Source organism: Falco rusticolus, chromosome 3 (assembly GCF_015220075.1).
Source record: "Falco rusticolus isolate bFalRus1 chromosome 3, bFalRus1.pri, whole genome shotgun sequence".
Taxonomy (NCBI): domain Eukaryota; kingdom Metazoa; phylum Chordata; class Aves; order Falconiformes; family Falconidae; genus Falco; species Falco rusticolus.
In genome coordinates, this window is record NC_051189.1 from 117,347,661 (window position 1) to 117,485,627 (window position 137,967).

Consider the following 137,967-nt stretch of genomic DNA (forward strand, 5'->3'; position numbering starts at 1 on the left):
TCGCTCGGAGCAAGCGTTGCAGCCGCTCCGCAAAGCTCCAGGCGTCTTGCACCATCCAGGCTTGGGATCAGCGGTGGCTGGCCGGACAAACGGGAGTGTTTGGCTGCTGCTTTCTGATGTGTTTCTGTGCTCCACACCAAGGGGACCTGAGGTTGCCCCGGCTGGTGCTGCAGAAGCCAGGGGCTGGGGGCTGTGCCACCTCCTGGGATGCAGAGCGCTGGGTTGAGAGGCAGGATCGGTGCTGGAGGTAAAACAAATCAACTGGGGGATGTCACCATAAAAGCTAAATATTCTTCAGACTTTGCATCATCATACAGGGGGTTGTATTTGCTTGTGGGGTGCCCAGAAGGCCCCCCTGAATTTTGGAGAGCAGGGATTTAAAACAAAAGCATCACTAACTGCAGCCCAGCCAGGGATGTGGAGGGGCTCGTGTGTGCAGCGGCATGGGTCCGGGGTAGCCTGCCCTCCCCAGAGGAAGCTTCTTTCTTCCCTGCCTGAAAACTGCCTCTTTGCTGGGAATTGAAGAGAAATTCTCTGATTTACATCCAGCGTGCCGGCGTGAGCAGCTGCTGGCTCCCAGGCTCCCGTGACTCCTGCGCCCCAGCACTTGCGGGGGAGGCCTTGTCCCCAGGGACATGGCCCTGGAGCGGGATGGCTGGGATGCTGCTGGCAGACAGGGAGCTGGAGATAAAAGTCAGGGCTGGGTCCCAACCCTGGTGGGTGGCTGAGTGCTGTCTCCTGCGATGCCCCGTTTAAGATGCTTTTAAAGAGACTTCGAGGTTTTCCTCCTGGTTTGGCAGCCGCCTGCTCCTCTGCTTGGATTTTTCCTTTATGGAGGACCCAAAGTCGGGGCACTGGCAGTCGCTGGGTGTTTTTAGTGTTCACGTCTGGCACTGAAGCCTTTCACCCATCACCCCACCGAGTCGGAGCAGGGTGACATACTCCAGGCACGCACCCAAACCTCCTCCAAGGTGTCCCCAGTGCTGAAAGCTACCAAAGCATCCTGGTGCCTTGTCCCTGTCCCTGTGCCGGATCAGAGGGATGGTGGAGGGGGCACAGGGATTTGTCACTTGCTGGGACACCCAAATACCCAGCTCAGTGCTGCAAAACATGGGGGTGTTTCCATTCCCCACCCAACTGCCTTAGGGGAAAACTTCTGCCTCTCTGAACTTTGTTGCCTCTCCTGAAATTCTAAAATTGCAGGGGAGAGGCTGCTGGGGGGATCTGACCCCACTCTTCACCTGCCCCTTGCCGGGTTTTACCGTGGGGCAGGGAGCTGCTGCCTTCTCAAGAAACCAGACCCACCGGTGGTCTCAAGAAATCAGACTTGCCATCTTCCCTCTCTCCTGGGTTTGTCATCTCGAAGGCCACAGCCCCCAGATTCCTGGCGGAGCTCTGGCTCTCTGCAACAACATAGCTCAAATTCCTGATCCTGCCGATAGGACCAGCTCCTGGGTGAGGGGGGGCTCCCAGCTGCTCCACAGCTTTGCTCGGTCCGGGGTGAGGGACTCCTCCTCGGGCTCACCCTGCTCCGCACCCCCAGGCTCCCGCCAGGGTTTGCTTTGGGTCTCGTGGGCTCCACTCCTGTGGTCTCAGTGTCTCCAGTCTGACAAACCCCCACACGCTTTATTTGACCTCCTGCAGCCAAAAAGCTGCTGGGTGAGTGGCTCCTTGAGTGCCCCGAGTGCAGGGAACAAACCTCTCAGAGCATCAAGAACCCGGTGGGGCTCCTCAAACATGTCCCTGTGGGAGGCGTGACCCCAGCGAGGTGCCGCGTGGGGCTCCACAGGCCAGGGAGCAGCTGGGAAAACAGTGGTGTGATGCTGGGAAAGCCTCGGGACAGCCCGGGCCACGCTGAAATGGGGCTGCTCCACATGGGGAGGCTGAGCAGGGCACCCCGCTGCCCAGGCCGGGGGCGGGGGGGATGACCCAGCCTCCTGGGAGCCACCCTGGGGAGAGGGACGTCCCTCTTAGGGACACATCCCAGGTCCTATCGGGATGCGACTGGAGCAGGGCAGGGTCCTGCTGGGTGCGGACCCTGCCATTCTGTGGGAAAGGTCTCACTCGGGATGCCCCGACACTGGCAGGGCGGTGGCTGCACGTTGCTGTAGGTTGGGGACACTGATAAGCTGTTGCAAAACTATTACTAAGGCAAAATAATTCTAAAAAGTGTGTTACAATTGCGTAATTTGTGATTCTTAGCAACAGTTGATGTGAGCCCCGTCTGCCCTGGTCTTGCCTGGGGTTTCTGCTGGGTTTGCAGTGCCACCCATGCGGGGGACGGAGCATCACCTGGCAGGAGCCGCTGCTGCTGCTTGCAGAGGAATCCGGCTCCGTTGATCTCATTGCAGGATTTGACCCGCCTTTATTGTTCAACCCAAGCGTGTGTGTGCATGTACGCAGACAAGAACCTCTACAGGAGCTGTTTGCTAGACTCACCCAGTTACTGGGAACAGAACAAACTACCTTTCCCCTCCCCACACACACACACTCAGCGCTGCAGACAAAAACCTGGGCACGCAGGAGAGCTGCAGAGACACAGCTGGGAAAGAGCTTCCCTACACGGAAAGCTGTCCGGATCCGGCCACCTCTCTCTGACCCTTTACCGGCTGGGCAGGTACCTCCAGCGCGCCAGGCAGCGGCGCAGGGTGCTCACAGGGCTGTTGGGGACCGCCAGGTTGTGGGGGGACAGACCCCACAGTGCTAACGGGGTGCAGGTGAGAGCTGTGCGCTGGCTGGGGTGCCTGTGCCTACGGTGGCCAGAGGTGGGGACCCCGACACCGTGCAGTGCTATGTCAGGACCCCACAGGCAGTGCTGGGGTCCCTGGCCCATGGGGCTGCGCACCCCGGGGAGGGATGGAGGGGGATGGCACAGCACGGCATCCCAAGGAGCAGGAAAGGCCATCCCAGGCCCTGCTCCTCTGTCCCACCACCCTCCCTGGGGGCCGAGAGAGGCTGAGCCCTCCCCGAGAAAGCGCACAGCCCCGCTCTGCTGCGTTTACCCCAGGCAGGAGCCAGGCGCTTTCGTGCCCAGCACCCTGCACCCACGCGGGGCAGGACCCGGTGGTGACGCAGCGGGCTGGCACGCTGGGGGCTGGTGAGGGTGCTGGGCTTCGCAGGAGGCAAACCGGCACTGCAGGCAGAGCCGAGCACACCTGGAGCGTTGCCCCTGCTCCGCCTGGCTGCCCGCCAGCGCCAGCCGGGCTGCGGGGCTCCCACGGTGCCAGCCTGGCACCAGCTCGGCACAGAGCTCACGTCCCCTTCCCACCCCACCAGGGGTCCATGGCTGGAGCTGGCACTGGGAGGCAGGTGGGTGCTGGGTGGCATCGCCGGCAGGGCACCGGGGCTGGAGACATGGGTGACTTGGCAGGCTGGTGAGGGGGCACGGGCCCTGGGGGCGTGCAAGGGCTCCGGGCAGCAGCCATCAGCGCAAGCTTTTGGCTGAGGAGAGGAAAGCAGCAGCTCCCCTCTCCCCGTTTTAAAGCGAAGGGCTGGGTGGGAGCGCTGCGATTTCTCCCCACCCTGGCTCGCTGCCGGGGGTTTGCCCGGGAAGAAGGATCTGGTTTTGGACGGGGCAGTGAGCGCAGGTGTGTGAGCGCGGGCAGAGGTGCTGCCCTGGCACTTGGCACACGCTGGCACGGGACCCCAGCTCAGCTCAGCTGCGCTTCTTGGTGCGACCCCGGGCCAGCAGCGTGGGAGCGTGGTGGTGGGTTCGCGGCTTGCTGCGGGGTGGCCCTGGCCAGGGAAGGGCTCCCAGGCAGCCCCATGGGCTCCAGGCAGTGCTCCAAGCTCTGATCCTTCCCCACAGCCCCGGGACATCTCGCCAGGCCACACAGCTCTCCTCGGACAAGAGGACTCAGATCATCTGTGTGCCATTGCGCCCTCAGCCATGCCCTGAGCGGGGAAGGAGCCTGAGCCGCCTCCAGGTACGTCTCGGGGGGCACTGGGCAGCAGCTCCTGCGGGGGGATGCAAGTGCATGGTGCTGATTGACCTGAGTAGCTGGAAAGGAAGGAATTAGCGCTTGGGGTTGAAGGAAACTTTTGATCCAGCCTGGAACTGGAGCTGCCTGCTGGCTCCTGGGCTGTCCTGTACGCCCCAGGCAGGCATTTCAACAGCCAAAACCAAAGCATTTGTCTGGAAAAAAACCATATTTTTCTTACACAAACCACCTCTTTTAGAAAACACAGAAATGAAATGTTGGGACTGGTGATATCTGGGATGTGGTCCCACTGGAACCAGCCACGGTGCTGCCTCCCTGGCCCCGGCCCCAACCTGCTGGGCCAGTTTGGGCTCCTGCGGGGCTTTGGCACATTCCTCCTGCCAGAGCCACAAGCACCTGGCGCTGCAGACCCCCAGCAGCCCATCTCTGCAGACCCCCAGCAGCCCAGCGCTGCAAGCCCCCAGCAACCCAGCACTGCAGACCCCCAGCAGCCCAGTGCTGCGGACCCCCAGCAGCCCATCACTGAGGACCCCCAGCAGCCCACTGCTATGCACCATGCTCTGCAGGCACAGACAGACCATTCCCGTGGCGAGCAAGAAACTGCTCTGCAGAGTGTCCTCGCCGGCAGGCACAGACCCCCAAAACTTGGCAGTTCCTTGCAAAAGAAGATTAATTCTTGCAAAGGCAAAGGAAGCTGCAAAAAGTCTCCTCTGATCATTGCTGGTGCTCGGCTCTGTCCTTCAAGGGCTTGGCCCTCCCTGCTTACCACAGGATCGTGTGATGCTTCACTCTGGTCTTCACCCCTACACCGCACAGCCCACCATGCTCGTATCAGTGGTGGTGTGCATTGCTCAAAGCAACGCCCTAAAAGCAGGGACGGACCCAGCCTGCCATTCTGTGAAGCCCTCTGTCAGGGGAGACACCTTAACAGCACAGAGCCAACAGTGGCCAACTCACCTCCGGCTAACCGTCACCCGGGTTTGCAAACCCAGGCGGCAGTGAAGCTCTGGGTCTGGCATAGCGTGCCAGGCAGTAAAGCTCTGGGTCTGGCGTAGCGTGCCACCCTGCTTGCACTGGGGCAGCCCCATGCCGAGCTGCGGAGCCGGTTTGGCCAGCACAAGCCCTTGGGGCTGCCAGCAGCGCTGCCGCTGCCGGGAGCGGGGTGCCAGCTAGGGTGAGGTGCCGGCAGCATGCACAGACTCTCCCTTTCAGCAGCCCCACTTTCACCCGCGCTTGGGCTGCCTCAGGCGTCACCTGCGAGAAAGAAAACCCATCCCTGCCATGCCCCAGCATCCGGCTCTGCAGCAGCCGCTTCCCCTTCAGCTCTTGGCGTTAGCAAAGCATGGCGGCTGGTTTAGCCCATTCTACCTATGTAGAAACTGCGGCTCAGGGAAGGCTGGGACCACACCTGAGATCCCCTGGGGTGTCCCTGGTGGTAAAGGTTCCCATCCATCCCCAAAACGTGCTGGTGCAGGGGAGTGTGGCTGAGCCACACAAAACCCCGGGGAGGGAAGAGGACGAGCCTGGGGAGCACGACCCAGGAGCTGTGCTGGTCCAGTGCTGCAGCCGAGCGGAGCCAGCTCAGCCCTGCCCCTGCCAAGGCGCTTTCCCACCGGGTCCCATTGCACAGGTGGGGGTCCCGCTGCCCCCGTCCTTCCCACCGTGGCTCTGATGCATCAGGGGCACATCAGGCAATCAATGAGCTTGTGCCTCAGTGCTGGGCAGCCAAGGAGGGGCTGGCAGGGCACTGGGGGTCCATCCTAGTGGCCATCAGCATGTGCCCCTGTGGGCAGCGGGGGAGAAGGAAGGTGTGGTCAGGGGTGGAAATGTGCTGCAGGGTCCCTTCCTGCCCCCATCCCAAGGGACCGGTCAGCTTGCGGGGCTGGTGTCCACACAAACCTTTGCTTTGCTGCCATGCCCAGCACCCTGCACAGCTGCCCCTGCCTCCCGCCTGGGCGCAGCCTCTTCCTGTTGATCCTGGCCCGCTCCAGCAGATTGCGCTGCCAATTTACACCGACGTGCGCAATCAGGCCGGGGACATGGTGGCAGGGACTTGGCCAGGTGGCTCATCCCTTACGGCAAAGGCTCCACCAGAAGGAAGTGCAGAGAGGTTGAGTCACCTCTGTCAACAGGAGAACGTGAGGATGGGCTTTACTGTCTACAAGTGAGATGGTCCCTCCACCCCAAATAAGTGGCACATGGTTGGGGAGACAGTCCAGGAGGTCAATGAGATTAAGTGCAGCAAGAGGTGAGCTGACCCATGGCCATCTCCCACTGCTCTTCACCCACGGCTTCTGCTGCTGTTTCTCCAGGTTGGGTGACTCTGGTCTCCACCAGCTACCATGGACTGGAAAACACTGCAGGCGCTGCTCAGCGGGGTCAACAAATACTCCACAGCTTTTGGCCGCATCTGGCTCTCTGTGGTCTTCGTCTTCCGTGTGCTGGTCTACGTGGTGGCAGCTGAGCGCGTGTGGGGAGATGAGCAGAAGGACTTTGACTGCAACACGCGGCAGCCGGGCTGCACCAATGTCTGCTATGACCAATTTTTCCCCATCTCCCACATCCGCCTCTGGGCCCTGCAGCTCATCTTTGTCACTTGCCCTTCCCTCTTGGTCATCATGCACGTGGCCTACAGGGAGGACCGGGAGAAGAAGAACCGGGAGAAGAATGGGGAGAATTGCCCCAGGCTCTACAGCAACACGGGCAAGAAGCATGGCGGACTGTGGTGGACCTACCTGCTCAGCCTCTTCTTCAAGCTTATCATAGAGATCCTGTTCCTCTACCTCCTCCACAAGATATGGGACAGCTTTGACTTGCCACGGCTGGTCAAGTGCTCCAATGTGGACCCCTGCCCCAACATTGTAGACTGCTACATTGCTCGGCCAACCGAGAAAAGAGTCTTCACGTACTTTATGGTCGGGGCCTCAGCCATCTGCATCATCCTTACGGTCTGTGAGATCTTCTACCTCATCTTCAAGCGGGTTGTCCGGAGTGCACGGAAGTGGAAGAAGTCCACCAAGCGCTCCGTCAGCTACAGCAAGGCCTCCACCTGCCGGTGCCACCTCAAGACGGAGGAGAAGGACAAGTCCCAGACGAGGTGGGTGGCAGCCCTGTGGGCTTTGGCTCCCAACCTGACTGCTGTCTGATGGGTGCTGGGAGGGCAAGAGGGAGGGAGAAGTGTCCTGGATTGTGCCAGGCTTGGCTGGCCACAGTGGTGACCACCAGTGATGCCACCAGCCAGGACCTCGATGGCTGAAAGGGGAGGGGGACACATCTATGGGAAGTCTCCTGCTTGGGAGCATGGGCACGTCCCTGGGTGTCCCAGCGGCGAGGGCACGCTCGGTGGCAGGTGGGTGCTAGCTGCCCCCGGGCATGCCTGAGGGTGTCTGTTCTTCCCACAGAGGAGAAGAGCTGTGAGCTCACCCGTCCCAGCCGGCTCGCCTTCCCCTTGGCCCAGCAGCTTTTCAAGCCTGCTAAGTCCCTGAACCCTCAAGAGTCAACTCATGAAAAATGACTAAGCCCAGAAAAATGAAGTCACCCCGAGAGAGGCCCACGGGTGCCTGAGCAGACGCAGGTGAGGCGAGGGCAGCCCTGGAGCTCTGCCAGCTGCACGCGGCAGCGCCGCGGGGCTTGGACATCCTGCCAACGTATAGATGCCGTGCATGACTCCGCCGAGCAGCCAGCCCCACCGCAGCAGCCAGCTCAGTCCTCCCGGGCAGCGAGCCCAGCCAGGAGCTGCAGGGGTGAAGCCATCGAGCTGGGGGAGCACACGGGACTGGGGCTGGCAGGAGGGAGCATGGGGACTCCTGTGTCCCAGCAGCTTCTCTTGGGTCCTGCAGCTCTGCTGCTCGCGTGCTGGGTGTGAATGCATCAGTGCCCAGCCAGGGATGGTGTCACCTAGCGCGGTGACAGTCCTCCTGGCTCGCTGTGCCCGTACAGGCACAGTCCCAAGCACAGTTTCATCCTCCTTTCTTTTGTACCAAGGAACCAAAGAAATGCTGGGCTCAGCGCCGTGGCCAGAGCCCTCTTCGTGCGCCCGGAGTAATCAGAGAGGAGCAGGGCTGCAGGCTGCTCCTGGCTGCTCCCTTTGCCAGCACTGGGGCAGGAGCAGCCTTTTCCCCTTCGCTCATGCAAGCGCCATGCCGGTGTCCCACCCAACTGCCCGTGCTGGTTCTGCTGCTTCTCTTGGAGCCTTTGCATCCCCCCTCACCTCCTCTGGATGTCACAGATAGCGTAAGTCATGGATCCAAAATACATCATGTTGTTTGTAGACGGTGGGATCTGCTCTGCACGCTTTGAATTGGGAGGACTGGTAAAGGCAGAAGAAATGGATCTGCAGAGGTTCCCCAGAAGCCCACAGCTGGGTCCTCCCCACTCCTGCCTCAGCTGGGGCTATGCGGCTCGAGCCCCGGTGCCGGTGTGCCCGGTGTCCGACCACTCCGCCTCCTCCCGGCTTGTCACGCATCGTTAAACTTTAATTCACCAGAACCGCATGCTGGCCCCCGAGGAAATCAAGGAAGGAGCAGCATCAATTATTTACTAAATCTTGATAAATATTACAATAAATAGAAATTATTTCCATTTAATCTCTCCTTAAGCGGTGCTACACGGAGGGTCTGCTGGCTCTCCGGCCAGCCCGTGAGCATGCCGTGGTGTGCGCTGCCACAGCCAGGGCTCGTGCCGCTGTGGGAGGCTGTGATGGCCATTCCCATGCTGCTGGGGCAGTGACACGTCTCTGCGCTGGGACACAGAGCAAGTGCTTCCAGCACCGGCTGCTCCCATGGGCACCCCAGCACCATGTCACCTGTGTCACCTGAGGTGCCAGCCTCAGTGCCAGAGGAAAGATGCTCCAGGAGGTTGAACAGCAGAAGGTGGCTGACCAGGAAGCGGCTCTGGAAGCCACAGGGGTCTGCTTTGGGACACCCACACGGCTCACTGGGGGTCTGTGGCTGGGGCAAGTGAAGCCCATGCTGGGCACCATCCTGGTGGGTAAAGCAACATGGGAGCAGGCGTGTCTGCTGTCAGAGCAGCTCTGGTTCCCTTGCAGGTTTGGAGCAGCTCCCCAGAAGTGATCGTTTCCACCCGTGGAGGGCTGGGGGGGCTCAGAGCATCGCTTGGGGCAGGCACCGAGAGGGGACCATGCCGTTTGGGCAGCTACAACCCAGGGGTGGTGGGAGCGGGAAGTGGGATTCATGGTGGGCTGGCTGGGAGACGGGCCGTGGGCTCTGCAGCACCCTGGTGCCACGGCATGGAGCAGCACATGGGCGTCACCTGAAGCACGGCAATTATTTGATATTAAATATAATGATGCTATTCTGGCTCTGCCCTCGCTCAGCCCTGGCACTGTCTGTGAGAAGGAAATGCCATGTCTCGGTGCAGGAGAGGCGGCAGCTCCCAGTTGGTGAGAACTGGCCTAGTTTCTGGTTTCGGTAGCCCAAACCCGAGCCCACCGCCCCGGCTGACCCCACACAGCCCACGCCAACCGCGCCGGCCCTTTGCGGCCGTGGCAGGACAGCGGGTGGGGGCACACACAGCGGGTCTGCCCCCTCCCCAAAGGCAGCAGGACTTAAGCCTGTGTGTAAACCACCAGCATCAGCCCCCCCGCTCCCCGCTGCGGTGCCTCCGCACGCCCCGTCGGAGCAGCCGACGGCAAAGCCCCGTTTGAACCGGGCGGCGGGTGCCGGCCCGCGGGTCCCCGGCGCAGCTCAGCCCCGGGGCCGGGCAGCGGCGGGCTCCGGTGTGGCTCCAGCACCACCCAGCGCCCGCCGCGCCGCACGGACCCGCGGGGGCACGGGACGGGGACCGAGCATCCCCGGGGGACCGAGCATCCCCCCCGGCACCCCGGGGCATCTCCCCGGCCCTGCCGCCCCGCACCAACAGCGCGGCGGCTGTAGGGGCGCGCCGTGGGGTGGCTCGCCGGGGGTCCCCACCGGTGGGCAGGTCCGTGAGCCCCGCGGGTCCCTGCCCCGCTCAGCGGCTTTGCCGGAACCGGGAGCGAACGGGCGGGGAAACCCGGGGCTTACCCACCGCCCCCGGTGGCGAGGGGGCCGGCTGTCCCCGGCGCCCCCCCCCGGGGCCGCCCCCTCGGTCGGGGGGTGGGGGGCGGCCCCGCACACCTGAGGCTTGGCGCTAAGCCCCGGCCCCCGGTTTCCTGCCCGCGCTCCTCCCCTGGCTCCCCCCGGGCCCCCCCGGCCCCGCAGGGCCGGAGCCGCCCGGGCCGCTCACACCCAGCGCGGCCCCAGCCCGGCGGGACGTGCCCGGCGCGGCGGAGGTGAGTGCGCGCTGCCGGGAGCCCGCGGCGCCGGGACCCCCGGGGGGGCATTGGGGACACGGGTGCCTGGGGTAGGGGCACCCCACCGCTGGCACCCGCTGGCAGCCTGGGGCACCCCGCTGGCCCCATGCGGCTGGGTGTCCCTTTAACGGCCCAGCCGGCACCTCTGCCTGCTTAATTGGCAGGGGTTAATTAGAAGCCAGGGCTGCGGCTGTTCCTTCTCTCCCAGCCGGGCTGCAGGGCTGAGCTCTGCTGGGAGGGCTGGGCTCACCGGGGGTGAGGCTGAGGCACCCCCGGAGCGACAGCAGGTCAGCGTGCGGTGAGTGGTCTGGGGGGTCCCTCGGCTGGGGAAAGCCCTGGAGGGGGGAGCGGGCTGGGTGCCATCACCCCCCAGCGAGGGACCCGGCTGGGGGCTGTCCCTCCAGTTTGGGGTGAGCCCTGAGCAGGTACTGGGGTGGCTGCGGTACCCCAGGGGTTTGCGCTTCCCCCCGTTCCATGACCCTGGTGCTCTCTGCCCTTCGGCAGAACCGGGGCAGTGGGCTGTAGGAGAGGCAAATCTGGGCTGCTGCTCCTGTGAGCCCCCCCGTGCCCCCTCTCTGGGTGCTGTGGCCAGGGGATGCCCCCAAACCAGCGGGGCAGCGAGCTTTTCGCTGCGGGCTGTGTCCTGGGAGTGGGACTGGGTGCTGTGCATGGGACGGTGCTGGGGTGGGGGATCCCCTCGGTGCCTCTTCTCCCCCAGCCCCGTGTTTCTGCACTGGGGTGTAGGAGGAGCGCTCCTGGGCTCAGCAGTGCTGCCTGGCTCCCTCCCTTAGGATGTTCCTTGGTGGGTTGCTGGGACCCTCGGCAGAGCAGCTGCGTCCTGAGAAAGTGCAGGGTTTAGGTGGCCCCGTCTGCCCCGTGCTCTCCAGTGTGGAAACGGAGAATTGACTTGGCTCCCCTCCTCTCTCCGCTGGCAGAGGCACGAGGCTCCCTAGAAGATGGGTGACTGGGGGTTCCTGGAGAAACTGCTGGACCAAGTCCAGGAGCACTCGACCGTGATCGGGAAGATCTGGCTCACCGTGCTCTTCATCTTCCGCATCCTCATCCTGGGCTTGGCTGGGGAGTCAGTGTGGGGGGACGAGCAGTCGGATTTCGTGTGCAACACCAAGCAGCCGGGATGCACCAACGTCTGCTATGACAAAGCTTTCCCCATCTCCCACATTCGCTACTGGGTGCTCCAGTTCCTCTTTGTCAGCACCCCAACGCTGATTTACCTCGGCCATGTTGTCTATCTCTCCCGGAAGGAGGAGAAGCTGAAGCAACAGGAGAGCGAGCTTCGGGCTATCCACAGCAAGGACCCAAAGATCGAGCAGGCCCTGGCAGCTGTGGAGAAGAAGATGTCCAAGATCTACATGACGGAGGATGGGCGGCTCAAGATCCGAGGGGCGCTGATGTGGACGTACATCATCAGTGTGATCTGCAAGAGCATCTTCGAGGCTGGCTTCCTCGTTGGCCAGTGGTACCTGTACGGCTTTTCCATGGTGCCCCGCTATGTGTGCAAGAGGGACCCCTGTCCCCATCAGGTGGACTGCTTCATCTCTCGCCCTACCGAGAAGAGCATCTTCATCATCTTCATGCTGGTGATGGGCTTGATCTCCTTAATCCTGAACCTCCTGGAGCTCTTCCACCTCTGCTGCAAGAGCCTGCTTGGCAACATCAAGAAGGTGTCGGGGCCGAGCCAGGACGGCTTTGCCCCCGACATGGTTGTGGGTCCCTACCCACCCAAGCACTACCCCTTCCTGCCCATGGCCGAGAGCCACACGCCACCCTACCAGGCCTACAACAAGCTCTCCAGTGAGCAGAATTGGGCCAACTTCCACAACGAGGAGAACCTGGCGCTGGGCAGTGGCAGCAGACCCCTCTCAGACCCCTACACCCCCGCGGCTGCTGAAGCCCCCACACCGGAGGAGAAGCTGTGCAGCCGGCCCGGGAGCTCAGCCTCCAAAAAGCAGTACGTCTAGTGCCGGGCTGGCCCCGGCTGGCCACGGGGACCTTCCCTGGTCCCTTGTTCCTGTGAAGGTGCCGTCTGGATGGGCTGCGGAGGCTGTGCCCGGGGGGACCTGCCTGCCCCGGGAGGTGATGCTCGGGAGCGGGGCTGGATGCTCTCCTGGAGCAGAGCCTCCCCACTCTCCTCTTTTCCCCACAGACCTTGCAAGGAAGGAAACTGCAGAAAGTTCCCTGGGACGCCGTGTCCCGTGTGCCTCGCTGTGGGAAAGGGAGAAATCCCTCGAGCCACACAGCTGGGAACAGGCTGTCCCCGGGGCTGTGGCAGGAGGCTGGGGCCAGCCGCGAGGCTGGAGTGTGAAAGCTGGGCCTGTGCCCTGGGAAGCCACTTGCCTCCACAGGCAGCGGGCTGAGCCCAGGAGGGCTGGGGCAGCGCTGCCTCACCGGCCCTGGCCACCAGCCCCATCCTGTTCCTGTGGCCACGGCTGCGGGCCAGCAGCTCCTGCCCCAGGGCTTGCTGCGGGAGCTGCCCCCTGCCCCACGGGGCATGGGGGGGTTAAGCAGCAGCTGGCAGCTGGGGCTCTGCAGCCACCCACTGATCCCGATGGCTGCAGGTCACTGCTCGGGTGCGCTGGGGCTGCGAGCCCCCAGCCCTGGACCCTTTCCCACTTGGTGTGTGTCTCTAAGTTATTTTTAACCTGCTGGCCTGAGCATGGGGCTTTCTGCCTTCAAGGTGCCGCTGTGTGGGATCTGGGGAGCCGTGTCCAGCCTGGCCGAGTGCCCTGGAGCCCTGTGCATTTTTCCAGGAGGAATTCGCCAAGCAGCTGCTGGGTTTGGGGGGTTATTGGTTTTATTACTTTGCACTAGTCATCTCCTGCTGTGGGTGGGGGTGTTGGGGGGTGTATGGAAGAATCAACAGCCGCCACATGAGCAGTCACCCTGTCATCCCCAGCCCACCGATGCTGTGAAAGGGGAAGGTCCTGCGTGACCCAGGCACGAGCGTGGGATGTGGGTGCTGCCCTCAGTGCTGTTTCCTTTCCTCCTGGCAGACTCAAGTGTTGCATCTTGTTGAATAAAGTTGGATGAATGAAAAAAGGTGAAGTGTGGCCTGACTGTGCTTCCTGCAGCCACCAGCTGTCCCTGGGAGGGTGGGTGCGGGTCTGGGGCTGAGAGGGAAGCTGCTGCCCTGTGGGGCTGGGGTCCAGGGGGGCGTGGGCACCCACCCACTGAAATCACAACCCTCCCTGCTATAGTGTCCCATCCCCTTGAGCCAAGCCTCAGCCCAGAGGCTGTCACTGGGCCATCTTGGGACAGGCGCCCGTGACCCAAAGCAGGGCTCAGCTCCTCTGCCCTGGCTGTGCTGCAGATAAACCGAACGGCGGCCATGGAGCTGCTCGTGGCTGCATAATAGGTGGAAATGAGCCACAGATAAAGGCACACAATGCGGCTCGGGCTGTTGTTTAGTTTCTCTGGCCAAGCCAGCCCAGGGCAGAGCCTGCTCTCTGCCGAGGGCCTCTTCAGTGAGGGTGGGACGGGCTAAAAATACCCTGGAGAAAATAAAATATGGGTGATATCGGGTAATATCGCTGCCACTGGCTGCTGGAGGAAGAGAAGAGGGAGGCACCCGGCCAGGCTGCCCTTGGTGCAGCGCCTGGGCTGGTGGCCGAGCCTGCCTTTGGCTCCCCTCCCTGCTGGGAATAACAAGGGGGGTAAAATCCCCTGGGGTGGGGGTCTGAGGTGCACGCTACCAGCTCTCAGCCCTCCCCTGCACCCTCCATGAGGATGCTGGGGAAGATGCTCTCCAGAGGGACCCTGCCCTGCTCCCCCTGTTGCCCAGTGGGGGCTCCCGGAGCACCCCAGTGCAATGGGGGACCACAGCCCAGCGCTCCCCAGGCATCAGCAGAGCTGCAAAGCCCCTCCAAGCTGCAGCTTTCTGGGGGAGGGGGGCAGTCTGGTGTGCTCAGCCAGGAGGAAATACCCGTGTGAAAGGTAACGGTGCAGCCGTGCAGTGTGTTTACCCGCCGGCAGTGTTCCCCCGCTCACCTCCCCTCTCCTGGGCTGATATTTTTGTTGGCACCAGGGGAGCATCACGCTTTTCCGAACGGCCTTGCAAGGTGGAAAACAAGACGGCCGAGACCCCCCCTTGCCTGGACGCTGTGCCCGGCCACGGGTGCTGTGCAAACACAGCTCCGCGTCCCGCTATTGTTCCCATGTTGTGACAAGGCAGCTCGGGGCAGCTGGTGTGACCTCGTGCCGCCGGGACCTGCCCACGCCACATGCCAACAACAACAGCGAGGGGTTCACCTGCACGGTGGGACCGGGGAGGGGGCGGCCGTGGGGCCGGTGTTGGCAGCAGCCCCCCAGAAGGCGGGCGGGCAGCCCTTAGGCAAATAAAAGTTTGCAGCTGATAAGGGTGCAGGCTGTCCCGGAGAAGCCCTTTGGCACAGCTCGGGGACAGATAGTGGACACGCACGGCTTTTCTCACACCTCTGTGCTCCCTCCTGAGTAAACAGGCCCCTCCGGTCACTCACTGCCCCAACCCCCGGCCCCGTGCCATGATGCTGAGCCCTGCGGTGGCATGGGCAGCCTGGGGGCTGTGGTGATGGGGTCCCCACAGGTACCCCAGAGACTCAGCTCTGGGGTAACGGGCAGCAAGTATGTGCCGTGACATGTGGGCACCAGGACGACTTGCAGCCACCTGACTGGGATGGCAGAGAGCCCTGGGCATGGCAATGGGGTGGGGGCACTGTGGGGCTGTTCTCCCCCATGCTGGCATTGCCCTTAGCATGGATTTTCAGGGAGGGCAGCTTTCGTATCGCCACCTAAGAGCCTTGTGGGGTTTATCCCACCCAAGGCTGGACGTACTTCCCAAGGCACCGCTGCAGCCCCCCGAGAACTGCCCTGGCAAGCAAGAGCTGCCTGCCCACCCTGTGCCATGGCGCGGGAGCTGGGCTGCCTTCCTCGGCAGCTCCCCCATCCTCAGCCCTGGAAGAAAGAGAGGGAGACGACAGGGCCAAAGGAGCAAAAGGAAGAGGTAGAGAGGTGGATGGACAGATGGACGGGCACCTGACCTGACCTCCAGCAGCCTGAGGCTGCGGGTGCACAGGCACACTCACCAGTTCAGGAGGATGCTGGGGGTGGGCAGCCACCCCGAGCACTCCCTGAGTCAGGAAAGGCTTTGGGGCGGCTCTGCCAGTCCTGGACCACACACTCCCCAGGACCCCGATTCCCACTGGGGGTGCTGGTCTAACACCAGCCACGGCCCCTGGGAGCTCTGTAACTTTGTCCCATGGCCACAGGTTTGCAGGGAGGTTCCTGCTCTCCTCCCAGTTAGGACCAGTCTGTGCTGGGCTCCCCCTGCCCAGCTCTGCCGTGGGTTGGGGGAGAGGAGCCGTGAGGGCTGTGCAGCATGTCCCGCCTGCAAGGCGCTGGCCAAGCACCAAGGAGGTTATTTTTAAGCTTTCCCAGGGCACAGAAAACAGCGTCTAAATCCGACCGGCTTGCAGGAAGAGCTGTGGCAGGAGCAAAACTGCAGCTGAGAGGGGAGGAAGGGCAGAGGGCTGGGCAGGGGGGCGCCAGCCAGGGCCACAGCATGGCCCCCCACCCACTGGGGCCCCGTTTGTGCCCAGGGCTCTGCCCGCAGCTTCCCAGTGCCCCGTTTCCCACAGCCCCCCAGGGAGACCGGGCGCAGGCAGGAGCATCCCTCTGAGCCAGGCGCAGACCCCCTGAGCCCACCGCACCCACCATCCAGGCAACACCAGACCAGGTACAATCCTGCCCTTCCCAGCACCACTGCCAACAGTGCCGAACGAAGGAAAAGCAACCCCCAAATGGCTCCCTTCCTCCCCCAGGCACGGGGTTATATTTAGCGCTCCACGCGCGGGCATGGCAGACAATGCGGCCCCGTGTGAGAACCGCGGGCGGGAGGAAACGCGCTCAATAGCCCCGATGACTTCCCGCATCCTGACATTGTCGCTCCCCTCCAGTCGCTTCCTCGCACGGAGGCGATGGGACCGCAGCACCCAGCACCCCATGCCCACCCCGGGATGGGTCCTACCCCTGCCAGCGGCTCAGGGCATCGGCCTGATGCAGCTCCAGGAGGGCAGGGGGTGCTGCCTGCTGGGTGGGAAGGGAGCGTGCCCCACTGTCCCCGGCCAGGGCCTGGGGGACGCATCTGGGTGTAGGGCAGAGCTGCTCCTCTCCCACAGCATGTCAGGGCTTCTGCCTGCTGCAGAAAGAGCCACTGGGCATGGCACGGAGGGTCTGCGCTGTGGGGCTGGGGCAGGAAGAGGCAAGTGAGACCGGGAGGCTGGGAAAGGACAGGCTGCGCTCAGGAAAAGGGCAAAACTGGAGCCTGGGAAAACAGCCTCGGCTGGCCAGAGCAGGGGAGAGAGCAGCCGTCCCCAGGGGATGCGGGGACACACACACCATTTGCTCTCCAGTGCAACTGGGGTGAACACTCTCAGTGTCCCAGGGCTGCAGGGCCACTGCGGTGTGCACAGATCCTGGGTGCCCCGGCGTGGCTGTGATGGGACAGAGGAGCGTGAGTCCCTGTGGGCCCCAGCGTCCCCCTGAAGCCCCCTGCATTGCTCTGCTCCTCCCCAAAGCATCGTCGCTCCAAGCCTTGCGGGAAGGGGACCGATGGCTCTGAGCAGCCCTTGTGCCAGCACAGGGTGACAGCATCCCCAGCCCTGCGCAGCTGGTGCATCCCTGCTCTGAGCTAACCGGACATCCGCTGCGGTCATCCAGGTGTGCCGAGCCGTGCCGAGCCGCCGAGGGGGCTCTCACTGCCCCTGCCTGCACAGCAGCTGTCCCAGGCCCCTGAGCCAACCCCCAGCAAGCCGGGGCACAGCTTGTGTGTCCCCCCCCAGCATGGTCCTGGCTCACTCCCTGCATCCTGCCTCCGGAAACTGCCACCTGCTCCTCTCACCAGCGGCTGGCAATGGACCGTCGGGTTTGGGGAGCAAACCCGGCCCTGGGCAGGGCAGAGGGTCGGCCGGGAAACTGTAGCCACCCTCGGAGCCAGCAGGGAGGAAGCAGCAAGGCAGCAGGGCCATGCCGAGAGCGCAGCAGCCAGCTTGCCCCCCTCCCAGCCTGGGGCATGGCCACCGCGGGCTGGGCAGGGACAGGCAGCACTTCTGCAGCTGCCAGATCCGATCCCTCCCCTGTGGCGCGGTGTGGCCGCAGCCAGCCCCTTCCCCAAAGCTGGACAAGCCCCGGGAGGACGCTGTCCTGCAAAACACCAACCTCCTGGCCAGGCTGGGACTCCCTGCCTGGGACAGGCTCACCCCTCGCACGGCCCCACACGTGCTGCTGGCACGGCTCCTTGCCACACTCCCGCTGCAGCATCCAGCTGTGCCATGCTGGGAACAGCTGGATTACAAACACGCTGGGCTAGACGAAGGACTTGAGCGGCTGTGTGCAGGCTGGGGAAGCCAGCTTTTTGCCATAATGGTTTATTCACTAAAGCTTCCTCTCACTCTTCGTGAGCAACTGTGGCTGCTCACCCTAGCCCTGAGTGCTCGCCGGCTCCTATTCTTGTCCAGCCGGCACTTCCCAGGCAGCACATTGTTGGGATTCAATGGGAGGAAGGGTGGGTTTATGGTACTGAGGGCTTAGGAGAAAGGCAACCAGTCTCTGGGAAGCAGCTTCCCCCCTGCCCCAGCGCCTGCGGGGAATCCACGGCCCTGCAGCAACGCCGGCGTCTGCCGTGGGGACGGATGGGAGTCCCCAGACACGCGGAACCCAGCTGGAAACACGCAGGACCAGGAAGGCAGCAGTGGTGGAAGCAGGGCAGGGGCTGCCCAGCCAGGTGCCACCGGTGCCCACGCAGCCGCTGGCAGGGCTCCATCCTTCCCGAGCGCATTGCTCCAGCACTGCGCTGGAGCAGCCCCCCCGGCCGACACCGCGTGGGCCAGGGGAGGAAACGGGGCAGCGAGGCCCCGACAAAGCCCGATTGTGCCCGGCCAGCCCTGGGAACAGGCAGATCAATGGGCTATAAACAGTCGAGGGAGCCGCTCCGTCGCAGGGCGAACAAAGGCATTTCAGAAGATGTTTCCGAGCTGGGCCCCGTTGGTCCCACTTGGGGGAAGGGACTGGACCGTTCCCACTCCAGCGCACAATAGGGAACAGCCATTGCCCAGCGTCACCCTGCAGCCAGGCTGGGAAAGGAAGAAGCCAAGGGCAGGGGTCACCTCAGGGGACAGTGCCAGCCTGCCCGGGGGGACCGGGGCAGTGGCATGAGAGGTGCTGTGAGCCCCAGTGCAGGTGGCTGCAGCGGGGTAGAGCTGGGACAGCCTTTGCATCGCCCTGAGCCTCCTCCTGCACCTGCCACCCCAGCCTCAGCTGCCCTCACACGCCGCCATGCAAAGGCCTGAGAGTCCCCGGCAGTGCCAGGCTGCGAGCCCTGCCGGCCCAGGACAGCAGCAGGTTGGGAGGTAAACGCAGCCGGGCAGCGCCAGCAGTAAAGCTGTCAGCGGGGCAGGAGCTGGCCCCGAGGAAGGACGGACCGATGAGAAATGCTGAACCGGCTGCTGACCTCAGGGCTTCGCACCAGACACGACAGATTTATCATCCCCGGGAGGGGAAGGCCAGGCCGGGGCAGCAGCAAGACCTTGCTCAGGCACCAGGGGAAAAAACAAGCTGGGAGGCAGCGATAATCCTGGCTACGGCCCCAGCACGCTGCAGTTACCGGCTGGCCTGGCTCAGGCAGCTCTCGCTGGAGTTTGGTCCCACTGCGCCTGTGATGCCAGAGGCTGGAGGGGACACCGGCCACCAGCCCCCCGCGCTCACTGCCAGCCTCTCCTGCCATGTGCTGCCCTGCTCAGCAGCCCAGTGGGATCCCCCCCATCCCCCTGGACCCCACCCAGGACTGCCACAGCCCTTCTTGTCTAGATAAGGAGGTCGAAGGGAAGCAGATGACGTGGCCGGGGGGAGCTGGGAGGGAGGCACAACCTCAGCACGGGCTGGGATTTCGGTGCCTCCCCCTCCTTCCTGCCTACTCACCCTGCTGCCAGGCCCAAGGTCAGTGCCCAGCCAGGGACAACGATGGAATTTCTCCCATCGTAGAAGGGGCTGCTTCTTGAAAACATGGGGAGCAGAAACACACTCTGAGCCAGGGTTAGGGCCAGGTGCTGTTGCAGAAGACACACAGACCCAAGGACTGACAGAAGTTTATTTTGGCTGTTCCTGTACAGGGCAGACACCTCCTTGTTCTCTACACACCAGCCCAAAGCCACCACCACACTTGGAGCTCTGTGACAGAATCGGGGCCAGGACTTGCACCTCCCCCCATCCCCCTCCCTCACTGTGAAGCCTGGGGATGATGCAGAGAGGGGTTCCCCGGAGTTCTCCACCACTGTTCAGGCTCCCCTGGGGGGTAGGCAGTAGCATGGAGCTGTGGTCGGGGTTCATGAAGAGCCACGGGAGAGCAGTAAGCGGAAGAGCCGATCCTCCTGCCGCAGGCATTAGCCTGACCCCAACTCCTTGTCACTCAGGTCCAAGTTTCTTCTATCATCACATCGTGGAAGAAACCTAAAGAGATGTGGGGAACCAGGCCGAGAGGGTTTCGTGGTTCAGGGGCTAGACCAGGCCAGGAGCTGATGGGTTTCAGAAATACTCTGCCTGTGAAGCATGGCTCTCTGCCCGCCCTGCCACAAAAGAGGTCTGAGTGCTGTGTCTCGAGTGCATGTGGGGCAGGCAAACCCCGACCCTCTGGCGGGCCCCGGGAGGGTGAAGAGCAGCAGTGGACATAGTGCATTGCCCAGGTAGGGCCCGGTGCAGGAGGGAAGCTGGTGGAAGGTGCTGCAGGTGATAAAAGTGTCCCCAGCACAGTGCTGCGGGTCAGAGCCCTCCAGCTGCAGGTCAGAGCCCGCTGGCAGCCGGCCCCCGGCCCCAGGGACAGTTCCTCCAGGGCACTGCCTCTGCCCAACCAACTTCATTAACTCTTTTCCGGGCGGTTCCTGTTCAGCACGGCCCGAGGGGCGAACTCCAGCTTGTCCTTCAGGCTCACCACCTTGGTCAGGTCCTTGCCCGCGATCTCCTGCAGCTTGCGGTCCTCCCGCTGCTCCGAGATGCTCTTCTCCTCCTCGGCCGCGGGCTGGGGGTCCCCGCGGAGGAACCACTCCAGGTGGTAGCCCACCAGCCCCACCACGAAGGCCACCGGGAAGGTGACGTACGGGGCCTTGGAGCGCACGGCCGCCCACAGCACGGACCACATGGCGCCGGGGGCTGCGCCTGGCAGGGGGCGACACGCGGCGGTCACAAGCCGGGCCCGGCCCTCCGCGGCGCCCGAGGCCTGCGGGCTGCCAGCGCCCGGGCGAGGCTCCGGCGGGCAAGGCCGCACCGGGGCCTCCCGCAGCACCGACCCACAGGGACGCGGGACCCGCCCGGGCCCCCTGCTCAGCCCCCCGGGGTGCCGCCCCGCCACCGGAGCCGGACCCCCAGCGAGCCCCGGGCGGCCCCGCTCACCTGGGCCCCGCCGCCGCCGCCGCCGCCAGCCCCGCCCCTTCCGGTCAGCGGTGCAGCGGGAGCGCGGCCGAGAGTGGCGGCGGCGAGGCGCGGCGGGGCGAGGCTGCCCCCTGGCGGACAGCGCGGGACCTGCGGCGCTGGAGGAGCGGCCCGGGAGCGTGGGGAGACCCACGGGGAGAGACCCACGGGGGAAGAGAGACCCACGGGGGGAGAGAGACCCACGGGGAGCCCTGGGGGAGGGAGCCACGGGGAGACGCACGGGGACAGCCACGGGGAGGGAGCCACAGGGATGGAGCCACGGGGAGACCCACGCAGGTGCCCATAGGGAGACCCACGGGGAGGCACCCACGGGGATTCCTGCAGACATCTCTCGGGCACCCTGCGGGGACATCTGCTCCTGCCCCAGCGAGAGCCCCTCTCCCGCCCCACGGATCCCTCTCCCATCCCATAGACCCCTCTCCCATCCCACGGACACCCCTCTCCCACCCCACAGACCCCTCTCCCACCCTCCCGCCCCACGGACACGAAGGGGCGGCAGTCGGGGCAAAGGCGAGCCCGGTGCCAGCCGCGTCCCCACGGGGAGGTGGCCACTGGCCCGGAGTAACCAAAGTCACCTTTATTAATTGCGGCGGTTCGTTACAATAAAAAGGGAGCCACGTGTCACGGTCACTGCACGGCGCTGGCCGGGGTGGGGGCTGGGGGCCCTTCCCAGGCACATCTCTAACTCCGGGAGGCTGGGGGGGGGGCGGCAGGGGGGGAAGGGGCTTCGGGTGACTGAGCGGGCACTGCCGTCCCAGAGGTGTTTAGCACTGACGGACCCCTGGAGCGAGGGACCCCCAGCGAGGTGCCCCCCTGCTCGGCCCCAGCCCCCCCCTGCTGCATGGGGGGGGGGGGGGGGGAGTGTGTGCAAGCTGGGCCCCCCCAAGTTGCTTCTGATCCCACCGCTCTGCCCGAGGGTCCTGGGCAAGGTTTGGCCCCGGATTTCAGGGGCTCCCCGGCACCCACCGGCCCTGCCTGGGGGGCAGCTGGTGATGCTGCGTGGGGCTGCTGGCACGGTGGGGTGAGGGGACGGGGTCCTCCCCAAAAGGGGCACTGGGGGGGACAGGATGCTCCGAGAGAGACCTGGGATGGGGACAGGGACAAGGCAGATGCAGCCTCCTGCCCCGCCACACTGCTCTGCCCTGGAAGGGACCTTTGGGGACCCCCCCACCCTGCTCCCAGGACGGGGTGCAGGGACAAGGGAGCTGGGAGCAGCAGCCGTGGGGCACCAGGCACACGACAGCCCCACCCTGGGGTGCCCTATCCTGGAGGCACAGGAAGATGGGGTGACCCCCCTGGGGTGACCTCTGGTAGCCCCCCACTCAAGGGGCAGCTGCTGGCCATGTCCATGCTCCGGTCCCACCTGCTGGCACCAGTGCAGAGCCACCACGGGCACAAAGGGGCTGCGGGCAGGTGTCCCCACCGCCACCCCCACTGCATTGCCCACCCATGGGGGACAGGGCTCCCACCGGTGGTGAGGCACAAGGGGGACACAGTACCCCCTGTCCCCAGCTAGTGCCACACTGCAGAGGCGCTCCCAGTCTCCGGGCTGGTGGGATGGATAAGCGGAGGGATGGACTGATGGTGGAGAAGGGCTGAGCGGGGTAGGAAGAAGCGTCGTGATGCTCCGTGCGAGGGAAGCCGTGACCGGGGGTGTGGGGGGGGTCCTGCTGCTCTGGTCTGCCCCACCAGCCAGAACACAGCGCCGGTCACGTGTCGTTTCTGGTTTATTCCTCAGGTTATATTTATATATGTATATAGGGGAAGGAGCCCTGGGTCCCCTGTGGCACCCGAGCCGGGGGCAGGCGCGGGCAGCGCTGCTGGGGAGCCCTTTGTCCCCTCCACATCCCAAAGCCTCGTGCCGGCAGGGCTGGGGAGCGGGGCTGGGGGGGCTCCAGGTGGGCAGGGGCTGGAGGGCCCGTCCCCACCACGCGCTGGGGGATTGCACTGAGTACGGAGAGGTGAGGGGGGGCCTGCCTGCAGCCCCCTCTGCTCCAGCCCAGCGGGGCCAGGGGCTGAGCATCACCTCTCATGTGGTTGGGATGCAGGCGGGGGGGGGAGTGGTGCAGAAAGGCTGGTGGGGTGGGAAGGGGACGGAGAGCTGGGACACAGCCCCAGGGAGGGCAGAGGAAGGGAGAGCCCCGGACCCCGGGAGAGGCTGGCAGGGGCATGCGGGCAGGGGGCAACGGGACGGGGCAGAACCGGGCTTGCAATCACCCGCCGTCGGATCCACGAAAGGTCTAAGATAGAAAAGAGAGAAGCTGTGAGTGGGGCCAAGAGCTGCCCCAGGGTGTCCCCGCGGCTCCCCATCACAGTGAGCTACGGCCACGCCGTCCAGTCCGGGTAGAAAAGCGGAGGCTGCGGTCACAGCCGGGTCTGTGCCTCGGGGATGTAGATCTCGATGCTGTCCGCGCTCTCGGTGGCCGAGCTCTGGCGGAAGGAGGCAGCTCGCTTGGCTGCCAGGAGCCGCTTGCGGGCCTCCTGCCGCTGCCGGTCCACCGAGTCCAGCGAGCGCTCCTTCACTGGGTGCACCTTGGAGCGCGGCGGCTTCTTTGGTATCGGGGGAGGCACCTTCTTCTCCTCCTGCACAGACAACAGGGGCTTCAGGGTAGGCGCAGAGCAGGGACCTCCACAGAACGGGCGTCCTGGTGGGCTTGGCACAGCCAGCAGGCGTGATGGACACATGCGCCTCCATGCACGGCGCTGCCGTGGGTGCCAAAGCCACGGTGAGGTGGCCCCGTGGACCCTCCTGCACCGTGGGGAGTTGTGAGGCTGGGCTGCACGCCCCTTCCTCCATCCACACGGTGTGAAGGTGCCCATGGACACGCTGCCTCTGCCCGTGCCGAGACCCTGCCCGGCCCCTTGCGGGCAGCGCTGCCCTGGAACGCCCAGTGAGCCCCCTGCGAGACCGCAGCGGCGGAGCAGCCCCTTCTTTAGCTTCATTTATTCCCAGCTCTGTTTTTCAAGTGTTTGCCAAAACCAGTCACTGGAAACAGCCCAGCAGCGTCGGTTTGGGTGCAGATGTGCTTGGGGAGGAGGAGGGAGGGAGAGGTCGCAGGGGACAAGTGCCAGTGGCATACCTTGGGCTCCACGATCTTCCACCCATTGGCCTTGAGCTGCTGGAGCTCTGCGAACTTCATGCTGACATCCTCAATGGAGAGCTGCAGGAGGTCCCAGAAGCCGGCCAGGTCTTGGAAGGTGGGCACGGGGAACGCGTTGGGATCCTGTGGGGACAGAGGGACACGGCGTCATCCACGTCTGCCTGCGGGACATCAGTTCTGCTGGCAATGCAGCCATCCCACCCCCACACTGCTGGGGGGGTTCTATGTCCAGCTCTGCCCCATGATGTTACAAAGTCCCTTTTCCACTGGCTAAGGGTATGAGACCCCCCACCCACCATGGTCGACCGCACGGCACCGCTGCCTGGCACTCACCATATTCTGCTGGCAGAGGCGGTAAAACTGCTGCACCTTCTGGGACATGAGGAGCTGGGCGCTGCCCACGGCACTCCGGATCTTCTCCAGGACTGGCAGGAGGAGAGCAGACAGTCAACACTCCCGCAGGACACGGAGCCTCTCCCCTGCACAGTGGGGACCTGCACCCCCTCAGGGGCAGCTTGGACCTTCCCCCAACCCAGGTGGCATCTCCTCCCTCCTCCAGACCTCACTAGTCCCTGAGGGTTTCCCAGTGTTCCTTGCTCCCACCCAACCCCTTTAGCCTTGGCAGGGGAGATGCTCCATGGTCAGGGCACTGCAGGACCGTGGCTGTGCCCCCACCAGCTCTGCAGGAGCACCCCGTCCCTCCCACCCGTGCAAACCCCCCTGACTCACTCTCCTCCGGCAGGTCGTAGTCCTCAGCCTCCCTCTCCATCTGCTGGCACCAGCCCTCCATCTTCTCCACCTCCGCCTGCAGCAGTTTGATGAACCATTCCCCATCACGGTGGCAGGGGGAGGCACGGCCGGAGTCAGGGAGGCTGCGGGAGCCCCGCTCCATCCAGGCATCCCGCCGGGGCACCTCCACCGTGTCATACTGCAGCTGGTAATCCTCCCGGTACGCCCACTGCCCCTGCGTGTGCACCGTCTTGTACACCGCGTACTGCCGGCCGGACTCGGGCTCCGAGGAGTGCCGCTGGAAGGGGCGCCCGAACTGCAGGGCTTTGTCCTCGGTGGCCACGGCCAGGCCGGTGAAGCCCTCCAGCTCCAGGTCCGCCTGCACGCCCGCCGTCACGCTGTTGGAGCGCTTGAAGCGTGCTCGCCTGCGGAGAGCAAGAGCGCGTGGGGACCCTCGCGGCCAGCGAGGACGGCCCCACCCCCCCACCAGGTACCACGGTGGGCAGGGTGAGGGATGCCCACAGGCAGGATGGGGCTGGGAACCCCGGTTTGGATCCCGGAGCATGCGGGGCCATGGGGACAGCCCTGAGCAGCTGCAGCCTGCCAGTCTCTCATCTCCTCTGCTCTTAGCCCGTTTCCATGGCTACCGGCGCTGGACCAAGGATGGAGAGGAGCGTGTACCAGGGCTGCGTGGGCACGTTGCCGGAGCTCCCCTCCCGCGGGCCCTTCAGGTCCCGGCACACGGCATTCCCACCTCAGCCAGAACGTTTTACGTTTAGCTGCAGAAAAGCCCAAAGGTTTCATCTGCACCTGGGCTGGGCCCAAGGCTCACAGCTGAGCCCCAGCAGAGACACCAGCAGAGGGTGGGAGCAGCGGACCCCCTTCCCCAGGCAGGCAGCTAGCAGCAGCGAGGTGTCAGGGCCAAGAGAAGGCCAAATCCTGCCCCAGGTGGGGGCAGCTGGCCCAGGATGGGGACAGTGCTGAGCCCTGGGGTCTCAGCCAGAGGAGAGAGGGAAAAGATGCTGCAGGGCAGCGGTGGCACGCGGAGCTCAGGGTGTCCCAGTTCCTCGGTGCAGTAAGCGTGGTGTGGTGGTGTGGTACCTTTTGTCCTCCTCCACCTGCACCCCAATGGAGTGGAACTCCCTCTGGCTCCGGCTCTCCGTGTCCGAGTCGGAGATGGCCTCGACCTGCCGAGGGGTAGAGGGAGAGCGCTGGAGGGTGACCCTGAGATGCAGCGCGGTGGCTCAGCATCACCCACGCCACTCGGGCGGGCTCAGAACCAGCTTGGAGCCCACAGGGAGGAGTGAAGCCCACCTGGACGCCGATGGAGGGACGCCACTTGCGCTGCCGAGCCAAACTCCTCAGCTCCTCCCGGCCGGGAATGGCCTTGATGATGAGTGTGGAGGGCTTGGGAGCAGTGCGGGGCTGGACTGGAGGCAGGTCAAGGGCCACAGATGTCACCTTGGAGCTCTCCAGGCTCTCAGCCGAGTTGCAGCGGGTCGCAGCATCTTTGGACCAGGCGGAGCTGCGAGTGACCTCGCTGGGCAAGTAGCTCTCGTGGGTGGACTCGGTGCTGCTCTGCGCCGTGACGGAGATGAGGGGTTTGGCTTTGGTTCCTGGAGGGATGGGAGGTGGAGCTTTTCTGTAACTGAAGGCTGTTGTGGGAGAGGCGCAGGATGAAAAGGCACGTGAAAACACAGACACTTGCTCATTTCCCGCCACGAACAGGGGTCCCAGGTGAATGGTGCCCACCTCCTCCCACAGCACAGGGCTTGTCACCCCGCAGCGTTTGCACCTCAGCTGGCCAAGATCTGGGCTGGAGCTCAGAGGGGCTGTTCGGCCAGTTTATTCCCCAAAGGGGATTGGAAACCACCCCAGACCCACACTGGCCATGCTGCTGCAGCACCCGGCAAGGGGCAGAGATGGGAACAGAAGCAGAGGGAAAGAGGGAACAGCAGACCAGTGCTGGGGGCACAGATCAGCCCCTTGACCGGGACTGAGTCATGAGCAGGATATTCCTGTCCTGTGCCAGGGATGAGCCACGAGCGGGATGCTCATGCCCTGCGTCGGGGCCGAGCCGCAAGGGGGATGGATGGTCGTGCCCTGAGTGAGATTATTATGCCCTGTGCTGGGGCTGAGCTGCATGCAGGGTGCTCGTGCCCCGAGTGGGATGCTCACACCCTGTGCCAGGGGCTGCACGGGGCCAGGGGCAGGAGCGGGGACAGCAGCAGCCCTTGGCAGATGCCCAGATGAGCAGGCAGGGAGATGCAGGGGTCCCTCACGTGGCCCAGCCCCTGCTACCCCCAGGGACTCACAAGTGCTGGGCTTCAGGATGCTGCTGGTGATGGGCGGCCCGGCGGGGGCGGACATGGAGAAGAGTGAGAGGCAGTCATCGTCCTGGGAGCAGCCCGCCTGGATGGCCCGCAGGTAGCTGTGGCTCCGCATGCGGAAGCAGCCGGGCAGGTCCAGCGCCTCCACCGCCTGCGACTCCACCTCGCCGAAAACCGACTCGCAGACGGCCTCGAACTGGTGGTTGAGCTCATCGTTGATCTGGGGAGAGCGACGGGTGAGGCTGAGGGTGGCGAGCCAAGGCCAAGCGGGGCGGGAGATGCTCGGAGGAACATCTGCCACCCCCCCCTGCCCCAGCCTGCCCACGGCACCTGTGTCATGCGACCCTACCTGGCCGGTGGTGAAGGAGCGCCCGTAGCCCTGTCCCCGCGGGAGCATTCGCGGTGGCGTGCAGCAGCTGGGACAGTTACAGATATATGAATCAGAATAGTGCCTACTTGCAAACCTAATGAGAGACAGTGGGAATAGAAGGGATCGCACCAAAAGCAACACATTCAAGCAAAGCATTTGGAAACGCAGCCGCAGCGATGCTCCCGCCGGCCACCACTGCTGTCCCCACGCCTAACTGCCCCAAAACACTGTCCTGGGGGTACGGAGCCAACCTCCAGTGGTGCGGAGCCACCAGAGGGGTATGTGCCCGTGCTGTGCAGCAGGGCTGGGGACGAGGAGCCAGCCTGTCACCCAGCAGACTGGGCCACGTCCCAGTCATCTCCTTTTGAGCATGCCTCTTCTCCCCAACACCTGCATGTGGCTGCAGCAGCGGGTCCCGCTCCGAAGCCCAGCGCAGCCATGTCCCCCCCGGCACCCACCAAGGGTAGCTACAGCACAGGGGCAGGGCTCAGCACCACTGCATCAGGGAGCGCAGCCGTGAGCGAGGATGATGCCACTCGTCCTCCCAGGGAGCCCCAGCCCCTGGCCCCGCTGCTGCCCGCGACGCTGAGATGGGGCCGGGATGCGACAGCCCTTACTTGGTCCTGGCCTGGTCGGCGCTGGAGGAGCGGCGGTAGCTGTCTCGCCGCGTGGCTGCCCTGGGCGATACTTTGGCGCTGGCGTCCGAGTCGGCGCTGTCCTCATCACCCATGGCCTTGATGTAGCTGCCACTGCGCATCCGCCGGCAGGGGATCTCCCCGTCCTTGCCCACTGCGGGGTATCCGCTCCACTCGTCCTGCGGCACCTGGAGCAGGAGGCAAGTGTGGGAGGATGCAGTGGCCGGGGTCCCGCAGTCGGGACGTAGAGCCGAGCCCTGCACCTGCCACATGGCACATGCCAGCCCGAGCGCAGCGTGCATGCGTTGCCCAAACCCAGCACGTGTGCACGGGCCCAAGGATGGTGCACATGCTGGCACGGCTCCCCTGCCCTCCCCACGGCACCCCAGAGCTGCAGGGATAGACCCTGGGTGCTCTCACCCCCTGGGAAAGCCCCTAAACCCTGGAGAGCTGATCCCTCCTAGCAGCCACGGCTGCCCATGCCCCACGCGGGGCCATTCCCAAAGCGCAGGGCAGCGCAGCTGCTCCCACCTCGCAGCCCCCCCGGTGTGCGCGGCTGGGCCAAATCCCACCCATGCCAGCGCAGCCACCCGGCTGATGTCGTGGCCGCCGGTCCTGCCATGCGCCGCTGACGCTGGCACCACGGGGTCCTTACCAGGCTGCGGCAGGGGGACGGTGTCCCCCGGGCCCCATGGGGAGGGCAGTGGGGCCAGCACCCTGCCCTGCTGCCCCCACCGCCGGCGGAGAGGGGCCCTGGCCGCCCCCTGCCCTGGCCAGCACGGCATTGCTGCTCCCTGTCTCCTTCCCCCAGGAAAGGGAGAGAAGAGTTAATTAGTTTTTAATTGGAAGGGGATGACCTAGAAGGGAGCCCAGCGACGAGGCGGGCAGTGGCACCCAGCCAGGCACAAGCAGGATAAAAGCTGTGTGGAAGAAGCGGGCGCAGGGCTGCCGGCAGCCCCAAGCCGACAGAGCTGGGCTGCCCCCCCGAGCCAGCGTGGCACGGGGCAGGAGGTGGCAGAGGGGGCTCCGCATGGCCAGTGAGGGGACAGCGGGGACCAGCGTGGGACCCCGGGGGATGGGGCGCAGGCGCTGAGGACATGGAGCAGAGCTGGAGCATCCCCACAGCATCCTGAGCTGCCTGGGATGGGGGGTCCCAGCCCCGGCTCACCCCATGGTATCGCCGGCTGTGGTCCCTGGGGTAGCAGCCCCCCGCCCTGCCCAGCCCTTCACCTGCAGGTACTGGTATGCTCGGTCTTTGGGCTTTGCTTCCTGAAGCATCAAGGTCTTCTCGGTGCCGCTGGCGCTGGGGTAGGCTTCACGGGCCTGGCTGACGGTCATGGTGTGCCAGGCACTCCTCTTGAGCGTCTGGCCATCCAGAGACATGGACATGCCGGCACAGGCCAGGCATTTTCCTTCCCCGCCGCCCTTTAGACTCTTCAAGGTCAAGTCTCTGAAGGCACTTTCGGGAGCGTCCACACAGTACTGGGTGCCCTGGTCGGCAGCGTGCCGGCCGGACACCATGTAGCTGCTGTCGCTGTCCAGGTTGTCGTCGGAGCTCCACCAGCCCATCATCTTGGACCGGTGCCGGGAGTCCACCTTGCGGTCCTTGCTCTTGCTGCGCTTGCCGTGGCGGGACTGGTGGTGGTGATGGTGGTGGTGGTGATGGTGGTGGTGGTGGTAGCCGTCCCCGCGGCCGTCCATCTTGGCACCGTTGTAGTCCCGCTTGGCCGGCGCCTCCAGGGAGTGGGACTTGGCAAAGAGCTTCTGGACGGAGTGGACGAGGTGGCGGATGCGGCTGGGGCTCTCGCTGCGGGGCTCGGCGCCGCCGGCCCGCGGGTACTGCAGCGTGTGGAAGCCGTCGTGGTGCAGCGGCAGCTGCTTCTCGAACTGGTCCAGCAGCGTGGGGGGCAGGCGGTTGATCTTGCTGGCAGGGTGGGCGGTCGCCATGCATTCGTCACAGGAGTCGTAGGGCTGCTGCGCGTGGTGCATCCTCGGGAAGGTGCTGCTGGCGCTGGCAGAGGGCGGCTCGCTCAGGGGCCCGCCCGGGCACTCACTGGCTGTGCCAGGACTCCGTGCCGGGCAGTAGGGATGCTCCAGGGAACACGGCTCGCTGGGGCTGAGGAGGTACGGCGGCCGGCCCTCGGGGCCGTGCTGGACGTAGTCGGCAGGGTGCTCGCAGTCTTCTGGGATGCAGCGGCAGCGGTGGCCGGAGGAGGGCTGTGCCTGGCTACGCTCCCCATGGTAGCCCTTCATGGTGTCAGCACCCGCCCCATAGCTTCGGCATCCTGCAGGGTCGTCCCTGCGGGCTCATCTGTGGGGACAGGGACAGGCACAGCGTCACGCTCCCCTCTGCGCCCCACCACCAGCATAAACATTGGGGCTGTCCCCTGGGAACTGACCAAGGAGGCTGGGAAGCTCCCAGGGCAGGATCCGGCCCTGGCTGAGCCCTTGTGAAGTGGGGCTGGAATGCCAGAAGCCTGGCTGCCCGTGGGGCAAGGGGGGCACAGTGCTGGGGCCGGGCACCCGCGGTCACCCCGGCTCAGCTGCTTGGAGGGGGCAGCGGGAAGAAGATGCTTCTGGCAGCGATGCAAGCAGCGCAAGGCCTGCAGACGGCGAGGGAGGACACGCTGCCATCATCAGAAACTTGTTTTCTTCTCCAACACCAAATATTATGAAGTGTTTCTCCATTAGGAAAACCGTTCTGGCTGAGTTTTTCAGCCGTTGCGATTCACAGAGCCGTTAATGAGCTGCAGCGGGGCGCGGGGGGGCTGCACTCTGATGTCTCCATCCAGCCTGTCCTCCCTCCGTGCTCCCAGCCACGGCACACAACTGCAGATGGAGACCCACAATCGGCTGCCCCCCCCGGCCCCCCCAGCCCTGCCAGCCCCCTAGATGGAAAGCCAGGGAGCGGAGGTGGCCGTGCCACGCGTGGGGCATCCCCAGCAGAGGCAGGACAGGCAGCGTTGAGCCTGCACCGCCGCCGGAGCCGCATGCACCTGGGAAGGTTTGTCTTACTTACAGGCCCTCAAAGGCTCTGCCTTCGGAATGATTATAAATGAGGAAATTACTTATTCTCCAGTGTAGCTCGGCTAATTAACAAGCATCATTAATACTCTTGTTACCATTCTTGGGCAGGGTGCTGTGGGCAGCCCGTCTCCAAGACCAGCCGCAGGGAACGGTGACCATGGGATGGTCCCTGCGGCACATGGGGTCCATCGTGGGGACTGGATACAAGGGACACCAGGAGGGTCTGGGATGTGTGGGGACAGAGGGGCCACACGCCCTGAGGAGCCCCGGGAAGGGAGAGGGGCTGAAGGCCCCCAAGGGGCGTGGGGACGGGCAGCGATGCCCGCGTTGGTGGCAGCAAGTGGCAGACGGAGCCATGGCAGCACCCAGGGAATGCGTCTGCCCTAAGAAGCCTCCGCCACTGGCTTCTCTCCTGGCTTCAAGGCTGGATGGCTGGGTCCCACGCCGCTCCTGCCGCCCTCACAATCGTGCTCCTGCTCCAACGAGGCCCCTAATTGCTGCATTTTAACCAAAGGATCCTGCAGCCTGTTACAAAAAGAAATGCCTCTCTCCTCCTGGGAGAGCTGCTACGGGGAGCGGGCACAGCAGCACGGGAGGGGGCTGCCTCCCGGGCCCTGGGATCGAGCCAGTGGGCAGCAGCAGGATGGACAGACGGACAGATGGACGGACAGACAGGCTCCCAGCCCCGGCTCTGCCTCCACAGGCTGAGCTATCACCTCCTGCTTGGGGAGGGAAGCTCGCAGCTGATCCAAATATTGCCGCTGCAGCGGGAAGAAGGAGTCAAAACAGCTGAGCAGCCCATCACCACAAGCCCAACCGGCTTTTGTGCTCAGCAGGTGCAGCAATTAAACAAGGCTGGGCCCCGCCACCGCCCCGGCAAGGCACCCGCAGCCTCCCACCACCACTGGCAGTGGCAGAGCAGGGCAATGGCACAGGATGGGGACATGCCACGGTGAAAGATGCTGGGTTCCACCCAGTACCAGCTCACCAAAGCCACGTAGGTGCCTGTGCCCTGGCCAGGGACCAGTCAGTCCTCCCAAGGGCATGCTAGGGATGGGGAAGGGGTTGGGAGTGATCCTGTGGGTCCGTGTCCCCATGTCACAGCAGGGATGGCCGCATGCAGAGGGCAGGAGAAGCCGCTGAGCTCGTTCTTCCCTCTCCAGGGTGGGCAGTGCGGGCAGGCGGCTGCCACGCAGGGCAGGGGAATAGGCTGGAGCACGGCTCATGGGCAGCCGGCTGTGGCCAAGAGCCGGAGCCGTGTCCCACCGAAGGCCACTTGCGCTGCAGAGCCCTCGGGAAATGGTGGATTTGTGCCACCGAACCGCAGACTCAAAAAGGGGGGTAAAAATCCAGCCCAGCTGAATTTTGTGCCATTTAACACCAGGGTAATTACCACCAGTGGGAACCTACCGCCCACACAATTATGTGCTAGGATAAACTGGAAGAGCATAATTACCATTACAAATAACTCACTTCTTGCCTTTATTGCATCCAAAGCCTGGAGAAACTCCCCAACGCCACCTTTCCTCTGATGTCTGCTGCCACCCTGTCTCTGCCCAGCACGAGGGTCAGCACATGGAGGAGAGGGGCTCACAGCCCCCCACACTGTGGGTCACGCTGAAATTCAGCCTCCTGCGTAATTCCCCATAGGGACACTTGGCAGAGGCGGTTCTGCTTCCTGAGGCCCAGGGCTGCGGGGACCCTGGGGCAGCGCTGGCAGAAGCCTGAACTCCCCTGGGACACCGTGGCACCCAGGGACCCCCAGATTTCCTCCAGCTCCAAGACCACCGGCGGGAAGGTGATGGGACAGCAAAACCCCACCGCAACACCTGGGTCCAGCAAACTGCCCACGCACAGGGGCAAGACTGGGGTTTCCAACATTTCCAGGTCAAACCCCAAGAGCTGGGGTTGTTCGCCCTGCACCCAGGGGGTCCCGGCGGCCTGTCCTTCCCAAGCAGCCCCCACCGCAGGCAGCGCGTGCTGGGGTCCCGGTGAAGCCCGTCGGTGGCACTTACCGCCCAGCACTCAGGGGGATGCTGTCCTCATGGCCCCAGCCAGCAGCTCCTCGGCGCTGGGTGTCCCGGCGGCAGCAGGCTCTGGGGGAGCGACACAAAGGGATGAAGCCCAGGGAGGAAGAGAGAGGGTGTTCCTCCCCAAAACCAGCCTGACCCAACTCGCCAGGTATTTTTCCAGCAGCCCAGCCTTCTCTCCTCCCCTGAGGCTGCCCCACACCAGCGCTGCCCGCACCAGCAGCGACGGGGATGGCTCCGCACAGCCACCAACACGTGTTTCGCACAGCTTAGCCCCAAAACCATCCCCAGCCCCATCCTGTTATGCAATTCCCTGCCAGCGGGCACCAGAGCCGGCCCAGTGGCCGCCTCGCCATCGACTTTGATTTGCTCCGGATCTGGCCATATGCTTCACAAAGCCTCCACCCGCCACCCTGGCTTTCCAGCTTGAGCAAAGGGATTTTTTTTTTTCCAGCTGCCAGCCCGGCAGAGGCACAAGCTCGGCCCGCTCTGCTTTGCAAATTAGCGTGAGGTTTTGCCAGCGTGGGTCCTGCTGGGGATCTTTACGGCTGGGGATGAAAGCAGGAGAGAACAAACACACAGCGTGAGCGCCCGGCACCGTGCGCAAGCTGGAGCCTGGGAAAAAAAAAATAATAAAGTGGTCTTCCCATGTAGGAGCTGAGCAAATTTGATCTACAGTCATCGGAAGAAAATAAATATGGAATACCGCCAGGTCATTTCCACCGCGCTTTTAATCTATTTACTTTTTCCCAACTCGTAAGCGAGGATTGTGGAAACTAATTGCTCTGTTATTTTATTAGGTTGTATTAGTAAAATTTACTCAGCCTCAAAAAAAAAGAGGGGCTTAGTAAGAGATCACCTAATTTAGTACGTAATTCTGCGCCAAGTCATTATTTTCTTAAAAGTTGAATTAGCTGAAAGCAGCTCACCGATGGTTCATTAGTTGTGTCAGGCAGGGAAGAGTGTCATTAGGGAGAGGTTTGTCACCCCGGTAGGTAAGGGCTGGCCAGGGGAAAGGGAAGGGAAAAGGGAAGGGGAACGGGAAGGGGAGCAAGCAGGGTGCAAAGATCACAGCAAACACCCTTGATGCAATCAGGAAATCAAAGCCAATTAGTGTTAATGGAAGAAAACTGAGCAGGCTGCAGGCGGGCACTGCCCGGAGAGGGCTGAGGGGCAGGAACCAACCGGGCACTGCTGGCAATAAGGGACGAGGCAAGATTTGTAAAAAGTCACAAAGGACAAACACCAGCTGAAGAACTGCAAATGTGAGCAGAGCAAGAAGTATTTACTGAGGCCACTGAGAGGGACTGGTGGCACCCAGCACGGATGGCCGGCAACCTGACAGAGCCGGGCTGGGGGGTCCTGGCACCCCAATGCCGGGGGGCATCTCCCCGGCTCAGCCTGCCCCAGCACGTCCCTCCTCCCCCAGCACGGGCGCTTGCCGGGCACCCAACCCACAGCCCAAGCCCAGCGCTGCCACCTCGCTCCGTGTGCTGGGAGGCTGAGGACAGGCCGTTTAACGGGAGGGGCAGGTTATTAAGCACATGATTAATTTTGGCACCAGCCCCGGCTGCCTGACAGCTCCTTCTCCAGGGCTGGGGAGGGCGAGCGCGAGAGGTGCTGCCTCTGCTGATGCAGCGGTTGGTGGGATGAAAAATCCTGCAATGCAGCACTGCTTCTTAATGAGCCATTTGTCTTTGAGTCTTCTTCACTCATTACCATGCCGGGAGAGGGATGGGAGTTGCCCCAAGTCCCCATCTGAGCAATTACTCCTGGAGAAGAGCGAGGAAATACGGCCATGACGCGCCCCAGCTGCCAGGGATCCCGGCACGGCCGCCAGCACTGGGACTCCCCGCCGCAACGCAGGTGCCTCTGGCCGCTGCCACCACGGGGGGAGCAGGACCCCCTGCCCCGCACAGCACACACCGCTCAGCACGGCCTGCCCGGAGACCCTGATCCCCAGAGCGGATTCCCCTGGGGCAAGAGCCACGCTCCTGCGGCAGGGCGTGTGAGGGAGCCAGAGCATCCCGGAGCTGCCGGGGCAAAGCCAGTGGAGATGGGAGCCTGGCGCTCCATCCCTGCAAAGCCCAAACCTGGATCTTGGCAGAAAACCCACTTCTTCATAAGCCCTGTACAAGCAGGGAGCAGCTGGGGCAGCAGCCAGAGCCCACACAGAAGCTGGCGGGGAAGGAAAGCAGTGGCACGGGGAAGGGGCCACACCAGCATCCCCGAGTGGGCACGGGCTGCAGAGGCGAGCTGCCCCCGAGGCACAGGCACCTCCAGCCCCCTTGGTGCTGCAGCGATGCTCATCCTGCCCACGGGAGCCGGGACACAGCACAGGGGAACTGACTGTCAGAGGTGGAACCCCATGGCCAGAGCAGCAGGACCACAGCCAACTAACTGAGTCAGGAGCCCATCCTGGAGGGACCCCCCAGCCAGGCAGGGCCTTGGAGACCCCAGCCTCCACCAGCTGGCGCAGAGTTCATGGGTGCTGCCCTGCATGGATGAGCACCCATCACCAGTTACACGCACAGACAGCTTCCTTCTCAAGGACGCAGTCAACACCTGCCCGCGCTGCCTGGGCCCAGCAGCAGCCAGCACACTCCCCCAGTGCCCCTCCAGTGCAGGGTGGAAAGGGGCGACGTGCAGGTGACCCCAGGGAGCCTGGTGGGACAGAGCTGACGCGAGACCAACACACCTGATGTTCACTTGCAGGAAAGGGAAGGGATGAGCGGGGGCAACCCCTGTGCCACACTCGCCCTGGGTGCTCTGCCCGTGTCCCCGCCAGACACCTTGTTCCAGTGCCCAGCACAGCCCCAGGCGGGCGGTGGGCTCCAGCCATCCCCCCAGAGTTAGACTTGCCCTGCCAGAGGACCCTTTCCAGGCATCTGGGGGCCATGGCAGCCCCCCAGGCACTGCTGGCTGTGCCAGGGGCCCTGGCTAGCACTGGTGCCAGATGTCCCGTTTCCTCACCCACTCCCCTGGGCTGTGCCATTTTGCCCTCTCCTCCCACATGCAGCCCACTCTGTTGGCAGGATGGGCCACGCTGCCTGGGCTTAAAAAGCCACTTATCTCCCTGGCCACACGATGTAACGACTTAAGCCAGGGATCACTCCAAAGCTGCTTTGGTGAGCTCGGGGCGGCACGGCATTAGCACCGACTGCGGCAGCAGCGACGATCTCTGGCCGCCCCCTGCCCGTCCCCACCAGGCCCCTGGGCAGGCTGGTCCTTCCATCCCCAGCTCCGTTCCCCTCGGGCGTTCGGCCATGCCAGGGCTCTCACCTGCCACTGCCATTTCTCTGCACCCCACGTTCCCCAGCACGTGGCACTCTGCTCCACCCTCAAACAACACCCATCCCAACCATTTCCCCTTGCAACACCATACCATCCCACGGCTCTTCCCGCAACGGGGCCACAGGGACCAAGGTTTCCAGCAAGCCCGACCTGGGAATGGTGATGAAGCAGAGGTGGCAGGGATGCTCCAGGCCACCATGTACCATTCCCAGGCTGCATCCCACACGTGGGGCTCCTCGAGGCCAGGGATGGGCACAGCGAGCCTGAGGCACAGCGCAGCCCAGCTCACCAGCGGAGGACCCGAACTGCCACTTTAATGGATGGGCTTAATTTGCAAAGCTGATGAAAACCTAAATATTTAAATACATAATTCTGCACAATGCTCTTAGCGCGGGCCCGGTGCAGGGACAGAGCAAAGGGAGGGATATAGCTGGCAAACTGGGAGCATGGCAGGCATGGGGGGCATGGTGGCAGGACCACACTGGTCATCCAGGCACCAGCATATCCATCATGCACAGTGTGGGGACAGCGCGCATCCTCAGCCCTGCAGCAGGCAGCACAGGCAGGGTGGGTGCCATGGGGTGCTCTGCCGCAGGGTGCTCACCATGAGCACCAGGGTCCCACTCTGCCACCAGCCTCCAAAGCATCTCACAGGGAGATGCAGGAAAAGGGGAGCATGGTCTGAGCTGGGGAGCTGTGAAGGGCAGCGGGATGGGCCCCCGTGGAGATTACACCACCGATATTCCTGCTACAAGAGCTTAGAGAGAGAAGAGATTTACAGGATTTACCAGCAATACAAATTGAATATTTAATTTTAGCTGCAAGGGAGGCGCGGGGGCTCAGCCCAGGAGCACGTGGAGGTGTGCAGGCGGTGGGCTCAGGGGCTGCCCTGCCTCCTGGGGTGGTGCTTCCAGCTCTCAGGGGAAAACCCATGCCAGGGCTGGCACCAGGGGCTGGGGGGACCAGGCAGCCCCATGCCAGTGGCACAGGGCACCCTCTGCCCAACCTGCCCCTAATCCCACCAGTCGCTCAATGGCTGCCAACTGTGCAACAGCCTCTGCCACCACATGGGAGCTCCTGCAGGATCATCCCTGGATGAACCACATGTGTGGCCCCAGCATCAGGGATGCTCCTGGGGGCTCAGGAGGGGCCCTGGCCCCTACATGCTGCAACAAGGCTCTGCCTGGATGAGGATGCCCCTGGATGAGGCTGTTTGCCAGACAGGGCATGGACTGTGCCAGGGAACGGGGATGGAGACAGCAGGAAGGGATGCAGGAGCTGAGTACCCTCCGGGACAGGGTGCAGAAACCCCAAAGGGGACCTAGCCACCCCCTCCAAGGCCAGAGCAGGGGCAGGGACCACGCAGCAAGAGCGCCCCACCAGCCGCGGGGATGGGGGCTCTGCCAGCTGTCCCCAAGCCCCAGCACGGGGGTCCCCATGGTGCCACCGAGCTACGTGCCCATCCTGCCTCACCACACCATGGCCCGGCACGCAGCGCTGGTGCGGGCGCTGCCACGGGGCGGACTGGGGGAGGATGGCAGAAGATGAATGAGGGAGTCGGGAGGCTAATGGCATTGTCTGGAAAGTAGGTCGTGTGCTGAGCAAAAAGATATTTATATCAAAGCTTGTTCCCCCGCAGAAGCTCCCGAGCTGGGCACAGGCAGCACCACCAGCCCGTGGCCATGGCCACAGCACCCCGTGACCCCATGTGCCCCCACAGGACCCCCTGCCCGACCCCCACCCAGCTCTGCCATCCTGGGTACACACACGCCATCAGCCCCAGGGCTGCCCCGCTGGTGGGGCGGCGGTGCCAGAGACAGTTATCTCGACAGAGCCAAAGCCGCGGCAGCTCTCTGTCTTTTGCTGACCTGGCTGCAGGCACCGGGCAATGAATGGCACCGGGTTATTTTTATTTAATATAACCATTGCCAAGGTGTAATACCGCCAGGGACACTCCCCAGATGGGCACAGTCAGCCTGCACTAGGATGGTCACAGCGGGTCCTGCCCTAGCCCTGTGCCAGCTACGGCACCACGGCCCCTCTCCACACACCCAGCCCTGGCACCGGCACCAGCCACGCTCCTGCGTCACCACTGTCCTGAGCTTCAGCCAGGTCTCAGCCTTGTTGCAAAGCTCAGCCAACTCCTTTCCTGCTGGGGGGGAGACCCATGCTCCTCACCCTCTCCCTCACACCTCCGACCATCCCAGAAAAGCCCACAGATAGTCCGCGCAAGCCCAGAGAGTGCTGGGATCTAACAAGATGTTTTGCCCCCTCCAGCCACGCTGCCCCAGTGGCTATGGACACCACCCAGCCAGCAGCCATACGGCCATCCAGCCCCACTCTCCTGTCCCCATCCCTGTCCTCATCCCCATCCCACACCCGGGCAGCCTTGGATCCAGCACGGGAGCAGGTTCATTTCCCGTAATAGCTGTGTCGGCTGAATTTACAGCCTTGCTCTGAGTTATTAATAATAATGGCCTCACTCTTAAGTAGGGCTTTTCATCTGCCTCAGAGCCCTTTCCAGAGGACATCTGCAGCATTATCACCATTTTATTCTCATTTCAACGGGCAGGAGTGTGAGACGGAGAAGGGACCGCCATGCCTGCTGCTGGGCAGCCAAGCCCAGGGGTGCAGCATATGGCCCCGCGGGGGTCCCAGCCACAAAAACCCCTGGGGGGGCTGGAATGCCCTGGCCCAGTGGGAGGAGGCAGCCACGGTGCTGGGGCTCGTGCCGGCCATGCTGCGGTGATTTACACCGGCGCTGAGCCTGGGCCCCGCCACGCGGATAAATCCACTTCAGGCAGCAATAAACCAGCATCATCACATCGGTAATCCGCAGTGCTCCCACCGTGGTGAAAAATTGAGGGGCAAGGCACTACCACCGCTGCTGACATGCTTGTGCCAATAAATCCCAGCCCTGTGTCAGCAGGGGCACGGGGAGGTCTCCGGGGTGGAAACCCCTGGCGGACCTGTGGTCGGAGAGGTGAGAGCCACTGGGCACCCATGGGAGATGCCAGCAAGGGAGACCCAAGCACAGGGCACGAGCCTGGGGATGGCCCCAGCACACAGGACCTGCAGCAGCCACGTGGGACCAGGGACATCCCCGAACCACCCCCCACGCATCCCACAGCAATGCCCACCCGCCGCGGGCAGCGCCGACGTCTCCATGCTGTGCGCCACAGCGGGGCTCTGTGGGCAGATTTATTTCTCTGTTAAAGCACTTTGATCTGAAGTTATTTTTTGTTTACTAGCAACAAGGTATTGTAAATACATCTTTGCTGATAATTATAGAGTCTGGGCGCACACCTTAATCTCCATAAAATATCAGATGTTACAATTTGCCTGATTTAATGAGATTGGAGGCTGATAAGCCGCTGAGGTAAGCTGTAAACCTGGGGGGGAGGAGGGAAATGATTGCAAATGTGCTAAAACGCCTTCATCATCCTCCTCCTCCTAGCACTGCCACGTGCACAGGCCGAGAGCATATGCCCAGCCCCTAGCCCCCTGCCCAGCTCCCAAGGTGGGTCAGGGCTGTGCTGCAGCAGCTTCACGCAGGGATGGGCATTTAGGGCAAACTGAGCCTTTTATACAATTTACCTCATTAAAACTCCAAGAGCTGAGAGCAGCACCGAGGCCTCACCGAGCTGCCCGCGGGGCTGCAGCCGGGGGCTCTGCCTGGGCACGTTCTGCACCCCGTGCCACGCCAGGGAGGGCAGGCAGCACGGTACCGGGGCCCCAGTGCCAGGCTGGGGCGCAGGCAGGCACATGTGCACGCTCCAGTGCTGGCAGCGTGCACGGCCGCGTGCCGGCGGAGGTGTGAGGACGGGGTCCCCAGGGGGTGCAGGGGCACAGCTGTGCTGCTCAGGGAGGTGCGCACGCTGGCAGCCCGCACCGTGCAGGGATGCATGCGTGTGCATGCGTGTGCATGCGTGTGCAGCCCTGCCTGGCACCACCGGCCACGCCAAGGATGAGTTGGGGCTGGGGGGGGTCCATGCAGGCAGGGAGGGGGCCTGGCCTGCAGGGAGCTGCACACCCAACGCCTGCGTATGCACAGCCATGCCCTCGCCGTGTCTCTCCCCAGACGTGGGAGTCTGTGTGGTCCGAGGTGTCTGGGGTGGGGGTCCCCATCCCACAGTGATGGGGGGGCCCTGCCTGGAAAGCAGGAGGCTCCTCCCGGTCACGAACACCACCGTTTCCACAGCAACCTTAAAGGCCTACAGCTGCCATCTCTACTAACAAACCTGCGCTGGTAGCGTTCCCGGGGGATGCCGAGCCCCATCCCAGTGCTCATCACCCCAGCCTCGGAGCAGGGCACCCTCTCCCCACACCTGCCAGCCCCCAACCCATCTCTTCTGGCTGGCATCAGGGCTCACCTCCAACCCCCTTCCCTGCACCAAGACCCCCAAAAGACGCAGACCTCTTGCACCAAGAGGGATGGGCACCCCCAAACCATCCCTGCTCCAGCCCGGACAGGCAGGAGGAGCCGGTGGTGACCTACAAATGTCAGGCTGATGGGTTAATTAATTTCCCTCTTCCTCAGGCCGTTATCAGATGGAATAAGACGTCACCTGAGACTGTTAATTGGGCTAATTATTCCAGTTTCAGATTTTAAGTAATTAGTTACTGTTGTCTCCAGTCTTACTTCCACAGTTTTCTAAAAAGGTCAGGTGGTTCCCAGCTCCTGAGACCCATGAGATGGGGTGGAGGGGCTGCGGCGGGGGCTCAAACACACAGAGACCCCTGCACCAGCTGGGGACACTGGGGACAGCACGGTGGGAACCTGCCTCATCGTGCTCACCCTGGAGCTGGCAGGAGAGGGACGTCTCCGCCTTGATGGCAACGGAAGGAAACCAAGAGAGAGAATAGGAGATGAAAGCGCAGGGTGAAGGATGGGGGCCAGGAGGAGCCCTCCCCAGCCCCCTCCTCCCTCCCTCCACCGCAACTGTGACGCCTGCTTCAGGCTGAGCTCCCCCCGCCAGACTGAGCCACTGTCACCCCCGCAGCGGTGCCCAGGTCCCCCGGGTACCTAATTCCTCCTTGTTTGAGGTTAGACTCCCCAAGGGGGAAATCTCAGCCTGGCGTTTTCAGCGAGTGCAATTTTCCCGCGGGGTTTCCCAGCGGTTGGGCACAGAGACACACCGCGGCGGCGCAGGATGCCAGGCAGGAGCGCAGGCAGGAGCGCGGGCAGGAGCGCGGGCACACCGGCAGCACCCGCCCCGCCAAGGGTCATGGTGGCCAAAACCATAAAGCGATACCTGGTGCCCGTGGGGTCCCCACAGGGACCACCCGACATCCCGTGCGGGGCATCGGCAGCGGGGTGGGTGCCTGCCCAGGTGGCACGTGCCAGGCAGAGAGACAAGCAGAACCAGCTCAGCCCCCAGCCTCATCCTCTCAAGGAACACCGTGCTTTCTCACAGCCTCATCCCCCGCTATTAATAGCCTTCACTAGCCTCCTCGGGAGCCATTTGCATATTTGATTGCAACTCTGAGGCGGGGCAGGGCCCTTCAATCAGCCGCTCCCGCAGTCTCATTTGCATGGTTTGACATTTTGTTCTGGGAGCGCTGACACCGGTGCTGTGGTGGGGGCCACGGCTCGGGCGGGGGAGGTGGGCACGGTGTCCCCAGGCAGCGGTGCTGGCCCGGGCACGCCACATGGGCCACTCTGCGCGCACCTGGGTGCTGCGAGCAGAGCCGGCAGCACCTCCTCTGCCTGCCCCAAATCTGGCAGGGCGTGACGGAGCCTTGGTGGCCCATGTCCCCAGGTGCCCTGCTCTGCCCTGCCCCACTCGCCGGCCCGGCTGGCGGTGCCCTGTCCCTGTCCGACCTGTGCAGCGGGACCATGAGCCGTGCCCAGCCTGGCAGGCAGGGCGGGGGGTGGCGGGCACGGCCGGGGGGTGGCTGCCCGTCCTGCCAGCCCTGTCTGGAGCTGCTGCACATCAAAGGCCAGCGTCGGGCCGGGATGTCCCCGGGGAGGGGGGGACCCCGAGCCCCAGCGCACCCATTGGCATCCCCAGGGGAGCTGGGGGGGACGCGCTGCCGGGTCCCGGCTGGCCACGCAGCGTGGGGCGATCAGCACCGCGGACAGCGCCCGGCCGCCACCGCCACGGCCACCACCACGGCCACCACTGCCACAGCCACCATGGCCACCACAGCCACCACCACGGCCACCATGGCCACCACTGCCACCACGGCCACCACGGCCACCACTGCCACAGCCATGGCCACCATGCCCACAACTGCCACAGCCACCATGGCCACCACAGCCACCACCACAGCCACCATGGCCACCGCTGCCACAGCCACCATGGCCACCACTGCCACCACCACGGCCACCATGGCCACCACCATGGCCACCACTGCCACAGTCACCATGGCCACCACTGCCACCACCATGGACACCATGGCCACCATGGCCACTATGGCCACCACTGCCATAGCCATCATGGCCACCACAGCCACCACGACCACTACGGCCACCACTGCCACAGCCACTATGGGCACCACAGCCACCACTGCCACCACAGGCAGCCACCCTGCAGCCCTGCCGCCAGCCCCTCTTGCAGCCCCAGGCCAGGGCCGCACCAGGCAGCAGCAGGAGGAGCTGGGCGGCTCCAGCGCCCAGGGCAGACATGGCCAGGAGCTGTGTTCCGGGACAGCCTTGCTTCCCCCCCAGCTCTTGGCATCACTCAGCAGGAAAAAACAGCCCAGGGTGAGGCGTGGGATTGAGCCTGAGGATGATGGGGATCGGAGGAGGGCTCTGCTACTTCCCTCCCTCCTGCCTCAGTTTCCCCTCTAATAAAACCCACCAGAGAGTACAGGTTTGTCTCATGGAGAGGCAAGGTGGTGGGGGAAAACCAGGGAGAGGTACGGGGGGACCGAACTGCCAGCGTGATCATGCCAAGGAGCAAACCAAAGACAGGCAGGGCTCACAGCACAGATGTTGGCACCAGCTGTGCCACTCCCCGGCAGCAGAGCCATCTGGCAGGCAGGCAGACCCGGGGGTCCCCAGCTCCATCCACGGGCCAACACACAGACACCACAGAGGGGACCCTGCCCCACTCCAGGACACGCTTGGCCTGGCCGTCCTGGGACTCAGCTCCCTGGAAAGCCACGGGCAGGCAAATCAACACCGACCCCGGGGGGGGCTCGGGGGAGGCCAGCATGTCTCCCCAGCTCTGAGCACGCAGCAAAGCCTCCCCCCTACACGGCCCGCTCCCCCCTTGCCCCGCAGCCAGCCACAGACCTCAGTGCTGCACAGCTCAGGGAGCGCTGGGCCTGGGGCAAGGGGGTCTCACCCCCCTCATCCTGAGCAAATACCTGCGCTGAGACCCCCGTGTCCCCAGGGCTGAGCGCACCACGTCCCCAAGCTCAGGCACAGCCCAGGCTGCCACCCACAGCATGCACAGCCCCAGCGCACACAGCCCCCAGCCCCAGTGTGCACAGCCCCTGGCCCCCAGTCCCGGCACACCCCCCACAACACGCACAGCCCCCCACCCCAGCAGACACGGCCCCCAGCCCAGCACAGGGCTGCAGGGAAAGGCAGGAGAGATCTCTGGGCTGGGAACTCCCCATCCCGGCCGGGCAAGCTTCAAGGCTGTGCCGGGGCTTGTCTGGGCGAGGGCTGGCTGGGAGCCATACGCTGCACACCGAGACGAGGGGGTGGCTGCCAGGGAGGAGGATTCGGCCAGGAAAGGGTTAGAAAAGGCTCCGAGGGGCTGCAGGCTACCGGCGCGGGGGGGGGGGGGGGCCTCCCGCTCTGCCCGGGCTGGGGGCTGGGGGCACTGGGCTGCACCTCTGTGAACAAAGCAGGGCTGCCCCGGGAGAGGGGGTCTACAAGGCATGGACCCCCCTGCACAGAGCCAGACCCACTCCCCTCCCACCCAGCAGCCCCTTCTCCTGCGCCCACCGCCCCACTCACCCTGCCACCACTGCTAAGCCATGAAGTTGCCCGCCCGGGCTCGGCAGGAGCCGAAGGATGGAAGCGGCACGGCGGCTGGATTCGCTCTCTTCCTCCACAATCCCTGTGGGCTGCCCATGCCGCGGCCAGGCCGTGCAGCGAGCGGCCACCAGCCCAGCAGGAGGTGGCCCCGGGGTCACGGCCACCCACGGCGGCGCGGCGGTGGCCACGCTCCGACACCGGCACCTTCCAGCAAGCGCAAGGCGGTGGCGGAGCCGTCGCCCCCGCACGTTGGGGACACACCCACGCACGCTCCCCGGCGCGCTCCGGCCACCCCCGCGCACCGCCACGCACCCCCGGGAAGGGGCTGCCCACGCCAGCAGCGCCCGCACGCCCACGCAGCACCCCGTACGCACCGCCCTGCTGCATCGCCACGCACAGGGATGGACGGACACGCAGCCACGCACGCCGGGATGGACGCACAGCCCTGCATGTTGGGACAGACATGCAGCCATGCATGCCAGGATGGACACACAGCCCCGCATGCTGGGACAGACACACAGCCCCACACGCCAGGATGGACGCACAGCCGTGCATGCTGGGACAGACACACAGCCCCACACGCCAGGATGGACACGCAGCCCTGCATGCTGGGACAGACACACAGCCCCACACGCCAGGATGGACACGCAGCCCCGCATGCTGGGACAGACACACAGCCCCACACGCCAGGATGGACACACAGCCGTGCATGCTGGGACAGACACACAGCCCCACACGCCAGGATGGACACGCAGCCCCGCACACTGGGATGGATACATGGATACGCAGCCCCACATGCCAGGATGGACACACAGCCACCCCACACCGCTGCTGCATCCCTGTGCATCTGGATGGCCCCACAGCCACGTGCACCCCGCTGCTCCCACCCCACAGATCCCCATGCACCTCTGCACCCCGCAGGACCTGCGTGCAGCCCTCACTCTGCCGGCTCCCTGCGTGCCCGCACCCCCAACACCCACCAGCACCCACTGCAGCTCCTCCACCATGGGGATGTCCCCAGCTGCCCCCACCCAGAGGACATGGGGGAGCCCAGAGAGACACATGCCCTGACATGAAACACTGAGACACCCTCAGCTCAGGTGCACCAAAGGCACCCAGGGCGCATCCACCTCCACGGGGTCTCGCCCCGACCCACCAGCTGGGCACACCAACCCAGCCGAGCTGCACCACCACGGCAGGAACAGCCACATCAAGACATGCAGCATCTCCCCACTAACAACCAGCTCACCATCTCCAAACCACTGGGCCCAGAGCCCCCAGTGCGACCACAGCTCTTCCACCCCTGGGGGAGATGGGGAGGGGGTGCCTTGGGCCAAGGCCACAGCACTGGGGATAGGACACCAGCAGGTCCCCCACTGGGCATCACGTCGGGATTCAGTACCTTCAGCTTTCGCAGTCCTCGCTCCAAAGCGGCACCCCCACACGCCCACGGACAGGCTGTTCTCCCGCTCCGCTCTGCCCACCAAAAACTTCAGCTAATTTCCAGCCCAAATGGCTCCCGGCCCTGCTGAGGGGAGAGGACCAGGCAGGCAGTGAGGCTCCTGCCACCGCCTGTCCTCCGAAGCTGCCAGTTTAAGGCCAAACAGACCCTCAGTGAAACACCGAGTGCTGGCAACCACGCCGCAAACATCTGTTCTTCCAACAGCATCATGATTCACAGGCTATTAATTGGGGCTTGGCAGCGCTGGGAAGTGTTTGCATCCCCTGGCTTCACTCAGAGCCACAACTCGCTGCCGACAAGGCCTGGGTGCCGGGGAAGGAGCCAAACCCAGCAATACACCGGCCGCAGTGGAGCCGCACCGGGACGGGCACGGTGCCCAGCTCCCGCACCAGCCGCCCGGTCCCCCAGGAGCAAGGCAGAACAAGCCCCAGGAAAACAGCAGCAGCAGCGCTCGGTGCTTGCCAGGAGCAGCCAGCATGGCACCACCAGCACGGCAGCCCCAGCACCCAGCGGAGCGGGGCTGCAGCACGGATGCCGCCTGCCCGGGCTCCCACTCAGCCGTGCACGGCGGGGTCCGTGGGTGCTGGTGAGTTCACCCCCAGCGCCGTGTTTCTGTAGGGTCTCCCCAGGGCACCGGCATCACCTGCCGCCACGGCATCGAGGGGAAGCGCAGAGCAGCACCCTGCTCCGGCAGCACCAGACAAAGGCTGTGAGAAGCCTCCTCCACCGACAGCCAAGAGAAATCTGAATTCAGAAGCTGATCAGAAACCATGTCATGGCTCCTTCCCACTCCAGCATTTGGGGAGGAGTGAGCTGGGGGGGGGGGGGGCGCGATGTGAGAAATCTAATTAGGATTGAGGGCAGGTTGTAGAGGTGCTGCCATGGGAGCTGCAGGAGCACAGCTGCTGCAGGAGGGGGACACCAGCTGCCCGCAGCACCCCCAGCCCCATGGAAACAGGGAAAGTACAAATTAATTCTCCTTAATCTGACGGGCACTTGCTCTGCTGCCACATGCCGCTGCCACGGCTGGCAGAGAGCAGCCCGGGCCCCCCGCGGCTTGGCTCGCGTGCCCATGGCAGCCATGCCCTCTGTGTCCCCCCACGGCCAGCGCCGTACGGCCCTGGGATGAACCGCCGGGCAGGGCAGGGACAGCAGAAGGGGCTCGATCCTGCCCAGCCTGGGGGAGGTGAGTGAGGGGTGCTGAGCTCAGAGCCTGGCCTCCTCCTTGTCTCCTGGGGCGGCCTCCCCATGCTGCTGCTCATAAGGGAACTGGGCATCCCAGGGCCATCAAGAGGGCCACCATCCCACGGCCACTTTGGCAGCCCAGGCTGTACACCCAGGGGTGCCGGAGCCCCGAGGCCACGCTGAAGGGCACTACGCAGGGTTGGCACGTCCCCCTCCCCTTGTCCTCCACTGGCACTGGCCATGCCCCATGCCACCTGCACCGCGGGGATGCCCTCCCTGATGTGAGGGATACAGGCTGCCACCTCCATCCACCCCATGACCGGGATGTCTGCCAGGACACATCCACCCGTGCACCCCCGGCCCTCCCGGCGAGTCCCCCAGCTGCCGGCACGTCTCGCCTGCTATTCTTAGCTCTCCAGCGCTGCACTCTCCCGGCAATGGCACCGTATATTACTATTATTGCCGGCTGCCAACGTCTTGAAGCAAGCAGCCAGGATCTTGGTGGGGCTTCCACACCCCTGGTGACCTGTCGTTCAGTCCCTGCCGTGCTCTGGTCTTCAACAGGCTATTTCAGGAAATCCAATTTGGTGGGCAGAAGGAACACAAGCCACACATTCAGCTCCTGAGCTGGATCCAGGCTCCTCGCGTCGCCGCTCAGATCCAGATTTTAGCTTCGCCCGTGATGGCAATAAGGGCCAAGAGTCACCTTTGGCTCCAGATCCAAATTTCTAGCTGGGTGGGATCCAGGGTTTTGGATCAGCTTGTCAGAGAGACACAAGTGTCTGCAAAACCTGGATCTGGAGCTCCAGCCCCAGCCGCAGCAGCAGCACCTGGGCATGAGACCCCAGCTCAGGGCCTGATCCTGCCTGCATGGGTGGGCAGACCTGTGGAGACTCACACCAGCGCAGCCACCAGCCTCGGGGCTCCTGCCCAGGCCCTGTGTCCCGCAGGTCCCGGCACGACGCTACCTCTGAGCTGGTGATGGGGAGGTTGAAGGAAGCCCCCCCAGGGACACCCAGCCTGTGCTCCCCACCAGCCTGCACTCCCTCCCCGTGCCTTGCCCAGGCTGGCAGGAGGGCTGGGGGCTGCTCCTCCGGCCCACACCACAGCACAAGCCCTGGCACTCAGGAGGGAGATTTGGGCACCAGGGGCTTGGAGCCTGCTTGCCCGTGGGGACACCATGGTTGTGTCACCCACTCCCCACAGCAGGGATGCCTGGAGCCAGTCCCGGTGCCCAGGCTTGGTGGGGTAACAACCCCCAAGGTGGCCCCAAAGGTGGCTCATGCCCGCACCGCCTTGTGCCAGTGCTCTTGCTGCCCCCAGAGCCAAGGGCCCCTCCAGCTCAGATGCTCCACAGTCACTTTGATGGTGATTTTCTTCCCTCTCGGCCTGGCCTGCACTTGAATAGCGCTTTGAAAGGGCTGACATGCCTTCCAGCCTCCTGAGCGTGGCCGTGCCCATCTCCTGGTGGCTGTCCCCCTTCTCCATCCCCCAGCAGATGGGGTCCTCAAGGGCTGGGAGCCGTGGACACGTGCGGGCAGACAGTGGAAGCACTGGGGCGAGGAACCGAGATAGACGGGAAATGACATCCATTTCCTAAAGGGGAATCTGCGCTGGTGGCCAGATCCTGCCCTGATTTACACCAAGGGAGGCCACCTGCTCCCAGCTCGGACTCTGGTGGGGGCAGCCAGCACCCAACAGCCTGGCTCTGTCCCCTCCTGCCTGCTCGGGGTTTCGTGGCCAGCGCGGGGGGCAGGCAGGGACCCGCTGCGGGCAGCCCTGGGAGGGAGGTGATGTGCAGGGCTGGATGTCATGGGATGGAGAGAGACGGGATGGAGAGCGGTCCCAGCGCCAACTTGCTCTGCAGGTTTGGCACAGGGTGGAGGGATCAGATCGGCTTCTCCAACAAAACTCAACCGTCCAGGGGAAGGCAGGTGACGAGAGGAGAGAGACCCCCGCAAAGCTCCCCTTGGCTGCCAAGGCTGCGCTGTGCCATGGAGCCTGGATGCACGGGGAGAGTCACAGCTCGGCTCGTGCTCCCTGCCAGCCCCCAGCCCCCAGCGGCAGCCCCGGATCCGGGACCCCCAGCGCCCAGTCCCCCTGCCCCGCAGCCCTCCCAGGGGGGACACCACCAGGCTGGGGAGGGGTCCTCGGCCTGGCCGGCCCCGGCCCGAGCCCTCTGCAGCGGGAGAGCACCAGGATGGCTGCTGTCACCTTCCACGGAGACAGGCTGGGGGGGCTGGGGGCTTCAGCCCCCTCCCCGCAGCCCCAGGAGCTGGGGGGGCCCGCACCCCTTCTCCCGCACCCACCGCGGGGTCCCGACCCGCCGCGCTGGCTGAGCCGAGCACTGCGCTGCCCCCAGCCATCTTGCCGGCTTCCCCCCAGCACCCGCCCGGCAGGGCTGGATGGATCCCCGCGCCACACGCCCCGTCTCCTGGGGGGGGGGGGGCGTCCCGCACGGCCCCGGTGGGGAGAGCCGCCCCCCCCGAAAGGCACCGCGGATCCCCCGGGAGCGGGACCCCCGCCCGGCCGGCGATGCCCCCGCGGCAGCAGCAGCCCCGGGCGCGCAGCCCCGCGGTACCGGCCCGGGCAGCGCCGGGACACAGCCCCCCCCGCGCCCCCGCCGCTCTTACCCCGCTCCCGCCGCCTACATCCTCCGGCCGCTGCCGGGCGGCTCCCCGACGGCCCGGCCCCGCCGCCCCCGGCCCCGCCGCCCCGGCCCGGCTGCTCCCGGCTCGGCCCGGGCCGGCGGCACCATGCGAGTGGCGGCGGCCCCGCAGTGCAGCGCGGCTGGGCGCGGAGCGGTGCGGAGCGGTGCGGAGCGGTGCGGAGCCGCCGCCGCGGCGCAGCCAAGACACGGCGGTGGATTTTCCCCGGGAGTCAGAGCGGGCGGCGGCGGCGCAAGATGGCTCCGGTGCGGCTCTGCCGCCGCCTCCCGGCACCCCGGGACCCCCGGGGTGGGGAAGGGGAGGGGGGGGAGAGGGGGGCATCGGGGACCTGCCGCCGGCGGGGCACGCGGCGTGGGCTGGCACCGGGACGGGAGGTACCCGCCCGTGGGCATCCCCTGGGGCACCCCGGGGTGGGGGGCACCCTGGGACCTGCCAGCCAGTCCTGCCCTTGGGCACACTGCCTGCCCGGCCAGGGAGGGGTACCGGGACAGCCGTGGGGCACCGGGATAGCTCTGGGGTACCCGGATAGCTGTGGGGCACCGGGATAGATATGGGGTATCGGGATAGCTGTGGGGCACCGGGATAGATATGGGGTACCCGGATAGCTGTGGGGCACCGGGATAGATATGGGGTACCAGAATAGCTATGGGGCACTGGGATAGCTATGGGGTACTGGGATATCCGTGGGGCACCAGGATAGCTGTGGGGTACCAGGATAGCCGTGGGGTACCAGGATAGCTATGGGGCACTGGGATAGCTATGGGGTACTGGGATATCCGTGGGGCACCAGGATAGCTATGGGGTACCAGGATAGCCGTGGGGTACCAGGATAGCTATGGGGCACTGGGATAGCTATGGGGTACTGGGATATCCGTGGGGCACCAGGATAGCTATGGGGTACCAGGATAGCCGTGGGGTACCAGGATAGCTATGGGGCACTGGGATAGCTATGGGGTACTGGGATAGCTGTGGGGCACCGGGATAGCTGTGGGGTACCAGGATAGCCGTGGGGCACAGGGATAGCCATGGGGTACTGGGACAGCCATGGGGCACCGGGATAGCTGTGGGGTACCAGTACAGCCACAGGGCACCAGATTAGCCATGGGGTACTGGGACAGCCATGGGGTACTGGGACAGCCATGGGGCACCGGGATAGCTGTGGGGTACCAGTACAGCCACAGGGCACCAGATTAGCCATGGGGTACTGGGACAGCCATGGGGTACTGGGACAGCCATGGGGTACTGGGACAGCCACAGGATACCGGGATACCCATGGGGTACTGGGAGAGCCATGGGGTAGGGTACTGGGACAGCCATGGAATACCGGGACAGCCGTGGGATACTGGGAGAGCTGCAGGGTACTGGGACACTCACGGGCAAGGCACAGCCCCCCAGGGGCCCAGCCTGCTGCCAGCAGACCGGGGGCTGCCAGCCCGCCAAGCCCCTTGCACCACACCATGTAATTTGCCAATAGTAATAATAATAATAGTAATAATTACGGCACGAGCAGGTTAGAAGTGCAGCGGAACAATAACCTGGTTGAACGCCTTGCTGCGTGCGGTGGCGGGAGCCACACCGCAGCACGTGCCCAGCCCTGGCACCATGCCGGCGCTGAAGCCCCCAGCCACGCCACGTGGGAGCCTGTGCCCGATGCGTGGGGGGACACGGCTCAGGCAAGCACCTGCGGGGGGGGGGGGGTCAGCAGCTGCGTGTCCAGGCGTTTTGTGCCCCAGAGCTGCGGTCCTTAGCCGAGCTGGCTGTGCCACCAGGCAGGGCTGTCCCCAGCCACGGTCATGCCATCAGTCACCCAGGGGGATGGCCAGGGCTGGAGGACACACGTGTTTCCCCGGGGTGGCACAGGGCAACAGGAGAGCAGCACGCTGCAGGGAGCGTGCGGTCAGACCCAGGCCCTGCTGCCATCGCTGCGGCTCTGCAGAGCCACCCCCAGCTCAGGGCGCTCTGCTCAGCAGCCCCGCGGCCCCCATCACTGTCCTCCACCCAGGGCACTCTGCCAGAGCCAGAGCCAGAGCTGGAGCTGGGGCTGCCCCCTCCCCTGGCGTGCAGAGAGCCCCCCCCCCCCGAAAATCCTGCTGCCCCTGGGAGGGGATCCCCAGCCCCCACCCTTGCCAGGCCCTGCAGCACCCTGCATCGCCACCCGCACAGCTGCTCCTGCTGCATGGGGGGAGCGGAGGGCTGCCCACCCCGCTGAGCAGTTATATAAAAGGATTAAAATTTAATATAAACTTCAAAAGGGGAATAACCGGGTGGTCAAAGATGGCTGGGCCAGGGCCGGGTGTGGAGCAGAGCCAGCCTTGGCCACGTCCCGGCTTTGCCAAGACACGGCACTGCGGCACACGGAGACCCGCTCCACCCAGCCTGGCCCATGGGCACAGCCGCATGGAGCCAGAGCAAAGTGCCCGGGTGCCACGGGCAGCCTGGCGTCCTGCGAGCCCACGCCATGTGTCCCGTGCAGCGGGCTGCCTGAGTGACGGGGTGCATGATTCCCATGGCACATGGAGACCCTGCCTCCCCAGGGCCCAGCCTTGCCCCACACCTTTGCCTCCCCACTGGCAGCCGAGCAGCCTTTCCTAACCCACCACCGCCAGGAAGAGCATCACCCAGCCGTCCCAGTGCCGGGCTGTGCCAGCGGTCCCCGGGCAGCCCGTCTCCTCCTGCCCGATGCCTCATGCTTCCTTCCCAGGGACTGGTGGGTTGGAGATTGCTTGGAGAACATCCCTGTGCTGGGGGGCCAGACCTTTGGCTGGGGGAGCAGCTGCTGGATCCCAGTCCCCACCACGGCCCCCCAGAGCCAGCATGGCTGCGCAGCACCCACTGCTCCCACCCGTGCAGCGCCGGGGAGCGAGGCTGTGGCAGCGGCAGGAACGAGTCGGAGCTGGGAAAACACCATCTTCCACCCACGCAGCCGCCCACGGCCCTGCGCCAGCTCCGCCGCCCCCGCCGCGTGCCGGGCCCGCCAGGAAGGTGGGCGGCGGGCACGGGGCTGGGGGCTGTGCTGTGCCCACCATGGCCACCCACCCCTGGGTAGGGCAGGGATGGGGCAGGGGGGAGCAGGGCCCCGCAGCCCCCCTGTGCAGGAGCTGCCCTGGCGCAGGCTGCTGCTGCAGGAGCAGGGCTGAGCTGGGGCTGGGGGGCCAGGGCTGGGGGGCTGGGGGCTGCCCTGTACCCGGCTCTGCCCCAGGGTACAGGAGTGCTGGCACTGCTCGGTGTGCGGCACAGGTGCCCGCCAGCAAAGAGACCGGGGAAGCCTTTGGCTCATTCATTTTTAATCCTGGCTGAGAGCAGGAGGGATGCAGGCACAAGGCTCGGGAATGCTGCAGGATGGGGCTGGCTGCAGTGCCCCGAACAGCCCCCCCCGGGCAGCCCAGCTCATGCCACGGGTGTCTTTGATCACGAGTGTCTCCAGGGGACAGAGACCCCCCCGGGCAGGGACAGCCAACCCCGGGCATCCCTCCCTGTCCTGTCTCACCACATCCCACTACAGCTCAGCCTCACCTGCAGCAGCTCAGCCCCCCCTCACTGCGCGAGCCCCCCCAGTGCCTGTGAATGCAGGGGGCAGGATCTGTGCATGAGCAGAAACCGTGGGCCTGAGAGCACGTGGGGATGCGCAGAGAGCAGAGATGGAGGCGGGGGAGTGCATGAAGCCAGAGCTTCTCCCACGCTGCTCCCCATCCTTAGCCTAATGCCAGGTACCCCATCCCACCGGGACTGAGGTGCTGGGCCAGACAGGGGGCAGGACCCCAGCGCCCACCCTGCTACGAGGAGGCAAAGGAGGACGCGCGGGCACTGGGCACAGGCACGGCGGGGGCCGGCGGGGAGAGCGGGACGCACCGGCCAATCTTGCGCAGGGTCCGTCCCAGGTCAGCACGGAAGCGCCGGATGGAGAAGCAGTAGATGAGGGGGTCGAGGCAGCTGTTGAGGCTGAGCAGGGCCACACTCAGTGTGTGCAGCATGTCCAGGGTGGCAGGGGGCCTGCAGAGTGGCACGGGGGGCTGGCTGCCCACCCAGGGGGCCAGCGTGAGGTGGTAGGGGGCCACGCAGACCACGAAGACCAGAAGCATCCCCAGCACCATGGCGCGCGCCTGCTGCCGGTGGAAGCCCGGTGAGGCGGCGGTGGGCACCGAGAGCGCCCGGGCGATGGAGGCATAGGTGCCCAGCACCACCAGGAAGGCAGCAGTGAAGAAGCCCACCATGGCGTAGGCGTACACCCGCTGCCGGCCATGCTGCTCAAAGCAGGCGGTGGTCCCGGCGCGGGTGGGGAAGGTCTGCTGGGTGGCCAAGGTGGGCACGGCGCAGCCCAGCCCCAGCAGCCAGGCCAGGGCACAGGCCAGCGCGGCCCCCCGGCGCCCCGTCAGCGGCAGCTCCCGCTGTGCCGCCCGCACCGCGCAGTACCGGTTGAAGCTGATGAGCGCCATGAAGGTGATGGCACTGTAGGTCGCCAGGTAGTAGGCGGCCCCGGCCAGGCGGCAGGCAGCCTCTGACAGCAGCCAGTCCCCCCCGGCCAGGTAGTAGGGGATCCAGAGGGGCAGGGTGAGGTTGAAGAGGATGTCGGCCAGCGTGAGGTTGATGAGGTAGATGCGGATGGCCTTCCTCACCTTGCCGCTCTGCAGGAAGACCAGCAAGGCCACCAGGTTGCCCGGCAGCCCCACGCACAGCACCAGGCAGTAGACAGCAGGAACCAGCACGAACTGCAGCGGGTCGCTGGGCATGCACTCGCCGGGGTGCTCAGCCAGCAGCGGCCCCGACGCCGAGCCGTTCATCCTGGGCTCCTGCAAAGATGGGGGGACGGTCAGTGGCATGGCCCTGGACACAGCCCTCGGGGGACATGGAAGGGACATTGACCTGGACGGGGCGACCTCTCTGGCTGGCACCTGCCGTAGCTGGCGGGACCAGAGGCAGAGCCACCCCGTGGGGATGCCACCGTCTGTCAGATGGGCTCAGCCTCCAACTCCAACGGCAAGAGGCGAGGGGCTCTGGGATCCCGTCCCAGCCCAACCCCAGCCATGTCCCCCCCCTGCGAGGGATCCCAGCGGCTGCCGCCAGCGGTCCAGCCAGGGCGCCCCGGGGAGCGGCAGGCGCAGCTGCGCCCTGGCCAAGGGGCAGAGCCGCTGCCGGAGGCACCCGGGGGTGCTGTGCCGGCTCCAGTGCTGGCTCCAGTGCCGGCTCCAGCTGGCAGCTGCAAGGATTAACACCTCCCACGCAGCCATGTGCTTGCTGGGACCACCCAGCCCCGGCCCATTCCCAGCACCCTAAATCCCCCCACGGAGCCCACCCGTGGGGACGTCACCCACCACCGGCTCAGCACACACCGGAGAGGGCACGGACATGGGGTGTACGAGCATGGGGCCACAGCGCCCCGTGCCCCCCAGCCCTGCACCAGGCAGGTTTGCCGGTCCTGGCCATGGAAAACGACGTTGTGCCGCAATGGCTGTGTCCCAGGGCTGCATCTATTTCACCTCCCGTCACTGCCTGCCCACACCTCACTGACAGCACTGACTCACCCAGCGGGTGTTTTCCAGCACGGCAGGGCCGGATTCGGCACACGCAGCACCCAGCACCAGGCTGAGGCATGGAAGACATGAGGGGGACTCAAGGCTCATCCCAGTGGACTCCAGTTGTTCTGCAGAGCCAGCACAGACCCCCAAGGAGCCCCCAGCTCCCTCAGAGCCCCCCCTTCCCCTTCCCTTCCCCCAGCCCTGTTGGCCCAGGGGATGCTCCGTCTCACCCACACCAAGCTGGTTACTTACCCCACTGGGTCAGGCTGGACCGGCTGCGTCCCCTCCGGCTGCTCCTCGCTGTCTGATCCAGCCAGGCTGGGGAAGGCTTTAAGTGCTGGAGGAGGCAGGAGCTGCCTGATCCCCCCAGCCACCCCACCCCCCGCCACCATCCCAAGCCCCTGTGGGGGTCAGCGCCTGCGGGACAGCAGCTGGAACGGGGAGAGCACCTGCGTGTGTATGTAACAGAGGATTCCTCGCTGGAGCCATGGTAAGACCCCCTGCGCCGGCTGACGGGGCTGGGGGTACACGGGGGGGACCTGCCACCCCCCCCTCCACGTGCCCCCAGCCCTGTCTAGGACCATTTCCCAGAGCCTTTTTCCCACCCACGCCAGGATGAAAGCAGCAGAGGGTCAAGTTTCCACACCCAGCAGCTGGGGGGAAAGGGGGATGCCCTGAAAGGGATCAAAGCAGGAATCTGCTCCTCCCGGCTCTCAGTGCTTTTCTTGGCTTAAAGCTCGAATCAGGGGGAGCACAACCCCAGCCCCCCACCCCCCCCCACCCCCAGCTCTGTGAGCATCTGACTCACAGCCTGGCGTGGCCCTGCAAATTGTGGATGTTCCTTTGGGACACCAAAGGTGCCACCCCCAAGGTGGTTCAGGTCCCACTGGGGGTACGGGGGTGTTGTACCCCCTCTGCTCATCCCAAGACGGCCAGTCTCCCCCCCCCGCCAGCACAGCCGCCCTACTGGGAGATGCACCGGGTACAAATGTGATCTTGGGGTTCATCCCAAGTGGATCACATTGGCTGTGCCCATCTGGGGTGGTGGAGGGCCCTGCACCCACAGGGTGCAAGATCCAAAAAAACCCACGCGCCTGCCCAGGCACAAGGTTTTGAGGAAGGGGGGGGTCACGCTGCTGCTGTTGCCCACCCCCCCCCGATGTACAAGCGGCCTGGCACATTGCTAGGTGGCTCTGGCCAGCCGGGGGGCTCCCAGCCCCACATGGGCTCTCCCCACTGGCTCTGTCTCCGTGTCAGCTGCCACCAGCTCCTGCCTGTCCCCAGCCCTTGACCCTGGGCACTGCTCCAGGGGGCCCAGGACATCCCCTCAGCGTGGCGGGAGGCAGAAATGAACAGGGCAGGCAAAATGAAAAACAAGAAGCTTTATTCCAAAAAATGAGAGCCTCCAGGAGAGCAGAGCCAGCCCCAGCTCGACATGGCCAAACGCCGGGAAGAGCTGGACACCTTGTGCGAGTTCAGCAATGGAGCTCCTGGAGCGGCGGTGGTGCCACGGCCACCGTCCCACCGCACCAGCCCCAGGTCCTGCAGCACAGGGACAACCGACACCAAGGTCCCCAGCGGTGGCAGGAGGGGACACACCGCCTGAGCAGCAAGTTACCTCCCAGGACGCGATGCTGTCCCCCAAAATATCATAAAGGCATCACTTCCCACCAGCCGAGCCATCCGTCCTTCCCAGCACCGGTCACTCGAACTTGGGCTTGGTGGGGGCCGCGTGCCCGCGGATGTTGAGCAGCAGGAGGAGACCGAGGCAGAGGGTGGCGGGGGCACACATGGCCAGGGGCTCCCGCAGCACCAGCAGTGTGTAGATGGCACCTGGGCGAGGAGCACAACGGGGGAATAGGGGTCCCTGCCCGAGGGTCTCCTGGGACCCCACACGGGGTGACGGGCTCCCGCTCGCTCTCACCGATCATGATGACGCTGAGGATGAAGTTGCTGATCTCCTGCAGGAGCTGGGGCCCGAACGCCAGCAGCAGCCCGGCCACCGCCTCCACCCAGCCCACCACCTCCAGGTACCAGCCCGGCTCCGGCGTGAGCCCCAGCTCCTTCAGGGGGAACACCTCGGCGTACCGCACGAACTGCGACTGCTGCGGAGGGCAGGAGGGGACAGAGCAGCCCTGAGCCTGGGGTGGGGGGCACAGCCCCTCCGGCAGGGTCTGCTGTGCTCAGCCCTGTGCCCCAAGGGGTTCAATCCTGCACACCAGCACCCCAGCCTGCTCATTGCCCCCAGGGGGGCTCAGCCCAGCAGCCCCGCACCCCAACCTGCTCATTACCCCTGCCAAGGGGCTCAGCCTTGAACCCCCAGGGGTTCAGCCCCACGCCCCAGCCCGCTCATTCCCATCCAGGGGGCTCAGCCCTGTACCCCAGCACCTCAACCTGCTCACTCCCCCCAGGGGGCTCAGCCCCATACCCCCAGGGGATCATTCCAGCACGCCGACCTGCTTATTCCCCCCAGGGGGCTCAGCCCTGCACCCCAGGGGATCGTTCCTGCACCCCAGCCTGCCCATTCCCCCCCCCAGGGGCTCAGCGCTGTGGCCCAGCACCCCACCCTGCGTGCTCCCCCCAGCTCAGCCTGCCGGCACCGCGCAGCGCCCCCCGCTGCAGCTCAGGCCCCCCGCACCGCGCGGCCCCCCGGCGCAGCTCAGCCCCCCGGCACCGCGCAGCCCCCACACACCGCGCAGCCACCCCGGCACCGCGCAGCCCCCCGCACATCGCTCAGCCCCCCCCCGGCGCAGCTCAGCCCCGCGGCACCGCGCAGCCCCCTGCGCAGCGAAGCCCCCCGACACCGCGCAGCTCCCCGCGCAGCGCAGCCCCGCGCAGCCCCCCCCGGCGCAGCGCAGCCCCCCCCCCCGGACCCACCATGTAGCGGTGCAGGTCGGCCGAGAGCAGGGCCGAGAGCTTCCCGGCGCCCGCCAGCAGGAAGAACAGCCCCAGCAGGACGCGCAGCGCTCGGAACGCCGCCGCCATGGCGGGCACGGGCGGGGGCGGCGGGCGGGGCCACGGGGCTCGGCTCCGGCCCGGGCACGGACCCCCCCCCCGCGGGGCACGGACCCCCCCCCGCGGGGCACGGACCCCCCCCCGCGGGGCACGGACCCCCCCCCGCGGGGCACGGACCCCCCCCCGCGGGGCACGGACCCCCCCCCGCGGGGCACGGACCCCCCCCCGCGGGGCACGGACCCCCCCCCGCGGGGCACGGACCCCCCCCCGCGGGGCACGGACCCCCCCCCGCGGGGCACGGACCCCCCCCCGCGGGGCACGGACCCCCCCCCGCGGGGCACGGACCCCCCCCCGCGGGGCACGGACCCCCCCCCGCGGGGCACGGACCCCCCCCCCGCGGGGCACGGACCCCCCCCGGGCTGTGAGGCCCACATCCCCCCGGCCAGCACCACCCTCCCATCGAACCTGGGCTGGGTGACAGCAAATAAATAGGGCTGGGGGGGTGGTGGTGGGATAAAACCCCCAGACCCACATTGGGACTGTGCGGGCACAGCGGGCCCTGGGCCAGCACCCGCAAAGGGACCGGGTGCAGGCAGCGGCACAGGCAGGTTGCCGGTGGCTGGGGTTAGCCACACAGCAGGCTGGGTAGCCAGGCAGCATAGCAGGGCAGCCGGGCTGTTAGCCAGGCAGTAGATTGGTTAGCCACGCAGCAGGCTGGGTAGCCAGGTGGCAGATTGGTTAGCCACGCAGCAGGCTGGGTAGCCAGGTGGCAGATTGGTTAGCCACGCAGCAGGCTGGGTAGCCAGGTGGCAGACTGGTTAGCCACACAGCAGGCTGGGTAGCCAGGTGGCAGATTGGTTAGCCACACAGCAGGCTGGGTAGCCAGGTGGCAGACTGGTTAGCCACACAGCAGGCTGGGTAGCCAGGCAGCATAGCAGGGCAGCCGGGCTGTTAGCCAGGCAGTAGATTGGTTAGCCACGCAGCAGGCTGGGTAGCCAGGTGGCAGACTGGTTAGCCACGCAGCAGGCTGGGTAGCCAGGTGGCAGATTGGTTAGCCACACAGCAGGCTGGGTAGCCAGGTGGCAGACTGGTTAGCCACACAGCAGGCTGGGTAGCCAGGTGGCAGACTGGTTAGCCACGCAGCTGAGCCGGGGTAGCCAGGCAGGCGGGCCGGGCATTGCTGCCAGGCAGAAGGCCGCAGCTGCTGCCCTCCCCGCGCAGCCCAGGCCTGCGTCACTGCCAGCACTGCTCGCCATGCAGCGTGTGCCCAGGCTCTCAGGGAAGACAGCCCTAGATTGGCACGAGCCAGGGGCTAAGGGAGCCACAGGGACACTGACATTACTGTAATTCAAGTGGAAATATTTTTTTTAATACCAATAAATCATGAAGAGCAGGAACGGTTTCCCAGGCACCAGGAAGCAGCGGCAGCACGCAGCAGCGCTGACCCAGGGCAGCCGCCTCGGAGGGCTGCCTGGCCTTGCAGGGCTGCTATTTTTACTCCTGGCAGCCATCGCTCCCCGGCTCTGCTGGGACAGCCGCAGTGAGGGCAGCCGAGGAGCTGCTCAGGATCATTTGTGGCTTCTCCCTGCTCCGGCTTGAATGCCAGGGAGTGATAAACAGCAACAGGCCAGGGATGCTCCAGCTCTTCTTTTAGAAAGCAGCGCGGTGCAGGGGGAAGGAAAATCCCAACCAAACCCTGAGCAAAGGATTGCAGCAGCTCAGCACCCTCCCACCCATGGCTTCAGTGCTCCCCACAAGCAGGCTTGGTGTTTAAGCAAGTCAGGGAGACACCTGCCCGCAGCAGCCACCTTCCTCCAAGCTCCCGTCTCTGGTAGCAGGGTTTCATCCCCGCTGCAGAGCGGAGCGCGCTCAGGGCCCGGACAGAGGTTGGTTTTGTGCAAACACTGCAAAACCATTTCACCGTGTTTGCATTTCCCAGGGCTGCCCCAGCACTGCCGACAGGGCAGGGGTCATGCCACCCACACCATGCCCAAGCCCCAGCACAGCACCTCGGCTCAGAGCCCCTCACAGCAAGACACGTTGGCAGATAAACGCTCTTGTCTGGCCGGGAGACCAACACCGTCCACATGGTACCATGCACCTACCCTCCACCTGGTATTTTTTTAGTTACAGGAGCTACTGAGAGTAATAAAACATTTGGTAGAACCAGGTGATCAGCTTCACCAGCCAGGAGACATCACCCACCACCAGAGGAAAACCTCTCGCTAGTAGTCATCTTCCAGGTGATGAGCATGGCCAAACAAAAACAGTTTTCCAAAACACATCCCATTCTCCATATGGAACGCTATACAGGGAGTTGTAGGAGGCGCAATTCAGCACATTGGCTGCTTCCTATGTGAAACTTGTGGCCTGAATGTGCTTCCAGCATTCAATGCTGCAACAGTGGAAAAGAAATTAGGACAAGCTACTGGAAAATAACAGAATTTGAGAAAAAAAAAAAAAAGGGCTATGTAAGCCTGCAGTAGCTGTGGAGACAAAGACACTAAAAACCCAGCTCCTTGCAGTGCAGCTATTGATGAACCACAAAACACCTTCTCGCTGAAGCCTTTTCAGAATCTAGACAATACCATAAAGAAGTCAAATCAAAGAGTGAAATACTTTGGCTTATCCTGTACCCAATCGCTTGATTGCATGAAGAAGTGAAAAGCAGCAGTCAGAAGCTTTTAATCCAGCACCAACCTTCTCTACTCTAAGCCTGCTTGGCAGCTGCGAAGCACCCCCGCTGCTGCTGGGGTCCCTTCCCTCTCCCCTACGCTTACTGCTATATAATTACAAGAGTCAACACCAGAAACACAGCTACAGCAGTTCTGACCAACATTACTGTTAATGAAACTTTCTGCCAGGGAAGTAAACAAACAGCATTTAAGACAAAGCACAACATATTCCTGGCTGCGATTTCAAGCCCAGGTGTGGTGTTCCAGCCAGGCACTAATGCTGCACCACTGGAGACCCACATGTCTCAAGTATTTCATACGGCTTTCCCACATTAAACCCAGTTTATTTTGATCTTTCTGGTCTGGCAAGGCAGTTCCCAGCCAAACGTTCATGACTTCAGGCCACTGTGGGGGGAAGACCTTGTTACAATGCAGCTGTATGAATAAAGCCTACTGCTGGTGTATTTCAACATGTTAAACTACTTGATAGTCAGACAAAGGATTATATTTAATAATTGACAGCATGAACTAGGTATGTGCACAACACAGCCGTGTAAAGATTCAAATGAAGCAATATGAACCACAGGAATTGTGCTTCAAGAGCTAAAACCAGCACTTTTCTGGCTTCCAAAGAACTCAGACTTTGGGATCTCAGGCTCAATTACCACAGCCATCACCAAGAAAACTATCACAAACCAAGGAAGCACATGTAAGCATTCAGAATTCTATGATCTAAAAATACAGCAGTTGCACAGGACTTGAGATGGGGGAAAAGAACGGGTGAAAATTCCAGAAATACTGAAGTGCCTCAAGTACAAGCAGAACTTACTTTAAAAAAAAAAAAAAGACTTAAGTCTTTTAGCAAAAGCACCTGTGGCTGCACACTGGTCAGGAATCCAGCTAGCCTGAAAAACTGCAGCATTTGAACTACAAGAGGAATTCCCTGGCACAATCCCAGCAGAAAAAAACCTTGTATTATGCATTTGTCATTTGTTATTGGTCGCAAGTGTTTCTCTTTTCTGTGCTTGTCAGGACCCAATGACCCAACCCCTTCTTGCTCCAGTGCTCTGACCACATTCCGCAACCCCTTCCACAGCCCCATTCTGTGGCAGTTTCTCAAATTCATCCCTATCGCATGCTGCTGAACAGACTGCTCACTCACTGAATACCCTCTGGAATAAAACAGCTATCACTTATAGAAAAAAACAAGTATTTTATTTTTTTTAAATTTTATGTTCCTGGCTCCTCTTCACTGCATTCGGACTTCATCTTCTTCTGCAAGTGCAAAGCACAGAGTTAGCAAGACCATTAAAAATGCCCACAGAGATCACACATAATGACGTGAAACAGGAATCAGTGCGTCAGAACAGGCCATGCGCCTGTCAAATGCTCTCTAGGATCCCAAGTTCTCATGTCAACCTTGAGATTAAATGAGCAGCATTCACATTTTTGTCTGCTTCATAAATTTCAAAGATCTGAAACAGCTTTGTGTTTTACTACCCTAGAAACAAGAGCAGCAGTGACAAATCACACACGATTCAATAGGAACTCACCAATTGAATCGCACTGGCTTCACATCCTACAGGTTCAGTTGTGGCATATCTAAGCTGTTACTTACCCATGAGTGAGTTTAGGCACTTTGCATGTTGCTTCTCACACAAGATTTTAATATCTGAAGTTCCCCCTTGTAGTTTTATTGGTAAATTAAGAGGGAAAACATCATAAACTTAACTTGCAGAGCTGGAATTCATTTCCCTAAATCGCTATCTGCTTATGCTCTGTATGTGCTAATTTGTATTCCAAGTTATTGTGAACATTCACCGTTCACTGCAATACTTCAGGAAAGTAGCTTTTTAACATCTTTTAGTTGGATTAACATTTGAGAAGCAGTTACTCTATTGTGCCCCTTTTTCCTTGCTGACAATCACCCACTCCATTCACTGGAGCCTGAAAGGAGAAACGGTTATTTCTTGTTTGACCACCTATAGGATTCAGAGGACAGAGTTTGTATTTCATGCTGCAGGGCTGAAAAGCCTCAAACAATGGTTATATCTTCGCTCTACAAAAGAAAGTCAGAAGAGTTTTATATAAAACTGAGATTAATCAAGGGCTAGTTTCAGGCAGGAACTACATAATAGATCACAGGGTGATGGGCTACCGAGCTCCCAGGGTAGTGTAAGGACACTGCTTACTTACTTGTTCACTTGTTATCTTGGTCCCTCCACATATCACTGGGCATCATGCTGGATGTGCTCATGCTCGGCTCCTGAACTAGGAAAACATTCAGAAGTTACACCCACAGTGATTTTGAAATCTTCTGTACAAACCCATGTCTAGAAAGGTATTTTTAACCACTGCTGTCAAGATATCAAGCCCAGATGGGAGTCCGGGTGCTCAACCCCACAGCTTGACAGCAGGTACCAAGTTCTACCCTATGCATTTAACGTATTCCCTTGTACCGATTTCTCGATATTCAGTGACCGAACATCAAGCGTCCAGAAGCCTTTATTATTTCACCCGCTCAGAACAAGAAGTTATGCTTACTTCCCATGGATGAGCACTCCGGTTTCACTCAGCTTTCATCTTCACCTAAAGGATAACAACTGAAGTTATTATAGTAATACACAGAAAATTCTGACCATTTCAAAACTAACTTAAAAATAAGGTTTTAAGATACATGGACTGATTAGTTATGAGGGGGGGAATTTACAAATTATTCCAAAATATTAAGTGGAAGAATAAGGGGCAGAAATAGGCTAGCCTAAACACTTGTAACGACATGAAGGAATATGCAGGTAGTTGACTGAAGAACTGCACCTTGTCTGAGCACAAACCGTAAAATCACCAGTCTGAGTACAATGAAGTTTGATTGCAGCCAGAGGTATACTATCCCTTATGTGAAGGCATTAACAATTTTGTCAAGCTACTTCCAACTCTTTTACCCTAGCTTGTCTCCTGTAGTAATGCCCTCTTTCCTCCCCTTCATGAAGGAGTGCAATGGCCCTGGACTCCTAGCAGCCCTCAGGTTCAGTAATAGCCCTACAAGTGCTTCAAAAGCCAAAGGAAGACACTAGAGGTTAGCAATATCAGTCTACTGCCTTTACTCTCGGCAACAGATTCTTCCCTTCTGAAGACCCACCCCTCTACTGTAGCTAAGTTGAGGGCAAACTGCAATGGTCAGCAGCTAGGGATGTAGTACCAGGCTCTGGGCACACCTCAAGTTGGGAGGCAAATCACATCATGGTCACAATGTGATCTGACCAGGCAGGGAGAAGTTCAAGTTTAGTCTCAAACCCACCACCTGGGTTTTATCATGGCCCTCAGGAGCAGAAGTGTAGTATGCACGTTTTGTTTTCTATGCCATAGCAACAAACACCATGCATAAGGGATACTATATCTTTGTGCATCCTTTTAACACTCCAGATTCACTTATAGCCACACTCCTCCCAACCCTCCCCAGTTAGCTCTTCAGTACTGGTGTTCAGAAGCAACATTTATAGAGATGGGGTATTCACAGACCACTGCGGGATTGCACAGCCAAGTCCTAACGTGTCAATCATTATCTAGCAGCAATGACAGAGGTGGGAGAAGGCCAATCCTCCCTTTTTTTTCCTTTTCCAGTAAGCAGCTATTTAACAGCCCCACTAGCTTGTATGGAGAGAAAAAAAAAAATCTGAAGCTAATTAGCAGATTCCAAACTTGCTAGTAATGGAAGAAGCCAAGTAATTACCCAGAGCAGCATACTTTTTATGCATCCTTGCCAACATGCTTAGCCTCATTGAACATAATGGAACAAAACGCTGGCCTTCCTGATCGTGTCACTGCAGCTGGCAATGATTAACAGAGACATGCAACCCCATTACTGCTCGAGTCCTAAAACTACTCACAGGCCTCAGTGTTTAGCTATGGGGAAAACTGCAAGCAAATCAACACTTTGTATGCTTAATGTTACAGTAAAGCCCCCATACACACTATGCTGTGCTCTCTCCTGACAGCACCAGTATCTGGATCTGAGGGCCTAGCAGGTACGCATATGTATTCTGACACCACACTTCTGAGCTTCAGGTAAACTTTTGAGAAAAAGTGTATTTCACACACAGATAAAACCAAGATGAAACACAATGCGAGCACTGTAATGTCATTTCTTGTACCCACTCGTTACAGACTGATTTAGAGCAGACATGACTATTTGCTTTTAAGTTAGCTACCACACCAAGTTTCATTACTGCAGACAGTCAGAGCTGGTATGAGACCCATGGTTCAGTCACATATTGCTTGCTCCAATAGCGTCAAAAACCTGCTAGTTCAAGTACGTAGAACAAGGCAGATGTGCCAATAACCCCTCCACGACATTCCTGCAGGTCAAGTCAAGTATCCAGAGCACACTGGAAAAACTGGTCCGATCTGAGCACTGGTTTAAAGATTAATAATTCAGTTTTGCTACATGACAGTACGCATACTGCCATCATTTTTGCAACTGAATTCTAGCCACAGGTAAGAGTAAGCCATCACAAAAAGCCAAACTGACTTTGTGACAGGTGGTGTCACTGCTTGACTAGCTAGAATTCGGCTACACTCGCTGCGGTGTAACCAAAGACCTGTTATGATCTTAAGGTGCAGCTGCTACTTCAAGCTTTCAATGGAACATGAAAAGATAGCTACAGCAGAGGGCAAGGCTGTCCAGATCCCCTGTTCACCAGCAAAAGTCTTGCCTGGAAGATAACGCAGAAGGTTCAAATGTGACAATAATACCAGAAACAAGTATGCAAAGCAGAACTTTGCAGAACAAGCGGGAAAACACATTACAACACCTCTGAAATAAACTGAGCATCAGACAAAGAGCTAGATCATGTACTGAAACAAGGGACCTTGAAATTCAGGTTCAAGAGCTAATGCAAAAGAGCTGGAGATCAGCATGTCTGGGTGTCTGGAAGCGTAAGCATGTTAATCCTGAAACACTACATTCAGTACTTCTAGTAATGAAGAGTTTAGAATTACAGCCCCAAGACTGATGAAAAATGAAATTGAGCATTACGCTACCAGGATGACTCTACGAGGCAGAAATACAGAATCTCATCACTGTCAATTAAAGGCAGAGGAATGTATATTATGCTTGTCAATCAAAGATTAAAATAAAGACAACTGAAATGTCCAGTAAGCTCTATGAAACTACTCACGAGGATATTCATTCAAGCACTCATTTGTATGTCCTCAAAAATATTCCAAATCCGCCTCAAAGCTGACTGCATTAGCAAGTTTAAAGTGACTATCGCATAGTGCACACAAGGCTAGAGCAGTGGTTACTAACGCATTTCCTGCTGAGCCAAGACTCTACGAAGGGATGCGCTGCAGATGGGCCGTTTTGTCACTACAGGAAGTTTAAACAGTCCTTTTCTAGGCACTGACAGCACCTAGGTGACTAGTTAAGTGAGGTTAAGATCACGCTCCCTCTTCCCCACAGAGCTCATCTAAGAATATCTTCATTACATCGGAACTAAGAAAAATCCACACAAGCCGAGTCGTATGTACAAAGGAATCGGGTCTGAAAATACTTATCTAAGAATCACAGTAAGTTGCTTATTAACTCTGAACAAGACAAAGCTTAAAACCGAAAACCACGCAGCTTTGATGCAAGCTTAACATACAGGTATGAGGAGTGCTGCACTGTAATTCCACAGTCAGAAGTGTGATGTCAGAATACCCACAGTATAAGATTACATAGAAAGTCACCAAGTTATATTATATTGCTTGTTACCTACCTGTATGCAGTCGGCAATGAGAATCTTGGAGCAAGCAGGAATACTACATCCGGGTCCTAATGTCCATTGCCATTTGTGGTACTACGTTCCTCACAGTTATGAACTGCAGAAATGCTGGCTAAGTGCAGTTATGTAGCAGGCCACTAGTTTTAAGTGTAAATTGCAGTCTCAAACTCCAGCAAAAACTTGCTGCCACAGTAAATGGTTGCCAAGGAGAAGCCAAGAATTTTTCTACCACAAAAATGCCACAAAATCTCAAAAGCAGTTTCAGTTTCTCATCAGCTGTATAAATGATTAGTGTAATGTGTCTACACCAGAAGATAAGATTATTCTGTATTCGTTTCTGAGAAAGTGTGAAGATATATGTATAGCGATACCAGTTTCTACATGCTGCAGTTTTTAGAGATCTCAGTGTCAAAATGGGCTCAATTTCGATAAAGCAAGCTAAATTGCAACAGCCAATGTCCTCTAAGTCCAGTACAAAAATGTGTTATGTGATCCAGACCATCCAAAAACAGGTCTGCCCAACAGAAGCACTTTTTCCAAATGGTTTTAAAGATTCAATCATATAAATCTGATTTTATGAAAAAAGTCCAAAACCTCATAGGAACAGATCAAAGGAACATAACTTTCTCGCCTCCCACGTTAGCAACTTTATCACATTTTAAAGTTGACATGTTTGCCAGCTTTTAAGACACCACCTTTAAAAGGTCTTGAAAAGAAGTTGGCTAGTTAATTGTATGCCTGTTTAATACATGCAACTCAAAGCAGAACTTGTTTTAGAAACTCTGCTTATGCAGCTACAACAAAGCCACATTTAACCAAACTTTCAGATGTTTTGAAAACTGCCAAATCTTTCAATATACTTACTAGTCATGGTTTTGCAACTCAGCTATTTTTAATACCTAGCAATGATAGCTTACGTACAAAACAGGGGTACCAAAAGACAACCTCTGTAAGGTACAAGGACATCAGCATCCTTCACTCTTCCAAGTTACAGAACTACAAAAGAACATACTTTAGGATATGCACCAGCATCTCTTTAATAAAGAATGACATGTAATCTGAAAAATAAACTGAAAAAATTAATTTAATGTTTACGTTCAGAATTCCCCATCTCAGACACCTTCACCTTTTGCGGGTGTCCCATGAACACCCTCTTCAGGAAAACACAGGCATTATTTAATACTACTTCAATAAAGCAAATTGCATCGGTACTGCTGATTTTTAAACTAAAGTATCCAATACAAGTACTCCCAAATACTTGGTCTGCAGTTTAGGAACTGCCAATTCTGAATTTCCTGAATTCATTCTTGTAGCATGTTCTCAACCCTCAAACTTTTCTGGGAAAATAAGAAGCGTTCACCAAACAAGCTGAGTCGCTATTTAGTGCGCTTAATATTCCAAGTCAGTGTTACCTGGTATCAACATTTCACAACATGCTATTTTTTCATTTAAGGAGTAACAGCACTTACAGTGAGTACTTCAAGAGGGATCATCTGCACTCTGAAAAACACTGCAATCTGACACTGAAGTTTTAACCACAGAGAAAATTTAGCACAGAATTTAGAATTAGCCAATGCGTAGCACAAGGAATAGAAAGATCTTTGGAAGATTAAAGCTACTCACAGAATACCCAGTAGTTGGGGAATCGTGTGAAGGTACAGCCAAACTAAGTTTACCTACTTTGTGCCAAGCAGGTTGATGTATCCTGCATTAACACCAAGGTATTTTACACTGGGAAGTCAGGTTCCCAGCTTACCTGATACAATGTAATAATAAGCAAAGCAACCACCTTATCAATGAGTCCAGAATGCTTTGAAATTCTTCTGGGGCTTAATAAAATATGAACAGCAAGCTAACGAATTCATCAATCTTCTACAAAAGAACCTTAAAGGGAGTTTATTTGTACTGTGTAGTATTAGCTATTAAACTCCAGATTCAGATACTACTTTTGATGCATTATCTCCAAACATCAATAATAAAAGAGCGATAACCATCATGCAAGCAAGCTAATTTCTGTATTTTACATACAGGTTTTTAGGATTTGCCCACCAGCTACATGATTTCAGAATAGTTCCTGCAGTCCCCATAATACAAATGATTGTATTCTGAACTATGCAAATTAGTCCACTCAGTTAGCATGAGGACATAAGCAAGTTAACCGTAATCACTCAAGTACACTTCTGGTCTTTTTGCCAAGCAATTTCAGGCAAGTATACAATACGGAGCAAGGCCAGATCCTGTAATCTCAGACAGCTTAAGAGCATATAAATATCACATTAACAATCCTTTAGTTAGAAGTCAGCCAATACAAGTCATTCTATGAATTTCTTTTAAAATAACCATTGCTAGTCTTCTGCTTAAAGTCTTTAAAAGATTCCAAGCAGTAACTGCCAAGGTGGTTAAGTGCTACCATCCCACCACCCGTTATCCGTAGCTAAATTACGAAATTCATTACATACTGCACTGCTTGCAGTGTAGCTTTAATTAATGTATCTTGCAGCACTTGCAAGATTTCCGTTTGCTTCCTCACTGCAGCACAATTAATGCTCAAAAAAAATCTGCACCTGCTGGAAAGTTAGGCTACTATTTAACCCAATCTTAAGCTAGAGGCATTACGGGAAGAGATTTCACTCTTCACTACAGTTCCACACCCTGGTCTAAGTTTGACCTCCACTCAAGGCTCTTGGTTTACTGCGGAAGGTGTGGTATTTAGCCTCATGTTTAACCACGGATGGCAAGAAGAGTTACTACATTTAGTTTTCTATTTATTTGAAGCACAGTAAAAAAAAGTTGGTACACTTTGGGAATTCAGTGGCACAAGGTACACTGCCATCAAGTTAGGGACGTTATACATCAAAAAAACAGCTAAATTTGTTTTGAAACACTGCATTACATAATTAAATTGTACTCGCCCAAACAGACCACTTACAAATATTAGGTCAGTAAGTTTCTAACATCCATAAAAATGTAGCTTTCTTACTAAAATGCAAGAATTAAAAAGTTGGTGTCTAAACAAGACAGACAAAAACAAACTGGAATGAAACTACAGGTCACATCTAAAATCGGGGCTTTTTGTTTGGGCCTTCATATTCTTCTCTCCCTCTACCATATCCTGTTGGTGTTCCAGGCCCCATTCCTCTAGGACCCTGGCCACCCACAGGCCCCGCACCTCCCTGCCCAAAGCGTTCAGGACGCTATTGGAACAGAATTAACAGTTCATTATATGTAGTTGATGTCCATGTGTGTTAAGTATATATTTTTAGAAGGTTCCGTAGTCAAGGTTCGTCGATACAATCACCATTGAGCCGATCCACAGGTACCGGGAACATAGAAAGGAAAAAAGGGTAATTTAAAAATTAGTTTATTGTAATACATGCCTTGAGGTATGTTCCCACTTGATGCATTCTCATACATCTGTTACAAAGAACAGATCCTCCCTGCAGTGCTAGAAATGTAAGCATTAGTGCAGATGTGAATTAACAACTTTTCCAAAAGAGCTCTAGCGATTTTCAACCAAGTTAATGCAAATAGCTTGCAAACTTCTCACCTTTAGTGCAGTAAAAGCTCAGATTACATCACTGTCATTTCCAAATAAGCCTAGCCAGAGAACGTATCTTCAGTTCACTGAAGTAGGAGCTGACATTCATAAAATGTCATTGTAAACAGAATGCCTACTCACCAGTTAATGGCATGTGCTGCAATAGAGACCATGTGCTTTTCAAGATGGGGTTAAGACTACGGTCTGCTGACTAAACTGCAGAGGCCTTAGGCAGTAACCAAAACTGATTGTGAGCACTACTGGATTGCAAGAAGAAAAAAAAAAAGTGAAAAAAGCTAATGACCAGTGATTTACCTAACCAACGCAACTGCTCGATCAGAAGACTTGCATTTGTTAAAATCCCATGTACTCCGGAACTGCTGCTGTATAATATGCAAAACGTGTTCGAAGAACTACAATTTATTTGGTGTTTAGAGTTAGAACTATGCACAAAGGGTTGTGTGCATCCAGTCAGTACCTCCCTCCCCACCCCACCTTCACCACAAGCTCTTGGAAAATTCACAACTTCACAGCATTGAGTGGTTTCACACCAAGATGTAAAAGCTAAATTACCCTGCAATAAAGCAGAGACTTCAGGTATGTCTTTTACTAGTACCTCTAGTTGCATGTACTTCATTCAGTTACTGTATCAGTAGGTGTGATCAGCATTCAGTCTATAGAACTGGCAAATTATAAAGTCAAAGATAGTTTTATACTTTCATTTCAAGCAAGTTTTCCACTACCGAGTAACTGAACAATGGTAGGTTGGTTGTTACTGAAAGTATCTGGAACTGAAAATTCACACTTCAAGTTCTTGACTTCTGAAAGTCAGTATCAATCCTTCCAAGAAAGGAATTTCAGAAATTACCTAGGTTCTTTCTGCCTAATTCATGGCAACTTAAGCTTATCTCCAATTCTGTTCGAAAGATTATCAGCCCAGGAACTGTGACAGCATTGTGTGGCAGAGATCCCCATCCTAAGAAACTCAAGGCAGTTAAACCATCTTACTGTCACACCTTTTGACCATAGCACGTTTTCAAGTATTATACAAGTTCAGCATGCACCTGTACCATGATTTTCAGGAGAAAAATGTACACAGCATTCACCACAGACTGCTTAACTGTTCACGGGAAACTTAGGAAATGCTTAAGTATCAGTAGATTATATAGATACATTAAGGCCAACGGCACTGTCTACTGAAATCAATGATGCTCTGCAAAGTTACCATTCCGAAGATATGGTTCCCCAAAAAAAACGGAAGATACCTGACAAGCTACTATGGTAGCTCACCACGTTAAGCCAGAGGCCTAAACCCACCCAAAAATCATTTAGTTCAGCTTGTGCTACAGAGTGTACACCCTTTCAGGAGGGTGAAAGCACACCAATACCGCCACCTAAGCCAACATAGATTTCCATCCTACCCATTGAACATTTCTTTAATCTACACCCGTATGGCTTCAGTGTGGTAACACCAAGCAGGCTCAAAGCCCATTTCACACATATAGTGTGCCAAAAATAGTACAGTTTGGAAACATACCTCAGAACATGAGATATGCCGTAGCTTTAGCAAACTCTACCTACATAGTCATGCCCAACACGGGAAAACAAGAACAGGCTATCATTCCTCTGAGATAGGAACCACAAAATGGCTACAGTCAAGGATCACTGGAACATGCCTAAAGCTAAAAACCAGCATTTCTGCTCTTCTATAGCAAACATCAGCATACAGAGTAAGTGATATGCTGTTTACCATTGATTACTTAAAAGTTAATCTGCTGCTTAAATAGACATGAGCGCAGATTTCTGAATTAACAGCATACCCATACCAACATGCATCAGTCCTAACTAGGCTTGGAAGGGCCAAAATAAATGCAATGTTGCACACTGCAAAGGAGAACAAAAAAATATCCCTTGTCCACAAATACAGAACGTCAAATTGCTGAAAGTCTACTACATTATGTATTTTAATTATGAAATTTGGCAGATTCTCTGGAATTTACAAAAAAATCCTTCCAAGCCTAACAGTGACGCAGAATTTCCAAAGTCCAATAAAATCAGAGTTAATTGCAAATATGCTTAACAGCACATTTGAATTCACTTACAAACAACTTCCGACTGTGTAAGCTACCATAATGGTTAAGAACTAATCTAATACTACATACTGCCACACTAGTCTTCATTCATGTTAAATACCTGACAAGAAAGTCAGCAGTTAACAGTGAAATTTACACAACCATCCGAACACTGGTAGAGAATTCAATCCCCAGCCACATTTCCCTTGTGCTAAACTAAAGCCACCACAGGATACATTACCATGTCACTTCCCATCATAGAACCACTCATGGCTGCTTGGCCAACTCCTGGATTAGCTTCATAACCTATGCCGCCACCACCTCCGAGAGGTGGAAATTTCTGGGCTGCAGAAGCATAAGGATCTATGAAAGAGAAATATATAATCATATTCTGACAATTTCTAAGTTAACCACATAAAGTAATTATTTAAAAATTCTTTACCTCCCATGTTCATTGTGGTGGCACCACCCATTCTCATGTCTCTCTCCCTCTGCATAGAAGAAACAGCTTTTAACATGGATCATCAACTACTGAAATCTGTACTTTTCAGGAGATAAAGCACATGTACAGCCAACTACAACCATTTCACCTACGCAAAGACATTGCATTATCTAACCTAAAGGAAGCAAAATGCATCAATCTTGAAAACACATCCAAAAAAAATCCTCAACACTGTAAGGTACCCAAGAAACAACATGATTTCACTTACTGGATCCATGTAACCCATTCTACTATAATTCTCTTCCCTCTGTCTCCTCATTTGTTCTTCCATCTCCCGCTGACGTATCATCATTTCCTCTTCCCGCCTGCGACGCTCCTCCTCCTGCCTGATCATTCCAAAGCAGACCATTAAACCCCAGAAGTGTAACACGTTCAATACTTAGCTCATCAATATCACCAGCATGAGCAATTTAGAACGCACGGAATGATTACACTTAGGCAAAAAAAGATACTGTATGATGCTCAAATACTCAAGGAAAAACTTACACTGCAGTTCAATTTCTCATACGCAAACTGAAGCGGCAATGGTGTTTCTTGAAAAATAAAAACTTTCACATAAGTCATTTAAAAAAAACCAAAAACAAATAAACACTGAAAAAAAATCCCATGAAAGCCAAACCAACCTCAGCTGAATTTCCTTGCGTTTCTGCATTTCTTGATTATGGAGTTCTTCCATACGTCTCAATTCTTCCTGACGCCTCATAAGGTCTACAGAAATGAAGCTTGTCAGCAGCTATTTCACAAACTCATGTCAGATTTAAACTCAAGATTTTAACTAGATCAACCTCATCTGCACCAGCTGCCTTCCGTATCACTATTCTTAAGAATAGTTCATTCAAAAATGGAAAAACTATCAGTTGCTCTTTTTTAAGCCTTAAATTCTCAAGTTAGCAATAGGAAGCATGAATTTATTAATTAACAGCCATACATTTAAGCCAGCATTTAAAGCAAAAAGATGACACAGAATTCAGAGCCAACTACCTTGCCGCAAGAGGTTTGCCTGATGCTCGTGATAAGCATCTTCCATCTCACTTTCAAGTTTGTCCTTGGCATCTTTCATGTTTTTTGCTACTTGCTCTCTCTGCTGTTTTTCCATTTCATCTAAAGATTTCCACCTCTGGGAATATTCAAATTCAAAACTGCCAGGCTGAGCAAAACGGGGAGGAGTCTCCCTTTCCCTGCAGAAAGGAAAATGCCCATTCAAACTGGGTAAACCTGAAAACTGAAGGTCACTAAAAGACCACAAGCATAAGAACAGAATTACCAGGGAACATCACAGGAGCCCTGAAAAATACTACCTCACAATTATGTGACAGAAAACTTGCTGTGACAGAATGCTGACAGCAATACAGCATTTCACACACTTAAACCAGCAGCATTTAATATGAATAAATTCTATGACTACTGCAGCAGATATGGAGACTCCTGGACTATCACATCCAAGTAAATCTTCCCACTTACAGTTTTACTGCAAGTTTATCTTGTTCTTAAGTCTTCATTAGAAAATCCACTGCTGGCAACTGCCAGTGGCAAAATCCTCAAACAAGACAGGCCTTTGACCAAGTAGGTACAGCTGCTCGAAACAACAGCATATGAAGAGATGGATTTTTTTCAGTGCTGACTTACCCAAAGCACTATCTGTCAAAGGCAAGTAATAATCTTCACTTTAACTTAAATAGTTTTCAAAATGCCTGAGAGCCAACAGTTTGTCACAGGAAAAAAATGGAGTCTCAGATTCACTAATTAATAGAACAACACTAGGAAAATTCTAAAGCTTTCCATACATTAACAATGTAACAAGTTTTAACACTTTAGGAACACTATACTAACCTACACTGTTTTCATAGACACTACCTCTATTAAATTGTTTACAGGTTTTGGTCAGAGCAAGCAATTCTGAACACTTCCTCATACAAACAAGACAGCCTGGATCTCCCCCCTGCACTCCCTTTTGTGACCTGGGAAAATACAACATTTCTGTAACAAACAGATTTTAAATACAGGTCCTAACCTAAACCTGCTATTTATTAAGACTCCTACACTCTCTTATCTGCTGTTTTATGCCCAGTGGTCAGCCTCCTAAGGCAAACCCACAGGCAACTAGTTTTTATTAATCATGAAACGAGTCAAGATTTTACTTAATTTCTCATTTAGTACCATAAACATCAGTGTGTAGGTTTCCAACGGAATCATCAACATGATATATGCTTTAGGCAAGATGACAGCTTTCAACAACAGGATGAGCAAACAGCTTAAGTCTGATTTTCAGAAGTTTCTACATACACCAAAAACCATCTGTTACTGGGCTGCTATTTAGGCTTTACTGTTTCTTTGTGATACAATGTAGAAAACCGCTTGTGTAATGTTTAGTGAATATAATCTAAAAAATCAGTATATTACCTAAAAACAAACTACTACAAAAAAATCAAGATCTGAAAATACTACTCAAATCTCCAAGGTTGTTTCTGAAATATTACTCCATCTCCTTCAGAGTCTGGGATAATTCCACACGACATACATCATCTAAATAAATACTCTTTATACCAGAAGATAGTGCCTACTTTTGATACATCGGATTCTTCTGAGCGAGCTTTTCTGGAAGACCATCTTCATCATCCAGTTGCTCCAACGGTTCCACAATAACTGGCCTAGGAGTGCTGAACAAAAAAAACCTCATTTTACTTTTCCCTAAGAATCTCCATTCTGAAAAACTAGAAGCTGACGATTTTATTCAGCTTAAAACTAAAAACCCTGAACTGCAAAATACTTACGTTGTCAACAAAAACACTCCTTCAGTACACCGTTCAAATGCTTTTCTTGCAGCTGGCTTTGATGCAAATTCAACAATGCCTTTTCCTGTTGATCTACCTCGATCATCTACAATCACAACAGCTCTTTCTACTGGACCAAACTGGGAAAAAGCTTCCTCCAGCAACTCGTTGGACACATAGGGCGAAAGATTACGCACTGAAAGAGCAGCAGCATGTGTAGCAAACCGAACACGAAGCTGTCGACCCCTCATGGGGGTATCATCCAGTTCTGCCTTCGCAATTTCTGCAAGAGCTCTAGATTCCTGAGGAAAGGTTAAGACCCAGTTTTAAAAAACCAAGCTGCAAATTACCGTTTGGTGAGAATTAAACAGACGGACGTACAGTACAAAAGCCTACCAATTTAATGAATCCAAAGCCTTTCCCCTTATTGATAAAAACCTCTCCTGGCTCCCCGTATTTGGCGAACAGTCTTTTAAAATCTTCGTCTGTTATATCAGCGGGCAAATTACCAACGAATAATCGGCAACGCTGCGTATAGGTCTTCTCCCCGGGTCGCCTCAGCAGAGAGAGGTTTGCTTTAAATCCCTACAAAGAAGCATACCAGTTCGAGCCATCACTGCGTGCCGCCCCGCCGCGGCCTCCTCCCGCCAGAGGAGCATACAAACCCACGCTGCCAGGCCAGACCAGACTCCCCGGGCTGCACTCGGCGCTGCCCAGGCACCTACGGAACACGCACTCGCCGTGTAGGTGCCCCGCAGCCCCGGCTGCCCTCGCCACCGCCGCCACCGCCCCCCTCGGCGCAGCCTCCCCGCGCCCGCCGCTCCTCCCCTCAAGATGGCGGCCGGGGCGCGCTCAGCCACCGGGCCCAGCCGCAGCCGCCGCCATCTTGTGGCTCGGGGAGGGGGAGGGGGCCATGACTCACCTCGTCCGAGAGCTTCTCGCCGCCGCCGCCGGCCGAGCCCTGCTGCGAGGAGAGGCTCTGCTGTCCCTGGTGCTGCTGCCCGCGGCCGCGCGGCTCACCGCCCGGCCCGCCGCGGTGCCCCGGCCCGCCCTTGTGCGGCCCGCCGGGCCCCTGCTGGGGGCCGCCCGGCCCCTTAGGCCCGCCGCCGGGCGACTGTCCTTGTCCTTTCTTAGGGCCGCCGGCCGGGGTGGGGCTGGGGCTCGGCTTGGGCTGCGGCTGCCCCCCCGGGCCGGAGGGAGCCGACGAGGGCGCCGACACCGGGGTCTGCTGCTGCGGCGGCTGCCCCGCGGGCAGCGCGGACGGCGGAGGCGCTCCCGGGCCCGCCTGGCTGCCAGCGGGCCCCGCCGTGGTGGCGGCGGCTGAGGACGACGAAGAAGGAGGAGCGGAGGTCGACGCGGGCGGCTTCGGAGGCTCGGGCTTCGGGCCCCCGCCCGGCGGGCCGCCCGGGCCCTGCGGGCCGCCCCCCATGGGGCCGCGGTTCTGGCCCATGCCCATGCCGGGCGGCGGAGAGCGGAAATCGTGGTTGGGGCCGCCGCGGCCACCGCCGCCGCCACGCCGGTGGAAGCCGCCTCCACCGCCGCCACGGCTACGGAACCGATCCCGCGACATGGTGGTGACGGAGGGAGAGAGGGAGAAGGAGAGGTGCTCCAGCGGCGACTGCTGCTCCTCAGAGCCCGCTGCTCAAAATGGCGGCGAGCTGAACGGCCTCGCCGCCGCCTTTGTCCGCCCCTAATATAGTTTCCCCGCCCCCGGAAACCACCCCCTCCTCCCCGCTAGCCAACCACCGGCCTCAGCAGCGACGACCGACAGGCGCAGCCACCAACAGCATGTCCCTGTTCTGCTAACTCTTTGATCTCATTGGCAAAGAACCTGCCCTCTGCCCATTGGCTCATTTGACCGCCGACGTTGGCACGGGATGATCCGTTAACCTCCGGTGTGCTGATTGGACAGTTTGATCGGCGGGAGGCGAAAACACGACGGGATGGCGGCTTGCGATTGGCTGCCTGGGCAGTCAGTCGGACGGGAGCCCGCCGGGCCGGCAGGCGGGCCGGAGCAGCCACGCGTTGCGCAGGCCGCGGCACCCGGCCCGGCCCGGCCCCGTTGGCACAGCACAGCACAGCACGGCACGGGCCGGTACGGCACGGCAGCGAGCTCCGGTTAATCCCCTGTCCCGCAGAGGGCACGGGGCCGCCAGTGGCTCTCTGCTGGAAAATTTTCAAATAAATACATTTTTAGATAAATATAGTTGGCTGCTTTTAGCAGAGTCGGCAGCCTTCACTTCTACTTTGCAATCAAATTTGATATAAAAAAATCCTATTTATTCATTCAAAGCTGGTGGTGGAAACCCAGCTCTGATGTGGGAGGTCACTTTCACTCCATTTCGTTTGAAAAGCCGGACAGGGAAGCGCCGAAACTGAATTCCCAACCAAGAACAGCAATCCACAATTCACAAACTCCCTGGAAATGCAGGATACAGCCCTGAGCGCTGTCTCCTTGGCTGAAAAGGAAGTGGATGTCATTTCCCCCAAAATGTAAAAGAGCAAACTTGCAGTAGAAAAATAAAGCAGCTGTAAAAATTCATAGTGGTTATGGCCACCATATTCCACGTCCTAACAAAGAAAACAGGCCAAAAGTACTTTCTGTCTATTTAATGTCACTGGTTTCAGTGGCGTTGCACTGGAGGCATGCTAACATTCGAACAATGTGACGTTTTTGTACGTGCACTTCACCAGGGTTGCAATTCATCACGCACCCCAGCTCCCGCTGATGTTTCACATTGTGGTTTGGGTCTGGAGAACCAAACCCCACATGAAACCCAAGCAAAGGCCCTTTTGCTCTACCTGCACAGAAACTGTAACTGTTGTATTGTTGTGATAAAATCAATCAATCTCAGTATTTGTGAAGTCCTGGGCAGCCAAAGGCTGACTTCATTCTTAGCAAAATTAATTTCCCTGTGGGTTCACATTTTTTAAATAAAAATCTGCTATAGATCAATCTTGTCCTCCAATTAGCTATTGTACCCACTGCACAATTTGACCAATTCCAAGTGCAGCAGAATGGAAACCCCAAATTGTTTTAAAATGGATTCTCCGAGATGCCAGCCCCTCTCCGCGAGCAGTAAATGTTTCCACCACGAGGTGTCTCAGAGGTTAAGGAGCTGGAAGAAGAAATTCGGGACTGGCTCTTGCCGCACACCAACACTGGCATTCGCTCGTTGTCATGCCTGGTTACATCTGTTCAGAAAGATAAAAAAAGAAAAAAAAATTAGTATTAAAGGGTTGGTTTTGCCTTTGTTGTGTCCTAAGTATAAGTGAACTGTATTTTAGGGAGCTATTAATCTTTAGCATCCTTTGAAAGAAAGAAAAGAGTATAATTCTTCCCCAGTTCTGCAAAAAACTGCACAATGCCCCTAAGTCTGCGAAGTCGCTTTACATTTCCACATATCTGGTAGAGGCTAGGATATGATTACATGTTTTGTAACTGCAGTATGGATATTTACCCTGGGTTTGAAATCAAAGAAACATTGATGTCGCTAAAAGGACTTGAAAGAAAAATGACCTCTGGTAACAATCACCTATTTTGTAAATATTCGCACTAGGCAGCTTGCTGTTTTCATACAAAAACAAACACGCAGAAGAAAGCTTGAGATTTTCTCCCCAGTATGTTCCACTCTAAATAAACATTGTGTCTGAGACTGGAAACTCATTTTATGACTACTGCGGTAACATTTGAAGTGGTTCTGTAGTATTTCTCCATGCTTCATATTAAACTAGTTATTTGGATGTTTCATGCATACATACATTAGTTTAGTTTAATAAGGGCTGCTGGGAGAAGCAAAAAAGGAGGGAGAACTTGAGACCCTTCCCTCACTCAAAATGTTAATACTTATAACACCAATGTTACTATTTCTAAAGATTTTTTTCATACTGTACAACTGATTTACAAAAGTTAATTAAGCCATGGTAAGAAGTGGTCCATGACTGAGGAGAAAAAGACCCGTAGCAGGCCTTAGAGGAATATATGAAAGAGGAATTAGGCTGACAGTGAGGTGTCTGCAGTTATGAATGTTTCAGCTGCCATCTAGCACAGGGTAATCTTCAGGTAAGAAAGGCATGGATCTCAGCAGGTGGTTGATTTAGATAATTTTTTCCCCAAACTGTTCCCTCCTCCTACAAACATAAACAAAAGACTGACAAGAAGAAATCTGCATTATCTCTATATTATTAATTGCAGATTGCAGGAGGAAAGAGCAGCATGTGTCCAACCTCCTAATTAAGAATAATTACCCCATGAGGTTCTGGTAAGTGTCCTACGTACAAACAATAAAACTGCATGAATCACAGTAACATGTACCACCACTAAAGAAGCAATTAAATGTTGTGAGGAAATGTGTCCCATTTTCTGGGGATTCCCTGGGCGTTTTTGACCAACAAGGGAACAGTTTAATGGCTGTTGGCACAAATTCAGGTATGTCACAGAACTAGATATGCTCAGGAATTTTAAAAATCAGGAAGCACAAGAGGAGTGGATGGAGATCAGAGCAGTGAGGCACCCAGAAGGTGCAAGGTAGCGTCCTCACCCTGCTGCAGTTTCTGCTAGTCAAGTCTGTGGTGCAGCGCTTGGATAAACCTGTCTGGAACAGCAGGGGTTTCTGCAGAATGGTTTCATTATTCCAGGGCTCAACACAGTCTCATGAACGATAGTTTCACCTTTTATAGAATAAAGCAGGAAGTAAAATGCCTGCAGCAACATGTGGTACATAAAGCTGAGAGGCAGGACGGAAGGAGTGGCTAGTAGCTGTTGTAACGGCTACCCAGCCACACCAGTTCTCAGCAACTTTCCTGTGTCACTTGACGATGAGAGTTCTCTCCCTCCTGCATTGTTTTCACTCCCTCCTTGAGCATGGATTAAGCCTGCTGTCCAAGAGGTTTTTCTTGTATACCATGAAAAATATGCCCATAGGGCATTTTTTAACCCAGATGAGTGAAAGTAATTGCAGGGTCATATGAGAGATTACAGTGAACGTCAAGCAAATTTATAGAGACTGAAAGAAGGAAAGGAGGGGTTGATTGTCTTTGCACAGTAACATCATTGATTTCAGTGGATATAATCTTGATTCCTCGTGGAACAAAAGAGATCCAAATCAGGCTCAAGAGTCTACAAAAAAGATAATATTGGATGTGCAAGGAGGGTCTGCTATCTGAACACTACTGACAACCACACATTCACAGTTCTGCTGGAGACCATTCTTTCAACATGGAAGGGTTAAAGTTCATTTATAATTTCTCTGAACTAAATTAAGGTCTTGAAATGTCTTAAGTAGCAGTAGTTTTGAGTCCTCTGCCAAAATCCAAACTAGCATCAAAGTCACAAAAGAGACTTCTTTCTGTGAAAGAAGCATTCAGCAGACTGGTGAGGAAGTGCAAACTTCCACGGTCATGTCCCCTCTTTTCCCTTTCCCTTTTCCTCCTCTCTCTACGCTTCCCGTGATGGGCAATGCAGCTGGTGTGGAAGGCCACAGGTGGAATCTCTAGCCTGTTTACAAATACTCTGCACTACTTCACAGATCCAAGAACACTGCTCTACTCCTCAGTGGTTTTTCTGACACTGCTTTGTGCTCTAGTCGTCATGAGGGAGGGCGTGGTTGGTGATACTGGACAGGTAAGACAAGCACTGGGCCTGAAAAAAGAAGTCCATGGAATCATTGCACCAAAGAAGGAAATGTTTTACACTGCTATTTTATATGACCTGAGAAGTGTTATATGCCGCTGTTATAATCTAAGAAGTGCAAGTAATCATTCATACTCATGCAGTTCCCACTGCCACTGTATCTGACCACCTCACTACCTTTAACATATTTAACTTCATAACCTGGCTTAAAAATAGAGACCTCTGAGGCTGGAAAGTTCTGTCACTTGTCCAAGATCACACAACCCACAGAAAGGCGAGAAGAGGAATCTGGTGTCTTGAGCATGGGAATAACTGTTTTTTCCCCTCCCCTGGCCACCTGTCTTCTCCTCTCTCAGCAGAAGCTGTGTTCTGCCAGTGGGCAGAATGATGCTTGTACACAGTGTGTGTATCTGCTGAAGGCACACTTGAGCATGCCAAGTCTGTCTTCCAAGAGGCTCCAAGAGCCCTCCGTTTCCAATGAAGTCAATTGGAGTTAAGGATGCTTACTGGCTTGCAGAAGCACTTAGCACAGTTGTACAACAAAGCCATGAATCTACATATTTCCTTGAGCTGTGGAGAGAAACAAGATATGCATAACTAAATTTTTTCCTACTGCCCTAAAGTTAACAGCTTCCATTCCTTCTATGAAAAGAATTTAAAATTTTGTCACTGACAATAAATATGTGACAAGAATGGAAGGTAGCTGTTAAAGAGAATCCTGTTCTTCATTCTTACAGACGAGACAAGAGCTCAACAGAAAACAGATACATCAGCTCTGCAAAAATACCAGCAGCTCTGAGCTGCAGTTCTGGTTAATGTTTGGCTATGCAAAGAATGTAAGCGGGGCAGAAACAGTGAGTAGATTCACAATGCTGTATTTCATCAGACTGCCATGACTTTCCTAAAAATTTAAAGACCAGCAATGTCTTCTCTGTGTATTTTTTTTTAATCCACTGTTATTTCCAAAGCATAAACTCACTCAAAAGGGGAGACATTGGAAACATACAGGAGATAACCATAAGAAAACTAGAAAACCTTTCTTTCATAACATGAAAATGGCAGAAATATTGAAATAAACAGTTTTATTCTGAATTTGGAACAAGTGATGTACTTACAGCATGAAATTCAGGATCATGTTAGAAAGCAGCAACCAGAGTTTGTCAGTGGGTGCTCCTGCATAACTTACAATAAAGAACCAAGAGCAGGTCTCCAAACAACAGAAATGGCCAAACAACTCCATAGATTATTCATGTCATTTTTCAGTAACTCTCAGAAGACAAAGATAAAATTAATACTGCTGTAGCATCAGACAGTTGAATAGACTCCACAGAGGATTATAAATCTGACCTATCCCAGGCAAAATTTGTGAACTTGAGCTCAGATTTTGCAAAAGTCTCAGCTGACTTTTTTTTTTTTTTAATTAGCTTTGGTGTCTTATTATGGCAAATAATACTCTCTAAACATCATGGTATCACAAAGCCTCGCAGAGCCTGCAAGCTGTCTGGAACAATGGCTCATTGAGGTCTTACTAATCTCACCCTATTTTTCTCTGGGTGCTCAGTGATGACAGCTTGTTGCCAACACTAACTCTTCCAGGGCTGATCAAAGAAGCACAGGGCTATGTCACAGGAAGGAAGTTTACACAGGGTGGGAGTTCAGATTTTCAGCAAGAAGAGCTGATGAAAAAAAAAATAAGCAAAGACACAAAAGCAAAGAGAAAATTCCTATTTCCTCTCTTGTGCCTTGACAGAAGAATCTGCTAGGAGCCTGGTACAAAACTTCTGTTACTAAAAGCCTCGTCTCCATTAGAAAAACTTGCCTATAAATCTCTATTGGTAGCACAAGCAAGGCATGAATATAGCTGGAAAACAGTTAAGGACCATGTAAGAATATCAACTGCAACAAAGATGAGTTTTCTGCTTGCTTTCTATGCTAACCTCCAGCCGCAATCTGCTATGGACTAAATGCATCGATGTCTCAAGGATATATCTAGCTGATGGGCTATAGTTAAATAAGAAATTTGGTTCTCTTCTCCCTCTGAGTTTTGGGCTTCTACCACAGACCTTTTCACAATAAAGCACCAAAAAATAAGCTTCAAAAGCACTACAAGAAACAGTGACTTGTGGATGGCATACGACAATTTTTAAGGCTACAGAGTAAAAGAGATTGATAGTCACTGACACAGAGTAGCATCAGCTGTTTATAATACAGAATTAGATGTAAAAGTATAGATCTGCATTTGTACACATTGGTCACTGTCTGTTTAAATATTTCATGATGTATGCAATTAAGTTCCTTCATCACTGTTGACTCTGTGATTTTAGAAATCCAGTGTACTTACCATTATCTATGTTCTGGGCTTATTTTCTCATTTCCACAGGGTTGCACAGTGACAATGAATGAAAACAATTTCCTTTGTATCTATAACCAGATTCACTTTGGGGATCTGAGAACTGCCATATTTGGTGTGTGAAAACTTATGTCTGGCATGTTTGGAAACAAAAGCCTGTCTGATTTAGACTTTAAAAGAAGATGCAGAATAGATTTATAATGATTGTAATTAGAATAAAAGCGTGATTGCACTGAACTTAAATCCTGGTCCAAATTTCATATACACCCACAAATCTATCCAAATAGAAATTAACTTAATAATTAATAGTGGATCACTCCCATTACAAAAAGACACTATTAATTATGGATGACGCTTGTATTTCTTCCTAGCTGTTTACATCTTTTCACCCTCCAGTTCATGGAGGGCTCTGGATAATGCAGCGTGTACAAATAAATGCCTCAGATGTAAGTGACTACTCCGCTCTCGTCCTGCCTGCACACAGGATGACCCGCTCCTGGATGTTCTTATCAAGCAAAATACAGAGGGGCATTTGTTAGCACGAGCAGAGCTAGAATATTCTCTTTAGAGTTCAGCTTCCTCCTTTCATCCCACCCACCACCAGACACTTCCTGACATTTCTCCTGCAGGCAGAGCAAGGCAACTGCTATTTTTTTCCCCCCTTCTGCAACGGCTGCTTCTTCAGTAATCTGTGAGTATTGGGGGAAGGGGACGTTATCTCTACAGCAAACACAGCCCGGCAAGTCTGGGACGTGAGGGGGTGTTTCAGGATGAAAATAGGCCCCTGCCAGCCCTTCTGCATTTGTGTATCTATGACTAAGCACGCTGAATGCATTGCTTTTAAACTTGGCTTTTCTCTTTCCTTGATCTGTGTGGTTTCCAAGTCGCCTGCTCCCCTTTGTCCTCGCAGCCCCGGGGGATCTCGCAGAGGCAGGTCCCTGACATCACCAGTGCCAGAGAAATGCAAATCCTGCCTGGCGAGCCAGCCAGCATGTGCTGGGGGACAAAGCCAGAGCAGCTCCAGAGCTGGGAGACAAACCTACCTCGCTGGGACTGCCTGCCCCCGCCCCCCCCCGCCCCCCCCCCCGCCCCCCCCCCCCGCCCCCCCCCCGCCCCCCCCCGCCCCGAGCCTGCTCAGGCACCAAGGAGAGACTCCACTACCAGTTGTTTTTCCACTGAAACATTCATGGCTTTTGCTTACGTCATTCCAGCCCTGCCTTGGAAGTGTCTGCAGTACAGGGCCACTAAGAACTAAGAGCTTTTGGCAGTTCTGCCCATGTCTGGGACAAAAAAAGCTGCTGGCTGCTCATCTCAGGCGTTGTCACTACTACTCGGCTGGGAAGGTGCCTCTGGGTTCAAGGGGCCAGTACAGAGAGCAGGAAATAAAGATGCCAGGCTCCAGTTTGTCTTGCCTAGACCAGACTCAACCTCATTCCCCAACAAAGCCTCCTCTAAGCTTTAAACAGAGTCTTCTCTGTGTACCGCACCCAAGCCAGATGTGCTGTGGGCCGGGACTGAGGGAGGCTGTAGCTCCTGCTGCCATGAGCCCAGTGCATCTCTCCACACCTGATGCAGAATTGGCCTCTCGTCACATCCAGTCCCAGTCCCCTACAATGACCGGGACAAAGAAGTGCCCAAAGCAGCACAGAAGTGCCCAAAGCACCACATTTCAGCTCCAAGCCTTCCTTTCCTTCATCTTTCATGTTCCCTCAATTCTCCAAGTTCCGTTTCCTCAGTTTTCTCATCAGTCTGTCCCTGCTCTCAGGCCATCCTATGCCACAACCGCACAGCACTGTGCTGGGTCCATCCCTGGTATCACGTGCCAAGTGAACGGGTGCATATGCTGCTCTTAACAAGTCTCGTGCTCGTTGGCTGGACTAGATGCTTGTCCTTGTGTCACAGTGTCCATGGGAGGCCAAACGCCATCTCCATCCTGGCAAAAGGTGGTATTTGCAGAGGGATTGAGTACAACCTGAAAGAATCTCTGGGGTTTTGCTCAGAAGACTCCATTGGCGTTAGCACGTTCTAAGTGGCGCAAAGCTTGTTTGTACAGGAGTGACTTGCCAGTATAGCTATACTGGTCTGACCTACACTGGTTCAACCTTTCCTAATGCAGTGTCCTAGGAGTTCGGTGAGGTAAGGCTTTGCTGACTCTGCAGTCCCATCTTTTTATACAGGACATCCTACATTGTTCTTCTCAGCTTCTCCTTGGACCCCAGATGCAGGTACAACATACGCAACAGCCGTGTTTCTAAGCCCACCTCACAAAGTCTGTCCTATTTGGACGCTCATTGAGCTCATTGAAAACAGGATCATTCATTGTTATTAATTTGTGTTTGGCCTGAAAGTACACAGCACTACTGTAAGCACCTGCAACCGCAATTCTCTGAAGAGAACCTGAGCTGGAACAGAGGAAGGAGTGCTTAGATCTCAATATGTACAGCTGGCAGGTTTTCTGGGTGATCTATATTCAGCTGTGCATGCCCGTGGGTATGGGGAAAGATCATTCATCCAGTTCATTGAACTGCAGCCTGCATGTGAAAGGAGTTTCATGGTTTCTTTTTTAAATGTCACTGTTTTAAAGACGAATAGTCTCATGCAGAATTGTGCAGCAGATTATAATACAGGCACTCCAGGGGTAAATTAAAAAGCAATTCAAAAACAATACTGTGGAACAATCTTATCTTTTCCCTGCCTTATCCAGGCGTTTATCTAGGTCTGTTCTGCACTAGTTATCACCACATTATCTACATATTATACAGTGTCTTTTTTAGCCACATTAGTACATATACAGTTCATTCAGAGTCGAAAGCAAGTCAGGTCTGAACAAGCTGGAAAACATCCTGCTCTAGTTCAAATGCCCTATTCAGGGAACGAGCTGAGAGATGTCTGCAGAATACACCAGGGTTGATCTAGTTTTAAATGGTCCATGCTTACTGTCACCCTCTCATCTATCCACAGTATCAGCTCAAGCAAACCTTCCATCAGACATAAATTTCAACAGCATATGGTTGTATTATGGTCTATTTTAATGACAGGATCTATTTCTAACGAAATATTTTTTTTACTGGTCTAAAAGCATTTTCAGATGCATGTTGAAAGTTCAAATATTTCCATCAACTCCCTAATTTACTTATGAGAACCATGGAATGAAATAAAGATGTTCATTCCCGTTAGCATGCTTGAACAAGTTATATTAAATTTTCATTTTATAAAATACTATGGAGATTTACAATGTAGCCCCAAGAAGTTATAACAGCTTTTTCGAGTCTTGTGACGCTACTGGAATTTTTAAGTTATTCTGAATGTCTGAGCATTTGGAGTTGTGATTACATGAAAATATAGGTTTAATTAAAACAGACAACTCGACCCACACACACTTTCTAAACTTCAGCCTGAAAATGTGAAAGCAATGCACTATAATGCCTCAGAAGCCCAAGGTCAAAAAGAAAAAGCAACTTTGTTATCCTTAAGATCTTAATTCATAAACCAGCCTCATCTTTTACAGTCTTCCTCCTGACTTCTGAATAATTGGATTTCTCAACATTGTTATGAATTGTTTAGATAATGTATAAATATTTATATTCTAAGAGGGCTATTGACTTTATTGACTTTTTTTCTTTCTTTGTATTTTCTACCTTCCCAGAAAATCCCATTCAGAATGTTCAGATGATCTGCACATGTACAGCACATCTGTGCTGTTACACACATGCTTCTGGAGAATCTGTGTGCGCACAGTGGCCTTTTATGCACAACATCCACACGTCATGCCATCTGCTCAAGGCACGAGTGGACATGTCTGAGGCAACCTTGACATGTGGCAGCCCTATATTTAGACTACATTAGAATTTCTAGCTATTCAAAAACCGATACAGACATTAAGTCATATTTAAATATTTTACGGTTACTATATTTTGGGCCCATTTAAAAAGATTAAAATATTAATTCTCTTCATCTGTAGCTATCTATGGATAAAAGTAATTTTTGAATAATTATTAAGTTTCACATCAAGCTCGCAGTTTACATATAGCATCTTTTGTCATAAAAAAATCCCAAATTCTTTAAGAAATTTCACCGCATGACTCATCAACTAGAATTATTTTATACTTGAGGATGAGGATTATTGCGTAAGTGAGAAGCATTATTCATAACTTATTAAATTATTACATTAATTATTTCACTGTCCTTGGAATGCAGTAATTTCTAAAGAGAGGCTTGACAGGATTTCCTAAATGAATCCCAGTATTATGTATCTAGCATTTTAGGCCAGATGAAGGACAGTGTTTATGTACGGATCACTTCATTCACCATTGAAATGCAGCTGCTGCTTAATAACATCCTTTAATTGTGCAAATCAGATAAACCTAGGAAGGGGAGATTTCTCTTAAAGACAAAGTTTTAATTAGCAGTTAAGATTATTTAAGTAGTAAGGAGAAGGGAACACATTGTTCTCATCAACTGCTTGTGGGTGCTGGTGATGTTTGACATTGTTCACAACAAAAAAGACAACAATCTGTATCTTACACATAGTTTCAAATTCTTTCTTAAGAGGCCTATGCCTTGCTAACATTTTGAGCGTCTTAAATATTGGAAAGCATGAAAATGAAAGTCAACATTACAAAGCTTTAAATATTTAGGTTTTAACCTTGAAAGGTTATGCTGATTTTTGCAACTGAAATGTGACCTCTCAGGTATTTCAGGTTAAACAGATATGCAAATCTTCATGGGATTAAGTCCTCACAGTCTGTAGAAACAACCCTTATATGAACTTTTGATCAACACCAGATGAGGAAAAATGTGGTCAAATATAAACCATCCATTCCAACATTAAAACCACGGATGTTTTACAGTTGTACCAACAAATGTTAAATTAACTAAAAATTACATAATGGTTCGTTCATGAGTGATGCCATGGAGGCACAACAAAAAAATACCCAGATTGGTTTATATTCTCAGGCTGATTCTAATAAAGGGAACAACCCAAATGTCTAATAAAGGGAACAACCAAACTTCATGCCCTCTTCAAAACCACTGTGCAGTACGTTCAGCACAGGAAGGAAGCACTTCTAGGCTCCACGGCAGCACAAAATTAAAAGTGAACGGACTTGGGCTGAAACAGGTGTTAAAATCTTTCAATGCTTTGGGTTTGGAACGCAATTACTTTGTTCAATTATGGTTTGTGCTGTGTTGAGCATCCTGTTGAATAAACAAATACATACCCTCTCCAACAGGAAAGCTGCAAGTCCAACGTGTCAACTTCTGGAGCATTCCTGAAGGGAAGTCGCAACAATCCAGGTCTGCCCCGCACCACTGGGTCCATCCCCCAAGGCCGCCTCACCGCTGATGTTGGGTACAAGGCTGGGCACCCTGGGGGTGAGCGGGATGCCAGGCCGCAGCATGCACATTGCATTGCGCCACAGAGGTGTGACACCATGAGTTGGGTGCTGCGCGGGGGCACTGTGTGATGGCCAGCCACGCCTGAGCACCTCGGCCTGGTGGCATGTGAGGTGCGGCAGGGCGAGGTGTGGCCTGCCCTCGGTGCCACGACACCTCACCGCCACCGCACACCACCACAGACCAGGCCTGGCGGCCATGCCACGAGGTCACAGCCCTCTGTAGCCACCATAGGGCCAGTCGAGGCCCACCAGGACCTGGGGCGAGCCTGGCGCTTGCCACCCCGAGCCCGCCCAAGGTGAGGGGTGCTGGGCTGGCCCGCGGCCCCCCCGCGGGGCCCAGCGCCCTGGGGCAGCCACCCAGCCCGGCCCTGAGGAGGCGGCCGCGCGCCTGCGCGGGGTGGGGGGGGCGGGGGGCGGGGACACGCGGCCGGGCGCAGGCGCGTGGCGCATGCGCGCTGCGGCCCCGCGCTGGGCTTGTCGTTGCAGCTTTAAGAGGGCTCGCGGCCTGGCGGGTCCGGCCCCCCCGCCGCCCTGAGGGAGCCGCCGGACCCCCGCGCCAGCCCCCTCCTACCGCAGCACGGCGCGGGGCCGGCCCAGGCACCCCGCCGAGCGTCCCCCCGGCGCCCCCCGAAGGGGGGAGAAGGCTGAGAGGGAGTGACCCCCGGCCCCTAGCCCCGGGCTGGGACAGCTGAGGGGGGGCGCAACATGGCGGAGGCCAAGGAGGAGGGGCCTGGCCCCCGTGCCAGGGTGAGTGGGGGGCGCGAGGGGAAGTCAAGGGGAGGGGTCAGGGGGCGGGGTCAGGGCGGGAGGGGGCCGCGGCCCGGGCGGCGGGGCATCGCCGGCCCGCGGGGATGCGGCGTGCGAGGCGCCGCGGCCCCCGCCGCTGTCCAGGGCCCTGACAGGCGGCCCCGCCGGGCCGGGGGGGGGCCGGCGGCCGCCGAGCGGCCGGACCTGGCGTGCGGGGACCCCTCCAGCCCGGGCCCGCGTCGCAGCTGCCTGCTCGCCCCAGGCCGGCCAGCAGCGCTGTCCCCTCTGGCCTGAGCCACGCTGCCTCTCAAGGGCTCCTTAGTGTTCGCTTAGCTCTTCTTAAGGAGAGCGTCCAGACATCATTTTCAGAAGCGTCTTGGCGTCACTGACAAAATAAACTTACAGCTAACTAGGATCCATCATCACTGGCTGTCTCCTTGTTTAAAACACGGCGTTCTTGCTGCTCTTCTAAAATTTGTTTCAATTGTCCATATCAAGCCATAGTGAGTCAAGATGGCAGTTTCATCCCGTTGTTAGGTACCAGGGCTGTAACCGTTGTGTGAGTACCATTAGCCACACAAATCCTGAGGCTCAGTCCTTCGTTGCCACAGCTTGGTCTGTAAGTGCAGTAGGCACACTCATCTACTTGAAGAAATTGTCTTTTAACCAAAAGGAAGGTTCTTTGTGGCCCACACCTTGTAGTCTGTGAAGTAACTGAGGGAGGCTAACTTTTACGCTCAAAATAATCTTGCAACAAGTCAAGTCCTCTTTCCTGCATGTGTGTAACTTTTGCTGGAAAGCTTTCCAATCGCAATGAGATCAAGTCATATTTGTGGTTGCGTGGAAGAGTCCATAGTCCGCTGCAAGACACGGAGCTGTCCAGTTCCCTTTTCCCAAAGATGAAGAAGTTTTCCCATTCTCCAGCCTTGAGAAAGATGAGGACAATAGCTCAGGTTTTCCTTTCCTGTATGTGGGAGAAGTTTAATTTGCTGAATTTATTTCAGGGAATGTGAAACTTGTGACTGTGGTGAAATTAATTGCTGCTAAACAGAGCAGTTGACCTTCCAGGGTCTAATTGGAGGAGTTGCGCAGACATTGTTTGGCTACTCTGCAGTTACAGAAAAGACCATCGTCACTGAATTGACTCAGACCCGTATCTTTCAGACACTTGTACTGATTTACGAGCAAACTCAAACAATTTTGCGAAATTGCTCACAGATATTACATAAATGTTTAAGTCTTTTGGGGGAATCGAGATTTTGGCTGTCTGCAAAAAGTTTAAAGGGAAGTGGCTACATGTAGGACGATAACTTAAGGAATCTTAAACTTCATTCCTAGTCATTGAATGTTAGTGGACATAGGGAAAGACTTTTACACCATGAGGATAGTCAAGTATTGGAACAGGTTGCTCGGAGAGGTTGTGCATGGTGTCTAGTGGTCTCCTCATGCTCGTTGCCTTGATACGCTCAATTCATCTGTCAAGTTACCTGGCATTACCAGCACAAAAAAAAGGAAGACTGCTCTTTTTCCTCTCAAGCTTGCCAATTATCTGCTAAGGAATAAGAAAGTATCATCAAGTTAGTATCATCTTCATTGGTCTTAGGAAAAATTACTTCTCTATTGGTTGGCCAGTTATCCACTAGGTGGTAAGTCAAGAAGTCTCCATCAATTATTGCTCCACTTGTCCCTGTACATTATGGAAAGCCTTTTGTGCTGTTGGCATTGATAATGTTCTCTGCTCCTGCAGTAGCAGAGAACTTGTTCGGTAAAGTTTCGGGATGGTCCTGAAAAGTGGAGTTGCCCCAGACAAGTAAGTAAGGAAAGAGGAAACACAACTTGCCCAATCCAGCTTGAAGGAAAATACCTTCCTGGTCCCAAGTCTGACAGGTTAATCGGTTAATCTTAATTGTGCCAGAAAGGCTCCAGTGAGATTTTTAAAAATAAATAGTAGCACCAGTGCACTGCGTTCTATCAGTTTGTAATTTCCGAGTCAGGGAGGTGAATTTCCTCATCTCCCTCCCCATCTCAAAACCAGTTTATGCACCAAGATGTTCTTGAGGAACATGAGGAGAAGTGAATCCCTCCTGGTTGCTTGAAGGAATGATGGAACCTGGAAAGAATGAGATTAGCATACCATAAATACAGCATACTTGGATCTTCCATTAAAGCCATAATTAACGAAGTCTTGCAAGATCTGCATGTTCCGTTCCTCTTAGTGGACTAGTTCCCATTCTACAGGAGAACATGATGATGGACTTCTCGAAATCCTGTGCCTAAGGAATAATGAGCATTTCTTATAAAAAATTATTTTCCTTCATATAGGAAAAAAGACTAATTTAATGATTCTTTCCGAGGGGAACTTCGGAAGTGCTGGTATATTCAGAATTTTTCTTTTCAATATTAAAATATTTTGCAAATTCTGCAATTCCAGAAGCATATATACTGAAACTGACAGTTTTCGAATCCCATTGATAAGCAATTGTCATCTTTTAGCTCAATCCACAGTAATGAGCAACAAACTAAAAAAGAAAGGTTTTGCCAGTGTAAGATTAACATAGAAGTTTGTCTAACTTTGATTTTTTTAATAGTATCTGCAAAGTTTTTATGGTTAAGTTCTTATTTTAGAGGTGGTTAATTTCTGTCCAAAATCAAAACGTGTATTTTCTGAGGAAAATATATCAACATATTCAACTTTTCATCCTTATTAAATAATATAAATATAAACTTGAAAGGTGTATGCTTGTATGGTTTTTTATTTAGCTTATAAAAATATTTGTGGCAAATTGACTTTGTGTATAATATCATTGTTTTGAACAGTTTCTATTTTGAATAGGTTGATCATTTATTTACAATACTCTGTCAACCCATTGAACTAGACAGAACAATTGGAGCTGTACAGTGTTAACTACTGAAATTTGAGACTTGGGCTTTTGGAAAATAATTTGGTGTGAATAGGTGAACACCTGAGTGTCTACATCAACAAAACAGTTGCAAAAGATTTTTAATTTTGCATGGCTTTAAGTAAACGTTGAAGGAGGTCATCACATTTAGAAAGTTTTGTTACTGAACTCCTCTTGAATGGTACAAAGACAATGAAAACATTTCTCTGCAAAGGCTTGTGCATCCCTCAAAGGATGCTTTGATGTTATAATCTTTGAATTCACCTTCTGAATTCTAAAAATAAGCATAATGGATCTCAGTCTTTTGCATTAGGACTTTTCACGTTGTATAAAATACAGGAAAGTTAAGTAAGCTCTTTATGCTTACTTCAAGGCCCCTTGTGTGATTAGGATAGTGACAATTAATTCTGAAATCACTCCCAACATCCTTGAAGTGGTTATCTCAACTTTTCTCTCATTTAATGACTGTTGTATCCCCATTATTCCTTCCAGACATTCCAATTCACATTGGCCTTTCCTTAAATGAGTCTTGTAGCAAGCTTTATCTAGTGAACTTTCTTCAAGGCTTTGTGTCAGTGACTGACTCTGTTCAGATGATTTCCATCATCCATTTTATAAGTGCCATAACAGCATAAAAGCAGTGCTCTTGTACTTCGCTCCTGCTTTTGCTCTTAACACTTACTCTCTATGATCATCTAAACTCTTCAAATTAAAGCTTCTCCAGCAGAGAATATTTCATCAAGGGCGTGTTAGCAGAATCGTGTGTGCTCTCAGTGTCTGTCATCTTAGCCTGTATTCTGCTTTATGCTCTTTGATAGAAAAAAAAAAGTGTTTCTGCAGGGGCAAAAGAGGGAGATGGGTAGAGTACACCCGCAAGGTTGGGGGTTTTAATTAGTTGTCCAGTGGAAAGATAAAAAAGAGAGTGAGCAAGAGTCAATCTGGGAAAATAACTTCAGGATAAAGTGAACTCTGTTATTGGAAGGGATCAGTAGAGTGCTTCATGAATGCTCTAGGTGTGAGGCCATGATAAACTAATCCTTGGATGTTGCTGATCCCAGGAGCAGTTACTTTATTTCTAGAAGCTCATACCAGGCTGAAGCAAAACCCATGTGACATCTGAGTTTGAAAGAGATTGAAATCTGCTATCACGAGCTGCTCTTGAACCATATCAGGAAAAGGGAGACCGATTTAAGTGTCGAGCAGGCTGCAGATCGGTGCTAACCTCATGACCTAGAGTAGATGGTGTGTATTACCTTACTCTTTTTCTTTGGTTCTTTGGAAGTTCTACTCAGAAATTTCAAGGGCAAGAGAAAGTTTAAAAGACTGTAGCTGTGCTTTACTGAGATGGAACTGATCAAAAAATTGCATGATGTATTCTGTCCTTTCTGTAAATACTGGCTGAAGAATGGTGGTAATTTATTTAGCTTTGGTTACCATATTTGCTCTCTGCTTTAGATCTGTTTAATTTTAAAAGTAGCTTGAAGTATTACAGGGCTTACCTATACATTAGAAATTTTTGAAGTGTGTTGTGTCTAATACCTCTGAAGTTTTTAGTAAAAAATGTATGATAATCAGTTACCATTCTAATCAAAGTTTATTACAGCAGATTTTTGGTAACAAAACGAAAACTTAAATTTTACGTTTGGTCCTTTTCCCTTTTGATAGCGGGTCCAGATTCAGAAAAATATTTGAAGTCTTCTAAGACTTCTAAGAAGTTGGAGAAGTTTAATATAAAAAAATTTGAGTCTTGGTCCTGAGTTAGCTAAGTACTTGGATCTGAGAGCCATCGGGATTAGTAGTTACTAAAGACCCCAGTCTTTATGTGTTAGACTTTTGCTGTCCACAGTGGTGGTCAGAAAGCACAAGCTCCACACAGAAGATGGCACAGGAGAGCACAAGCAAAGTGCAGGAATCCTGGACTCTTCTGAACTAGCAACCAACGTGAAGTTGCCTTTGTGCATTGCTCTGCTGTGTCTGTGCTGAAATGGACTTTGCAGACTGTGCTGTATTTTAGGTGAGAAATAGAGGACAAAGAGTTGTAGGAAATTCTTGGGTTTACTTTCCTAGTGGAGAGTGTAGAAATAAAAGTTTTCCGTTTGCGCTCTTTATGCTATAAGCTGTACCCACAAAATAGATACCTGTCTAGTCTCACCCAGGTGCTCTGGACTCTTTCTGCCATCAATGTAAGCGATGGGAATCTCTGAAAGATCCATCTGCTCAGTCCAGGGCAGGATGAATTGCTGCTGCAGGTATCTCTTAATTTCCAATGGAAAGAGAGGAGACCTGAATCACTAGCTTAATAAACTAATGTTTAGTTGTCTAAATTTAGGTGAGAAGAACCTGAGACAGAATTAGCACAACAGTACAGAGTTATTCCTACAGGAGGCATTTTGGAGGACTTGCTTTCTTTTATTATTTTTTTTGAGTAACTTTTGTGTAGTTTTTTCAATTTTGGTATTAGTTACAACAGTCTAAAAAGTAAATGGAGAGATTTAATCATTAATAAGTGTTGTTATTTGCTCAAGAAAGCTTTTATGAAATACAGTTTAGTTAATGCAGACTATTAACAGGTCTTGATTATGTTTAATATTAGCCTGGTAGGAATTGTTACAGTGCTCTATGGAAAAATTACACTTTTGTGTGTTTATTGGCAAAATTCCTGCTATCTTGAAACTTATTAAATTGATTGCTTAAATATATTTTTAAAAAGTTTCACTGGGAGGAGGATGCCTATATAAGATAAGCTTTACCTCCATCACGTCTTTGCAGGCAGAAGAATCAAGCAGACGTGGGTCAGTATTTTTTACTGCCTGGCTGTGATCGTTGTTCATGTCCTTGCAGGTGCTCTGTGTGGACAGTCTTGTTTGTTCGTGTAACAGGGCAGTTCTGGAGTGCTCCATGAAGCAATCACACAGGACCTTAGCTGAGAGCTCTGATCACATAGTACTAGTGTTTTTTCTGCCTGCTTTTACAGGTGTTCAGGCATTTCATTCTGAAGAGCCTTGGATACTTGTAATAATATGTGCGAAGAAGGTGGAACATCCAACTAAGCTGCCTATTGTAAGGACCACTTCTTCATAGCAAAGGAAAAAAATAGAAGCCAACCAGGGCAACAACTACAAACAGGACTGGAATTGTAGCCACCTGAAAGAGACAAATGCCCGTTTTTATAAGAGCAGGAGAGGAGAAAATTGTAGAGCTGTACAGGAATGTGGAAGAGAAGCAGAATAGGCATGAAGGAAGCCAGAGTTAGGAAGGTACTGTGAAAATTAAAGTGGATCACATGATTGCTTTTCTCTCTTTAAGGACAGAAATACTGAAATAGAGAGAACTGAATATACATACAGGCTCTCCAGTTTTCACCATCAATTGTTGTTGCTGGCAACAAACTCTTACAAGAAGGGAAAAGACTTGCAGGACCTAATGGTAGATGAGGTGATTCACCAGTGCGTGCCTATTAACATATAAACCATTCTGTGAAGGAGGGCTGATAATCCCTGCTGTGTTTATCAACAAGCAGAAGGTGCTAAATTTGTAAATTTTCCCAATTTGCATGCAAAGCCATCTTGTAGGCTTCGTTTCTGAGGACGCATCATAATGAAAAGCAGACGACTTAGGTTTTATACGTGTTTCACTTTTCTTTAAAGATTATTTACAGAGAGCTGGGGTTCCTGCCCACCCCCCCCCACCCCCCATTAGTAGCAGAACTAGTAGCAAGCAGTTACTAACATGGTTAATTATCCTCTTGGGGGAGACATTGAGTAAGGGATCCTTCCGAGGTTATAGTACTGGTCCTGTTTCATTGCTTCTTAGTTGTATTACGTGGACTGGCTTTCCCTTAAAATACATGGTGATGGCTCTTTCTTAATGAGCTACTCAGCTTCTGAGTTAAACGGAATTAAAAGGATTGCATGCTTTGCAGAACATAATCTTCTAAATAGCTATACTTTTGAAAGCTTTGGCCAAAAGTGTATGTTTGTAGTCTGGGAAATGCTGTCTTTCTTGTGGGATGCTGAAATATGTAAGTGAACTGAAATACTTAGTTGTGAGTAATTACTTGCTGAGTATCACAGCAGAAACATACATTGTTATGATACGGACCCTGCTCTGATTTTGGTGATTATTACATCCCTCTAACTTCAGTTTAGTTTCTCTGATTTAGGCTGTGAGAAATAGGAATTATCTTTATTGCATCTTACAGATTTAGTGTAAGCAAAATCCTAGTGTCAACAGTTGGTTGTAGTGTTTTAACCAGCAGCAGAAAAGTTCAGTGCATAGCCAGGCGTGAGGTTTTGAGGGGAAGTTGTTTTTAAGAAAGCCTTTACTGTGGATGTCTTGGTTTGTTTGCTTGATGTTTTTTGTGTCTGTGTGTGTTTGTTAATTTGCAAAGCCCACACATCTAGCAGGCTTCAGATCAGCACATCAAACTGGTGTCTTTGCAAAAACCATTGCAAGGTGAAGCCATCCCGTGTGGAGCTGCTGCCTTCTGAAATCCGTGGGTTTGTGGGTGGATGGGAAAAGGGCTCGACCCCCCCCCTCTGTTTTTTATAGGTATGGATTAAACCCACCAAACACTCAGAAGAAGTAAGGCACGTTGTAACTTCTGTGTGTTTGACAGGCTCGTCTACTTGGCGTCATGTAGGTTGGTAACAGTCTGCAGCTTGCGTGTCTGTGTGTGTGTCTGGGTGTCTGTGTCTGTGGGTCTGTGTGTGTGGTGGATAAAGAAACCAAGAGGTTGACAGGGGCTTTATTTGGAATTGGGCCATGAATATTCAGCACATTCAGGAATGTCAGGAGAACCTGGGGACAGAAAGGGGCAATACACTAACATGCTGAACCACTCCCCCTGATTTCTGGTGATTCTAAAAATGGACAAATGAAACGGTAGCAGCATGTGCCTAAACCTTCTTTCCTGAAAGTTCAGAATTGGAGATGCATAAGTAAGTGAGACGGAAGGTAAAACTGTGTTTCTTGAACAGGAAGATGGGGAGCCACAAGAAGCTGAAAAATGCCTGCCTTTGTCTTTTTACATGTATAGGCAATTGTTTGGGATTTGCCTTTAAAAGCACTCATCATACTATCCATTTAATTGCCCTTAGATTAGATTTAAAATCATCTTTCGAAGTCCGGGGCATGGCTCAGATGCCCAGGGGAGCCTCCAGGACACCCCTCGCAAAACCTGCCAGGCTCGCGCGCTCTCCCTCTCCCATCCTCACCTATGCAGGGCGATGTGCGGCCCCCCACCAGCAAACCACCGGGGTGCCTGGGTGCCAGCCGGGGTGGCAGGGTGCCAGCCGGGGTGCCTGGGTGCCAGCCGGGGTGCCAGCCAGGGTGCCGGGGTGCCAGCCGGGGTGCCAGCCAGGGTGCCTGGGTGCCAGCCGGGGTGGCAGGGTGACAGCCGGGGTGCCTGGGTGCCAGGCCACTCGTTGGCCGGGGTGGGCGGCTGTCCGGCACGGAGGTCCGGGGCGGCTAGGGGGCTCTGCAGCCCGGCACACCGCGCCGAGCTCTATGGCTCGCCTGACCCCGCCGGGTTCCCTTCCTGCCGCAGTGGTTCTTTTCCTGTAGCAGGTATCTGCAGCAGGCTGGCTCTTTGTTACCCTCTGCTCTTCCCTCCTTAGGTGCTCCGAAGGTACGAATCGTTAGGTCTGTCCGTGTTTCGGTGGAAAGCAGCTCCGGGAGAGACCTGCTGCTTAATTCTGCTCGTGTCGTGGAGTTTTCCCGTAGCAGAGGTGCAGCGCGGTTGGCTGGCTGCCTGGCATCCCTTCCAGGGGTGTCATGTGTAAAAGGTCAGGGAATGCTTCCTGAGCTCACTGCACCTGGTTCAAGAATAGCAATGACAGTTTAAATTACTTTTTTTTTTGGTGTCCTTTTTAAATGGTGTTCTTCCTTATCAGTTTAATGAATTCCGAAGTGGGGGGGTTATGGTATGTATATAGGGATAAGGAGGCTGCACAGAGAAAAAACTGAGAATCGTGCTTGACTTTTTAATTGCAGTTTTCTTAACATCTGCCTCCTTCCTGCAGTTTGCTTATGGATGCAGTAAAACCTAGGATCAAACTTCAGAAGGCTTGCTAGAAAGATACGTGCCTGTGTATGTGGAGTTGTTCCGTTGCTTTGTTTATTTTTTAAAAGAAATTCTCTATTTTGCATACAAAACAAGGTTGCAGCTGCAGGCAGCTTTTCCCTTTATATTGCACGAAAATAATCTATTAGTTGTTTGATCTATGGATACTATGGCAACTTTGAATGGTGTTAAAGTATTAAACGGGTTTTTGGTTAATTCAGATTAGCGCATTGTATTAAAGTGTAGACAGTGTCTTTCTGTCACCCGCTCCAAGCAAAGATGGGTTAGTGCTAGTGAAATATTTTATTTTTTTTATAAAAGCAGTATTGTCTTTATATAAAGAGCAGTTAATTTAAAGCAAAACACATTGCTTCCAGGAATACCTAATTGTTTTGTCACCATTTGTATATTCTTGTTTCATTTATTTATTTATTACAACCTGAGTACACAGAGCATTGCTTTGTGTACAATGCTAGCTAATGAGACAGGGTCACTAAGAAAGATACATTGTAAAACATTTAATTTTGCTAATATCAAACTTAAACTGTTCTGTGTTAAACTCTTAAGGAATGCTCACTACTTAAAAGCAATAAGTATCATGAAGTTATTCTCTGGCAAAATATTAACCGAAATGATTGAGTAAAGGTGCTTTAAAATACATTCTTGAGGGTTTTTTTACAACTGCAAGTACGTTTTGAGGACTGTGTTCAGGAGTTGAAGCCTGGAGTATTTTAACAGAAATACTGTTGTTGTTCCTGATACTTTCCATTCTGTAGTTATTTAGGACTTAATCTGGGATATTGAGGTGTCTCTTCTTAGATCTGTCAAAAATGACCCATAGGAGATGCCATCTGGTGAATCAGTTTCATGTTTGCCTCTAGAGTATTTTTGTTCCACTAATCACCAAATCTTAAAAAATCTGAGCAGAAGAAATGAAAGGAATTAAGAGTGCTGACGACTAATCAAAGGAGGAGGTATGAGGACTGGTGAGAGAGGGAATTGCCTTGCAGACATGTTATAGAATAATATAGAAATAGTAAGCTGGGCATTTCTACTTACATTTCTCTATAATACAACACCATAAGCCAGTGAAAGCCAACTTACATGAATGATTAAGGTGATATATTTTTATGTAACTATTGATATGCAAAATTTCCTCCTGAGATGGCATTAAACAAGATTGTAACAGGATTCAGGAAAGGAATAGAAGCGTATTTAATTGAGAGAATACCCCACATTAATTCAAGAAGAAAGTATATGAGCCCTCATTTGAGAGCATGGTCCGGTTATAGACTGTTAGGGAATGAGTAATTTATCAGGAGATAGATATATAGATATTTATGTGTATGTAGATACATCTGTATCCACATACAGAAGCCTACAAACACTTCCCCTAATTTTCTCTCTGGATTTACACCATGTGGGAGTTCTGTTGCTGTTTACCGTCAGAAACTAGATGGTGGCTTAGATAAGACTGCTGGTATTATCAGATGCTGAAGTTCCTGTTTTATAAATACTTCCAGTGGAAGCTTTTGACCACAGACACAGATCTTCCTCCGCACACTAAAACCTTTGAAAGGAAGAAAATGCTCAAGATGATCTTTTATTTTGATAGACTCAAAAAAGGAAGAGAAAAGAAACAAAATAGGGCTTTTTTTTTTTCTCCCTAGGATGACGTTGTTCTTGGGAAGTGCCTTGTAAATGTTTTCCAACTTGTCCAAAATATTTATGGTAGTCCCTAATGTGCTCTCGCAGGTGGTCCCTTGTGCTGACTTGCATGTTGTCGTTTCTTTGAATGAAAGAGTTGGAGGGGTCCAGGCTGCAAAACATACTCTTTTCCTAATAACAGCATCTCTGGTTTTGTCCCCTATTATTAAAAGATTTGTTACCACCAGAGAAGGAGGAGTGCCTAGGGTTCGGATGTATAAGGTAAGCAGGATTGCGGTAGAACCTAGAATACTTTCCCACAGGTACTCGATCTCTAAGGACTTAAAGAACTACTTTGATACAAACCTGCTTCGAGGAAAGGATGATCTAATGCTTCATCTCAACTGAAAACTTATCTCGCCCTGCCAGCAAATTGTCTGAGACTTTTTTGGAGAAGAAAGAGCATTACTGATACGAAGCAAGCAAAGGATCAAGGAAGGTCCGCATAGAGAAAAGGACCTAGGCTATCATTTTTGCCTCCCCAGGCTTCGTATCTGGTAATATCAAATGGCAACAAGTTCCTTTTTCTGTTCTTCTGTAAGAACAGTACACCACCGCTATCCTTGTTCTCAGCAACTGATATCAACACCAAGTATATCCAATATTTATGGAGATTAATTTTACGCTAGTGTCAACTTAGTTGACTACAAGTGGACTTCTACATCAACATTAAACTTGCATCTCTGGAGACACTCCCGGGATTATAGAAGTAGCCGAATGCAAACCTTCCTGGAAGGTGTTTCCTTGTTCACATGAGCCTTGTCAAAAAGTGTAACTTTTTTTTTTCTTTTTCTCTTTTGGTTCTGCATTTCACTTTTCCAGCCTCAGCTATCTGCTAAGAGAAGCTGGAAAGTTTTGGTGCAGTATCAAATTGTCTTGATATTTGCAAGACAGGTCCTCGCTGTTCCATGTGTTAAGCTGAAGGAGGTAACTTGTCTTTGTAGACCTGCAAGTGATAGTGGAAAGAGACTGACGGACTTTTTGCTGTCAAATTTTGCTGGGACAATCTGTTGTCATCCTTTCCCGGAGCTGGCTGCTACCAAACTGATAGTTCCCATCACAGTTCTGTGGAATATCAGATTTATCAACTAAATGGCCTGAGTTAAATGAAATTAGAGATCATCCCTTTGCTATGAAATCCCATTACTTTCCTTAAGATGGCTTAAGAATTGAAGTGTGAGCAGGATCTACCAGAAAAGAAAGCACAGAGCTAGAGATGCAGGGAGAGGAGAGATGACTTAAATGAATTGCTGTTATCTTTTAGGCAGAAAGGAAGGATGCTAATGAGTTGGACATTCTAAAGGAAACTTTAATTATGCTGAGTGCGCATACGTCTTCAGACAGTATCTGAGCATACCATCGACTTTAACATCTGTCAGGGAGCATTTAATGTAAATGGATGTTTTGTACAGCACTCGAGCCTGGCTCTTCTTTGGTTACGCTCATACTGATGCTCATTGTCTCGTTACTGTTAGGAAGTTAAGCATTGCATTTCACTGTTCCTGGAAAGGGGACATTCCTTCTTCCAGAGATGAAACCTTTGTGTCTGTGCAGCCCACGTCAGTGGAAGCTGTATGTGCTGTTTTTCCATGTATAACATTCAGAGGAAATGAAGGCTCGTAGCATGTCAAAGTGGGCAGAACCTGTGATCTTGAGCTGGTGCAAGTATCGCATGTAGAAGTGAAAATTCTGACATTCCCTTCACTGCCCTCTCTCCTCCACCTTCCCTGGGAAGCAACGCTAATTCTAAATTTTTATTGTGTGCTTTTGATAGGTACTTATGCATTTGTTAGGGTAAATGTGACATCTCAGTAATGTAATAGTCTTAATTCATAGAACTTTGCTTGGGGCCAGAAAGGAAGGAGGAGGAATTGTGGTCCTTGTTGGTTTTTGCTTTAACTGTGTATTTTTTAGCAAAGTACATGGGAGCTGACCAAGATATTGACACAGTGTTTTCCTTTTTACAGTTTGAAGAGAAGTCTGATGCGGTATTTGATATTACAGAAAAATGTAAGTATTTTTATTTATTTATATAAGGCTGTCATTTCACAAAAGATTTCTTACAAGTGTCATTGCTGCTGAAAAAGACTATCTTGCCTTTCGCGTAGCCCTTGCTACTTTTTCCCTCCCTGCCTTGCCTTCTGCACAAGTGTTACAAATGAGGTGAACTGCAAGTTAATTGTTTTTCTTTCTTTGGTTAGTTTTACTCAATTCAGCTTCTGCTTCACTGTGTGGTGAGTGGGACAGAACTGTTTCTTATGTCAGCAATGTTTTATTAGTAATGTTGGGCCAAGAAGGCTTAAGAGTATTCAGGAAATTGCAGCCTCAGACACATTAGCAAAGGACACTTAACACTTGTCCTTTGTTATGCATAAAGTTTGGTGAATTTTCTGACTGTCTGTGGGTTTTTTCTCCCTAGGTGGTGAAATTCTGGATGCAGAAATGTCTGAGGATGCTGACCATAACTTAACACCTGCCCTCGACAGCTTATCTTATGGAATACAGAATCGAACAGGATCTGAAAACTCACTGCTGGATGATGATGATGACGATTATTTTCTGAACTCTGGGGATCTTGCAGGCATACCTGTTGTTGGGAGTGACAATGAAGATGATCAAAATTTCACTCCAAAAGACACTCTTTCTTCAGCGATTCATGATGAAGACCATCTGGAAGAGGGCAAGAGAGTTACAGAACATGAACTGGACAGTGAAAAAGAAATTCAGATTCAGAATGCAATCCAAAAGGATCTTGCTTCACCATTTGAGCAGGGCCCTGTATTTAAATCAATTCGAAAAGATTTTAGCATAACAAGAGATAATGGCAAAGAGACTTTTTCAGCGAAGGACAAGAATAGAGAAGGACATTTTCAAGAACGTGAAAAACGGTTGGAAAAAATCCCTAAAGATATGGATTCTAGATTGAAAAGCAGTTTTCTTGACAAAGCAGGTAACTGTTGACATCGTAGACCTGGCTACCCAGCAAAGAGGAACAAAGAACTAGACAGAAATTAGCAATAGGGCTAGTTATTAAAAACATCATCTTGTTGAAGAGAATATGCATAGCTGCACGTAGGGAAGCATTTTACAAAGAACCCTGAAATATGGTGAACTCTTTGTGAGTACTAGGGTTTGCAGAAGGGTCTGGCAGCTTTAGGGGGGGGAGTCTCATCCTCCACAGCTTGTTTCAAAGCGTCAACATACGCTTTGTTGTTGTGGTTTTACTAAACCAAGCTAGGTGACAATTCAAGCTTCCTTTTGGTTTTCCTTCCTTAAAAGAAAAGATGGTGAAGTTTAGGTTAAGTTGATGGTCAGGAGAGATTTTTTTTTGAGCAAGGTGCCAGTTCTTCATTAATGTATACGTATTTAAAGCAGTATGCATTTGATAGTAGCATGACAGAAAGGCTTGCCAGAAATGTATTGGTGTCTGCAAGAAGTAAGCCAGAGAGTAACTTGAGATCTGCTTTTCCTGGGAGGCTGCTCTCCTTCTTTCTCAGATACTTGTGTCTTGGACTTCGTCCAGCCAACATGGAGAGAACCAAGGTTGCATGTAATCCATTTCTCATTTGAGGGAGCCTGACAGTCACCAGTAGTCTTGCTGCCCACACACTTGTTTTTGACTCCCCAAGCTCTGAAAGTGACAGTAGGACAGTAAATGAAGGAGTTAGGAATAACCCAGCTGGAACATGCGATTTAAGTTTATTCAGAAGACTGTATGGAGAGAGGGTTGGCTGACAAGTTGGACCCTCCTGACTACTTGTTCAGATTCACAGCTTACAATTCTGATATTTAAACTTTGTATGTTTAGTAACAGCATCTTTAAAATCAGGGCTTCTGGGTTGCACAAATGATAGAGAAGCAATGCAGATTTTTTAAAATAAAGAAGAATTAAAGATGGCTCTTTACTTATATCTTCAGGTAGTAGCAAGTAAAGAATATTTCTGTGCAAGAGACGTATTTCAGAAAATTGTAAATACCTATATTTATAAGATTGTGGCTGAAAGCTGTGCAGCCTCAGGTAGAGTAGCCAGTAATTGAAACAGCAATGCTCATAGGCAGCATTCATTATCCAGGCAAATCCAGAATTTTTAAAAGACACATGCTAAAAAAAGCATAAGCTACAATTTCCTGAGAAGGGGGGGAAAGGCAAAAGACCAGAACAGAAAAGAAAAGAAAAAAGGATGAAAGTTGTTGCTCTGAAAAATATTTTCTGATTTAAATGTCAAAACATGAGAGAGTTGAGAACCCACTGGGATGTAGAAAATTCTGAATGAACAGTTTGCCTCAGAATTTTACAATCATTTGGCTGGAATGGGAAAATAATGACCCAATAGAATACTAAAAAAATGTCAGTTCTCTTTAAGAATTACCATCTTATTTGCAGGGAGGAGAAAGGGAGTAGTTTAATACTTCTGAAGTGCTGTCAGACTATGGGGTTGGGGATCAGGATGAGACTCTAGATAGTTGTAAAGGAAATGCATTGGAATCTGTATTCATTTATATTTAATGTATATGTTTTCCTCAGTTCATAATCAAGTAGAAGAAACATTACGGACGCAGTTAGCGCCACAAACTCCAGAAACTAACTTCAGGGTAAGCTATAGATCTTTCAAACACTTTTGCAAGTGCAGCAATATACTGGAATAATTCAAAATACGTATTTTGTATTTGAGTGTAAATTTGAATATCAAGAAAACTGATCTTCTGACTCTTAGACATCTTTGCTACTTAAACAGTGTATATAATTTTGTTAAATTTTGCTGACCCTCTCTTTGGATTGAGGATTCTTTTGATAGCCACTTTCATGTTCAGCATGGTCTGACTGACTGGTGAGCCGAATCTAGACCTGGATGCATCCATCTGACCTGCTGCCTTTTTTTCACATGAGACAGGGAACAGCTGTATCAACAGGAGACACTGCCCAAACAACCGAATGCCCCTGCTGACAACCAAGTTAGAGAGCTGGGTGGCTTCTGCTTTGTCCAGAGGAGTGAAAAGGATTGGGGGTGGGATGACAGAGGGTGCTGCAGGGAGGTAGAGGCAGCAGCTGCTGCCCATCCTTTCTCCCACCTTCCAGTGGTAGGACCAATTTCTTTTGGTCTGCAACAGAAACTCCCCTTGCCAGCAGCCCAACTCCTAATGGCAGATGCAGGAGGGTGAATTCTTTTTCATATTATTGTTTCAGGAGTCTAGCTACCTATTTTCTAGTAAGGAATCTATTGGACAAGAGCTGGGGAATTCCTTTGCACCAAATATTAGAATTAAGGAGGAGCCTTTGGATGACGAATATGATAAAGCTATGGCCCCACAGCAGGGACTATTAGACAAAATTAAAGATGAACCTGATAATTCCGAGGTAAGTTTCCCATTGCATTTCTCATTTTGGTCTGACAACTGACCGCATAAGCTGGACATAAATTCAGCAATTTATTTGGTTTGTTGACCGAAATTTAACTTGAAGAACATAGTTTAGTAGAAGGATTTTTCCCTCTTATACTACCATGAAACCCAAACACCCAACTTTTTGATGTCATGTTACCATGTCACTGAAAATGTTTTGCTTTTCAGTTAGAAAAAACCCAAAGTGCTGTTAAACTTTCATTATTAAATCTGTGGCAGTATAGACAGCTTTTCTCAACTTGGTCTCACTAGGAAATAAAATGTAAATCATGTTTTACTGAATACTTTGTGAGTAGTGACAGTTGGAGATGTGTAGTTGAAACAGTGCTGTTCCTGCTACTTCCCTCTTAAAGATTATCTTTGGGAGCACAGTGGTTCATTGTTTGTTCTTGCTTTAAGTAACACTTAGAGGTCTTACCTTAGCAAGATATTTAAATACATACACATCAGTGAAGTCAATTGTAGTATGCTTTAAGTACTTTCTCATTTAAGACTGCCATTTTTTACAACGATACAGGTAAAAGTTCAATAATTGCAAAATGGAGAAAGTCTGACCTATGGATTGAGCGGTGCTGGGGCAAGGATTGCTGCGCTCTAACCGGGCTTTTTGCCACTGGTTTGCTGTGTGACACCAGGGAAATGATCTGTGTTGCAATTCCTGTCTCCTCGCGGCGAATATTGGGGTTACATGCCAAACTTTACACACGGTTAAAGGTGTGCAAAACTTGCCAAGGTGATTCATCCCACTTGCATCGACACAAGAGTGCTGGTGTTCTTGCGCTGGCATTAGTTTTTCTAGTATCAGTCTGTGTACTTCTGCTAAACCTCTTCTCTCTGGGCCTGTTTTCCCAACATTTTTTCTTCTTTTCCCATAATACTCTTGGCTTAATAAAATAAAGAAGTAGACTGAATATTTGAAACTATTCATATTTCAGTGCCCTTCTGATTTGTGCAGTGTCCATGAGATCGTTTGGTTTTATTTTTCCTTAGGAGTACATAATGTCAAACCATGTGTAGGTTAGTTAAATCTGTCTATTCTTTTGTCGTCCCAAGATGGCATCTGCTGTATGGATTTGTGTGCAATGCAATGTGTCTGTGGTTATGAAAGATCTTTTCGATTAATAAGTAAAAGTGAAGACTTGAAGAATTGAAGTATCAGCTGTCTATATATAGCTCAAAATATTAATTCCTGGAGTAAAATCCTGTAATTATCAACTCTGCCTGATGCTGGAAAAGTGTAACTGATGGAGGTTCATTTTGTTTTGCTTTAGACTGGAATTAATGGGGGTGGGGGTGGTTTTTTTCATGCATCCTGCAAGATAAGAGCATTTCTTGCTGTAACCAGTAGTTGGAGCTGAAGGTTCTTGGCTTTCACCAAACACGCTGCTGGGAAGCTACGCTTGCTCATGCACAGTTGATGTCAGGATTTGCCTCCACTTCTCTTACTAGTGTTGACTAAGGATAAACTGCAGTTAAAATGCTTAAAAACCGGTATGTCTGCACATAACTAGTTTTTAAATCATAATGTTAAGAAAAATGGTGCTTTAAAACCCGTCATTGTGCCCATACACAGATGAAAGGCTTCTCTTCCTTGAGGTTTGAGTGTTTCAGTCTGGTGGCTCACATAAGGAGCGAATAAATACCATTGCCTGTTCTCCTGGGAAACCTGTTGGCAATAGTTTGGTTGTCTTGGAATAGAAACTTGTAATTCTTCCGCAGGAGTAAGAGAAGTGTTAAGTTTAAGCATGTCTGACACGGATGTTAGTGTGTGATTTTAGGAGATGGCTTAAGCTGAGGGAGCAGTTCACTGCCACTGAGAAGCAAGAGCTTAATTTTGCTTAGTGCTTTTGAATTGGCTTACCTTGCAGCCAGACACCAACTGTGGATTTAGCTCAGTCATAACATGACATCATGCCTCACTACTCTCAAATGACTGTAAGTAGGTTAAATCTTATCATCTCTGTAGTTCCAAGAGATTATGATTTTCAGCCTATTAAGATGTACATGTAGAGTGTTACAAGCTGCTTTCTGGTTCAGATTTCTAGGAAGACCATGGGCAGGAAGCATGGTGTCAATGTGTGAATAGCTGCTGTGGAGTAAGCTAGTAATTTATAGTATGTCAGCTATTCCACAAGTGACTGTAGGGATTTTCTTGTCCTGTAGAAAGTGTGAGGTTATTCCCCTCTCACTGAAGCCTGTCTGAGCAGGGACCGTGGTGGTCTGGCTCTAGTGCCAGCTTTGACCTGCTGCGAAGCTTCACCTTAGACCACTCCAGGGTACATAACTCATGGATAAGTACAGGAAACTTCTCACCATCTAGGTCCCAGTCTATTTCATGATTATCATCTGTGAATGTGAAGGTCAAACTTGTTGCACAGAACAGGGGCGAGGACTGCAAAGCACTTGTAGGTGGAAAGTATGTGTGAGTGGAAAGCAAAGATTTCTCTTTAAGCTTTGTCTGGCTGAATTCTGAGGTGTCTTGGAATACAGCTGGAAAGGGGTGGACACCAGGTGGCCGTGCTTTTCCATTTCTACACGACACCCTCGGTTGTAGGTTGCTGTCAGCCTCTGAGCAAGTTCTCTGTGTGGTGCTCATACAGCAGCAGCTGTAAACCTGGCCTTTGGAGCCGGCTTAGGACACTCTCTCTTCCTTAAGACTCAATACAGCGTTATGAAAGAATGGAAATCATGTAACCTGTTATTACATGTGTGTATTTGTTCTCCTTTTCCTTTGTTTTAGGAGTACGGCCAACAGCCAAAATCTCAGGAAGGGGAGCTGAAAATCAGTGCTGTATTTTCAGTCAGTGGCAGTCCTCTTGGTAAGCAATAGGCAAGACTATATTTCTTTAAATCTGTAAAATATGTCACCTTTGCAAATAGTCTTGCAGGTTATTCTGCATTTTGTTTGTCATGTCTGACCCCAGTAAGAAAAGAAAGAATTAGTTTGTTTTAGAGACAACGAAATTCAGAGTAGGGAAAAAAGAACTAGATTGTTTTGCAGGTTATTCTGCATTTTGTCTGTCATGTCTGACCCCAGTAAGAAAAGAAAGAGTTAGTTTGTTTTAGAGACAACGAAATTCAGAGATAATGAAATAATTTTATATTTGAGACATAGGAAAATAGAATGTGAAAGGGATGTTAAAGTGCATTCTCAGTCTTAAGAGTAGTTGAGAGCACCTACTATACAGAAGACCAGCACAGGGCATGTATTTATGGAGAGTTTATCTGCTATTTAATTCTCCCTTAGACCCTGACAACGTAAATGAAGTCATAAGCTTTGTGCATGCCCCCTGCATGGAAGTGAATTAAGTGTAATACATGTGTAACACTTACTCTCTGTTTTCTCTGTGGTTGGTTTTTTTTTTTTTCTTTTTTAGCTCCACAGCTGTCATCAGGTTTCCAGCCTGCTGTGGCATCCTCTGGCATGAGTAAAATGCTTCCTTCAGTTCCAACCACAGCTGTTCGTGTTTCCTGTTCTGGCTGTAAAAAAATCCTGCAGAAGGGGCAAACGGCATACCAGAGGAAAGGCTCTACCCAGCTCTTCTGCTCCACACTGTGCCTCACTGGATACACTGTTCCAGCTTCTCGCCCACCAGCTTCTACCAAGAAAACCTGCTCAAGCTGTTCAAAGTAGGACAGTGTTTTCATTTGCTGGAGTAATAATTGATGTTCAAGCCAATAATGGAAGGCTTCAGTTCTATGAAACATGCTGGTTTATGCTTCCCTTCAAAAAATCGTGGCCGATACTGTTACTTGTTAATTGGTCTGTCCATTTTCAGTTCCATTTCATTAATTGGATTTTACATACGCATAGATTTAAAAGCCTCTGTGGTGGAGCGTGCCTCTTGTCTTTTTTTGATTTAAGTAAGCCGAATATGAAAAACTGTTTCAAAAGCTACTACATTTTCATGCCATGTTTAAGTGTTGTTGCACTCTCAAAACCACTAACGAAGAGTACATTTTCAAAAAAATACTTTATGTATTAATTCTTCTAGAGGAAAATAGGTTTACTGAATCCCTAAAATGAAATAAAACATGGGTAAATTAATATGTTTGAGGCAGGATGTGGCCTTAGATTCTAAAAAAAATTTAACTTTCCAGTCTGTCTCCATTCTGTGACCTTAGATTTCTGTAGGTCTTAGCTCTTCAAAATAATGTCACTGCTGCCTTTGTAAGATGTAGAGAGATAAAATTTATTAGGAATTGAGTTTTTAGGAGCTGAGGTTTCAGCACCCAGATCAGTTACTGTCTGTCTGGGCCTGGAGTGGAAAGGCGAGGCTTGCTTTTGGGAGCCTACTTGGGAAAAATAATTCAGGAAAGATCTAAGTTTTCCACAGTCCTGTTGGAAACACAGGCCCGAATCTTCGACTCTAAAAAATGTTTTACTTATTAAAATTTTGTGTCCATTTCTATTATTATGTCCAAATTAGCAAAAGGAGACCTTTGTGGCTGGCTCCTTAAGATGTCATATTACTGTACCACTAACTTGAGGTAAATAAATAACTTTGCAGACTGATTGTGCTACAGTCTGTTTATAGAGGAGAATTATTCATCGGTATTATTTTTAGTTACAAAAGTTACTTTACAAAAGGAATGCTGCAACCACAGATTTATTACTTTTAAGTTTTACAAGGTCAACTGAACTAAAACTTGACACTTCAATTAATTATTCTTTTCACTTGCTGTCTCAGTGTGATATGGCCTTGTAATAAAGTTTAGCAGTCTTGGCTGTAATTTGTATTTATTCTGTTAAAAAACGGCTTACCTCTGACAAGACAAGTGAGAAGGAGGCACCCTTCCAACAAGGAAAATTATATAACTGTTTCCTTCTAGTTTTTTGACTTAAAGGCTTTGAAGCTTTTCTGTGGATGACTGTTTCAAAAGAGAGAAGAAATAAAGGAGAAAGTTCAGTTTGTTAAATACAGCAACAAATAAACAAAACTGTGGATAGGAGCTAAGAGATGGAAAGATAGAACACTGTCTTTCAAACAGTTCAGGCTGTTTGGACTGAACTACGTGGTGGTTAGAAATTGTGACCTTTTGTTTCCCTTTTTTTCCCCTTCCCCATTATGATCGGTATTTTCTTTGTTAAAGGGAATTATTCCACATATTCTGCTTTCTAATTTTTTTTTTGGTAAAGGCTGTGCAAAACAGTTATCTTTTCCCAGTTCCTTTTGAAAAGATTTGATGATAAAGCTTGATGTATTTATAGGCCACTCCTAAATCCAGGTAGAAAATGTTGCACAAAATACCTACTTGAGAAATGTACTGCTGAACCGTTTTCCCTAATAGGAAAAGAAAAAGTAAGTCAGGTACTTACATCAGCAAAAAGAAAAGCTTTAAATTAAATGAATCCACCCTCTTCTAGAGCAAGTGGACATGAAACTAACATTCAGTCGTTACCTCTTTGTTTGTTTGTTTGCTCTTCTTTTTTCCAGAGACATTCTAAATCCAAAGGATGTAATCACTGCCCAGTTTGACAATACAAACTCCAGTAAGGATTTCTGCAGCCAGTCTTGTCTTTCTACATATGAACTGAAAAGGAAACCTATTGTTACTATTCATACTAACAGCATTTCAACGAAGTGCAGCATGTGCCAGAAGAATGCAGTGGTAATTACAAACTTCTTTTCCATTTGCATTTCCTTTAGGTCAGGACAACTCGCTGTCTCAGGGATGAACATACATATTCTTTCTATCCTTGTTAAATATTCTTTCTTTTCTTCCAGATTAGACACGAAGTGAATTACCAGAACGTTGTACACAAGCTCTGCAGCGATGCCTGCTTCTCCAAGTTCCGCTCGGCTAACAACTTGACGATGAACTGCTGTGAGAATTGCGGAGGATACTGCTACAGTGGCTCTGGCCAGTGTCACATGCTTCAAATAGAGGGACAGTCAAAAAAGTTCTGCAGTTCAACATGTGTGACGGCGTACAAGCAGGTATATTTTGACAGAATATTAAAAAATATGTCTTTCGTTAGGTTTTGGGTGTTTTAAGAAACACCTGATTTATGAGTTGATTATTTCGGTTACTGCCTTGGTTTGAGATAAATCCTTTTGCCATTTGCTGCTTAATCTTTGCCCAAACATGTTGCTCTGTTTCCCTCACCGCTGCACTGGTTCCCAGAGGATTCCAGTGGGAGAGAAGTGGAACCACTCAGCCGCAGTCCACAGGGACTTTGTTCAGCCTTTTGAGATGCTCCCTCTCGGAGTATTCTCTATTAAATTGTAGCATTTGAATTCAGTGGAGAGGAAAAGTAAAAATTAGTTGATCATTTTGATTTTAATTTTTAAACTTTTAATATTTTAATTTTGATTATAATGGACCCTCTTAAAGAGCTGAACAGTTGAGAGAACCTTAATTTATTATAATAGCTCAATTATTTTGGACTGACTTACTTTAATGCAATTACTTCAGGAAAAATTGCCCTCTGATAAGATAGTGTAACTTAATTTTGTGACTTGACTCTGCTGCCCCATTATTTAGGCCTCTTAGGCCAGGAAGGGCCTAATGAATTTTAAAAAAAATCTGGTTAAAGTATTTCATCCAGAAAATTACCTACAACATTAGTTGTCCTCTGAAAGAAATCTGGAAATTAAATTAAATAAGCTGGAAAGGAGAGGGATTTCATGCTGCTTTTGCATCTCACACCAAAACCCCATATATGTTAGTCTTCCTGAAAATACAGTACGTTCAAAGGTTGTAAGGCTAAGTCTAATATTTTTTAATTGATTTTTAAACAGCATTCAACTTAATTGTCAGATACATTCTAATAGTTTTGGCGGGTTTGTGGGTGTTTTTAAATCCTGAAAACATATACTCTGTTCTGTCCTTCTGTGAGGATCTGGAGGAGTTGTTGATAGAACTAAGTGCATTTTTAAGACTCATAATAAAATGATGTAGTGCACTAGTTCTCAAAGTTTTTTCCAAACTTAAAGATCTTAAAAACTTTCCACTGTTGTAAACACAGAAAATGCGTCTATGAAAGGTGGGCTTCTTTTTGTGTCTTTGAAAACTGTCGTTATTACTAGGAGATATATCTCTTCTCCCATTTTGCTACCAAGTATATCTTCAGGGAACCTGCTTCTCTCTGTCTCTTGTGTTCCCATCTGTTAAATGGGAATATTGCTTACATCCAGAGCTGATGTATTAAAAATGATAAGTAAAATGTTACTTCTCAGCAAAAACGTTGAAGTTGTCTGCTATGAGGTGCTTGTTACGTGCTATTACAACACGTAGCATTGTTTGCACTTGGAGGCCTTCGCCCTGACAGCCTGGGTACTGTTTAAACTGGCCTCTAAAGGTAGCACTTACCCTGAGTGAGAGATAGCCCAAGTCTCGGGTGGTCAAAGTGTGAATATAGCTGGAGAACTCAAATAAGTATATCTGCATCATAAATAATACAGCTGTAAAGTACGTGCTGTTTCAAGTGTACCAGCAGTCACTTCTATACGTTTTATATGTTAGCATTTAATTTCCAGGTTAATAAAAATACTGAGTTTCAAATGAATGATGGATTTGCATGTTTCCACAGAAGTCAGCTAAAATTACACCTTGCACACTGTGTAAATCTTTGAGATCTTCAGCCGAGATGATAGAGAGCGCAAATAACTTGGGAAAAACTGAACTGTTTTGCTCTGTTAACTGCTTGTCAGCATATAGAGTAAAACTGGTTACTTCTGCAGGTAAGTTTATCCTTTTACTTCTTCAGAAGCATCATTTCACATAGCTCGTATCCAAACTTAATTTGTCTTAAAGTTTGGGAGGGTGGGAAGTGGCTTTTTTGGGAGGGTGGGAAATGGCTTTTCTTTTTAAAGGTAGGTGCTGAGGTGGGAATAAGGACTTTCTACCATTGATAAACCTAACAGTGACAGTACAGCCATTTCAGCTTTGTTTTTAGAGAGCTTAGACACTATAAAAAACCTGGATCTATTCTCTGCTCTTGCAAGTGCAGCTGGGGAGTTTCCCAGCTAGACAAATCCACTTCTGTGGACATATGCCATACCACCGCTGTGACTGTTCTGCCCCTTGTTCACCAGGGTGATTAGCTTAGTTACCTCTGCCTAATGTTGCATTGAGCTCGGCAAACGTAATTGTAAAATAGAAAAATGCTTACTGACATCCTAGGGATACTGGGAGATTAATTAAAGGATCTGGCAAGCAACAAGCACTGCAGCTGCGGTGGCTGCTTATGAATCTGTAGAAACTTGTCTTGGGCTTCTGTATGTACCTTGGCTTGTCATTCAGACTCTGGTTTTGTATGCACAATGCAAAATTAGCTGCAATACAACTTGATGTTGCATAAATCACTTTTTCTTCTCTGTTTCACCCTCAGGTGTTCAAGTTCAGTGCAACAGCTGTAAAACTTCAGCAAACCCTCAGTATCACTTGGCTATGTCAGATGGGAGCATACGCAATTTTTGCAGCTACAGTTGTGTAGTAGCTTTTCAGGTGTGACATCTAGGATTTCTTCTTAGCTGAATTAACAGAATAATAAAGAGATAGTGTAAATATCTGGGATGTCGGGTAGAATAAGTCCTACTGTAAAATAAAGTCTGTTCCTCCATTTGTTTTCTGCAGAATTTGTTCAACAAGCCTGCAGGAATGAACTCCTCAGTGGTACCTCTGTCGCAAGGTCAAGTCATTGTAAGCATTCCCTCTGGGGCAATGGTATCAGCAGGTGGCACCAGCTCGACTGTGTCCCCCAGCTCCGTGAGCAGTTCAGCTGCAGCTGGTCTACAGAGGCTGGCTGCCCAGTCCCAGCAAGTCACTTTTGCCCGCCCTGTTGTAAAACTCAGGTGTCAGCACTGTAACAGATTGTTTGCAACCAAACCAGAACTGCTTGACTACAAGGTAATAAAGATGAGGGCTTTTCAAGCTCATATTTCTCAACAGAAACACGAGAAATTGTAGCTTTTATGCAATGGTCTGTCAGTACTGATGTTGCTTACTATGAGCTGCTGTGGGAGGAGTTTGGGACTGCTTTTGGTGGTGTTTAACTGTTATCAAAATTAATACTGATGCTAGCAATTTGATCTTAAAAACAGAAAAAAAAACCCTTCCAAAAAAACCCAAATCCTATGATTGCCTGGCTAGGTAAGCACATTCCTGATTCTTGGTCCCAGAGCTGATCCTTTTAATTCCAGGAGAAAGCACATTGGTGAGGGCTTTCTGCAGAAAACTGTTCTGTCTTTGTTATAAAGCTAAATGGGGAGACTTATTTGCTATTGTTGTCTGTTGTTGGTTACGAAGGGTATAAATACGCTTTTGATTTTTATTAACAATTAAAATGTATTATCTGGGATGTGAAACATTGAAACCAAAACATTCTGGCTGTGTTGCAGGGTAAAATGTTCCAGTTCTGTGGGAAGACCTGCTGTGACGAATATAAGAAGAGGAGCAGTGTAATGGCAATGTGTGAATACTGCAAAATTGAGAAAATTATCAAGGAGACAGTGCGATTCTCAGGCATAGATAAACCATTCTGTAGTGAAGGTAAGAAAGGGCAAGGCTATGTCTCAGACAAATCAAGTCAGAAGTGTTTTGCCTTAAAATTATTGGTGATACTAAGAGAAACCTAATCGTTACAAGTTAGAAAACTTCTTTAGGTTTAGAATCACAGAACTTTGTTCACACTTTACATTTTAATGGTGTGTTTCAAGAAGTTATTACAGACATAGCTAAATACAAGAACTGGAAGTGCCGAGCAAATGTCATTTTGATATTGATGGGTTTTTTTGCTGTTTTCTCTTGTTTTAGGTTGTAAACTGCTCTATAAACATGACTTGGCTAAGCACTGGGGAAATCACTGTAAAATGTGCAGTTACTGTTTACAGGCTTCCCCCAAACAGGTCCAGAGTCACTTTGGGGGGAAAATGGAGGAATTTTGCTCAGAGGAGTGCATGTCTAAATTCACAGTTTTGTTTTACCAGGTAAGCCATATTCTCACATAACATCCTCTAGAATATCAACCTGTTAGCAAGTGAACTTTTGTACATTAGGAGCTATGTGAAGTGCCTGTGGCTGACTTCTGTGTCCATGGAATATATTGCATACATGGGAGAGATGAGTAAATCCGTCTTAGCTTTTGAGTACCAGTTTTCTATATAGAGAAAACTTAGTATGGGTTGTGGGAAGACAGGCACTGAATGTTCTGCTGCTTTGTGTTATGCTGCAAAAAGGATGCACCCTTACAGATTTCTTTACTGAGCAGGTGCAGAGGTTTTTATACACATACTCTTTGTTGCTGTTTACAAGTGCACTTAATTTCTTCCTCACTGTGTTTTCCTAGATGGCAAAGTGTGATGGTTGTAAGAGACAAGGTAAACTCAGCGAGTCCATGAAATGGCAAGGGGAGATCAAGCATTTTTGCAATCTGCTTTGTATTCTGTTGTTCTGTAATCAGCAAAGCGTTTCTGACCCTCCACCCCCAAACAGCACAGGTAAAACAGGCTGGGAATAGTATTGCCTTTTGGTGTGCATGACAGTGATATGAACCTTTATTTGGAAACTCAATTCAGTAAACTTTTTAAGATAATCTTCTACTGGGGGGGGCTTGCCCATTGCCATTGAATGGGCTCAGTTTTAGATCTCTCTCTTACTTCAGACAATTTCAAACTTCGGCAGGTATGAAATGCGATTGCTTCATATACCAAACCTAGATTTTGATTTTAAAGAAGATGAAACAAAAGCATTCGCTTTTCAATCACTTTTATAAACCAAAGGCCTATTTTATTGGGATAAAATATACTGGTATCTATTGAAGACAATGTTAAAGCTTGTCTCCTGTACTTGGTAACACATAGCTAGATATGGTAGAATGTTAATGTTCATTTAACAAAACCAAGCAGTGAAATTAGTAGACTTAATGGTTGTAAATACATATATGCACTTAAAATAGCCAGTTCTGTGTAGTCTGTAGGCATACGAAGTGTTACCATTTCTATGTCATTAAGTGTTGTTTCTTCAAGTATCAATGCCAAGATTAATGTGCCTTGTAGCTGTTTTCTTGCTCATTATTTTAGCAGATGGAATGGGAAGGAGGGTGGGAATGAAGCCCACGGGAATAGGAACTGTGAGCTTCTGTAGGGAATGAAATGCAAAGGGAGGAAAGGCAGAAAGGCCCACAAAGGCAGGAAGAGGAAGTAAAACAAAGGGCAGAAATAGCACTGATTCTAAAGAGGGGCGTAATCTCCCACTGAGTGATGGTGACAGCAGCATTAAGGCACCCAACAAGCAATAAAGAATATTGACTGAAATTTTATAGTATGCACCAGCTATATTCAACTTTTCAACTTTGTACACGTCTGCTGCTTACATTGGTGGGAGCTGTTTTCCCTGATTAAGAGTAATATATGAGTAACTTTATACTTTCAGGCCATAACTATGCCATGTGATGCTCCTGGTCTTGTCATTTGGCTCTTAGTAAGGATAGGAAAATGTACGGTGGGCCTGCTTCTCCAGAAGTGTGCCTGCAACTCAGCTGAGGCAAGTGCAACGCCTTTGCAAAACTGGTCTCCAGGCACCTCTCTGAAATGGGGGCTACTGGCATAATGGAGTGCCTCAGGAACAGTCTTTTTTGATGAAATGTGATAATTCGTGGTAACGAATGGTGCTTTCAAATGGAAGGAACCTAAGAATTTCTTGAACTGTCAGAGCCTCATAAAATTTGCATCATTTGTTATTTGTCAGGATCTCAACTGTGTCCTACACTGCATGTGTTCAGTATCGAGCACAGTGAGGCATCCAGTGCTCTTGTCTCCCGAGTGCTGCTGCAATACACGTACTATTCCAAAGAGAAAGCTGCTTTCATAATATGGTGAACTTCTGAAATGTTTCAGTTACTGGAAAACAGCTGAAGTTTGCTTGTGGAACCAGCTCCTATTTAAACCAAAACACTGGACTTTGAGACCTACGTCCCCTTCTCATACAGCAGGCTTTTTCATTCGGAGATAGATCTGGAGGGTGGGTGTTGTTTTAGAAATGCTGTTTTATAAATTATCTTACTGCTTCTTTTAATTTTCTTCTGTCTGCTCTGTCCAGCAAACCTTTCTATGGCACCAGCTTCCTCCTCAGGCCCTCCTCCTTTGAGAAAGGACTCAACCCCTGTCATAGCAAATGTGGTGTCACTTGCAAGCACCCCTGCTGCCCAGCCTACGGTGAATTCCAACAATGTTTTACAGGGTAAGACTGCTGACTAGGATGCCTATATTTTCAAATCTCTGTTCCTGAACATTTATATTTGCTCAGGAATCTTTTCCACTGAGGACAGCAGCCACTTCTTCATTACACTTCACATCAGTGCAGATGGTTACGCTTCTGTCCTTCCTTTACCTAGGTATAAATAATAATTAACATTTATGTATGTACAGCAGGGAATGGGGTTTAATGGGAATTCTTTTTCTTGACCTTGGCAGGGTATGGTTTATGGTCCTTGATTATGGTACACAGGCTGTTTTATGGTTTTTTTCTTCACAGGTGCAGTCCCTACTGTGACAGCAAAAATAATAGGAGATGTAAGTTTTACGAGAGACTCTTTTTTTCTCACTTTCACCCAGATTGTATCAATAACAAGTAAAGTAGCCGAGAATTTTGCAACATCATTTTGTAACTGCTTTTCCTGGTTGTGATTGTGATTTAAAATCCATCCAGCTTGCAGACGCTTTTTTAAAAAATGGATAGAACATGTATGGTATGAAAGTCTTTTTGTGTCCACTGACAGATGGATTAGATGTTTTAAGACAAGGCTTGTCATATTGTAGCTCTTGAGATGGCTGTAGTTCTCAAGCAGCTTCTGTGTGGCTTCTGTACTTGAGGCTACCTTCTGTGCCCAGCAGTGGGATGTGCTGTCAAATGGACTAGGATGGGAGGAGGGGGACCGGCGTGGGCTGCTGGGACTGACGTGACCAAGCTCTTGCAGCTTAGCTCTCCTTCCCCACTACTCAGTGTGGTAACAGAGCTGTGGGGAACCATTGGCACCACTTACCTATGAATAACTCCTAGAGTTCCTATTCTTAAGCCCTTTAAGATATGTGGTGTACATCTTGCAACTCTCTTCAAATATGAAGACTGTGTAGTCTGGAAGACTGACACCCTTGCTTTTCACTGAAGTGCCATTTGTGCATTAGAGTATGATGAGTTTTCCCTAATGAAATAGATCCTGTTATTTGAATGCATGCCTGAAAATTACAGTTAGCAGGACATGAAATTAGCACAAGCATGAATAGTCAGTCTGTGTGTAATCAGGAAGTGATAGTGATAGTGATACTGCCAGCATTTGTGCTCATTTTTTTCTTCTGTTTCTTTCCAGTGGTTTCACATCATTTACTGAGTTTTTTGGGTATCTGTATCAGCCAGACTTTTAGTATCTTGATATAACTCCTGTTTATATCTTTGCCATCAGTAAGATTCCAAGGTAAAAAGTTTGTAGAGGTTATTTGACTACAGAAACCAAAAATTCTTGCAGATTTATTCATTGCACTATTAACAAAAAACCCCCCACGCCTATTGTTTGATTAAAATAAATTGAGGTGAAGACCAGAAAGCACTGAATACATTAGCAAGCTGTTTTTGCAATAGTTTTTAAACGATCATTTTTATCAAGAAGGAGAGTTTTAATTTGTTCAGCCTCCCATAGTAGAGAACAAATGCCAATCTTACGGTATCCTCCAAACCTGTACTGACTCAGCCCTCATTTGTATTTTTCCAAACAGGCTAGTACTCAGACAGATGCCCTAAAGCTACCACCATCACAACCACCTAGGCTTCTAAAAAATAAAGCGTTACTGTGCAAGCCAATCACACAGACTAAGGCCACCTCATGCAAACCTCACACACAAAACAAAGAATGCCAGACAGGTATGTATCTAATCTCCTACCCTTTTTATAAAAGTCTGTATTGCATTTGAGAGAGTAATGCATGATTTATGTAACAGAATATTTTTGAATGTATGTTAAAATCTCAACTAGCTTTCAGATTGTTGTACAGTATATTCCAAGTAGCTGTTTGCCTTACAGATAGCAACATTTGGTGTTCTTTGGAATCCATAAAGCTTCATGCGTGATGAATCTTGAGATTTGCTTTAACTCATGTTTAGCATCCTGCAGTTGTCTTAACTATGGGGAATTAACTGAGTGGTTAAGTGACATGCAAAAGGCTATGGAGGGAACTTGTTTTCCTGAGGACAGAATTTGTGAATTCTTAGGTCTCGCAGCTCAAGCCACAAGAGCAAACTCATTTTAATAAAGTGCATGATTTTTCAAAGGTTATTTCAACTCTTTAGTTATTAGATAAGATACTAAGAATCTCTTGAAAGTTAAGGCCCTATTTCTAAGATAATTTCTTTAGATTCATATTTGCTCGAAGCTCCCTCTGTGGGAGGGCTGGGAAGGAAACAGAAGCCCCTTCAAAGGCTGTTACATAGTCCAGATTGCCACTGAGGAGTGCTTTTTTCATCATTGTTACTATAGAAGGAGCTTGGGGCGTCTAGCCTTGATACAAACCTCTTGGTGAGGAAGATGAAGTGGGAAGACTATAGTTTTTTTTTTTAATGGTACCTTCTTACAGTGTTGTAGTTAGTTGTGAGGTAATTGCACTAACACACCATTTACTTGGATGCAAGCCTTAGTATTTAATACTTATTTCCACTCTCTTCCTTTCCAGCATTTTGTGTATATAATCACAGTACTGTTATTTCCAAACTGTAGTATCAGTACTTGCTACAACAGTGCTAAAGTGAAAGATGACTGTGAACCAAGACCCAGTGCTGTGCACACTGAGTTACAAGCAGAAGTCCAAACAATTATCATGGACACTCTGGAATGTACTGGATAGTTACATGGTTAAACAATTTTTGTTTTGTTCTATTTTTGGTATAACAGAAGAAGAAGAAGCTGTTAAACCCCAGATTGTTGTGGTGCCTGTTCCTGTACCAGTGTTTGTGCCAGTGCCCCTTCACCTCTACACTCAGTACACACCAGTTCCACTTGGGATGCCAGTACCTGTAAGTTACTCTTCAGTTCACTAGAGAAGTGATTTTCAGTCCTGTTTCTGAACAGGACGCAGAGCAGTGTCATTGGGTTTTGTCACTAGTCGTGCCAGTGGTATTTGGAGTCCTTGAAGCCATTTCTTTCCTTGTCACATAGTGTTTGGTTAAGCACCATCACACAAAACTACCAATTTTTAGGGTTGTTGTAGAAATGAAACAAGTTGTCCAATCTGGAGTTATTTTAAAACAAAATATAGTAGTCCTAAAATATATGTGAGATTAAATGAGAGGAATCTCCTTTGTGTATTTGCTGTTTCCCTTCACCCCCAAACATGCTCTAATATTTTCCGCATGTTCCATAGGTGCCAGTTCCCATGCTCTTCCCAACTACCCTGGATAATGCTGATAAGATCATTGAAACTATTCAGGATATCAAGGAAAAGATGCCCACAAATCCATTTGAAGCTGATCTCCTTCAGATGGCAGAAATGATTGCAGAAGATGAGGGGAAAGAAAAAACACACTCTCATGGTGGTATGTGGCATTTTTAAAAAGGAAACTAAATGCAGTGAGATTAAGGTCCTCTCATCACGGAAGATAGATAGAGAAACAGATGTAGGACCTGCATTGGCTGCTTCCCAAGTACGCACGCCAAATTAAATGGTCCTCTTATCTTACCAACATTTATTTTTCATAATGAAAGTGTTCATGCAAGTAAAATGCCAACCTAGACAGGACTATAATGCTTATCTCATGTCTTAGCAATTTTGATTACTTAATCTTAAAAAAAGGAGGCCTTCTGGGAATTCAGCTGAACTGCATGTTTTGAGATAATTTTGCCTCTGTGTACAATATTCTGTTCTTGGTTTTGAAAACATACTTTCTTTGAAGATTAATTTACTCTTCCTCCATTGTTCCCATCCCAGGTGCTGGTTATAGCCGCACCTTTCTGCAGGTTTCATCATTTCACAGAGGTTTATCAGTCAGCGATCACTAGAGCTATGTTAGAACATAGAACAGCCTAGAACCCATGTTAGATATTGAGCGCTGACAGTGGTTTAGAAGTCTTTGCATCCCTGTCACTGATCGTAGGTGCCGACTTGACTTTTGCTGACAGTAACAGATATACTAGAGGTAGTAATCTCCAGATCAGTACATCATGAATTAGCAGGAGTCAAAATCAAGAAGACAGTGCAGCTGTTTTACAAGAATATTTTCCTATCAGGATTTTTATGGTGGATTCTTGGAGCGTGATGCAGGTTAGAGTGTGTTGGATAGTGATCATCCCATGTAATAAAAGTGGAACAAGCTGAAAAGAAATGAGCGAAATATCTTACTTGTCTACAGATGACTCAAAGACGGCAATGGAAACATTTGGAAAAGCAAACATGGGTTAGTTCTGCATTTCTGTTTCTCCCGTAACAGCGTGACCAAGGTAGAAAGCTGTTAGGAGAACTGTAGCGAAGACACGTGTGTTACTGTTACAGCCTAATACATAGCCTTTCGGTGTTCAGAGTATTTTGTATTAGTTATGTAAGCTGTGCCTCATTTGTAGATACAGATTTCCTTCTTTTTCTAAAGGATCTCAAACATCTGAACATGAGCTCTTCCTGGACCCCAAGATATTTGAGAAAGGTCAGTTAGATTGTTGTGGTGTTTTTGCCAATGGTTTTTGATCCTGCTGTATCTTTTCTTGCAAACTCCTCTTGTTGTTTGCCCTTCTCTATAGCATGTGGTATATCTGATCACTCTCATTGCAGACCAAGGTAGCACTTACAGTGGAGATCTGGAATCGGAAGCAGTGTCCACTCCACACAGCTGGGAGGATGAGTTAAATCACTACGCCTTACGATCAAATGCCCTGCCAGAACCAGATCCAGAACTGAAGCAGTTCTCCAAAGGTGATGTGGAACAGGACCTGGAGGCTGATTTTCCATCAGGTCAGTATAATGAGAAGAAAAATGCATTGTTGTATAAAAGTACACAGTTTTCTGAGTAAGCATTGTACTGGCAGCTTGCTTAGGAAGGGTATGCGTTTTCCTGTAGTAAAACTGGATATTGAATGCTGCAGTAATATATCAGCTCTACTAAGAATTAATATTTTTGAAATATTGCTGGTATCTTTAAAGACAGCATTCTACAGAACCCACAGCAGCAGTAGCAGGTAGCCTTACTTGACTCCTTTGAATTTATCACTTCTGTGTCCGTAGGTGTAATCCCTGTGAGTGGTGCGTAAGAACGTAAGTTGGCTGGAATAAGTACACCCACTGTTTGGGGGGGCTTTTTTTCTCCTTTGAGAATTTACTTCCTTTATACAGAATGTATATAGATTGCCTAATTATTCAAAGGTAAAAGCATTACTTGAATATACAAGTATGTTTGCCAACTGTAAGTTATTCCATAGTGACACTCCTACCTGGGCTCTTAAATCTGGTAATTAAACTCTTAATTGTGTTGATTTGACTTCAGACTCATTTGACCCCCTGAGTAAAGGACTGGGTTTGCATTCGCGTTCACGAGCAAGACGGAGACATAGAGATGGCTTCCCACAGCCAAAAAGACGGGTAAGAAAGTACTTCTGGAACACCAGTTCCTTGCATTTGGGGTAATAACGTTATATGCATGCTTATTTTCAGAAGGACAAAAATACTGCTCCAGGGTGAAAATGAGACCTCAGTTCAACTGCAGTGTATATTTATTCCTGTTCTGCTGTATAAGATTTTTTTTTCTCCCCCTCTGCAGCTAGGTAGAATAAATGCTCTTTTTAGTGCAGAACATCTTTTAAATGTGAATCATTTAAAAAAAACTCCAAAGAGATGTCTTTTAAGTAGTGTCATAATCTACAGGAAAGAATAATTTTTTTCTTGTGTAGCTAAAGAGGAATATATTTCTGTGCATATTTATCACAGTGAGAATGACTGATTTTTAATGCATCTTTTCTGTAAAATGTGGTTAATATTTGTCCACATATTAAAAATACATATATATCCATTCAGATTGTGAGAGGAGGATTTTGTTACCATGTCAGCATAACAGACTTTTTATGTGAAATCAAGTTAAGCATCCATTGATGAAGTGCTTACTAAATGTTTATTTGTTTTGATTTGTTTGTTTGCCTGTAGGGACGGAAGAAGTCTGTAGTTTCTGTAGAGCCCCGGAATCTGATGCAGGGCTCCTATCCAGGTTGCTCTGTTTCTGGGATGACCCTAAAGTATATGTACGGGGTAAATGCCTGGAAAAACTGGGTCCAATGGAAAAATTCACAGGAGGAACAAGGGGACCTGAAGTTTTCAGGTAAATTTTTCTCTCAGTGGAAACAGAATACTTAGTTGAAGAGCCCTTGGCATGATATGTTGTTCAAATAAAGATTAAGATTAGATATTACTGAGTTTTAAAATACCCATGAGTGGAGAAGAGATTTCATGGAATACTGTCTTACATCTTTTCATGCATTTAAAAATCGTAGCTATTACATTTTTAATTGACCTGTTACCTATTAAAACAGGCTCTAAAATACCAGATTTCTTTTCAACATTAGAACTGTTAGTCTTTTAACCTTCACTTTGTGTTCATTTGCATGTAGTAGTTCTTCATTTGTAGAAGAGATGCTTTATGCAGCTGCAGAGCTTTCCTGAGCTATTATCAGTCTAAACTGACAACACCAGCTTGGCCCCATCTTTTTCATCTGTAGCTAACACATTCACAAAGTATTTGTTTCTCAGCATAACTTTTTGCTGTAAAAAAATTGTGTGCTACAACGTTAAAATCTTAACAACTTATTTCTAGGCTGCACAGCTGGAAAGAAACTTGTCAAAAAGTCTACCCATTCTTTGCTGCAACCTGCCTGAAACGAACTTTAAAAGCATGAATTTTTCCTGTGTCTCACTAGGGTGATAGATAACAATGACAATATAAATATCAATTTTGCTTATTTTTCTGGTTATGGATTATTTTATTTGTTTTTACAAAAGCAGAGCAGTCCTGGCATTTGGCAGTGGCTAACTCCCCTTTTCCCTGGTCTCAAATCTGTCTTACATGCTTGCACTGAGAGTTTTGTGGGCAAATTTTCAGAGTCAAGCAGAGAATTTAAGTAAGGAATACAACTGAGCTTCTTTGGGATGGTGGGGAAGAAAACAAACTAAATACTTCTGCAATGTAAAGAACTAGGCATGGCAGGGCTTATGTAAGAAGGATCCCCAAGGGAAGAAATTTAGCTAGAATGAGATCTGCTTTTTCCTCTCTTATTTGGAATTTTTGTTCTCATTACATGAGAGCAGCTGGTTTTTGTTTTCCAGAAGTAGAGTTGTCACATGAGTTAATGTGTTTTCTTCTTCTAAGGAAGCAATATTACAGTCAGTTCCAGGAATCTGTCCACCCTCCCTTCTCAGAAAGGTTCCCTGCCTAGTCCCAGGCAGGTTCTTTGTAAGGTGTGAAGCAGGCAAGCCTGGTAATTTCATTGCAGATCCTTTGATTGATCGATTCCCTGATTGCTCTGCTTCCTTTTCCGAATCCCATGCATGTCCTGTTAAACTCTTCATTCCTTCTCCCTTTAAGGAGTCAAATATGCTGCACTCAACTCCAGTCCAAAACTATTAGGAAATGCTCAAGATCTTTCTCTCACTCAAAATTCCCCTGAGTCCAGCTATAGAGGTGAAACCTCTTTCCCAACCCTATGCTGCCAGCCTCCGGGACATGCAGCCATTGCCATGCCACCTTTTGAGCCCAAAAAGCTCTTTTTTGAGCTCAGCAGACTCCCTAACATTTCAATCTCTTACCTTTAAATACCTGCAGCCTTATTACTCAATTGCAGCATTTATACTGGTCGCACATGCAGCTGGTTTGGTTTATATTGGCCAAGTCCTCATTTAATTGTTAGCCAACAGATGGGGAATCGTTCAGAAGTTTAGTCATCCGGGGTACTTCATGTACGAGAGAGAAGATTTAATAGTTCTGCCTACATGAAATAATAAGGAATGTGTGAAGATTTAATCTGTTGAATCGAGTTAATTTTTTCTAATAATTTTCTTTGCCACAGTTTGTCCTGTGAAACTCAAGGAGGACATTCTCTCATGCACTTTTGCTGAGCTGAGTTTTGGCTTGTGCCAGTTTATTCAAGAGGTGCGGAGACCAAATGGAGAAAAATATGATCCTGACAGCATCTTATACTTGTGCCTTGGAATTCAGCAGGTAACTCAGAGAATTAGGGTATTGCTGAGAACATACGAAACTTGCTATGCTTATTTACGTTTTATATCCATAGTCCCATCTAACTGCATGGTTTTTGTAGAGGAAGCAATTTTGTGCTTTATTCTTAAGTCTGTCTTAATCACATATTTGACAAATTTGTGACCTTTTTATGATCAGAATGAACAGGCTTCTTCTGTACTTGGGAGGAGTGTGACATGAAGGGCTAGGTGTTTCTACCTAAACACAAATCTTTGGGTTTGGTACCTTTTCAGTCCCTTTTCATGTATAGGAAAAATTTGCTTCTCAGAATTATTTGCTTTATAATGTAGTGCTTTAAATCTAGAACAGTTGCACAATGTTCTTCTAATATACAAGTTTACATGGAAGAGGTTACCCAGCAAAGCCTGAGCTCCTTCAGTCGCTAGACAGATACCTTTTGTGTTGGCAGTATTTACAGAAAAAATACAATGGGAATAATTTCATTATAATTAATAAATGCTAAGAGTAATGTACCAAGTCCTTGCTACCTGCCTTGCAACAGTTGCAGTACAAACCTAAGACAATACTAACTTCTGTTTAAAACTCTACATTTAGTATATTTTTGTTAGGGGCATTTTTTTAGAATAGCCTGCTTATTCCTTTCCTTAAACAGTCATTTGGAGATAAGGAGTCAAAAGCTACTCCTGATGAAAACCTGTCATTTGACTAGGCAAAGCTACTTCTAATGTAAAACCTGTCATTTGACTAGGCATGGAATTACCTTTTTTTTCCTTGTTTTCTGGCTATGCTTGAAAAAAAACGTAGAAAGAGTTAAAAATTCAGAGTGCAGTGGATAAGGCCTAGAAGTATCAGCAGTTTTTGTGTATTCCAGTTTTGACTTATTTATTGATACACACTCCTCACTTGCAGAAAAAAATTTTTAACTCCTGCTTGACAGGAATTTGAGGGACTTGCACCTTGATGCTTTAAGTTGAGCTATTTCAGCAGCCTAGCGCTGGGCCTGTATCTATTGTTGGGAGGTATTAGCATGTGAAGTTGTTTTCCACAGAAAAATACTCAACACGTTTTCTGGTTTTTATAGGCAGGCTTTTTTCAAGAATATTTAACACTTAAAGAACGATGATTTTTCAGAAACCAGCTCTAGAGCTGGGAATATTAACAATAATTCTTGGCTAGATCTCTCATTCCATACTGGGGAGGTCCCAGTCCCTGCAGAAAACTTGATATCTTACTGAAGGTTTCAACAAAGTGGTTTGCAACATAAGACACTGGAACATAAGAAAGGAAAAGAATCTGATGTCCTGTGTCTTCTCTGCACTGTTAAATAATCACAAACTGTATGTCTTCCTTTTTTTTTTCTCTTGTAGTACCTGTTTGAGAATGGTAGAATAGATAACATTTTTACCGAGCCCTATTCCAGGTTTATGATTGAACTTACAAAACTTTTGAAAATCTGGGAACCTACAATTCTTCCAAATGGTAGGACAATTATTTTGTTTTGTGTAGCTGCATGACAAAGCCATATTATAAATTAATATTTTCTCAATGCCGTGAAGAAGAATGTGATCTGAGGCATTTACATTAGTCTGTTTCTCCACCATGTAATTGTTTGTGGTAGACTAGCATCATGGATTTTATGTCTGTTTCTACCAGTTACGGATTACACTTAAATATATCTTTGCCTCTGATCAATCTCTCGACTCCTTTGCCAGAAAGGCTTCCCATTCCAGTAGTCAACGTGCTAGTTCTCTTCCCTCAACTTTTAGCTCATCTTTTTTGAATACAGATAGCCAGAATTGTCTGTAGGGTTTGCGATGAGTTACTGTAAATACCGTGTACAGTGGCACTGGTATTTCCCTATTAGTACTGGAAATACTTCTGAGGGATCTGAGGATCACATTAGCAAATCATGGGAATCTTGTCTTGGCTCCTGGATTCCAAGTTCTTCTCACCTCAGTCACTTCCAAATTAAGAGTTTCCAAATTCTGCAGATATTTTTAATTGGTCTTCAGGTACGATCATGCAGTTTATAAAGCTGGACACCAGCCGTATTAGTATGTGAGATCTTTTTCAGAGTATCAGCGAAACTTGAGTGACATTGGCAACTCCATACATGTATTCACAACTGTTTTTTCATTTAGAAAATGAACTTTTTCTTTAATACAGAAATAATCTGGTTACTTCTAGACTGCTGCATTGAGGGATGTGGGTTTTTTCCCAACAAACCTCTTACAAGCACCCGTATCTTCTTTTCCTAACAGACTTACGATAATCACAGTGGGCTGTTTGTATATAAAGATGGTAAATTTTAAACTCATGCTCCATGTCTTAGGAATTACACATTTTTGCAGTTGGCTGACTGTGATTTAATAGAGTGAAATTAGAACTTGGTGAGGTTCTGCTGGTGTCTGCAGTCTTCCTTTGTATCCTCTCTCCATTCCTTAGGTATTGGAAGATCATGCTGTTCCGCAGCTTGGTTCTCCATGCTCCCTCTTACGTTTGTGCATGCAGTGTTCTTCGTTTTATTGGAATTACAGTTGCTTATGATAGGTCTGAATTTGATCTGATACGCAGTTTGTTAATATAGAAGGTCAGCTGAAAGAGGATTTACGTGAATCTCTGGCAGAATCTGCCTACTTAATTTTACTCATTTCTGCCTTCCCACCCGGCTCATGTATGAAGTTTTCATTGCTTTGGGAAGATTCTGAAAATCTGCTAGATTAGACACAGCTTGTAAAAGCTCTTAATTTGTAACTGGAATACGGGGAAAGCCCTAAAATTGCATAAATAACTCTGCTGTTTTTTCTTTGCCCGTTGTTTCTAGGTTATATGTTCTCAAGAATCGAAGAGGAGCACTTGTGGGAATGTAAACAGCTGGGTGCATATTCCCCTATTGTTTTATTGAACACACTTCTATTCTTCAACACCAAATACTTCCAACTAAAGAATGTCAGTGAGCACCTGAAACTGTCCTTTGCCCATGTTATGAGACGCACCCGAACTCTGAAGTATAATACTAAGATGACATATTTACGTTTTTTCCCACCCTTTCAAAAACAAGAGGTAGAATCAGGTGAGCGCTTTCTGATCATCTGAATTTTGGCAATCATGTTTATGTTGTCTGCTCCTTTTTTCTAGAAAGGACTGAAGAGAAAAATATTATGCAGTAAGCAGAGTTGTGAAGATGCTGTTACCCTGTAGATTTTCAAAATTTTTTCACTCTAGTAAGGTTTAAAGAGAAATTCTGCGTGACCCAAGGTGTTCAGTAAAAATTTATAAAAGAGGTGCCACACGTTTGGCTGCAAGCTTGTCTTTTATACCATCCTAGGCTAGCACAAAACTTTAACTACTGCATGAGTTAAAGGCCTTTTCTGAAGCACTTTTCTCTGGACTTCATATTCTTGAGGTCCAGAACTTTATCATGCCCTTTTAATGCCCAGATTTGTCCTAGGTCTGTGCAGTGAACACACAAGGCAGCCCGAATGATGAACAGCAGTTTTAGGTGAAGCTAGGGGCTTGCTCATGAGCAGGGACTATCCTGACCTCGGAGGCGAAGAAAGACAGGTTTTCCTTTGTGGTTATTTTTTGGTATTTGGAAAAGGAAAGTCTTGATCGACTGCTTCAGTTAATAGTTCCGGTGTGTTACGTGAATTCTGCTTTATTAGGAAAAATTATATCCTCCATATTTTTCTGATAGATACTAATTCTTGTTGGTTTTCTAGACGAGCCATGGGCTTTGGACAGCGTGTAGCATACGCAGTCTTTTGCCCCTCCAGCAGATCAAACCATTTGACTTGCATGTGACAGATAATCAGTTCAAGTAGTGTCCTTCCGTGTGATGCACAGTCCCATCACTAGGTGCTAGGCTAAGTGACTAGGGCTTTTTCTTGAAGGCACTGTTTTTCACTGAACTTTTGTGATGCCGTTTTTGTGTATCCAGATAAATTATCTGTAGGCAAAAGGAAACGCAGTGAAGATGAGGAGATTCCAACAGCAGTGGAAATGGCTGAAAATACGGATAATCCTCTGAGATGTCCAGTCCGACTTTATGAATTTTACTTATCAAAATGGTAAGTGACAGAACTTGATTTTTGGTCTGTAGACTGGAACAGGCATTTGGGCAAGGTTCCTGCTCAGACCTTTTGTACCTGTGCTGCGGGCTCCTCTCTCCGGTTCCTGATCCCTCAGTGTGAATGCAACCATGACTTCCAGCATCAGCACTGCTGTTAGACTCAGCAAATAGGTAGTATTTGTTACTGGTCTTGAGTCAAGATGTATTCTTTAAATACCTGTTTACACATCCACAGGGTGTAAAGGTAAACAAGGGGCATTACTATAGTGACCGTGGCTTTCTCATCTCCCTTCATTCCCATACAGGATCCTTCTTTTGAGAAGATTATAACTTAATACCCTGACATCATGTTCCTTGTGAAAGAGGGTGGGAAAAGTGTGACTTAGGTAAAACTGCTGATAGCTTTTGCCTGCTGAAATGTGAGATTAACTTGTTATCAGGAGTTAGAAAGGAGACTGTATAGCAAGGACATAGATATAAATCATTTTGTCTCCTCTTGTTTCTATATAAACTTCAGTTAGATCGTTGAGCAGGTGGAATGTAATGTTCTTCTCCCTTCAGAGAAAATACACGTGCAAAATGAAACAGCATCTCATTAGTGTCAGTTAAAACAAACAAATCACTCTCAAAAACGCACCTACTGAGCCTACTACAAACAGTCCAGTTACTTAGGCAAAGGCATGCCTGGCAACTGTCCTGACTCTTTGTCTCCCTCTGCTTACCTTCCTTGTCTTTACTGCGTATCATTAGAAGGAACTTTTAGCTGTCCTTGGGCTGGGAAAACATCTTCATGCTCCTCACATATCATAGCTGAGCCCCCGCAGTGGTGCAAGCAGCAGTAAAAAATCACTTTTCTGTTTTAATGTGAATATTCCAAAGCCAGGCAGGAGCGATCCTTGCTCTAGAGGGCTTTGTCTTCCTCCCAGAGCCTGAAGGCTGCCTCAGAGCCACACGGTCAGTCGTTCAAGCAGATGGGCTTACTGTTCTGCACCATGAGTAGGCAAGCTAGGATTTAGTTTTGCTAGCTCTTGGAACATTCCATGTGCCAAAGTGTGTAGCAATTCTGGAATTCTAGAACCGGTTTCATTTGGAGATTGACTGTTCAGTGCTTCTATCAATCATATCACGATGCTAGTACCATTAATTGGATGGAACTATGATTGAAGAACCACATCGGTAAAGAAGTCACTGATTTTCTTTGTTTCTTTATAAGCAGCTAATGCTAAATGACCTGGAAACAACCGTTCCCTAAGTTGAAGGGAGGAAAGCGAGTCACTAACAAAAAGATTGGAATTCAGCTGTTTAAATTACAGTGCTGTCATCTCAATGTAACTTTCATTTTCTTCGCTGTTTCTCCTTAGCGTTTTTGTGAGTAGGACTGTTAATGCTGCCTCCTGCTAATGTGCTCTTCCTTTTTTGCCGTTGGCAGTTCTGAAAGCGTGAAGCAGAGAAGTGATGTATTTTACCTTCAACCTGAGCGCTCCTGTGTACCCAATAGCCCCATGTGGTATTCCACATTGCCAATAGACCCAGGAACCTTGGACATCATGTTAACACGTATTCTTATGGTGAGGGAGGTACACGAAGAACTTGCCAAAGTCAAATCAGAGGACTCTGATATTGAGTTATCAGACTAACTGAAGTGGGATATTTTCCTTTGAATACACATCAGAAGCACCAAACTGTGAATACATCCAGCCTTTGGAAAATGTGTATCAAATAAGCCAAGATAATGTCACCTACAGGCATATTTTGAACCACAGTGGATGTACAAACTGGAACTGGAAGGAAGCAAGCTGTGTAAGCTGCAAAAAACAACGTCCTGTGGCACCGATAAATCTCTGAACAAATTCAAGATGAACCTATTTGAGTGGTGCATAAATCCGTTATCTGTTTAGGATTTGAAAAAGTTGCAAGATATTTTTAAGGAAAATGGTTGTGTAAAATCTACCATAACAATGTTGGGCATGGAGAGCTAGACTGTGGCTCACGTGACGTCTCAGCCTGATGGCTGGCAGTCCTTGCTGCCAAAGGACACGTGGAGATCCTAGAGCTCTTCACGGGGGCGAGAGAGAAAGTGGTGATATTTAGACAGACACCTTCCATTATAAATACACGTACACATATGCTTTTGTAATTTTTTTTGGAACTGGGATCAAATGTTAGGAAGGCAGAAGCCGCTGGCTATCTAACTGGAGAACGGTCTGGCTGCTGTTAAAGGGTCACACGAGGCCAGAATCTAGCTCTCGGTCCAGGCTGACACCAGGTCTAGCCCTGTTGAGTCTTCGATGTGGAAGAGGTGCTGTAGGTCAAACTTCAGAGTGGTCGTGTTACGGGACGAACATTTCTGGGGTATGTACAGGAGAGTGACTGTCCTGGGGTATGTGCAGAAAATCCCTTACCTAGCCCAGTAGCTCTGCAGTCTGTCGATATAATCTAGCAAATACTGTGGTGCGCGGAAATTGTTTCTCCCTTAAGGCAGCTTTCCTTTCTCCTCTTTCCCTACTCCTCTGTTTTTGATTATTTTGTAAGGCGAATTTGGAGGGCCTTGTCATTTCAAATGAAAGATACATGCACTCTTTCTCTTTCCACCTTTGCAACGCGTGCAGTGTTGTACAAAGGATGCAGTATTACTTTTGACAACAGAACTGTGGTAGAAAATTACCATATGTGTTCTTTTTCCCACCCCACCCAAAGAGATTTAGTCATAGTGTTGGAAATGGAAAGAAATTTTTTTAAGGCTTGGCTGTTACTGCGTCTTTTTGAAGAGAAAAGCTCCCACATTGTGTTTAGAGGACAGGAGATTATCAGATGCTGTCTGTACCTCCGTTTTCTCAACCTACAGATATGTGTTTCTGATGACCAGTGGTCACAAATTCATTGGAAACCCGAACTATTTTTAAAGAAGAGAATTGTATGGTTTTTATCTAGCTCTGGTCAGTTATCCATCGTGTAACAGGGGTCTGGTATTTGATCTTGTCACTAAAATTTCAAGAGATGAAAATCAACAGCCTTGAATTATATTTCCTTTTTTTTGTTTGTTTTATTTGTTTTTGTTTTTTAATTATTTTTTTAGCAGTAACAAAAGTAATTTAACAAAAATAAAATCAGAAAGTAGTCTATTGACGTTGTGTACTCGGTAGTCCTGTCCCTGCCTGTAACAGATTTCACTGATGTATTTTTTAATACAGAAAACTATGTGAAAAGTAAACCTGCCCCTGATTCTGTCTGATCAAAGCCCATCTGTGTCTTTCATTTCTGATCCAAGATACTGCTTGCTCCATGTGCTGGCCTAGCACTCCAGGGGGAGATGTTTGGGACATAATCCGTACCCTGCCAGTACAGTATCCCGGCATTTGGAGGCTCAGGGATGCTCCCACAGGCTGATTTCTTGTTCTGTGAACACTAACCCGTCCCTCCCCATTGTTCTATTAGATAGTGACATAGCAGGCACGCTACTTTGGATGGGGCTGGTTGATAGAACGTTTCAGGGAAAATAAAACCATTCTGGAAAGATGAGTGTATAAGTCTGTAGGGGATAAAAAATGTCCGAGCTGTGTCTGTTGCACACAGGTGTGCCCAGAACCTCGATGTCAGGAGGAGAGGGAAAGGATTCGGGAATGCCTGTGTTCATCCCCTAGAAGAGTGCTGCTGTTCTCAGCTGGCTGCCTTTGCCTGCTCCCTCCTTCCCCGGCCGCCCCCAGGAGCAAGGGGGCAGTTAGGACAAGCTGTTGGGAGGGCAGGCTTCCGTTGGGCGAGGGTTGTCTAAAAAATACCACATCTGAGTTTTCCCTTAACAGAAATATTCCCATCGAACAGCAGTATATTAGTATCTTAGGAGAAACATACTCATTTTTTCTTTCTCTGAAGACACTCACTCCTTGTCTGTGAACACTTCCACGTATGTTATTTTTTTCCAGGTCCTCAGAACGAAAGATATTATTTGCCTTTTATGTTCTCTCAGCAAGGAAAGTGAAATCACTTTTAAGCTTGACTGGGTGAAAACAAAGTTGTTAAACGTTTTGCTAACTCCCGTTTGCTTCGTGGCTCTGAGATGAGAAGGGTTTCAGTGGAGTTAAACGACACAGTTCAGGACAAGTAGTTTTAGTTTCAGCTTCTCTGGTCAGACACCATCAGTTAACAGGACAAGTAGTTTTAGTTTCAGTTTCTCTGGTCAGAACCATCTGGAGAATGCATTTTGGTGTTGTCCAGGGTGTGCCTGGGCTGCCTTTGCCTCTCGGGTGATTTCTAGTCAGCCCGGGTAGAGTTCACACTTGATTTACAAGATAGAAGGTTTAAAATACATTTATAGATCATACACACAAGATCAAAGTTCTGAACACTTAAGATGAAGTTGTTTATAATAAACGTATCCGAATCATTCGCTGACCATGCAACGATGTTTGTTACTTGAAATATTCTTTTAAGCAGAAAAATCATGCTGTAATCTCGGTGCGGACAGAGGAACGACCAAGATGGGTGTGAGAAAAATAGAAGATGATGATCCTGCGAACAGGGTTTCTGTCGCTGTGCCTTCCTGCTGCTAGACACACGTTCCACTCCCCTTCGTGTTCAGCCTGCAGGGATGATGGCATAGCTCTGCAGACCGGTTGGAGAGCTTGGAAGCGAGCATGTCGTGTTACTTGTTAGCGAGCGTATCCACAGTTCTGGCTACTTACGCAAGTCTTTGGATTTTTGCAGAGGTTTTTTTGGTTGAAAATGCTTCTGGAATGTGGCTATTCCCTCCGTGGCGCCGGCAGTTCCCTGGCAGCTCTCACTGTGAGAGGTGCTCGGTGCAAGCCTGCTGCTCTCTCCCGGCTTCGGCTGACTGAAGAAACTGGGGCATGTTGAATGCCACAGAATGAGGTGCAAAAAGAAGTTCAATTATCTTCGGAATTATTCTGTCAACTACAGATCTAAAAGAACCCCCTGGATTTCTCTGGCAGTAGTCTCCAGCCGAGTGATGGCTCCTCAGAGACCTGAAATAAAGTGGCAGCAGAATCACTCGTTTCCCATTTCCCCAGGGTGCGCTCCTGCACCGGTGCCGGTTCAGTGCCAGGGTCACAGAAGTGGCTCTGAATGTGCAATAAAGTCTTTGTTTTCTGGTAACAATCTCAGTAACTCTGCTCAGTCCCTTGAGCAATAGTTTCACTGTTGCCTTAAAAAAAGAAGAAACCAGAACAACTGCTTGTGTGTAAAGTCCTTGGGGTGCTCTTCTCAAACCGCCGGCACCGTGTTCGCTCTCTGGGCTGGAGTTTTGCTCCCATCAGCACAATAGGTTCCTGCGCTGCTTTTTCTTGCACGTGTCATTTTAAACAGTCCTAACAAAGCAGAGGCAAAATTAAATTTCGTTGTCTTCTATTAAACAGCTGCTCGCCTGCAATGTGTCCCCTGTAGCATCATCAGCCTTAAAGAAATTAAGTTTTGAGCAGTTGAGCTACTGAGCAGTTACTGAGCCTTTCCTGGGCAAGAGAAGCTGTCCCGTTTTTGAGAACGGAGCACCGAAAATGTGTAAAAATCATGGAGCATGGCTGAGGAGAAAGTCTAGAAGGAGTTTTAGGAGCGGTGAAGCTGGATGGGAGCATACCCTGTCTCTCCAGGTCTTGCTGAGGGGTTGCTATGAGTGGAGCAGGCATGAGCCACCGCTTTTCATCCCAGCCTCAGCAGATGATGGCAAGACTAGTCCCTGCACGATCGATGACCTCTTTTCTTGGCTTCCTGTGGGCAGCTGCTTGAGAGAAATCTCTTTTCCCCCCACGAGTCGGCTGCAGATTTGTCGGGCAGGTAGGACTAACTCTACTTTTATGTCTCCCCTGGTTGGAGAAGCTGGGGGGGTGGGGTGTAGAGTTTTTGCAAAATGTTGCATTTGTTAAGAAGTTGACCTCAGCCCTTTTCTTTTAGAAGGTGGATTTTTTGAACTAAGGGGGAAATGGCTCCTTTAGTCCCATCACTGGCACGAACAGATCCCCTCTAACTTCATCCCGTGGCTCCCATGTCAAGTCCGTAGCACCAAGTTGGTACCAGCTTGCATTTTTATCTCCGGTTTCCTCCCTCCACCACTTCCAAGAAGCCTTCGATAACTTTTCGTTTGTGCTGTGTTTTATGAGGAAACAATTTCAGACATGCCAGAAAGAGTGAGTAATGACGGGGCGGGTGGTGGCAGAGGAGCTGTTGCAGGGTGCTGGGAAGGGTGCCTTGGGCAGGTGGGCAAGAAGCTAATATGAATATTTAAGTGTCTAGGTTTCATCATTTGATATTCAAAACATTTCAGTTGGATGCTATTAAGGACAATTAGTGAACGTGGGTGTGGGTCATAGATGGGACAAACTTGGAAAGAAAGAACCTGGATGTAAAAGCGTTTTCAGTTCCCGCGCCAAGCACGCTACCTCTTCTGCTGTCTCATGGCAAACTGCAAAATCTGCAACAGCTTTTTTATTTTTTGATTTTCATCAGTAGATGCTGCTGCCGTGGAGGTCGTTAGCTCTCAGTCGACGGCACCAGTGCTAGCTCTGGTCCAGGGAGAGGCGCAGCGTTGTAGGATGGGTTTTAGAGTCTCAAAGGAATTTGGGCATCTTGGATTCTTCTAGCCACAGAAGTCAAATTTCCATTGGCCATAACATTCACGAAGCTAATGGTTTTTCAGCAGAGATACGGGTTTTGTTAGAGAAAAAACCTGAAATACCTTAGATTATTACTTGCTTGGAGGGAAAAGGGAATTTATTACAACGAAACAGTCAAGCTAAACAAAGCATCACACACACCGAATCTCAAAAATGTATCCCAAGTGCACAATTTTAATTAACTCAAAGCCGGTCCAAGTTCCCGGTGCTCAGCCTTAGGATGCAGGCTGCGATGGCCACGTTAGCTGTGGCTCAGCTCGTTTTGTGGTTCACGGTCAACTACTGGGTGTGCCAGGAAGGGCATACCTGGGGCCTTAGGCCCACCAGTCTCGGACTTTTTATTCTCTCTTCTACATATTTATAACACAAAAAGCCAGACCGATTTGAGAAGGTCTTTTCAAGCTGCTGGGAGCCGAGCCAGGCTGCTGCTTTTCCGAGAAGGGTGTGGGTGATCACTCCTGGACCTTGCCCCCCCCCCCCACCCCCCAATTAAGCCACTGACTCATTATATAGCCCGGGATCCAGTGTACACTTCATGTCACTACTGTTCTATCGATGAAGCCTCGTGTTCCTTCCCTTGCCAATCTGTACCTCGGTTGTACCCATCTGTAAATTGGCCAGACTTTCCTACCTCGTTTGGGCATTATGAGGCTAAATTCTGTAGGATGCTTTGCAGCCCCGTGATGAAAGGTGCTATATAACTGCAAAGTGTTACTTCAAAAGATTTAAATAGGTCACCAGTGCATCATAACCTATATTAAAAAGACTTTTTCTTATATGAGAATTTATAGAGTTCAATGTATGGTATTAATAAGTGAATTATTGAGACCCCCAAAACAGTTTTTGTTTGAATCGTATCTGTATTCTGGAAAAGTGATTAAAAACCTTTAACCTTAATAAAAGAGTTTAGCCTTATTTCCTGTATGATGTTGGAATCTTTTAAACTTAAAGCAGAATCTCACAGATTTTAGGGGTGGAGGGTTTACTTGTTTTTAAGCCAGCATTAAAATAGCAGCTTAATATCTTCACAGCAAGGCTTGGTCTTTCCCACACGGCCGTGTGGCAGCTCACACTGCGTTTTGCTCCTCTTGGAAGCCTCTGGGATCGGCTGTAATTAGATCAATCACCAGCAGAGCTTGTTACACACCTTCCCCAACTGGTGGCTGCTCGAGGGGTGCTGGCCACCAGGAGAGTCCTCAGGACCCAACGTCACCTTTGCTCTGCCACCCTGAAATGCCGGAATGGGCCAGGAGCCCATGGAAGCACCGCCGCTCGCCTGAGACCTTCATACGGCGCTCGGATGCCTCCCAGCAAGGGCACGGCAAGTCTCACGGGCTGCCGAGTGAGCTCCCTGAGGCTCCTCCGTGTTAGGAGCCACCAGAGCTTTACTTAGGGCAGTTTTCAAGGCCCTGAAGCTGTTTTACACTTATTTTGAACTGTGCTGGTGCCCCCACAGCCAGGCAAGCGCCCGTGCAGCCAGCATAGCCTTCGGGTTTAAAGAAGCTGCTGAGAAAACAGATAGGGGCAATCGCAAGCAAAAAAATAATTACTCAAATGCTGATTAAATGTTCCCAGCAGCCTGAAGAATGAGCATCTGAAATTAGGCACACCCTGGTGCGGCCCCGATCGCCAGCAGA

General features: G+C 51.9%; 8 protein-coding genes across 20 annotated transcripts; 3 read left to right on the plus strand and 5 right to left on the minus strand.

Moving 5' to 3' along the window:
* Positions 1 to 3,822: 3,822 nt before the first annotated feature.
* GJB3 (gap junction protein beta 3) lies at positions 3,823 to 7,658 on the plus strand. 2 transcript variants are annotated; one of them, XM_037380958.1, is made up of 3 exons: positions 3,823 to 3,926; positions 6,254 to 7,038; positions 7,343 to 7,658. In XM_037380958.1, the coding sequence occupies exons 2-3, from the start codon at positions 6,284 to 6,286 to the stop codon at positions 7,356 to 7,358; spliced, it is 771 nt and encodes a 256-aa protein (XP_037236855.1). In that variant the 5' UTR covers positions 3,823 to 3,926; positions 6,254 to 6,283; the 3' UTR covers positions 7,359 to 7,658. The 2 variants fall into 2 exon arrangements, with proteins under 2 accessions (XP_037236855.1, XP_037236854.1); XM_037380957.1 differs by lacking the exon at positions 7,343 to 7,658 and having other exon boundaries at positions 6,254 to 7,087.
* A 2,370-nt stretch (positions 7,659 to 10,028) lies between these two features.
* On the plus strand, positions 10,029 to 13,290 carry GJA4 (gap junction protein alpha 4). Its single transcript, XM_037381840.1, has 2 exons — positions 10,029 to 10,212; positions 11,169 to 13,290. Exon 2 carries the CDS (start codon positions 11,190 to 11,192, stop codon positions 12,210 to 12,212), a length of 1,023 nt encoding a protein of 340 aa, XP_037237737.1. The 5' UTR covers positions 10,029 to 10,212; positions 11,169 to 11,189; the 3' UTR covers positions 12,213 to 13,290.
* Positions 13,291 to 19,351: 6,061 nt separating this feature from the next.
* On the minus strand, positions 19,352 to 20,694 carry SMIM12 (small integral membrane protein 12). Its single transcript, XM_037381832.1, has 2 exons — positions 20,665 to 20,694; positions 19,352 to 20,430 (listed from the first exon to the last, which is right to left on the minus strand). Exon 2 carries the CDS (start codon positions 20,411 to 20,413, stop codon positions 20,135 to 20,137), a length of 279 nt encoding a protein of 92 aa, XP_037237729.1. The 5' UTR covers positions 20,414 to 20,430; positions 20,665 to 20,694; the 3' UTR covers positions 19,352 to 20,134.
* Positions 20,695 to 21,265: 571 nt separating this feature from the next.
* On the minus strand, positions 21,266 to 49,712 carry DLGAP3 (DLG associated protein 3). 3 transcript variants are annotated; one of them, XM_037381790.1, is made up of 12 exons: positions 49,439 to 49,712; positions 32,911 to 32,991; positions 29,099 to 30,179; positions 27,851 to 28,056; positions 27,213 to 27,327; positions 26,849 to 27,083; positions 25,848 to 26,188; positions 25,635 to 25,720; positions 24,534 to 24,958; positions 24,138 to 24,229; positions 23,784 to 23,927; positions 21,266 to 23,286 (listed from the first exon to the last, which is right to left on the minus strand). In XM_037381790.1, exons 3-12 carry the CDS (start codon positions 30,119 to 30,121, stop codon positions 23,068 to 23,070), a joined length of 2,886 nt encoding a protein of 961 aa, XP_037237687.1. In that variant the 5' UTR covers positions 30,122 to 30,179; positions 32,911 to 32,991; positions 49,439 to 49,712; the 3' UTR covers positions 21,266 to 23,067. The 3 variants fall into 3 exon arrangements, with proteins under 3 accessions (XP_037237687.1, XP_037237688.1, XP_037237686.1); XM_037381791.1 differs by lacking the exon at positions 49,439 to 49,712 and adding an exon at positions 44,138 to 44,440 and having other exon boundaries at positions 27,213 to 27,279; XM_037381789.1 differs by lacking the exon at positions 49,439 to 49,712 and adding an exon at positions 44,138 to 44,437.
* A 3,535-nt stretch (positions 49,713 to 53,247) lies between these two features.
* LOC119144158 (platelet-activating factor receptor-like) lies at positions 53,248 to 54,252 on the minus strand. The gene has a single exon (XM_037379118.1). It carries the CDS (start codon positions 54,250 to 54,252, stop codon positions 53,248 to 53,250), a length of 1,005 nt encoding a protein of 334 aa, XP_037235015.1.
* A 2,102-nt stretch (positions 54,253 to 56,354) lies between these two features.
* On the minus strand, positions 56,355 to 57,986 carry TMEM35B (transmembrane protein 35B). Its single transcript, XM_037380386.1, has 3 exons — positions 57,865 to 57,986; positions 56,912 to 57,092; positions 56,355 to 56,820 (listed from the first exon to the last, which is right to left on the minus strand). Exons 1-3 carry the CDS (start codon positions 57,970 to 57,972, stop codon positions 56,690 to 56,692), a joined length of 420 nt encoding a protein of 139 aa, XP_037236283.1. The 5' UTR covers positions 57,973 to 57,986; the 3' UTR covers positions 56,355 to 56,689.
* Positions 57,987 to 61,810: 3,824 nt separating this feature from the next.
* Positions 61,811 to 76,954, minus strand: SFPQ (splicing factor proline and glutamine rich). 5 transcript variants are annotated; one of them, XR_005103050.1, is made up of 12 exons: positions 76,188 to 76,954; positions 75,662 to 75,850; positions 75,266 to 75,567; positions 75,056 to 75,151; positions 73,476 to 73,672; positions 73,118 to 73,202; positions 72,703 to 72,820; positions 72,435 to 72,483; positions 72,234 to 72,355; positions 63,162 to 63,206; positions 62,814 to 62,888; positions 61,811 to 61,892 (listed from the first exon to the last, which is right to left on the minus strand). XR_005103050.1 is itself a non-coding variant. In XM_037379442.1 (11 exons), exons 1-10 carry the CDS (start codon positions 76,833 to 76,835, stop codon positions 63,186 to 63,188), a joined length of 1,827 nt encoding a protein of 608 aa, XP_037235339.1. In that variant the 5' UTR covers positions 76,836 to 76,954; the 3' UTR covers positions 61,811 to 62,888; positions 63,162 to 63,185. The 5 variants fall into 5 exon arrangements, 1 of the variants encoding a protein (XP_037235339.1); XR_005103049.1 differs by adding an exon at positions 66,377 to 69,576 and having other exon boundaries at positions 61,811 to 62,888; XR_005103048.1 differs by having other exon boundaries at positions 61,816 to 61,892; positions 63,162 to 69,576.
* A 12,124-nt stretch (positions 76,955 to 89,078) lies between these two features.
* Positions 89,079 to 137,245, plus strand: ZMYM4 (zinc finger MYM-type containing 4). 6 transcript variants are annotated; one of them, XM_037379441.1, is made up of 30 exons: positions 89,080 to 89,390; positions 102,029 to 102,071; positions 102,481 to 103,011; positions 104,587 to 104,654; positions 105,247 to 105,417; positions 108,202 to 108,280; positions 108,839 to 109,091; positions 110,900 to 111,074; positions 111,191 to 111,403; positions 112,999 to 113,149; positions 113,800 to 113,915; positions 114,045 to 114,317; positions 114,809 to 114,959; positions 115,224 to 115,396; positions 115,756 to 115,906; positions 117,507 to 117,647; positions 117,942 to 117,979; positions 119,177 to 119,321; positions 120,345 to 120,466; positions 120,814 to 120,985; positions 122,033 to 122,086; positions 122,212 to 122,391; positions 122,921 to 123,015; positions 123,574 to 123,745; positions 125,006 to 125,101; positions 125,487 to 125,638; positions 127,006 to 127,117; positions 128,463 to 128,711; positions 129,579 to 129,708; positions 131,140 to 137,245. In XM_037379441.1, exons 1-30 carry the CDS (start codon positions 89,349 to 89,351, stop codon positions 131,345 to 131,347), a joined length of 4,656 nt encoding a protein of 1,551 aa, XP_037235338.1. In that variant the 5' UTR covers positions 89,080 to 89,348; the 3' UTR covers positions 131,348 to 137,245. The 6 variants fall into 6 exon arrangements, 4 of the variants coding, with proteins under 4 accessions (XP_037235338.1, XP_037235336.1, XP_037235335.1 ...); XR_005103045.1 differs by lacking the exon at positions 125,006 to 125,101 and having other exon boundaries at positions 89,086 to 89,390; positions 131,140 to 135,494; positions 135,612 to 137,245; XM_037379439.1 differs by lacking the exon at positions 125,006 to 125,101 and having other exon boundaries at positions 89,085 to 89,390; positions 113,002 to 113,149.
* Positions 137,246 to 137,967: the final 722 nt, after the last annotated feature.

Excerpts from the sequence above, each read along its gene's own strand:
- GJB3 (XM_037380957.1), top strand. The coding sequence starts at position 6,284 with ATGGACTGGAAAACACTGCAGGCGCTGCTCAGCGGGGTCAACAAATAC.
- GJA4 (XM_037381840.1), top strand. The coding sequence starts at position 11,190 with ATGGGTGACTGGGGGTTCCTGGAGAAACTGCTGGACCAAGTCCAGGAG.
- SMIM12 (XM_037381832.1), bottom strand. The coding sequence starts at position 20,413 with ATGTGGTCCGTGCTGTGGGCGGCCGTGCGCTCCAAGGCCCCGTACGTC.
- DLGAP3 (XM_037381790.1), bottom strand. The coding sequence starts at position 30,121 with ATGAAGGGCTACCATGGGGAGCGTAGCCAGGCACAGCCCTCCTCCGGC. Across the intron at positions 26,189-26,848 it reads CATCCTGAAGCCCAGCACTT|CCTTCAGTTACAGAAAAGCT; the intron begins GTGAGTCCCTGG and ends CTCCCACAACAG. Across the intron at positions 23,928-24,137 it reads GCCTCTGCCAGCAGAATATG|GATCCCAACGCGTTCCCCGT; the intron begins GTGAGTGCCAGG and ends CTGTCCCCACAG.
- LOC119144158 (XM_037379118.1), bottom strand. The coding sequence starts at position 54,252 with ATGAACGGCTCGGCGTCGGGGCCGCTGCTGGCTGAGCACCCCGGCGAG.
- TMEM35B (XM_037380386.1), bottom strand. The coding sequence starts at position 57,972 with ATGGCGGCGGCGTTCCGAGCGCTGCGCGTCCTGCTGGGGCTGTTCTTC. Across the intron at positions 57,093-57,864 it reads CCGACCTGCACCGCTACATG|CAGTCGCAGTTCGTGCGGTA; the intron begins GTGGGTCCGGGG and ends TGCCCTCCGCAG. Across the intron at positions 56,821-56,911 it reads CCTCAGCGTCATCATGATCG|GTGCCATCTACACACTGCTG; the intron begins GTGAGAGCGAGC and ends CTCCTCGCCCAG.
- SFPQ (XM_037379442.1), bottom strand. The coding sequence starts at position 76,835 with ATGTCGCGGGATCGGTTCCGTAGCCGTGGCGGCGGTGGAGGCGGCTTC. Across the intron at positions 75,152-75,265 it reads GGAGTGTTTTTGTTGACAAC|CACTCCTAGGCCAGTTATTG; the intron begins GTAAGTATTTTG and ends TTTTTTGTTCAG. Across the intron at positions 72,484-72,702 it reads GAATGGGTTACATGGATCCA|AGGGAGAGAGACATGAGAAT; the intron begins GTAAGTGAAATC and ends TCTTCTATGCAG.
- ZMYM4 (XM_037379441.1), top strand. The coding sequence starts at position 89,349 with ATGGCGGAGGCCAAGGAGGAGGGGCCTGGCCCCCGTGCCAGG. Across the intron at positions 102,072-102,480 it reads ATTTGATATTACAGAAAAAT|GTGGTGAAATTCTGGATGCA; the intron begins GTAAGTATTTTT and ends TTTTCTCCCTAG. Across the intron at positions 115,907-117,506 it reads TCCACCCCCAAACAGCACAG|CAAACCTTTCTATGGCACCA; the intron begins GTAAAACAGGCT and ends TGCTCTGTCCAG.